Source organism: Sturnira hondurensis, unplaced genomic scaffold (genome assembly GCF_014824575.4).
Source record: "Sturnira hondurensis isolate 20B ecotype Veracruz unplaced genomic scaffold, ASM1482457v3 Scaffold0010857, whole genome shotgun sequence".
NCBI lineage: Eukaryota > Metazoa > Chordata > Mammalia > Chiroptera > Phyllostomidae > Sturnira > Sturnira hondurensis.
This window is the reverse complement of record NW_028083488.1, coordinates 273,517-417,695: the sequence shown is the minus strand read 5'-3', so window position 1 is coordinate 417,695 and position 144,179 is coordinate 273,517. Positions and strand designations below refer to the sequence as shown.

The window sequence follows — 144,179 nt, the reverse complement described above, 5'->3', positions numbered from 1 at the left end:
TGAACCTAAAAAAACAAAAACTAAGCAAACAACTAGAACAGGAAGAGCATCACAGAAATGGAGAGTTTATGGAGGATTATCAGTAGGGAGGGGAAGGAGGAAAATTGAGGGGAAAAAGGTACAGGTAATAAGAAGCATAATAGGTAGGCACAAAATAGACAGGGGGAGGTTAAGAATAGTATATAAAATGGAGAAGCCAAAGAACTTATATATACAACCCAGGGACACGAACTAAGTTGGCGGGGGTGAGGAATGCTGGAGGGTCATGATTTGCAGGGAGGAGAGAGATAAAGGGGAAGGAAAAATACAAAAGAAAAAAAGAAAATAATTCACAATGTATTTGATGTTTAATGAGTTACCGATAATGGGGTGAACCTGCTTCAAAACATTTTAGACATAGATAGAGTAACTGTGTTAAAGGCAACCCTTTCATATCTTCCCCTTCTCTGTTTTGGCAGTGGCTTTCCTGGTACATTTTTGGAAAAGATAGATTTAGGAGACTGTTCAGCCATGACGAACACCATTTTCCAGTACCCTGAAATGAAAGAGAAAGGTAATTGGTAAACTGGTGTTTATTTCTACGTGCCCTATATGTGGATAAGGTTTTAGATACATGCAAAATTTGGTTGGATAAAATGTAATGCAGGAAACCCTGTCAATAATTTTAAATATGATTGGATAGATCTACCTGGCAAGAGCCAACTCAAAGGCATGGAATAATCAAATGATCTCAAAGCTTCCTGTATTCTTCATGCAGAGCACTATGAAGACTTAAATTGTAGAAATTTCGGCTTCTAGTCCTTGAGAGATCTGACCTCCCATAATCCCTGTCCATGATGCCAGAAGAATGACACTGGCTGCATTCCTTTTGTAATATGAAAGGAACATGCTAAAAAGATTTCTGAGCAGTTATATTTATAAATAAAGACATAAAAATTCTACATAAATTATTAGCAGTTAGATCTAGCATCATGATAAAAGATGATCAAAAAATAAATCAAGATCTATTCAAGAATAAAAAGATGTTTCACCTTTAGGAAAATACAAATATAAATTACAAATACAAATATGATATTAATGGGAAAATCTTCAGTTAATCTCAGTACATGCTTTAAATCCTTTGTTAATATGATGGTGTTTTTATGGCAAAATACTAATATTACCATCATTAGAGACAGGTTTCACAAAAATTGAGGCATCTCATCAGCACTATTATTTATCATTACCTGGTATATTAGAAAAACCTTTTAAGAAAACTTTTTAAAGGATTTTACTGCATAGACCTAGAAAAACTATCACAAATCATCTGGAAGTAAATCCACTGGGAGGAGGTGGGCACTACCACATCATGGACTTACACATCAAAAATAAAATTTGGGGAAAGCAAAGGTTCTTTTTAGGGATGTGTGTGCTCAGAGAAAGAACTGTGGACATGTTCAGAAAAAAAAGAAGCATTTCACTAAATCACTTAATTTATGTCAATCTACTTGTTGCTTCAAAATACCAATGTTGCCATTATGCCATACAAATGTTTCACCAAAGTTATGCTAGCACACTGGTCTCCTATATACTGTATTAGAAAACATTTTAATATATCAAATCCATTAGGGTAGTTGTGTGTTTTGGGCTGTTTTACATTTATGAATTCAGAATGCAAACAAAAGCATTAATAAAAGAATATTTAAAATGCACTATAATTTGGCTGAGAGTGCAGGCGTGACTGAGACAGATAAATCCAGTAAGTAGAGAGAAAAACTGGGCTTGATATTGAAGACCAGAAAAGAAATGAATACAGTGGAACCTCAGTTCTTGAATTTAATTCATTCCAGAAAATTTTTCAAGAAGCAATTTGCTCAAAAATTAAATCTCCTTGGTTTGTTGCCTGAGAGATGTGTGACTGATCTTACAGGTATAAGCATCAAGGGGCTGTCAGGTCAAGAATCTAGACCTGAAGTTTTGTCAGATGACCAAGACATTTTTTCCACGAACAACATGGTTGAAAACTAAATTGTTTGAGAACCAAAACATTCAAGAACCAAGATTTGACTGTATATCTGATTTTTAACCTGGTGAGTGAATAAGGAATAAAGGGAGTACATGAGCAATCATGCTTTAATTTTGTGCTTTATGAAAAAAGAAACCTAAATAAGGAAAAATGATGTGGTCACTGGCCAGCAGTGTCCATGGCATTGTGGAAGAGATGAGACAAATTCACATGGACTACTGAGTCCTGTGGAGGAAAAGGGACTGCACGGCCAATCTCTCAAGAGGAGAGTCCACCGACCCTTGCCTTGACAAGATTTTATTGCTTTTCCGGGCACATTACATTGAGCATGGTCCTCATTTTGTGCACAGGTTCACTTTAGGTGGTTACCTTTTACAGAAAACAAAGGAGAGGATGTTGCTAATTACATCACAGAAGAAAGATATTTGCAAATGCAAAGGGAAAAGTGGTTGAACTGGTTACACTTATCCTTGGAAGGTTTAGCATAGATTTTAGGAAGTTACTTTAAAGATATGCAGTAAACATTTGGTGCCCCAATTCAGGGTAAGGGAGTTTTAGCAAAAAGCAAGTCTCAAAGCGGCCTAGGTACAATACAGGCCTGATTCCCCATGGGAGAACCTATTCAAGGGCATGGGTCCTGTGCATCAGACCTTGCTTTGCACTGACCTTTCTGAATGGGAGCTGGGCCCATGCCACACAGAACGGTCTCCTATGGAAAGTGACTTGAACTACAGTAAATAACATATTATAATCACGAGTTTGGAGAAAATGGTGTTAATAGAATAAAAATACTACAAACTTTTAAAATTTGTTTTAGTATGTAACACAAACAAAAAGCCCAGAAATTAATATATCAAAAATTTCAAGAAACAATACCTTTATTAAGCTCCCTGGACTCTGAAATGACTACTCTATTTCATTCAAGTTTATTTGCTTATATTATTTTCTAGCTTATATTAGTTCATTTTAAAAAAAACACAAACCTTAATGACTTTCAATCATGCATCACTTTGATGATGGGAGTGTCAAATGAGAGGACGAGTTCATGCCCTATTCTCCACTGGCTCAGCCAGTAAAAGGCGTGGCTCTTACATCACAGTAAGTGAACCACGGTGATCGATCAGGATAAATAAGATGACTTTCCTCCCACCATCTTTTCTTCAGCTATCTGAATATTGAGTTATTTTATTTATTTTTTCACCTTCAAACATATATACCTGAGAAAATAAAACTCAGCACATTAACTTGGCAGGATAAAAACCTCACCCCAAGACAGTGGCCAGTAAAATGGGATTGCTTCTGATTCCTAATTCATCATGACTGTCTTCTGTGATCATGGCCTATCATTCCTGGTGGAGAAGAGAATGTGTGAAGTTGGGGAGGAGGAAGTTGGAAAAAGTGGCCATTTACTGTGTTACCTTTTTATTAGGAACTTTAAAGGCAAATCTAAGATCACTGGCAGACATGAGTGGAACATGAGCGCACCTGTACTTCCCTCTACCAGGTCATCAGTCTAGTTCTTGTATTGTTGCCTACTGTCCATAGAAGGGTTGTAGCAAGGCATTCTGCTGCCTCAGAATGCTTCTGAGGTCATGAAAGCTGTCCTTAATGCCACTAAGTCTTCCTACACAGAGGTGAGAGTGAACATCTGCTCTTGGGAGTTGAAATTAGGTGGAGACCATATAACTTGGGGTGGGCATGATGTTTGACCAGGTATTATGTCATGCAACACTGGGGATTTTGTTTTAATAAAGTGTCAACTGAAGGTAACCATTTCCAATTCAAAACCAATAGAAATACCCAATTTTGTATGTGGTGAGGGAAGAGAGACTTCATTTAATACAAACAGCTCAATACTGATGCAGCTCAATTATAATACAGCATGAATATGAAACAACTTGGGTAAGGTGGCCTGGATGAGGCCCACAAGCAAGGCCTACATGTAACACATAGGTGCTACAGCTCTGGTATTCCAGCTCCACTCTTGTGTTGCAGCTTCAGCTTTGATATCAGAGCTCCAGCCAGGGAAACACAGTCTCCCATGCAAACTGAAAAGTGTGCTCCAATAAGACAGAGGCTAAGCTAACTTATATAGAGAGCTACCACCACTGGTCTCTGGTTGGTCCATTTATACACAAATGAGGAATCCAAATCTTCACAGTTTGATTGGTCCAAAAAGCAATGTCCTGATTGGTTTGAATAGAACTATTCTGATAGGTTGGTAAAGATGCAAATTAGGATAGCTCCACGACTCCAATTGGATGAGGAGAGTCTTGGTCCTGCTGGTCAAATTTTAAGCCCAGGAGCTTCCTTATAATGACCAACTTAGAGGACAGGAGCACAGTGCAGGAGGTTTGTGGCTTTTCACTGTAATGCAGTTTGCATAAGGGACCTCTGTAAACAATGGAGGCTAGGATTTTGTTATGAATTTGAGCCAAATTAAACCAAAAGGAGTACTTTTTAGCAGGTATATTCCTCTCAGAGTTAATAAAAACATAGGATTTATAATTACTGTTTTTGTTAAAATAATTGGACTGCCATAGTGAATTCTATCACAGATGAGAACTTCTCAGAAAAGTAAAAGGTCTTACCCAAGATCACACAGTTGCTGGGTAAGAACTGAAACCAGGACCCAGATGATTTCCTGAATCTCACACTAATGCTTGGTCCATAGACATGGTATTAAACCTATCAGTGAATTATAGAAACTGTGCTTCTCTGCATTAACTGCTTGACAGGAAATGCTTTCAAATAAAAGCTAATTCATTCTTAATTTGCTTGACCCACCTCAATCTCCATGTGGGTAATTAATTCGAATTAAAAATTTAAAAGCATGTTTTCCCTTAAACTCAAATAACTGGTGGTGTCAGACATCAGGTTAAGTTCCAGGAACTGCTTTTGCTTTGCCCACACCCTGAGTTCTTTCTTGTAGCCTCAAATCTGTTTCCATTTGTGAATACGTGGTATGGGCAGGAGGGAGAAGAAGTAATTACAATGGAAGTAGAAGCATTAATTTGTGATATTTATCCCATGTTGTTGTTTGTAGCTGTAGTTTGTTCATTTTCATTTCTGCATTGCAATGCATTATAGAATTATAACACTTTTTCTGCTGATGGATGTTTGTGTTGCTTTAAGTTTTGAGCTTAATAATCGGTCTGTTCATGTTTTTTGGTGGGCACAAGGACTCATTTCTGTTGAAATACACAAGCAGTGCAACTGCTGAGTCATAACATACAAGAATGTTTAGCCTTATTAGATACTGACAGTTTTCCAAAGTGATTGTATCAATGTACAATTCCACCTAGAGTATATATGTGGATTCCAGTTACTCTATATCCTTGTCAACACTTGATATTGCCAGTCTTTTGACTATTAGCCATTCTCCCATTTCACAGATGGCCAAATTAACTGGGTCTAAAAGAGCTTAAATATTTTAAAAAATAAGTGCCAAATCTGAAGCATAGACTCTTCCCATCACACCACTACAAACTTTTATATTATGGGCTTCCAGCACTAGAAAAATCATATTAAATAAAAAGTTATTCCCTCTCAGTGAGTGGAATGGTACCTGTATCCTGGTATGCAGCTGTATTAGTCATCATTCAACATCATATCTTAATGCTGATGATTGTGGTAGTGTGGATATTTAGTTGTCTCCTTTGGTATAAGACATGCTAACAATATTTTTCTGTAGAGTACCAGATAGTAGATATTTTAGGCTTTGTGCACTGTTTACACCTTCCTTTACTCCTAGTATTATCATAACCTTTTATACAGGTTGTTCTGGTTACTGTTGCTGCATAACAAATTACTCTGCAAGTTAAAGGCTTAAAATAATCATTTATGCTCAGGATGCATTTAGCTGCTAAGTTCTTCTTTGGGATCTCTCATGATGTTGGGATCAGATTTCAGCTGGGACATAGCCATCTGAAAGCTGTACTGAGGTAGATCTCCAAGAGGGCTCATTCACAAGGGTGGTAGTTACTAATGTCTGTTGGGTTAGAACTCAGATGGAACTGTCAACCAGAGAGATTACACATGGCCTTTCTAGCATGATGGTCTCAGGTTAGGCAGAATTGTTACATGATGGCTGCTTCCCCCAGAGTGAGCATCTCAGAGGTACCAGGCAGGTGCTTTCTGGTGCTTTCTGCCCTACCTTTAGAAGTCAAAATGATTTCCACTGTACTCTCTTTTTTAAAAAAATATTTTATTTATTTATTTATCTTTAGAGGGGAAGGAGAGAGGGAGAGAAACATCAATGTATGGTTGCCTTTCGTGCGTCCCCTGCTGGGAGTTGGCCTGCAGGGAACCGGCCTGCAACCCAGGCATGTGCCCTGACTGGGAATCGAACCGCGATCCTGTGGTTCGCAGGCCCGCGCTCAATCCACTCCACTGTACTCTCTTGATCCAGTCACAAGCCCTCTCAGATTCAAAGGGAAAAAAACAGTCTATATTTATCAATGAGAACAGCAGCAAGGTCACAGGTGGAATAGGATATATCATTTTGGAAATTAAATCTGTCCTCAGGTGAATAAATGATGTAGCATTCATATAGATAGATATTCACTGGAAGGTTGTTGTTAATCAATGAGGGTTTGCTTAAATAAATTGTGATAAATTTAAAGAATAAAATAATATACAACCATTAAAATGTATAAGGCAATTCTATCTACTCTGACATAGGAATTTGTTGAAGATAAACTTTGAAGTGGAAGAATCAAGTAGTAGAACAGTATCTATGGTATAACTCCATTAAATATACAAATTGCATATATGAAATAAGCATACACAATATACAAATCAACTTTCTACATCATAGGTATTTGTGTTTTTCTAAAAATTTAAAAATTGACATAGTTAATTTTAGGTATATATGTCAAGAAACCTTAAAATTTTCATAACCCCTGATCTGTCAATTCAGTTTCTCAGAATAAATCCAGAGAAAATGACCAGGCAAGTGCACCAGGATATAAATACAAAAATATCTTTACTAGACAAAGAAGTGATCTTATTTTAATCTGTTGTATACCAAATCTATATAGTAAAATGCATTGAAATCATAAAAATTATTACAGATTTTTAAAAACAGCTTTATTGACATAAGTGCCATACACCGATTCATCTATTTAGAGTTCTTAATTAAATGATTTTTATTTTATTTTATTTTTGTTTTTTTGATTTTTATATTTTTTATTGATTATGCTATTACAGATGTCCTTTGTTTTCTACCCTTTATTCTCTTCCACCCTGCACTATCCCTCCCACCAGTATTCCCCCACCTCAGTTCATGTCCATGAGTCATACGTATAAATTCTTTGACTTCTCCATTTTATATACTATTCTCAACCTCCCCCTGTCTATTTTGTACCTACCTAGTACGCTTCTTATTCCCTGTACTTTTTCCCCCATTCCCCCCTTCTTCTTTCCTGCTAACAACCCTCCATGTAATCTCCATTACTATGATTCTCTTCCTATTCTAGTTCCTTTCTTAGTTTGTTTTTGTTTTTGTTTTGTTTTAGGTTCAGTTGTTGATAGTTGTGAGTTTGTATCATTTTACTGTTCATATTTTTGATCATCTTTTTCTTAGATAAGTCCCCTTAACATTTCATATAATAAGGGCTTGGTGATGATGAACTCTTTTAACTTGACCTTATCTGGGAAGCATTATATGTGCCTTCCCTTTCTAAATGATAGCTTTGCTAGACAGAGTAACTTTGGATGTAGGTCCTTGCCTTTCATGACCTGAAATACTTCTTTCAAGCCCCTTCTTGCCTGCAAGATTTTTTTGGAGATATCATCTAGTAGTCTTTTAGGAACTCCTTTGTAGGTAACTGTCTCCTTTTCTCTTGCTGCTTTTAAGATTCTCTCCTTATCTTTAATATTGGATAATGTAATTATGATGTGCCTTGGTATGTGTTTCCTTGGGTCCAACTTTTTTTGGAACTTCCTGAACTTCCTGGACTTCCTGGAAGTCTATTTCCTTTGCCAGAGTGGGGAAGTTCTCCTTCATTATTTTTTTCAAATAAGTTTTCAATTTCTTGCTCTTGTTCTCCTTCTGGCACACGTATTATTTGGATGTCGGAAGTTTAAATTTGTCCCAGAACTTCCTCAACCCCTCCTCATTTTTTTGAATTATTGTTTCTTCATTTTGTTCTGGTTCAATGTTTATTTCTTCCTTCTGCTCCAAATGGTTGATTTGAGTCCCAGTTTCCTTCCTGTCACTGTTGGTTCCCTGTACATTTTCCTTTATTTCACTTTTCATAGCCTTCACTTCTTCCTTTATTTTGTGTCTATACTCAACCATTTCTGTGAGCATCCTGGTTACCAGTGTTTTTAAGTCTCCATCTGACAGGTTGGCTATCTCTTTATTGCTTAGTTCTAGTCTTTCATTTGGCCAATATTTTTGTCTGGGCACACCTATTACATAGTAAGGGGTGGAGCCTTAGGTATTCCTCAGGGTGGGGCAACCTGGGTCACTGCTTGTGGTGCTTTATGTGGGGGAGGGGGTCAAAGGGGAACAGTGCCACTTGCTCAGCTCTTGGCTGGCTTTCAATCACTTCCCCCACTACTCACAAGCAAATTGGTCCCTTCTGGTGATGATTCCTGGGTGGGTGGGTTTGTGTACACTCTAGGCCTCTGTGTGTCTCTTCAGCCAACTCTCCAGTAAGGCTAGGAGTTTCTCCCACCACTGTAGCCACCAAAAATTTTTACAGTTAGAGGTTTTGAGGCTTTATTTCCCCATGCTGGAACCCTTGGTTGCATGGTCTGTCTTACTTCACAGTTGTTCCTCCCAATTTATCTGCACAAAAATATGGGATGGCCTGGTCCACCATCTGCTGCCTCACCCACTCTAGTCCTCCAGCCACTGACTTACCTCAAGTCCTCTCCACCTTGGCTGCCTGTCTCTGCCCCTCCTACTGGTCTGGATGAAAGTTTCTTCTTTAACTCCTCGGTGTTGGACTTCCATACAGTTCAATTTTCTGGCAGTTCTGGTTGTTTTTTGTTATTAAATCTGTTGTTGTCCTTGTTTTTGGTTATGTGAGGAGGCAAAGTGTATCTACTTAATGCCTCCACCTTGACTGGAAGTCCCCTTCGATGGTTTTTAGTTATTTACAGAATTTTGCCACCATCACCACAATCTTAGAATATTTTTATCACTTCCAAAAGAAACTTTATACCCATTAGCAGTCACTACCCATTTCACCCTATCTTCCCCCTGAGCTTTAGGAAACTACTTATCCACTTTTGTCTCTTTGGATATGCCTATTGTAGACATTTCATATTAATGGAATCATATCATATGTGGTCTTTTGTGAATGACTTCTTTTTTACTTCTTTCACTTAACACAGTGTTATCAGGTTCATCCATGTTTTAGAATGTATCAGATCTTCATCCCATTTTTATTGCCAAATAATATTCCATTACATGGATATACCATTTTGTTTTTATTTATTTATTTTAAGGTGATTTTTAAAAAAGATTTTATTTATTTATTTTTACAGAGGGGGAAGGTAGAGAGGGAGAGAAACATAAATGTGTGGTTGCCCCTCACATGCTTCCTACTGGGGACCTGGCCCAAAACCCAGGCACGTGTCCTAAATAAGAATCGAACCAGTGACCCCTTGGTTCACAGGCCAACACTCAACCCACTGATCCACACCTGCCAGGGCTATTTATTTATTTACTTAATCCTTACCTAAGGATATGTTTACTGATCTTAGGGAGAGAAGAAGAGGCTAAGAGAGAGACAGAGAGATGTTGATATGAGAGACAAATACAGATTAGTTGCCTGACATACATGTTCTGACCAGGAATTGAACCCACAACTTAGATATGTGCCCTAACTAGGGATCAAGCTGCAATATTTTGGTGCACAAGATCATGTTCCAAGTCTTCCAGCCATGGCCATGGCTATACTAATTTTGATTCATTGATCGTGTGATAGACATTTGGGATATTTCCATTTTTAATTCTTATGAATAATGCCACCAAGAATATTTGGACACAAGTTTTCATATGGGGAATTTTTTCATTTCCCTTATGGTCATATTTTTTACTTCTTTTGCGGAAAAACATAGAAGGGGAAATTTCAAGTCATATCGTAATTGAATCTTTAATATTTGGAGAAACTGCCACACAGGCTGTTTTCCACAGTGGCTGTAGTATTTGACATACCCACCATCACTGTGTGACTCCAATTTTTCCACATATTTGCCACCACCTGTTATTGTCTGTCCTTTTTAAAAGGTTTTAAAATAGATTTTTAGAGAAGGGGAGACAGAGAGGAAGGGAGAGAGAGAAAAACTTTCACATTCATTGGTTGATTCTTGTATGAGCCATGATCTCGAATCAAATCCCACAACCTTGGTGCATCAGGATGATGCTCCAACAAACTGAGCTACCCAGCCAGAGCATTTGTCCTTTTGATTATATATACCCTAAGTATATAAAGTGGTATCTCATTGTACTTTTGGTTTGCATTTCCCTGATGGCTAGTGACGTGGAATATCATGCTTATTGGCCATACGTATATTCTTTGTAGAAATATCAATTCAGATACTTTACCCACTTTCTTAAAATTTATTTATTTATTTATTTATTTATTTAGATTTTATTTATTTATTTATCTTCAGAGGGGAAGGAGAGAGGGAGAGAAACATCAATGTATGGTTGCCCTTAGTGTGCCCCCTGCTGGGAGTTGGCCTGCAGGGAACCAGCCTGCAACCCAGGCATGTGCCCTGGCTGGGAATCGAACCGCGATCCTCTGGTTCACAGGCCCGCACTCAATCCACTGAGCTACACCAGCCAGGACTTAAAATTTATTTTTAAATTGTAGCTGACATACAATATTAAATTAGGTTCAGGTGTACAACATAGTGATTAGACATGTATATACCTTATAAAGTGATCACCACAATAACTCTAATAACAATCTGTCATCACGCAAAGTTATTATGTTATTATTGACCATGTTTTTTATGCTATACATTACATGACTCATTTTGTAAGTGTCTTTGCCCATTTTTAAATCAGGTTATTTGGGTTTTTAAAAATTTGAGTTGTAAGATGTGGAGGATGGTGAAGTCTGGTGTCCTACAGCCAGAACCCGCAGGGGTTAAGAAGGAGATAGTTAGGTAGTCAACCACAAGCTTTAGCTGAATGCGACTGTAACTTTTGCAGAAGAAATATTTATCATTCAGAAAGCCTGGGAATGGAGCAATTATGCCTGCAGGTTTTCCCTGAGCCTGTGAAACATCCCTGAGTTTTATCCAATTAACCATTATAAAATAAACTCGAGAACCATGTTCAGAGTCATTGTCTCTCCATCAGAGGACAATGTGCCACCTGGCCCCCACTTTTCCTTAAACTGTCTGTGTTGTGTCTTTCTTCATCTCCCATCAACCCCCCCCAGGGACTTCCTCCCCATGGAGGTCGAGGCAGTAAGAGTTCTCTATATATTCCAGATATAAGTCCCTTATCAGATACATTACTTTCATTTTTTCCTCCTATTCTGCGGGTAGTCTTTTCACTTTCTTAATGGTGTTCTTTTTTTAAAATATATTTTATTGATTATACCACTACACTTGTTCTATTCCCCCCCTTCATTCCCCTCCACCCACACACTCCCTCCCCCCACACACTCCCTCCCCCACCATTCTCCCCCCTTAGTTTATAACCACGTGTCTCAAGTTCTTTAGATTCTTTTTTTAAAAAATTTTTAAAGATTTTATTTATTTATTTATCTTTAGAGGGGAAGGAGAGAGGGAGAGAAACATCAATGTATGGTTGTCTTTCATGTGTCCCCTGCTGGGAGTTGGCCTGCAGGGAACCCACCTGCAACCCAGGCATGTGCCCTGACTGGGAATCGAACCGCGATCCTCTGGTTTGCAGGCCCGTGCTCAATCTACTGAGCTACACCAGCCAGGGCCATCAAGTTCTTTAGATTCTATATTTCCCCCACTATTCTCGCCCTCCCCCTTATCTATTTTCTACCTACCATCTATGCTATTTTCTCTACCTTCTCCCCACTTCTCCTCCTCCCACTCCCCTGTTGCTAACCCTCCATGTGTTCTTCATTTCTATGGTTCTACTCCTAATCTAGCTGTTCTCTAGGTTTGCTTTTGTTTTAGGTGTGGTTGTTAATAACTGTGAGTTTGCTGTCCTTTCACTGTTCATATTTTTATCTTCTTTTTCTTAGATAAGTCTCTTTAGCATTTCACATAATAAGGGCTTGGTGATGATGAACTCCTTGAACTTGACCTTATCTGAGAAGCACTTTATCTGTCCTTCCATTCTAAATGAAAGTTTTGCTGGATAAAGCAATCTTGGCTGTAGGTCTTTGGATTTCATGACTTGGAATACTTCTTTCCAGCCCGTTCTTGCCTGTAAGGTCTCTTTTGAGAAATCCGCTGACAGTCTGATGGGTACTCCTTTGTAGGTGACTGTCCCCTTAGCTCTTGCTGCTTCTAGGATTCTCTCCTTCGTTTTAGTCTTGGCTAATATAATTATGATGTGCCTTGGTGTGTTCCTTCTTGGGTCCAACTTCTTTGGGACTCTCTGAGCTTCCTGGATTTCCTGGAAGTCTATTTCCTTTGCCAGACTGGGAAAGTTCTCCTTTATTATTTGTTCAAATAAGTTTTCCACTTGTTGCTCTTCCTCTTCCCCTTCTGGTACCCATATAATCCGGATGTTGGAATGTTTAAAGATGTCCTGGAGGTTCCTAAGCCTCTCCTCATTGTTTTGAATTCTCATTTCTTCATTCCTTTCTGGTTGGATGTTTTGTTCTTCCTTCTGGTCCATTCCATTGATCTGAGTCCCAGTTTCCTTTCCATTGCTATTGGTTTCCTGGACATCTCCCTTCATTTCGATTAGTTTAGCCTTCATATGTTCCTCTAATTTGTGACTATAATCAACCAGTTCTGTGAGCATCCTGATAAACAGTGTCTTGAATTGTGCTTCTGAGAGGCTGGCAATTTCTCGGTCACTGAGAGTTATTGGCTCTGGGACTTTGAGTTCTTCTTGCGCCATCTTTTGGGCTGTTCATGCCTGTTACGTAGCAGGATCGGAGCCCTAGGTGTTCACCAGAGCAGGGTAACTAAGTCGCTGGGTTGTGACGCTGTATGTGGGGGCATGGTCAGAGAGGAGCAATGTCGACCGGTCTGCCGTCTCCTGCTGTGGCCCCGACAGGTGCCGCAGCTGCCACCGTCACCGGTCCCACACGTTTCGTCCCACTGCACGCAATTGTGCCACCGCCATCAGCCCTCGCCCCCTGGGGCCTGTGTGGTCCGTCTCACTGTGCGCGAATGTGCGACCGAGGTCAGTCTGCCCCACACCCTGACTGGGTCTGGGCCACTTGCGGGCCTAGGTCGGGGGATCTGTCCTGCCTGACCCTGCTCACTGCTGGCTCTGCCCCTCTTACCATCCCCATTGAACGGTTAGTGGTTGTCGGACTTCCGTATAACTCAGTTTTCTCGGTTTTTGCTGTGTCTTTGTTCTCCAAACCTTTGTTGTATTCAAACTTGGTTGTGGGAGAAGGCACAGTGTTTCCACCTATGCCTCCATCTTGGTGGAAGTTAATGGTGTTCTTTAAATCACAAAAGTTTTGCATTTTGGTGAAGTCCTGTTTACCTATAGTTCTTTTGTTGCTTGAGCTTTTGGTGTCCCAACTAAGAAACCATTGCCTAATCCAAGATAATAAATTTCACATATATTTTCTTCTGAGAGCTTAAGAGGTTTATCTCTTACATTTGGGACTTGGATTTATTTTGAGTAAATTTTGTATATGGCATGATGTGGGGGTCCAAATACAATTTTTGGTATGTGGATAGCTAGTTGTCTCAGCATCAATTTCGAAAGAACTATTCTTTCACTATTGGATTGTCTTGGCACTCTGGTTGAAAATCAATTGACTGTATACATAAGGGTTTATCCAGACTCTCAATTTTATTCCATTGGCCTATATGTCCTTATGCCATTACTATACTGCCTTGATTCCTGTAGCTTTATAATAAGTTTTGAAATCTAGAAATGCGAGGCCCCTAAGTTTGTTCTTTTCCAAGATTGTCTACTGAGTTCCTTGCTTTTCCATATGAATTTTTGGGATCAGTTTGTCAATTTCTGCAAAGAAAACAGCTGAGATTTTCATAGAGATTATGATCAGTTGAGTCTGTAGATCAGTTTGGGAAATACCGCCCATCTTAACAATCTTAAGCCTTTTATCTATGAACATAGGCTCTATTTCAATTTATTTAGTTATTCTTTAATTTTTTTCAATAATTTTAATAGTTTTTCTGCTACATTACTGAATTTGTTAGTTCTCATAGTTCTTTGGTATATTCCTTGAGATTTTCTGTATACAAAAGCAGGTCATCTGCAAATAAAGATAGTTTTACTTCCTTCCAACATGGATGCCCTTTTATTTCATTTTTCTTGTTTACTCTGAAAAGAATTTCAGGGTATATCAGAAAATAAGGTTACTTTCCTTTAACTAACTAATATAATAAACATAATTTTTGTAATAACCTATATTTTACAACTGATCATAAATTCTTCTTTACCATGTATTAGGCCCTTTTATACTTGGGGATATTAGTGGGCTCTGTTTTATTCCTCTTACTATGCTTACAGCAGTACTAAACTGAGTTAAGATTGTAGATTTATAAATCATTCTGCTGCCTTGAAATGTGAAACACATACCATCTAAAATCATGTAGATAGCACAGTATCTGGCACCTAGATGACAATCTCTAGAGGGCAATACCACATCCTGTGGTTACACATTGTATCCCACCACCCAGAGTAATTTGGGATTATGGATAGTTAATAATCATATTTATTGTGTATTGAGCACCTGACACAAAAAAGATTAATTATTTTTCTAAAACAAACATCCAAAAATAATCAGGGTAAACAAATGTATTGAGAAGATTATGTAACTAAATCTGTACTGATAGACAATTGTGATGTTCTACTTTTTCCATTATAAATAAAGCCTATAGAATTGCTCCTATAGCCCTAGTTCCAGCAGAGAATAAATGTATAATAAACAATTGTTATGGGAATTTTAAAATATAAAATATTATAAAACATAAGATTATATTTTAACAAGTTCTTAATTATCTACCTGGGTAAATATTAGAAGTAGAATACTGAGCCAAAATATGAAGTGTTTTTATTTTTAAACAATATATATCCCTGGCTGGCGTAGCTCAGTGGATTGATTGCGGGCCTGCGAACCACGTGATCGTGGTTCAGTTCCCAGTCAGGGCACATGCCTGGGTTGCAGGCCACTTCCCAGCAGGGGACTCACGGGAGGCAGCCATGCATTGATATTTCTCTCCTTCTCTCTCCTTCCCTTCCCCTCTAAAGATAAATAAATAAATAAATCTTTAAAAAAAACAATATATAAAATTGCCCTTCAGAAAAATTTTACCAATACACTTAACAAGGGTAGGGAAGAGTGCATGTGTTTCCCAATCCCTCAACAAATCTAGTCCACAGTTTAATGTAATTAAAGCTATCACTATTTTCCTTACACCTTCATCTCTTTGTTATTATATTTTTAAAAAGCCTTCCACACAAAAAAAGCCTATGGAGAAATGGAGGTTACTTATCCAGGACATCTTATAGCAAGAGAGTCAGCTAGTATCACTCGGGTTTGGCAGAGATGTAAAGGCAGACAGTGGAATGGAAAAGCTTTAGAATGAAAGCATGGAAGACTTCAGGCCTGACTGGAGGTTGTTGGCACGGGGAAAGTGGAGGAACGCTAACTATAAGCAAGCAATTTCATATGATTGGGTTGACTGCAGTCATTGATTGAATCCTGAGGTTTGAAGCAGAGGCTGTGGTTTGGCTTCCTGAGTTGCTTGCTACAGAACTTGTGGATCACAGTTTTATTGTCAGGTATGGTCTGGTCATTGTCTGTGTTATATTTAATCATTCTTTTATTCTGCTTCAAATATACTTTCATTTAGATTTAAATACTAATTCGTTAGAAAATTTGTGCATGTCAGAAAAAAAAAGGAGCATTTCATTTTGAAGGGAATATTTTTCTATTTTTTTCTAAATGCAACATTCTACTATTTGTACAATATTAAAATTCACATTCACACTATTTCATCGGGTTGGTCTATGTTCTTTCAATGGAATTATTTAAGAGCAACATTGTGAACACTCTTCCCCTGGATCGCCCAAAGTATTGAAAAATAAAGCTGTTTTCATTGAAATTCTTTCTTTGACCAGCTTCTCAAGAAGAGGTAAAGGACAAAAGGTCCCAGAGAGGTAAAGGGGGATCCGCCGGAGACAGGCAGTGTGTGGCTGACAGATGCCGGATAATGGACGGAGTTGTCACTGGGCGGGACTCCAGTGACGTAGGCTCACGTGACCTCCTGGGCGCTGTTGTGGGCACTAGTCCGGGTCCAGGCTACTTTAGCTGCAAACAGACCCTGAACTGTCTACAGGCTCCTAATTGTTGCTCCAGGTTCTTTCAGGTGAGTGCGAGCGAGGGCTTTTGTCGCTGCCTCTGGAACCCTGGAATGGGTTAGAAGGAATGGGCACGGGAAGGAAAATGGTTGGAGATGGGGTCGGAGTCGAGGGAAGAGGGTCGCTGTATAGATAGAGATGGCGGTGGGGAAATGACTAAGAAGGAGCTAGCGGCCGACGGGTGGAGGTTGGGGAAGGCAGACAGTACCCAATTCCCCCTTTTCCGAACATTCTCCTCGCTGACCTCCGTCCATTTTGGAGCTGGTGGTAAGCTGGGGGCTCCTTGGCAGTGAGACAGTGGAGATAACCCCCCCTCCTACTCTGTGCATAGAGAAAAAAATTGGCTTCAAGGGTGGGGAGTCGAGTTGCCTCCTGGGGAGAAGGACGCAGAGATCCGAAATTAGTGTGGAAAATATCCTGATCTGGCGCTGGAAGCAAGAAAAGAAATGGCGTCTGGGGTGCGGAGGACGGAGGAGGTGGGGAAGGAAAACGTCGGGTGATTAGGGCTGCGATTCAGGAAAAGGGACTGGAGTCCCTCTGCATCCACCAAACGCCCGGCTCCTATTTTCTGTGTGACTGCAGGTCTGCGTGTCTGTTCTTAGCACTCTGCTAAGCTAGAAAAGAAGGAACCTCTCCAAAATTCCCGCGGGTGAGTGAAGGAGGGGTGTCGCTCGACAGAGCCCCGGAGGTGTGGGGAATGTGGAGGGCACTGCCCCAGCAAAATTTGGGGCCCCACTGTCCGCCTCCCAACACATTCACACACACTCCGCCTCACCAAGCAAACAGAGAAAATGGCAGGGCTTGCCAGAGAAATGGTTGGCTCACATTTGTGGAAGGAATGGTGGGGAAAGGGTGCCTGGGGAGGGCTGGGCCAGATCAGGGGAACTCTGACAAGGGGCAGTATGCCAGTACTATCCAGACCTGCATTCTAACCCCAAGCCCTCAGTCTCCCTTATCTCCTATGTGTCTCCTCTTCCCCCCACCCCTACTCAGGACAGGAAAAGGAGGGGACGTCTCAACATGGAAAAACTCTACAGTGAAAATGAAGGAATGCCTGAGATCCAAGAAAACATGGAAAACGAACAGCCTCAGAATGCAGGAAAGCCAGAAGTAACGCATGCTCTGGAAAACAAGGAAACATTAGAACATGAGGGAAAGATAGAAAACAAGGAAAAGACAGAAGATGAGGAAATACCAGAGGATAAGGAAAAACCAGAGAAGGAGGGAAAGCCAAAAGACGAGGGAAATCCGGTGACAGAGGGAAAGTCAGAGGGCCACGGGAAACCAGAGGTTGAGGGAAAATCAAAAGAAGGAAAATCTGAGAGTGAGGGAAAGCCCAAAGAAGAAGGAAAACCAGCCATTGAACCAAGGGCTGCAGGAAAGCGCCCAGCTGGGGATGATGTACCCAGGAAAGCCAAAAGAAAAACCAACAAGGGGCTGGCTCAGTGCCTCAAAGAATACAAAGAGGCCATACACGATATGCATTTGAGCAATGAGGAGATGATAAGAGAATTTGATGAGATGGCTAGGGTAGAGGATGAGGTAAAGAAAACCAGACAGAAATTGGGGGGGTTTATGTGGATGCAGAAAAGTTTACAGGACCCCTTCCACCCAAGGGGCCCAAGGGAACTCAGGGGTGGCTGTAGGGCCCCACAAAGAGGCTTTGAAGACATTCCTTTTGTATAGTGCCCGTAGTAGGCATTTGCCAGGCCCAGGGCTTTAACCATATGCTAATTAATACTTTGCTTTAGTTGTCATCCTCGTTATCCAACTGCAGCTCTCTATGTTTCAGTAGTAGATTTTCATCCATTGCATGGAATAATGTTTATGGTGCATTGTAAAATTAAAAAGAAAACAGTTTGCAGAACCATATATATAGCATCAGTCCATTTTTATATAACTGCAAAGATATTTACCTAGTGATATAGGTACAGAAAAAACTAAATGCTGTGTCTACTAAAAGATTAACAGTGGTTATCTGTGGGTAATACTATTGTTTATATTACTTTCATCATGAAAATAATGAAAGATGAAAATAGGAAAACAGTACCAAACAATCAAATGAACAGTTCAGTGAGTTTATGAAGGCCATGGAGACACTTAAAATTCCTGTTGTCAGGGTGTGAAATGATAATACATTACTTCTGGGACTCAAAGTTGTGGAGGAATCAACCAGACAGTTACAGGTACATTGCTGCAAGGGACAGCCTTGTCATCTGTGAATTGTGAGTAAAACTTGCTTTCCAGGACTGTGGAGAAGATAGATGAGATACTGAGTGTGTAAGTTGTGTTGGGCTGACTACTACCCTCCTCAGCAGTAGCAGTATCAGCACCCCTAACTTCTCTCTGTTTTTCATGTTTGGGAGAGGACTGAGAGAGGTTCTACTTGTGTCCAGGAATAACTCCAGACAGCTGGAAAGTAGGCACCATTCTTTGCTGGGTAATGCCATATCTTTTGGGCACTGTGCCTCTTCTCATGTGCCCTATACCCTCCTAAGGCCCATATTGCTGCTGGGCTGGAGACCATGATGAAGTAAAGCAACACAGTGTCTCACCAGAAGGGTGGAGAATTCTTTACCTGCAGTAAAGCTAACGTTAATTCAGGTGGGTGGTAAACCAAATGTCACTTGGGCATTAATATTTTATAAATGTGTACAAAATACTCCTTTCCAAGTTTTTTGTTGGTTTATATGTGTGTTTGCATATAGCCATCTCCACTGGATTGGGATACTGGACATTGAGCCAGGAGAAAAAAATCTGAGTAAACAGATACTGTGCTATCTTCTATTAGTCTCTTATCTGCTGACTCTTTTTATCTTAGAGGAAATTGTCTCCCAAGAAATTTCTTTTAAGCCCTGCCTTACCAATTCAACAGGCCTATGCAATTCCCACCCTCATCCCATGCCCCATTTTTCATTAGCCTTTTTTGGCTTATATTTTTATAAGTGGATAAAATAAGTTTATTTTTATTTTAAAAGTTTTATTAAAATTTTAAAATAAACTTATGATAGTTGTAGATTCATAGAATGATTGCTAAAATGGTATGGAGGTCTGTGGACCCCATATTCAATATCCCCTGTTAACATTTGAGTTAATATGGTGCATTTGCCACAGTGAACTAATTGATACATTATTATTTATGAATGTACATATTTTTTAAAGATATTATTTATTTAATTCTTGAGAGGTAGAGAACCATCAGTGTGCAAGAGAAACATCAGTTGGTTGCGTCTTGCACACTCCCCATCCAGGGACTGAACCCACAACCCAGGCTTTTGCCCTGACAGGGAACTGAACTGGCTACCCTTTGGTTCAGAGGCTGGTGCTCAATCCACTGAGCCACACCAGCCAGGACTCAAAGTACATACTTTATTCAGATTTCCTCAGTTTTTCCCAAGTGTCCTTTTTCTATTCCATGATCCCATCTAGAACACCACCTTACATTTAGTCATCATGTTCCTTTAGGCTCCTCTTGGCTATGATAGTTTCTCAGACTCCCTGTTTTTGATGCCTTTGACACCCTTGAGAAGTACTGATCAGGTATTTTGTATAATGTCCCTCAATTTTGGTTTGCTGTTTTTTTCTTGTGATTACACGGGATTAAGTGCTTTTAAGAAGAGGACCCAGATGTAAAGTGCCAGTCTCATCACATCATGTAAACATAAATAGTACATGCTATGAGTATTGTCACTGTTGTTAATTTTGTTCACCTGGCAGAGTTAGTGTTTGCCAGGATTCTCCATGGTAAACTTACTCTTATATCTCCCTGTCCATACTATATACTCTTTGGAAGAAAGTCACTATGCACAGTCCACACTTCAGGAGTGAAGTATTCTACCTCTTTGAGGGCAGAGTATCTACAAAATGTACTGTATTTGCTGTGTATTTTGCACACATTTTTGCAGAAATTTCTGAGGGAAAAATAAGGATGCACATTATACATGGGTATAATTATTCCACATACAATGTGCACCAAACCTGTGGTTGTGCATTAGTGAATGGCAAAATACAGTATTTGGTATTCTGCACAGGATATTTGACTTTGCCACCTTTTATTAATGTATTCTATCAGCATGGACTCATTTGTTTTATACTTTAGATTATAATCTACTATTTTTTGTTTTCATTGCTCCAGTTGTTCTGACTTTGGTCATTGGGAGCTCCTTCAGTTGCCTTTTGTGTCCACCAGTATTTCACATACCCTCATTATTTTGTGTATGTGTGCTTCACACTTTATTTTCGGCAGGCACTATAAGATGCTCTAATCCTCTATATTTCCTGTCCAAGTTCTAGAATCAGATATTTCTCCAATGATCCTTGGTACCATTGGTTGGAGAATGGTATTAAAAACCAGAATCTGGGTGCTGGGTATACTCATTACTATTTGGATGTCATTGCTTCTAGGCCCTCTGAGTTGACAGAGCAAGGAGATGTATGGGTATATAATCTATGTATATTTGTATTTATATACAGAGAAAAGTTTGCCTTTGGTCTTTACTCATTTCCAAACTTATGTCAGCACCTTAGTCCCCCATCCCTCTCAGTGAGGTTGGTTCATATTTTTAATACATTCTTTTGTTACATTCTGCATTTTAGGAGTGTTGTTATAAACCATATTTTTTAGTTTTAAATTCCAATTGTTCACTGCTGGTATATAGAACAGTAAGTGGCTTTTGTGTATTAACCTTACATCCTGCCTGGGGCCCAGAGTTTGCCAGTGTTTAGGCATTTTCTACATAGACATTTCATGTCGTCTGCAAATAGAGGCAGTTTTGTTTTCCTCCATTCTAATATGTATATGTTTTTTTAAAGATTTTATTCATTTATTTTTAGAGGGGAAGGGAAGGCGAGAGGGAGAGAAATATCAATGTATAGTTGCCTGTCTTGTGTCCCCCGCTGGGAACTGGCCTGCAACCCAGGCATGTGCCCTGACTGGGGATTGAACCGCGATCATCTGGTTCGTAGGCCCACACTCAATCCACTGAGCTACACCAGCCAGGGCATAATATGTATATGTTTTATTTCCTCTTTGGTCTTATTGCACTAGTTAGGACTTCCAGTATAATTTCTAAGAGGGGCAATGAGAAAGGACATGCTTGTCTTGTTCTTGCTCTTAGAGTGAAGTGTCCTTTTTCTTATCAAGTATGATACTAGTTGTAGACTTCTTGTAGATTTTTGAAAAATCAAATTGAGGAAGTTCCCCTCTAATTCTGCTTTGACAGCTTTTATCATGCATGAGTATTGGATTCTGTCCGTTGTTTTTTATACATCAAGTGATAAGATCATGTGATTTTTCTTTAGTCTGTTAATGGTGGATTATACTGATTAATTTTCACATGTTGAGTCAGCCTCATAAACCTGGAGTAAGTTACACTGTTAAGCATGTGATTCTTTTATATGTTGTTGGATTTGATTTGTTAATATTTTGTTGAAGATTTTGTGTCTGTTTATGAGAGATTAGTCTGTATTTTTCCTTTCTTGTGGTGTCTTAAAAAATTTATTGACATTAACCCTGGCCAGTGTGGCTCAGTGAATTGAGTGCCTGTCTGTGAACCAAATAGTCACCGGTTTGGTTCCCAGTCAGGGCACATATCTGGATTTTGTGCCAGGTCACCAGTTGGGGGCATGTGAGAGGCAACTGATCCATGTTTGTCTCTCATATTGATGTTTCTCTCCCTCTTTTTCTCTCTCCATTTCCCTCTCTCTAAAAATAAATAAAAACAATCTTTAAAAAGTTATTTACTTTAGACAGAGAAGAAGAGAGGGAGAGAAACATTGATTTGTTCCCCTTCTTTATGCACTTACTGGTTGTCTCTCTTGTGCCCACAACCTTGGCATGTGTGATGGCACTCTAACTAACTGAGCTACTCAGCCAGGTCTTTCTTGTGATGCCTCTGCTTTTGGAATTAGAATAATACTTGCCTCGGAGGATAAGTCAAATACACTCTCTACTTCTGTTTTGTGGAAGAAATTGTGGACAGCTGGTATTATTTCTTCCTTAAATGTTTTGTGGAATTTGGTCCTGGTGATGTCTATCTTTGGAAGGTTGTTAATTATTGATTCAATTTCTTTTAATAGATAGAGGGCTATTCAGTTTATTTTTTCTGTGTGTTTTAGTATGTATATTTCAAGGAATTGGTTCATTTCATCTAAGTTATCCAATATGTACCCATAGAGTTATTTATAGTATTCCTTCATTATCTTCTTAATGTCCAGAGGATCAGGAGTGATAACCCCAATTTTTCTTTAATTTTTAAATTTTATTTATATTTTTAGAGAGAAGGAGAGAAACATCAATGTGTGGTTGCTTCTCTAGAGCCCCCTACTGGGGACCTGGCCTACAACTCATGCACGTGCCCTGACTGGGAATCGAACCAACGACCCTTTGGTTCACAGGCTGGCAATCAATCAACCAAGCCACATCAGCCAGGGCCCCACTTTCATTTCTGATACTGTTTTTTTTTTTGTTGTTCTCAAAATTTCTTTAATAATCTTTTTCTTCAAGATAAAAATCCAGGTCCAATCAAGGTTTGCACACATTGAATTTTTATTACTCCAAATCCAGAACAGTCCCCTTATCTTTGTTCTTACTTTTCATAGCAATGGCTTTTTGAAGAGTCCAGGCCAGTTGCCCTACAGAATGTCCACATTCTGATTTGCTTCCTCATTTTTGACAAAAAAAAATGTGACCAGAAGTGATGTTATATAGTTCTTACTGCATCAAATAAGTGGGTACCTGATGTCAGCTTGGTAATCCTAGGTTTAATCACCTGGTTAAGGTGGTGAATGCCAGGTCTCCATGTTACAAATGCTTTCCTCTTTGAAAATAGTAATCTGATATTGTTAATTTAGATCTTTCGTTTTTCTTGGTTACCCTGGCAAGATTTATGAATTTTATTTATCTTCCAAAGAGCCAGTTTTGGGTTTTGATAATTTTCTGTTTTCTTGTTTTCACTTTCATTGTTCTCTTCTCTATTTTTTCTTTTACTTGTTCTAGGCTTACATCATTGTTCTTTCTTTAGTTTCCAAGGGAAAACTTAGGTTATTGATGTTAGATCTTCTTTTCTCATTTAAGCTAGGAATTTCCCTTTAAGCACTAGTTTTGCTACATACCCCAAATTTTGGTTAAGTTGCTTTTTTATTCAAAATATTTTTACATTTCTCTTGAGAATTATTATTTCACTCACATGTTATTTATAAGTGTGCTGCTTAATTTCCAAATATTTGGGTTTTCCATCTATCCATTATTGATTTCTAATTTAATTATATTAAGAGCATTGTTTTATGATTTCTATTCTTTTAAATTTGCTAGGGTGTATTTTATGACCCAGAATATGGACTCTCTTGATTAACGTTCTATGTGAGCTTGAAAACAGTGTATTCTAATGTTGGACAGAATGTTCTATAAATTACACCTTCATTTCCGAAGGGTATTTTTGCTGGTTATCAATTTCTTGCTTGGCATTTATTTTCTTTAAAGACACTAATGATATTTTTCTACCATCTTCATGCTTCCGTTGTTGCTGTTGAGAAGCCAGAAATCAGCTAAACTTGTTCTTTTGAAGCCATACTCTATTCTTTCTGGTTACTTTTATGATTTTCTCTGTCTTTGATTCTATGCAATTTCAGTATCATGCATCTAGGCATAAGGGTTTTTTTATTCTGTTTGGGGTATGTTGGACTTCTTGGACCTATGGATCAATATCTGTCATCAGTTCTGAAAAATCCTGAGCCATTAGTATCTTCAAATATTGCCTCTGACCAGTTCCATTTCTCTTTTACTTTCAGAACTCCAATTAAACACGTGTTAGACCTTGAGCAGTAAACACACAATGCAATACACCAATGTTATATTTTAGAATTGTATACCTGAAATCTATATAATTTTTCTTAGCCAATGTCACCCCAATAAATTCAATAAAAAACATTTAGGCTTTATTATACCCTCCAATCTCAATTTCCCATCTTTTTGACTACTTGCTCAGCCTTATGAATAGTTTGTTCTGAACATAATTTCATTTTTTTAATTCTCAAACTATGTAATTTGTATTTAATTTGCTGTTAAAGCCATCCATTGAGTTTCTAATTTCAGCTAAGTTATTTTTTAGTTTTAGAATTTCCATTTGTTTTATTCACCTTTTTTTAGTTTCTAATTCCCTGTTGAATTTTCAAGATTGGATTTTATTTATCTGAATATGCAAAGTATTGTGGTTTGATAGTCTGTTTCTGATCATTCAAAACTAATGGATCTGTTTGTGTTACCTGTTATCTATATTACTTCTTACTTAATGATGTATTTTTTCTTTGTGTTTCTGGTGATTTATTCTTTAAGTATATTTTATTAGTTATGTTATTACTGTTGTACCCATTTTCTACCTTTGCCCCCTTCTGCCTGGTACCCTCCTTCCCTCCAATAATCCCCCACTTTGTTGTTAGCTCATGTCCATGGGTTGTGCAAATAGGTAAGTTCTTTGGCTTCTCCATTTCCTATACTATTCTTAACATCCCCCTATTTTGTACCTACCACTAATGCTTTTTAATCCCTACACCTTTCCCACTATTCTTCCCCTCCCCTCTCCCTGCTGATAATCCTTCAAATAACCACCATACCTATGATTCTTTCCTGCTCTGGTTGTTTGCTTAGTTTGTTTGTTTGTTTTCAGGTTCACTTGGATAGTTGTGAATTTGTTGCTTTTTTAATGTTCATAGTTTTGATTTTCTTTTTCTTAAATATGTCCCTTTAACATTTCATGTAATAATGGCTTGGTGATGATGAAATCTTCTAGCTTTACCTTGTCTGGGAGCACTTTATCTGCCCTTCCATTCTAAAAGATAGCTTTGCCAGATAGAGTAATGTAGGTTGTAGGTCCTTGCTTTTCATCACTTCGAATACTTCTTGCCAGTTCCTTCTAGAATGCAAAGTTTCTTTTGAGAAATTAGCTGATAGTCTTATGAGTACTCCTTTGTAGCTCACTATCTGCTTTTCTCTTGTTGCTTAAGATTCTCTCTTTATATTTAACATTTGGCTTTTTAAATATTATGTGTCTTGGTGTGATCCTCTTTGGGTCCAGCTTGGTTGGGACTGTGCTTCTTGGACTTGTATGTCTATTTTATTCACCAAATTAGAGAAGTTTTCTTCCATTATTTTTTCAATCTTTCTCTGTCTCTTCTGGCATCCCTATGTTTTGGTTGTTGGTACTTTTGGAGATGTCCCAGAGTCTTCTTATACTATCCTCATTTTTTTAATTCTTGTTTTTTCTTTCTGTTCTGGTTGAATGTTTATTTCTTCCTTATGTTCAAAGTCATTAATTTGTTTTTTTTAAATATTTTATTTATTTATCTTTAGAGGGGAAGGGAAGGAGAGAGGGAGAGAAACATCAATGTATGGTTGCCTTTTGTGTGTCCCCTGCTGGGAGTTGGCCTGCAGGGAACTGGCCTGCAACCCAGGCATGTGCCCTGACTGGGAATCGAACCTTGATCGTCTGGTTCACAGGTCCGCGCTCAATCCACTGAGCTGCACCAGCCAGGGCCAAAGTCATTAATTTGAATCCTGGCTTCCTCTCCTTTACTGTTGGTTCCCTGTAGATTTTTCTTAATTTCACTAAGTGTAATTTTCATTTCTTCTTTTATATTGTTTCTGTACCTGATGAGTTTTTGAGCATCTTGATCACCAGTGGTTTGAACTCTCCGTCTGATACATTGGCTGTCTCCATTTTTTTTCTGTTCTTTCATTTGGGCCATATTTCTTAGTCTCCTCAATTTGGTAACTTCCTTGTGTTTGTTTCTGTGTATTAGGAAGAACTACTTTAGCTCCCTGTGAAAGGCACCTGTAAATTGTGTGGGGCGGAGCCTCAGGTAATCCCCAGGGTGGGGCAACCTGCTTCACTGCTTTGTGGCTGTGTGTGAGAGGAGGACTCAAAGAGGGACTGTGCTACTGCCTGGCTTCTCCCCATTTTCAGTCACTTCACCCACTCCTCATATGTGCCTGTCACCCTTCCAGCTGTTGTCCTGGTATTGAATCCCACAGTGGGTGGGTTTTCATATGTTTTAAGACTATGAAGGCCCTTTAAGTGAAGTTTCCTGAAAATCCAGCAGTTTTTTCTGCCACCCCAACCCCCACTGGTTTTTACAGCGAGAAGTTAAGGGAATTTATCTTCCCAGCTCTGGAATCCTGGGCTGTGTGGTCTGGCCTGGGGCTCAGATCCCTTGTTCCCAAGGTATCTCTCCTGAATTTTATCTACCACACATCAATATGGGACTGCCCATGCCTGTTCCTTTGCCACCGCAGCTGCCTCTACATGTCACACTATCTCCTTGCCTCTCCACATCTTTGCCCCTCCTACCCTGTCTGGATGATTATGGCTGCTTTAAATCTTTGGTTGTCAGACTTCTATAGTTTGATTTTCTGGCAGTTCTGGGTCTTATTTGTTTTCGAGATTGAGTTGTAAGTCTTTTTGTTGTTGCACAAGGAGGCAAAGCATGTGTCTACTTACACCTTTATTGTGACCACATGTCCTGGTTATTTACTTCTTTTTAAAAGATTTTTATTTTTAAAGAGAGGGGTAGGGAGGGAGACAGAGAGGGAGAGAAACATTGATGTGAGAAACATCAATCAGTTTCCAGTAGGAGGTGCCATGACTCAGGACTGAACCTGTAACCTCGGCATGTGCCCTGACCAGCAGTCAAACTGGCAGCCTTTTGCCTTGCAGGATAATGCTCACCAACAGAGCCATACTGGTCAAGGCTATTTCTGGTTAATTTTGTATGTTGACATTGTACCTGAACAATTGTTTATTGAAAGAATTTGAGGACTAGGATAATGGAACTTTTTAAAAAGATTTTATTTATATATCTTTAGAGGGGAAGGGACATCAATGTATGGCTGCCTCTCGTGCGTCCCCTGCTGGGAACTGGCCTGCAACCCAGGCCCGTGCCCTGACTGGGAATCGAACTGCAGTTGTTTGGTTCATAGGCTCACACTCAATCCACTGAGCTACACCAGCCAGGGCAGGATAATGGAATCTTACTCCAGAGAAGATTTTGTTTGCCAGGACTTTAAGGATGCTTCCTGTCTGGAACTACCATAATCTGTGTTCAAAGCCCACCTAAATGTTGCAAAGCCAAGCTCAAAGACTTTGTAGGGCTACTTTATTTTCAGGTTATAATTACCCTTAAAGTGAAACATTGAGGTTAATAGCATCATATGGGTGATGGTTTGTTAGGAAATCCCTCTCCTTTCAGTGGGCCTTGGGTGTTGATTTTTATTACTCTACTGCCTTGAGTCAGCTTTTGATTCAACTCAGTTTGGCACTGGTTTATTCCTTAACCTTTATTCTTTAATAGACATCCTCAAGACAAATAAAGTTAACCATATGAGTACTAAAAAAATTGGTAAATTCCTTTTTGACCTCATATAGAAAAAAAGAGTCTTAAAAATGAATCAAAAACTAGATGCAATAAAAAGTATGATAAATTTGATTACTTTTTTAAAAGAATGGCAAAAATATACCATGAAGTCAAAAAGCAACTAACAAACTGGAAGTAGATATTTGCAGCACATGTAATAGATAAGGGTCTAATATAGTTAATGTATGAAGACTTGAAAACGAGGGGAGAAAGACCAGCAACCCAATAGAAATGTGAAAAAACATTGAAAGACACTTACAATGGTGTTGAAATTATCATTAAACAGAGAAATGCAAAATAAACGCCATTGAGAAGCTTCTCTCATATTAATGGAAATTTAAAAGTATGTCACACTTTATGTTAGAAGATGTGTTCGAAAATATACATTTCTATATTGCTGGTGTGAAGGCAAGAAAATGGGTCTTAACCTCAGGGGAGGCAATAGCCTGGAGGTGTAACTTGGGAATCACCTGTGCTTAGAGGGAAATCACCCTGAAGAGAGTATGTGTGGACTGAGTAGAGAGGAGGCCCAGGAATTCCCTACTCAAGGTGGCAGCACAGCTTCCTGGCAGGCACCACCACTGGACTCCAGTCAAGCAGAGCTGGCCTTAAAAGCTGACTGTGGGGCTCAGTTCCTGGGCACTTAGGGAAATCAGGTACCTTCCCTGTGATCAGCTGTCAGAACTGGCTATAATGGGCATCTCACAGAGATGCTGGACAGAAACCTGAGATGCACAAGATAAAGCACCTGTGATCAGCAGCCTCATGCTGTGTTGGTGACTCTCCCATTGCCATTACCAACCCCCCCCCCAACTCCAGCCCCTGTTGAAGTAGACAGGTCCCTTGGGATGGGGGGGGTGAGCTGGGGTGATGCAGTGCTCACATGACCCACTGGGCGCCCACCATCAGCTCCCATTGCCCAGGCAGTATTAGCACCCTGAGCTGCGGGGGGGCAGAGGACAAGGGACAAGCGGGCTTCCAGCAGCTGAAGAAAGTGTGGGCCTGGCCTGGCACCTGCAGGTCATTGTGGAGGTGGGTATAGCCTGTGGCCTGGGCAGGGGCCAGAGTAGATTCAGGATAGACCCAGGAGCAGGGGCAAGGCAAAGGAATTCCAGAGGTGGGGTAGGTGGGGGACAGCGATGGCCAGGCTGGTGATAAGGAAGGAGCCTATCATAGGCCCCGCCACCTCCTCAGTGCCCCACTTCTGCTCCCCTCCATACTTTTCTTTAAATCCTTACCCCGGACATGCTTATTGATTTGAGAGAGATAGGGAGGGAGGGAGGGAGGGAGGGAGGGAGAGAAAAGCATCCATATGAGACAGAAACTTCCATCTGTTGCCCTTGTGTAAGCCCCAATAAGTAGACAACCCGCAACCTAGGCACGTGCCTTGACTCCAAATCAAACCCTACCTTTCAGTTTACCCGAGGATGCTCCAGCCAAATGAACCACACTGGCTAGGGCTAGGGCTCTCCATCAGCTTTTGAGCCAGTGGGTGACAGTGAAACAGGTTTATTCTGGACATAACTCCCCCTCACACTTCACCTGTGGGGAAATACCTTCAGGAAAAAAATGGTGAGTTTGGGTTTGTTTGCCTGTAGGGGTGGTGGACACAGGGGCTCAAATAGTTTGGAAATCATCCTGCTCTGGTGCTACAGGCCTGAAAACATATGGGGATGTGGTGTGGGGCAGGTAGGAGAGGGTAATGGATGTGGCGAGCCCAGGTTCAGGAAAGGGATAGCAGTTTACTTAGCATGCAGCCACTGCCCCTATCTCGACTGTCTGCAGGTCTGCGAGTCTGACCCCAGTGTTCTACAAGGCTAGAAAAGGAAGAAACTGTCCAGAATCCCTGCAGGTCAATGAAAATGGAAAGGCACACTGGACGTGGACTGGGGGTGATGGTGGAGGACACAGGTTAGGCAAAATTTTAAGACTCCACTGCCCATCATACCTCCACATATAATATACACACACCCTGCCACACTGAAGGTTGGTACAGAAGATGACAAGGCCTGCCAAAGAAATGGTTGGCTCATGGGTGAGGGAGGAACAGTGGAGAAAAGTGTGACTGAAGGCAGGGTCAGGGGAATCCTGACCACCAGCTAGATTCTAGTACTATCTGAGCCTGCACTTTACCCCCAGCCCTCAGTCTCCCTTGTCTCATCTTTCTCTCCTCTCCCCAACCCAACTCTGCCCCACTCCCCAGAATAGGCAAAAGAGGAGATATCTCAATGTGGAAAAACTCTACAGTGAAAATAAAGGAAAGCTGGAAAATGAGGGAAAGCCAGAAGATGAAGTAGATATAGAAGATGAAGGAAACTCAAATGAGGAAGAAAAGCCAGGAGTTGAGGAGAAGCCAAGGCACAAAGGGAAGTACCAGGAAGAGGGATAGCCAGATGACAAGATTAAATAAGAAAAGCAGGGCAAATCTGAAAGTGAGGGAAACCCACATGGTGAGGCCAAACCAGAACTCCAGGCCAAGCTAGAGATCCAGCCATGGGCTGTTGAAAAGTGGCTGGCCGAAGATTATGTGCTCCAGAAAGCAAAGCAAGAAAATAGGGGAATGGATGATTCTCCCAAGGACTATCAGGAGGACTTACAAGAAAGGCACTTGGGTAGTGAGGAGATGATGACAGAATGTGGAGATGTGTTAAGGGCTCAGGAAGAGCCAAGGAAAAAACAGAACCACTCGTTGAGTGTTTTTCATTGGATGCAAAGAAATGTACAGGATCCATGTGTGCCAAGGGGCTTACTGGGTATCTATCGGGGGAGTGAGGGGCAGAGGCAGGGGCCAAAGGGGCTTACATGATATTCAATATCTTTAATACCCTTGGACATCAATTCTGATATCTTTGATGGGAATATTCCACCCCTGCTCTCCTGGTGGTCCTTTGCCATGTGATGTGCTCTAACCTTAAGCTGATACTTTGCTTTAGGTGTTGCCCTTGATACCAACAACCTTTTGATCCAAAAGGATCAAAGTTTCAGTGCTCTCAGTTTCAGTAGGGGATTTTAACCTATGTGTATGGAAGAAGTGTTCATGGTATTTTGTAAAACAATAAAGAAAAAACTTTTCAGAATCATATATAGCGTTGGCTCATTTTTGTAAAACTGTAATTGGTTGCCTAATGCATTTGTGCACAGAGGAAACTCTGAAAGTGTGTACACTAAAAAGCAGGCAATAGTTTTTCCTGCATGGTAGCCAAAAAGAGGTCTTTCCTGTACTCAAAAACGAGTCCACCTGATGGTTAGGTACCTCCATGCCATTCCTCTGCAGGCATGTTTAACCCCTTGTCACCTCCTAGTTGTAACCATGTCAGGGGCACTGATGTCCCTTCTCCTGGGTCCTTCATTGTCCTACGGCTCCATCTGTGATCCCTTTGCTTTGCTCACTAATCTCTACTTTTTCCTAAAGGATATGGATTCTGTTTGTCATAATAAAAAAGAAATCCAAAAATCAATACATAGTAAACAATTGAAATGTTCAGTGAACTTATGAAGGCAATGAAAATACTTAAAATTCTTGTCAGAATGCAAAATGAGAGGTAGAACACATTATCTATAGGGCTTATAGCTACAGGAATCAACCTGGTGGTTATAACATATCCAATACTGTAAGGGTCAGCCTTGTAGTCTGTGAAATGGGAATAAAATGTCTCATAGATTTTTGAGTGGATCAGATGGGGAACTGAATTTGTGAGCTATGTTGGGCTGGCTCCTTTGCAGTAGTTGGACTCTGGACCCTGGCAGACACTAAAAGGAGAGCTGGAGGTAGATCTAACCTGTGACCAGGAACAAGTCCAAGTACCTGAGAAGAGGTACCACCTATCTCTGGATACTACCAAATCCACTGTGCACTCCTGTTCTGCTGTGCCTTGTACCCTCTGCTGACAGGTATTGATATGATGGATTTCTCATGGTGATAAAGGTCCTCTGATTCCCTATACTCTTCAAAGTGCCAAAGGTCCTATTTCACTCCTACAGGAATGTAGGTAAAGCCTGCTTCCCACCTTCAGACTTGCACCCATCCAGATGGTACTGCCACAGGGCTGCTAGGGACCCACTGTATTACATAATCATTAATATTTTTAGTTAATTTTATACTTGCTCATAGTTTCTTTTCCTTTAATAAGACTCAGATATTTGGGGGGCCCTGGGGGCTGTATCCTGAGACTAATCTATGGACCATGCAATGGATGGTAATTTGAACAAACTCTGCAGTACCCCAGGGAAACCATATCTAAATTTACATACCTTTCTTAGTGTAGTTACTCTCTAAAAATTCTGCCTGGAATAAATAAATAAAATATATTTTTTAAAAGCCCTGGTTGGTGTAGCTCAGTGTATTGAGCACAGGCCTGTGAAGCAAAGGGCTGCTGGTTCGATTCCCTGTCAGGGCACATGCTTGGGTTGCAGGCCAGGTCCCCAGTAGGGGACACATGGGAGGCAACCATACATTGATGTTTCTCTCCCACTCTTTCTCCTTCCCTTCCCCTCTCTCTAAAAATAAATAAATAAAATATTTCAAAAAATTCTGGCTGGCTTGCTATACAAAAGCAAGGGACTTGTTCACACATAATCACAGAAGGTTACACAACCAAGTTTCAAGCTGAAAATATCCAAATATCCAAATTCCATCCCATTCCAAACCAATTCCAACTGAAAAGGGTATAGCACTCTTGAAAATATTAAAAACTCCCAATGGGAGGCATTTTTATTTAATCCACCAGTATGTTCCTTTTTCAAAACAGACTTGTTCTTATTCACTTTGATATTCCTTACTTTGTAGTTGACACACTATGATTGAATGAGGAGCTCTCTGAGTTTAGAGAAATTCATCATTTATTAATTTAATCGTGTTAGTATGATAATTCTCTCCAAAATTGATCTACAAACTCAATGCTGTCCAAATAGAAATCTCAGCAAAATAGGATTCTAAAAAATATAGGGAAAAGCAAAGGTCATAGGAAAACCAAAATATTTTGAAAATGAGGAACAAAGTTAGAGGACTCATTGCCTAATTCAAGACTAATTATTAGGCTACAGCAATCAAGTCTGTATAGATATTGGCATAAGGATAGGCATACAGATAGATCAGTGGAATAAAACAGTCCAGAAACAGGCCCACATGTATATAGTCAATTACTTTTTTAAAAGGTCCCAAAGTAATTCAGAGGAAGGTAGACTTTTCAACAAAGGATGTGTGAACAATCGGATGTTGTCTTAATTCAGGCTGCTATAACAAAAATACCACAGAATGGGTGGCTGAAACATTTATCTCTCAGAGTTATGGAGTAAGGGAAGTCCAAAATTAATGTGTCTGCAGATTCAGTGTCTACTGAGGACCCGATTCCTGGTTCATAAAAAGATGTTTTCACATGGCAGAAGGGGCAAGGGGCTTTCTGGGGTCTTTTATAATTGAACTAATTCCATTCATTCATAGGGAAGATCTTGAGATTTAAAGGCTACCAGACCAATTCCCCTCTAAATAGCCCATAACTATTCATATAGTGAGTGTACCTACTGGGGGCATCCACTACAGAGGAAACTCTGAGTAACTGGGAGGGAAAAATTACCATCTTTGCAAATATCACTCAGCCTTTCCTCCCAGCAATGCCAGTGTTTGCTCAATGAGCCCATCCATGTACAAAGTGGACATGGGAGGAGGAATAGAGCTATGCAAAAGCTCAATAATATTTACTCTCCTGCCAACAGCAAATGCCAATGTTGAGCCCCTAATATGGCACCATTTCTAGGGGTTACCCAGCCATCCACTTGGAAAAGGTTGATTACATTGGACCTCTTCCACCACAGAGAGACCGTATTGTCTACAAATGGAAATAATTACATCCTTTAAGAGAGGAGCTTTATTGAGATTTAATTCAGTTGCCAAGAAATATGGGCCTTTAAAGTGTACAATTCTGTTGTATTTAGCATATTCACAAAGTTGTACAACCATTACCACCATGTAATTTTTACAATATCCCCATTATGCCCCAAAGAAACACTTCTTATTCCTCTCCATCACCACCCTAATCACACCCAGTTACTGGCAACCAATAATCTACCTTCTGTCTGTATGGATTTGGCTATTGTGGAAATTTCATATAAACAGAATCATACAATAAGTGATCTTTTGTGACTAGCTTCTTTCCCTCAACAAAATGTTTTGGTTTCACCCATGCTGCACCATGTATCAGTGCTGCATTCCTTTTTGCTGCCTAATAACATTCCATTAAATGTTATACATTTATTTATCCATTCATCAGTTGATAAACATTTAGGTTGTTTTCATTTTTGGCTATTATGAATAATACTGCTACGAACATCTTTGTAAAAAGTTATTGTTTGAACAAATGTTTCAATTATTTGGAGTATATAAACCTATAAGTAGAATTGATGGGTCATGTAGTAATTCTGTGTTTAACATTTTCAGGAATTGCCAAATGTTTTTATAAGGGACTGAACCATTTCACATTCCCACCAACAATGTATGAGATTCCAATTTCCTCTTATTCTCACCAGGACTTGTTCTTGTCTGTCTTTTTATTTTGTATTTATTTATTTTAATTACTTTGTTGTTGTTCAATTACAATTTTCTGCCCAACACTCTCCCCACCCCAACCAAACCCACCTCCCTTGCTTCCATAATAGGTAATGATATTGAATATATTTTCATGAGTATAATGACCATTTGTGTATCTTCTTTAATGATAAATATCTATTCAAAACATTTACCCAGCCCTGACCAGGTATCTCAGTTGGTTGGAAAATTGTCCCAATGTACCAAGGTTGTGGGTTTGATCTGCAGTCAGGGCTCATATATAGGAACCAACAAATGAATTCATAGATAGGTGGAACAACAAATTGATGTGTTTCTCTTTCTCTCTCTCACTCTCTTCCTCTCTCCCTCTCTAAAGCAAATAGATAAATAAATTTTAAGCAAACAAAACCTAGAATATTTGCACATTTCAGAATTAGCATTAGGTTATTTGGTTTTTTATTGTTGACTCATAAGAGACCATTATATATTCTAAATACAAGCCCTTATCATATATGCGATTTGCAAATATTTTCTCCCATTCTGTGGATTTCCTTTTAACTTCCTGGATGGTGTCCTTTGAATCATAAAGTTTTTTCACTTTGATTAAGTTCAATTCATCTGTTTTTCCTTTCATTGACTATGTTTTTGGTATCATCTCTAAGAAACCATTCCCTAACATATGGTAACAAATATTTACTCCTGTGTTTATTTCTCTGAGTTTTATAGGCTTAGCTCTTACACTCGGAAGTATGATTCACTTTGAGTTTTTACATCATTTGAATAAGGGCCCAAGTTAATTCTTTTGCATGTAGATATCCAGTTGATCTAGCACCATTTTTTGAAAAACTATTCTTTCCCCATCACATTGTCATGGCACATTTGTTGAAAATGCATGGACCATAAATGTGTGGGTTTAGTTCTAGACTCTCAATTATGTTTTATTGATCTACATATCTTATGCCAGTACCACACTATCTTAATTTCTGTAGCTTTGTAATCAGTTTGGAAATAGAGAACTTTGAGGCCTCCAACTTTCTACTTCTTTTTTCATGATCATTTTGGCTATTCTGGGTCACTTTGGGTATTCATAAGAATTTTGGTATCAGCTTGTAAATTTCTGAAAAGATGTCAGCTGGAGTTTTGATAGAATGAATCTGCAGGTTGGTTTGGGAAGAATTGCCAATTAAAAAATATTAAGTCTTCCAATCCATGAACACAGTATGCCTTTGCATTTATTTATTTCTTTTTAAATTACATTAAACAATGCTTTTTAAAATTTTTCTGTGTACAAATTTTGCGCTTCTCTGGTTACACTTATTCTCATGTTCTATTCTTTTTTGATGCTATTGAAAGTTGAATCACTTTCTTAATCTTCGTTTTCACATACTCCATTGCTAGTGTATGGAAATATAACTCACTTTGTACATTGATACTGTATTCTGTAACCTTTTAAAATAAATGTATTAGTTTTAAAACTTTTTTTGGTGTGGATACCTTAAAAATTATATAAAAGATCATGTAATCTATGAACAGGGATAGAATCACTTCTTCCTTCCAATCTAGATGCCTTTCTTTTGTTCCTAATTACCGTACCTAGACTTGTAGTACAATATTAAATAAAAGCATGGGCATTAAGCACTCTTGTCTTGTTTCCAACCTCAAGAAAGAAAGCATTGAATCTTTATCCATGTTGTATAATGTAAGCTATAGTTACATTTGGGTATATCCTTATCAGGTTGAGAAAGTCCCCATTTTGTCAAATGCTTTCTCTGGGTCTAGTGAGATGATCAAGTGTTTTTCCTTTACTCTTTTAATATGGCATTTTATAGTTTGACATCTGAAAATTGACTGAGCTTTCAGATGTTGAACCAGCTTTGCATTCCTGGAGTGAATTTCACTTCATAATGGTGTCCTTTATATATAATGCTGGATTATTTTGGTAGTATCTTGTAGAGAAATTGTGTGCTTATATCCATAAGAAATATTGTTCCATAGGGTTATTTTTGTAATCTTTTCATCTGTTTTTTTATATCAGGGTAATGCTCACATCATAGAATGTATTAATAAGTGTTTTCTACTTTCAGAAAAATATTAAAGGTTTGTTGACTATTTTTCTTCAAGTTTGGTAGAATGACTAGTAAAACTGTCTGGGCCTCACCTTTTCTTTCTGAGGTTTTCTTGATTACTACTTCAGTGTTTTTACTTAATATAAATCCGTTCCAATTATCAACTTCTTGATTTAGTTTCAGTACAGTATGTCTTTTTAGAAAATGTTTATTTCACCCTGGCTGGTGTAGCTCAGTGGACTGAGCATGGGCCTGCGAACCACATGATTGCAGTTCGATTCCCAGTCAGGGCACATGCCTGGGTTGCAGGCCAGTTCCCAGCAGGGGATTCTCAAGAGGCAACCATACATTGATATTTCTCTCCTTCTCTCCTTTCCTTCCCCTCTAAAGATAAATAAATAAAATCTTTTTAAAAATTATACAAAATTTAAAAAATCATTTCCTTAATAAAAATGTTTATTTCTTCTAGGTTATCTAATTTGTTAACATGTAGTTGTTTATAGTATTCCCTTACAATCCTCTTTATTTGTGTAAGTTTGGTAGTGATGTCCCCACTTTTGTTCTTAATTTTAGTAATGAGAGTCTTCTTGCTTTTTCTAAGAGTTTGCTAACAGTTTGTCAATTTTGTTGATTTTTTAAAGTATATTTTATTGATTACACTGTTACAGTTGTCCCAATTTTTTTCTCTTTGGCCTTTCTACCCAGTAACCCCTTCCATCCAGCAATCCCCTCCTTACTTCATGTCCATATGTCATATGTGTAAGTTCTTTGGATTCTCCCTTAGCCATACTATTTTTAACATCCCCGTATTATTTTTTTCTACCAATTATGCTTCTTAGTCACTGCACCATTTTCGCCATTCTCCCCTTCCCCCTCCCAATGATCCCCATACCTATGATTCTGTCCCTGTTCTGGTTGTTTGTTCAGTCTGTTTTTGTTCAGTTGTTGATAGTTGTGAGTTTATTGTCATTTTAATGTTCATAATTTTGATCTTCTTTTTCTTAAATAAGCCCCTTTAACATTTCATGTAATAATTACTTGGTGATGAAAAACTCCTTTAGCTTTACCTTCTCTGGGAAGCACTTTATCTGCCCTTCCATTCTAAATGATAGCTTTGCTGGATAGAGTAATATAAGGTGTAGGTCTCTACTTTTCACTAGTTTGAACACTTCTTTCTAGGACCTTCCACCCTGAAAAATTTCTTTTGAGAAATCAGCTGATAGTCTTGTGGAAATTGGTTTGTAGGTACCTCTCTGCTTTTCTCTTGATGCTGGTTAAGACTCTCTCTTTATATTTAATCCTTGGAATTTTAAATATCATGTGTCTTGGTGTGGTCCTCTTTGGATCCAACTTTATTGGGACTCTGTGTTTCCTTGCCTTGCATGCTATTTCCTTTGCCAAATTAGGGAAGTTGTCTGTCATTAACTTTTCAAATGGATTTCCAATTTATATCTTTTTAAAATTATTTATTTTATTGCTGTTCAAGTACACTTATCTCCATGGTCACCCCACCATGCCCTGCCTCCCCACACATCCCTGCCACCCACCCTCAATCCTACCTCCCTTTGGCTTTGTGTCCTTCATACATGTTCCTTGACAACCCTTCCCCTATTTTTCCCAATTACCCCTCTCCCACCTCCCCTCTGGTCAGTGTCAGTTTCTTCTTTATTTCAACGTCTCTGGTTACATTTTGCTTGCTTGTTTGTTCTGTTGATTAGGTTCCACTTGTAGGTGAGATCATATGGTATTTCTCTTTTACCACCTGGCTTAACGCTCTCCAGATCCATCCATGCTGTCAGAAAGGGCAGGAGCTCCTTCTTTTTTTCTAATGCAGAGTATACCATTATGTAAATTTACCAGTTTCTTGATCCACTCATTTACTGGCAGGCACCTAGGTTGTTTCCAGCACTTGACTATTGTAAATTGTGCTGCTATGAATATTGGGGTGCATAGGTTCTTTTGAATTGGTGTTTCAGAATTCTTAGAGTACAATCCCAGCAGTGGAATTGCCAGGTCAAAAGGCAGTTCCACTTTTAGTTTTCTGAGGAAATTCCATACTGTTTTCCATAGTGATTGCACCAGTCTGCAATCCCACCAACAGTGCACTAGGGTCCCCTTTTCTCCACATCATTTCAACACTTGTTTGTTGCTTTGTTTATGATGCCCATTCTCACTGGTGTGAAGTAGTATCTCACTGAGGTTTTAATTTCCATTTCTCTGCTGAGCATCCTTTCATATGTCTCTGGGCTCTCTGTATGTCCTCCTTGGAGAAGTGTCTGTTCAAGTCCTTTGCCCATTTTTAATTGGGTTGTTTGTCACCCTGTAGTGGATTCCTGTTCTTTATATATTTTGGAGATCAAACACTTGTCTGAGGTATTATTGGCAAATATATTTTCCTGTACAGTTGGTTCTCTTTTCATTTTAATGCTGTTTTCTTTAGCTGTGCAGAAGCTTTTTATTTTGATGAGATCCCATTTGTTTATTCTTTATGTACCCTGCTCTAGCAGACTTAACAATGAAAATATTGCCCTGGCTGGTGTGGCTCAGTGGATTGAGCGCAGGCCTGTGAACCACACAATTGCAGTTTGGTTCCCAGTTAGGGCATATGCCTGAGCTGTGGGCCAGTTCCCAGCAGGGGACTCACAAGAGGCAACCATACATTGATGTTTCTCTCCTTCTCTCCTTCCTTTCCTCTCTAAAGATAAATAAAATCTTAAAAAAAACAATGAAAATATTGCTGCATGGAATATCTGAGATTTTCTTGCCTATTTTGTCCTTTATGACTCTTACGGTGTCACAGCATATATTTAAGTCTTTACTCATATTGAATTTATATTTGTGTATGGTGTAAGTTAGTGATCGAGTTTCATTGTTTTGCATGTAGCTGTACAACTCTCCCAATGCCATTTGTTGAAGAGGCAATATTTACTCCATTTTTAGCTTTTGGCCCCTTTGTCGAATATTAATTGACCATAGAGACTTGGGTTTACTTCTGGGCTCTCTACTCTTTTCCATTGTTTTATGTGTCTGTTTTTATGCCAGTTACCAGGCTGTTTTGATTACAGTGACCTTGTAATATAGTTTGATATCTAGTACTGTGATCCCTCTTACTTTGTTCTTTTTCTCAAAATTGCCACAGCTATTTGGGGATATTTATTGTTCCATATAAATTTTTGAAATGTTTGTTTTATATCTGTGAAATATATCACTGGTACTTTAATGGGGTTTGCATTGAATATATACATTGTTTTGGGTAATATGGACATAATGAGGATGTTAATTATTCCAGTCCATGAACACGGTATTTGCTTTCATTTATATGTTTCTTCCTTAATTCCTTTGTTCAGTGTTATATAGTTTTTTGAGTACACATCTTTTACCTCATTGGTTAGGTTTATTCCTAGGTATTTTATTTTACTTGTTGCTATAGCGAATGGGATTATTTCTGATTATGACCTTTCATTTTTGGTGTATAAAAATGCATTTGATTTCTGAATATCAACTTTGATTCCTGTGGTTTTGCAAATTCACTTATTATGTCAAGTAGTTTTTTGGTGGTCTATAGGGTTTTCTCTGTATACCATCATGTCATCTGCAAAGAATGACAGTTTTACTTCCCTCTTTCCAATTTGGATGTCTTTTATTTCTTTTTGTTGTCTGATTGCTGTGGCTAGGACTTCCAATACTATGTTCAATAGAAATGGTGAAAGCAGACATCCTTGTCTTGTTCCTGATCTTAGTGGGGAAGCTTTTATTTTTTGCCTCTGAGTATGATGTTGGCTATAGGTTTCTCATATATGGCCTTTATAATGTTAAGGTATTCTCCCTGTACTCCCACTTTTCATAGTGTTTTAATCATAAATGGATGGTGTACCTTATCAAATGCTTTTTCTGTATCTGTTGATATGATCATGTAATTTTTGTCTTTCCTTTTGTTTATGTGATGTATTACATTTATTGATTTTGAAATATTGTACCAACCTTGCATCCCTGTATGATCTTTTAAATATATTGCTGGAACCAGATTGCCAATATTCTGTTCAGATTTTAGCATCTATGTTCATCAGCAATATTGGCCTGTAATTTTCTTTCTTTGTTGTGTCTTTATCTGGTTTTGGAATTAGGATCATGCTGGCTTCATAAAAAGAGTTTGGGAGTCACCCCTCTTCTTGGAGTTTTTGGCATAGTTTGAGAAGGATGGGGTTAGCTCCTCCTTAAATGTTTTGTAAATTTCTCTTGTGAAACCATCTGGCTGGGAGTTTTGTGTACTAGGAGTTTTTTCATTACTGCTTCAGTTCCGTCTGCTGTTGTTGGTCTGTTCAGGCTTTTTGCTTCTTCATTCAGTTTTAGAAGATTATATTTTTTAGAAATTTGTCCATTTCACGGTGGTTTTCAAATTTCTTGGCATATAGTTGTTTGTAACAATTTCTTACAATCCTTTGTATTTCAGTGATATCAGTTGTAATCTTTCTTCTTTCATTTCTAGTTTTGTTTGTTTGGGTCCACTCTTTTTTTTCTTGATGAGTGTGCTTAAAGGCTTGTCAATTTTGCTTACCTTTTCAAAAAACCAGCTCCTGGATTTATTGATCCTTTGGCTTGTTGTTTTAGTCTCTATGTCATTTAATTCTGCTCTGATCTTGGTTTATTTTCTTCCTTCTACTCACACTGGACTTTGTTGTTGCTCTTCTGGTTCATGTAGATGTAGGGTTAACTTGTTTATTAGAAATGTTTCTGTATTTTTTAGGCAGGCCTATATCACTATGAACTTCCCTCTCAAAACTGTCTTTGCTGTGTCCCATAAGTTTTGGATTCTTGTGAGTTCAGTCTCCTTTGTTTCCAGAAACTTTTTGATTTCTACCTTGATCTCATTCTTAACCCATTCATTGCTTACCAGCATGCCAGCAATGTCCATGAACTTGAGTGGTTTTGAATTTTTACACTGAGATTTGTTTCTAGTTTGAGGTCCTTGTGGTCCAAGAAAATGCTTGATATGATTACAATTTTCTTGAATTTTTTGAGGCTTGATTTGTGTTCTTTTATGTAGTTTATCTTTGAATATGTTCCACAGCATTTGAAAAGAATGTATTTTGCTTCTTTGGGATAAAGATTATATAAATATATATATATATATATATATATATATATATATATATATATATGTATGTATATATATATCAGTTAAGTCCATTTGTTCAAGGGCATTGTTCAATGACACAATATCTTTGTTCATATTTTGTTTGGAAGATCTATCCATTTTTGACAGTGGAATGTTAAAGTCCCGTAGTATAAATGTGTTGAGGTCTATATCTTTCTTGATGTCCTCCAACATTTTCCTCATATATTTGGGTTCTCATATGTTGGGTGCATATATGTTTATAATGTTTATGTCTTCTTCATGGATTCTTCTTTTGAGTATTATGAAGTGTCCTTCAGTGTCTGTTTTTATGGCTTTTATTTTGAAGTCTATTTTCTCTTATGTAAGTATTGCTACCTAAGCTTTTTTCCCTTTTCCATTTGCTTGAAATGTTTTTTTTTTTTCCCAACCCTTCACTTTCAGTCTGTGTAGGTCTATTTTTCTGAGGTGGGTCTCTTGTAGGCAATATATGTGCGGGTCATGTTTTCTCACCCATTCTGCTACCCTATGTCTTTTGATTGGAGCATTTAATCCATTAATATTTAAAGTTATTATTGATAGGTATTTATTCATTCTTACCCTTTTGTACCTGTGTTCCTCTCTCTCTCACTCTTTCTTCCTCTTCTTATACCACTCCTTTTAGCATATCTTGCTGTTGGTTTGGTGGAGGTGTAATTTTTCAAACTTCTTTTGTCTGGGATACTCCTTATTTTGCCTTCCATTTTAATTGATAGCCTGGCTGGGTAGAAGTGTCTTGGTTGCAGGCTTTTGCTTTTCATTACTTGAAATATTTATTGCCATTCTCTTCTGGCTTGCAGTGTTTCTGTTGAGAAATGAGTTTCTAGCCTTATGGAACTCCTTTGTATGTTACCTCTTGTTTCTCCCTTGCTGCTTTTAAGAGTCTTTTGTTGTCTTTGAAATTTGGCATTTTAATTATGATGTGTCTTTGAGTAGGCCTCCTTGGGTTCATCTTGATTGGGACCTTCTGTGTTTCCTGAACTTGCATGGTTTTCTCCATCTCCAAGTCAGAAAATTTTCTGTCATATTTTCGATCAGGTTTTCTACCCCTTGCTATGTTTCTTCTCCTTCTGGTATTCCTATGATTTAAATGTTGTTGCGTTTCATGTTGTCTTACGGTTCCCTTAAGCTAGCTTCATAATATTTTAGTGTTTTTTATGCAGCTTCTCTACCTGGGCATTTCTTTTTACCTTGTCTTCCACCTAACAAATTCAGTCCTATTCTTCATCTAGCCTCCTTGTAATTCCTTCTAGTGTTGTTGTTGTTGTTGTTGTTTTTAATTTCAGAAATTGTAGTCTTCATTCCTTCCTGGTTCTTGCTTATATTTTCTATTTCCTTATTAATACTGTCATAGTTCTGAGTTCCTTGTAGTTGTATGTGAGTTCTTTGAGCATCCTCATAACCATTCTTTTGAATTCTGACAAAAGAATTCAAAAGACAGTTTCATCTGACAGTTTGCTTGTCTCTGTTTCATTTAGCTCTTTTAGTGGGAGTATTCCATGCCTTCCTATTGCAGGCTCTTTCTTAATCTCCCGATTTTAGGTGAGTCTTTTTGTTTGTTTCTGTGATTCCTGATGCTCTGCTTTACTAGCTGTCTTTGTAGGGTGAAAAATCTATGGTAGTTTTATGGGACTCAGTGGTGTGGTCTCTTTGATCTCCTTGTCTGGATGCTCTAGGGTTGCCCTTTCTTCCGTTTGTGTGGGCTTTCTTGTTGTACTTGGGTTTCACCTTTTGATGGCTCCTCTCTTGGTGAGTTCTCTTCTCCAGTGTGTTTATTGTTATCCATGGCTCCCAACTTATCTTGTTTGTGATCAGGGGCTTTATAGACTATTCTCAATGGATTCCCTTCTTTGCTGAGCTTCAAAGCTTCTAAGATCTTGGCATCTGGAAATTGAAAGACAGAGGGAGGGAGCACAAGGCAGGAGCAGTACCTGGGCATGTGCCCATAGAGTGTGTTGCCTAAGGGGACTAGTAACAGAGCTCAAAAACTCCCATAACCAGATAGAGCAGAGGAGTGACTACCAGATTTCCAATATCTTGCTCTTCCTCTTCTGGCACCCTTTGATATGAATGTTGGACCTCTTGAAGTTGTCCCAGAGGCTGCTTATACTACCCTCATTTTTTATTCTTTTTTCTTCTTGTTGTTCTGATTGGTTGTTTTTTGCCTCCTTATGTTCCAAATCATTGATCTGATTCTTGGCTTCATCCAGTCTGTTGTTTCCTTGTAAATTGCTGTTTATTTCAATTAGTGAATCCTTTGTTTCTAGCTGTATCTTTTTTATGATGATGAGATCCTCACTAAATTTTTTGACCATCTTTATAAACGGTGTTTTGAACTCTGCATGTGATACATTCCTTATGTCCATTTTGTTTAGCTGTTTTTCTGGAGTTTTGATCTGTTCTTTCATTTGGGCCATAATTCTGTCTCTTTGTTTTGGCAGCCTCCGTGTTTGTTTCTGTGTATTAGGTAGAGCTTCTTTGATTCTGTGTCTTACTAGTGTGGTCTAATATAGTAGGTATCTTCTAGGGTACAGTGGCACAGCCTCCCCTTTCACCCAAGCTGGGCATTTGAGGTGGGCCCTTTGTGTGGGCTGAGTACACCTTCCTCTTGTAGTTCAACCTTGGCTCCTGTTGGCAGATCAATGGGAGGGATTTCCCCAGACCAATCAGGTGCAAGGATTGGCTGTAACCACTTACCAGCAACTTCTACCCTTAGCTGTACAGGAGCAGGGTGGCACTGGTACAAAGTGGTCTGTAGTTGTCCACTGGATGTGCTGGCCCTGGCATTTCCTAGGTGGTGCAGGGCAATATCATCCCCCACTTGTGTTTTGCCTGGGGCCACCCTACTTGAGTTATAAAACAATCTGAGATGGCTGCTACTAGTGCTGGCTTGGAGATTCCAATGAAAAGCCAAGCTGTGAAGCTAATCTGGCTGTTGCTAGTGCCCAGCCTGGAGCTCAATGAAGCCATCTGTTGTTTTTTTTAGAAGATTTAGGAAGTTGTGAAGCACAACCCAAGACTAACCATTCATTTGGAAAAGCAGCTTGGGTGGGCCCATAAGTTGGGTGGGGCGGAGCCTCTGGGGATCTTCAAGGTGGGTCAAACAGTGTTAGCCAGAAAAGGGACAATGGCCTCTGCTTGCCCCAGTGCCATACTTCACCTCTCCCAGTATACCACTGGTGCCCTTCAAGCTGCCACCCCAGCAATGGAGCTCAATGTGAATGAGTTTGATTAGGTAAGTGCATGTGGGGGCTCTTTTAAGAGGAACTGTTTGAGGCTCCAGCAGTTTCTTCCACCAACTCAATCCCTGCTGTTTTTTGCAGCCAGAAGTTGTGGAGACTTATTGTCCTGCCACTGGAACTCTGGGCTGGGGGGCCTGGTGTGGGGCTGGTCCTCCTCACTCCTGAGCTATCCCTCCCAAATTTTAATCCACCACATGATGGTGAGAGACCAGCTCATTTTGTGTCTGCACCCTTCATACCAGTCTCCATGGATGTGGTTTCTTTAATTCCATAGTTATCAGTCTTCCACTCAACTCAATTTAATTTCTGATAGCTCTGAGTGGTGGTTATTCTGTATTTTAGTTGTAATTTTGATGTGGTTGGGCAAGGAAGCAAGCCCTATCTGCCTATGCCACCATCTGGACTGGAAGCCATCAATTTTGTTGATCTTTTTAAAAAAATATTTTATTTATTTATCTTTAGAGGGGAAGGGAAGGAGAGAGGGAAAGAAATATCAATGTAAGGTTGCCTCTGCCAAGGACACACAATGTATTGTGTGTCCCCTGCTGGGAACTGGCCTGCAACCCAGGCATGTGCCCTGACTGGGAATTGAACCGTGATCATGTGGTTCGCAGGCCCATGCTCAATCGACTGAGCTACACCAGCCAGGACCTATTTCGTTGATCTATTTAAAGACCCACTTTTGGTTTCATTGATTATCCCCATTGTTTTCCTATAATCTATTATGTTTATTTCCATTCTAATCTCTATTATTTCCTTCATTCTGTTTGCTTCAGTTTCATTTGTTCTTCTTTCCCAGTAATTATATCAAGCCATAAAATAAATCACAAAATATTTAAAAAGATTGAAATAATACAAAGTATGTTCTACAACTAAAATAGCATGCAATTAGAAATCATTAATATAAGGACATTTGGGGAGTTCACAAATATGTAGGAAATAAAAAAAACACTCCACAATAACCAATGAGTCAAAGAAAATGAATACACTACATACCAAAAGTTATGGGATATAGCTAAAGTGGAATTTAGAGGAAAATTTACAGCAATAAATAGCCATATTTTTTTAAATTTAATTATTGTTCAAGTACAGTTTTCTGTCTTATATTCCCAGCCCTGCCCACCCCCCGCCCAGTGCTCCCCACCTCCCTTCCATTTCCACCTCCCTCCCATTTCCACCCCCCACCTCAGTTATTGTCCATGTGTCCTTCATACTTGTTCCTATGAATCCTTCCGCTTTTCCCCTGTGATAAAAAAAAGAAAGACACATCAAAACTACAACTGAAGTAGAGAACAACCATCATTCAGAACCATCAGAAATCAAGCTGAATGGAATTCCTATGAGTATGGAATTAAAGAAGAAACCAACTACAGAATTAAAGAATAAACCAAATTGAGACTGGTAGGAGGGCCAGAGACATGGAACAAGCTGGTCCCACATTTATGTGTGGTGAATAACAATCAGGGTAGGTATCTCATGAGAGAGGGGTCCCAGCTCCACAGTAGGCTCCTCAGCCCAGGGTTCCAGTGTCAGGAAGTTAAGTGCCCATAACTTCTGGCTGTAAAATTCAGCAGGGTTTGAGGCTGTGGAAGCCAGAAACTTCTAGAGTCTCAGGAAGTTACATTTAAAGGGCCCATGAACAGATTTACTTGGACTGACTCCCTCTGAGCTCTAGCATGGAGGCTGCAGATTGAGAGGCATCAGAGAGATACGAGGTAAAACTGAATTGTTTAGCAGCAGGGTGAGAGCTGGGTGGGCACTTTGTTCCATACAGAAGTGCTGGCAGAGGGCATTACTCCTTTTCTGAGCCCTCTCCCAAGAGAGCCACAGAGCTTTCAGGGAGGTGCCACATCTGAAATTCTGTCACCCTGGCTCACACTATTTGGCCCACCCTGGATATTCTCTGAGGTCCCACCCAAACTCCAGGCCCACCCAAGCTGTTTTTAGTGGCTTTTCCATACAAATGGCTTGTCACAACCCATGCTTCAGATTTTCCTAAGTTTTCTCAAACAAGCAGCATCTGACATCATCAAGCCCTGTATCTCTAGCTAAGTTGCCCCAGGCCCAACGCTGGCAGCAGTCAGCCTTGATTCACAGCTTGGCCTGGACTAGGCATCTCCAAGCCCAGCACAAGTAGCAGCCATCTGCAAATTGCTTTGTAGCTTATGTTATGTGACCATAGACAGAACACAGTCAGTGGCTGACCTTGAATGTGCCAACAGAAATCAAGGCTGGGTGTACACAGCTCCCAACAGGAGGGTGTACACAGCCCACATGTGGGTGAACCTTGAGTACTCAGCTTGGGTAATAGGGTAGGCTGTACCACTGGACTTTACAGGACACCTATGACATTAGACCACTCTACAAAGCCTGGAAGATGTAGCAGATCTACCTGATGCATAGAACTAAAGAGGGTTCTCAAAGATGGTGGCCAAGTAGGTGGAAATTGAGCCCACTTCCTCTTGCCCCCAACTCAGAATCTTGGCTGACCTTCCAACATATAATGTTAACAATCAATGGAGTCTTAGCTGATATGAAGTTCTGAAGCCAAGGAGTACAGAAGATGCTTCACAGTGAGGAGATTTTATAAGTTGAAGGGGAAATACCCCATGCAGCAGCAGAGAGACTAGTCATAAATCACAGCTTTTTGGATCCCTCCGCTCCCAGGGCAGGGGGCCCTGGTCCTGCACAGTGAAGCCCCAGACCCAGGATGGGAGACACTTGGGAGAATATATAAAGTCAGGGAGAACCACACACAGCAAGGAGCATGTGTATAGCTGCAATACCAAATGCCAACCTGGAGAATGCCAGAGAGTACTCTGTCTCCTAAAAATAATCAGGAGCCTCAGCTGAGTCAGACAAAGGCAGGCTACAGCCAGCTGTGACTGGGAGAGACTTTTGGCTTTTTGGAGAGTTGGTGTGCATGGAAAAACAGACCGTAATTCTGTACTGCAGTGGGTGTGCCACAGAGTGAGTTCTTAAATGGGGAGCTAAAGGGTTGCTTGGCCAGGACCCCATGCACAGCTGCCCTGCCTGCAAAGGGACAAGATTGAAAGTGCAGTTTGCTCCCCAAGATTATAGCTGGTAGGGGAGATCAGAAAGTTGCAAGCAAAGGGATTTCTGGGCCCCATCCCAGTACCACTAACAAGCCAGGGGCTATGCAAAATGGAGACTTCAGGACTGTGTCTACTGTGAGGGCAGGGGACTGGGAATTAGACAGGCAAGAGTTGAGTGCATGAGATTATTTACAGCCAGGCAGAACCCCCTTCCCCAGCAGAGTTCAAGCTTCTGGGAAGGAAAGGACATATCCAACTCCTACCTCTTGGAGGACTGCAAGCACCACATCCAATGGGGAAGTTCTGCAGAATAGGCAGGACAGACTCAAGAACAACCTGCATGGAGCATATTTGCAGGAGAAAGACAGGAAAAGAAACCCAAAGGGGCCCTGGCTGGTGTAGCTCGGTGGATTGAGCGCGGGCCTGTGAACCACATGATCACAGTTCGATTCCCAGTCAGGGCACATGCCTGGGTTGCAGGCCAGTCCTCAGCAGGGGACTCATGAGAGGCAACCATACATTGATATTTCTCTCCTTCTCTCCTTCCCTTCCTCTCTAAAGATAAATAAATAAAATCTTTAAAAAATAAAAAATAAAAACCACGCTTAATATTATAAAAAAAAGAAACCCAAAGGGGCCCATTTTGAACTTCTTTCAGAAAGACAAAATACACTGGTTCCTAGGGCCCTATTTCACTGAGGCCACCAAGGTATGCAGATCAGAAATCAGTACAGAAATGAATAATCAGGGCCCTGCCAAGCCATGGCTGTCACACACAGCTGCCATCAGCATCAAGCAGGAAAGAGCTGATGCTACATAGATTGAGCCCTCCCTTGAAATAGATAGATAGTTCATCAGAAGCTATACATTATTGGAAATAAGCTGGGACAGACCAAGATAGGTGGCGCAGGGGCAGGGGAACACACACACGATTTTCCCAGAAGACTGAACAGCACCTCTCAGGGGAGACCCAGGGGTCCTACCCTCCCAATCTCAATAGAAGCCCCCTCTAGAGACAGGTTAAAGTGGTAATGTGTGATGCTGTCTGAAGTTGGATGAATCTCCCCTGGACCTTGAGCTGATAAAAAGCCAAAGGCAGATCCAGAAGGAGAAGACAGAAGGCAAACACCAAACTCTGCTGAGATGAATTGTACCTCATTCTTCACTAATTGCATTATTTTTTCTCACACATAGATTTTTAATATTTTCTGTTCAATTGTATTCTGACTAATTCACTATTTTTGTCTTATTTTTTCTTTTTACTAAGATTTTTATTTTTCTAATTTTATTTTTATTTCAAACCTCACATGGTACCCTACCCTTGTCTTACTCCATTTTGTTGTCTTCCATTCCTTTCTTATTTTAGTTTTATTTGCAAGATTTAAATGGATTTTATTGTTACAAGGGGGGTCCTACTGAGCAGGGCCTAATAAATAGAAATATGTGGTCCCAGGATGTCACAATGAAGAAATCAAGAGGTCATGATTGCAGAAAAGGTCACTGTAACTGAAGGATGTGATCCAGGGGAGGCTAGCCAGAAATGTAGCAGACATGATGAGGGCAGGTGAGGGTGGCCAGGTCATAGGGTGAGGGACAGGACAGCCCCTTCACTTCTTGTAGCTCTCCAGGTAAGACAAGACCCAGCCAGCCAGCATGAGGATACACAGGAAGCAGAAGGTGAGCCCAGGCACAATCCAGGTTCCCAAGCTGCTCCCATGGCACCAGGAGCCACCAGGCCCAGCCTATTAGGTTCCTCAGCAGTAGCAGCATCAGCACAGACATTTCTTCTAGGAAGAATGCAAAATACTGGGATGCAAAGTCAATATTCAGAAATCGATGGCATTTTTGTACACAAAAAATGAAATATCAGAGATAAACTAGGAAGACAATCCAATTTTATTAAGCAAGAAGAAAAATAAGCCCTGGCTGGTGTAGCTCAGTGGATTGAGCGCGGGCTGTGAACCAAAGTGTCGGTGGTTCGATTCCCAGTCAGGGCACATGCCTGGGTTGCAGGCCAGGTCCCTAGTGGAGGCCACGTGAGAGGCAACCACACATTAATGTTTCTCTCCCTCTCCTTCTCCCTCCACCCCCCTCTCTAAAAATAAATAAATAATCTTAAAAATAAAATATTTTTTTTAAAAAAAGAAAAAGAAAGTGTGTAGGAATAAACCTCACCAAGAAGGTAAAAGACCTGTACTCAGAAAACTATACAACGCTGAAGAAAGAAACTGAGGAAGATACAAATAAATGGAAGCATATACTGCGTTCATGGACTGGAGGAATTAACATCATTAAAATGTCCATACTACTCAAATTACATCTCACAGATGTAGAACACATATTTCAAAAATGTATATGGAACCAAAAAAGATCCTGAATAACCTCAGTAATCAAGAAAGAAAAAAAATTAGGAGGGATAACAATACCCATTATCAAACTATACTACAAGGCTGCTATAATCAAAACAGTCTGGTAGTGGCATAAGAATACATCTATAGCCCTGGCTGGTATAGCTCAGTGGATTGAGTGCAGGCCTGCGAACCACACGATCATGGTTTGATTCCCAGTCAGGGCACATGCCTGGGTTGCAGGCCAGTTCCCAACAGTGGACTCACAAGAGGCAACCATACATTGGTACTTCTCTCCTTCTCTACTTCCCTTCTCCTCTAAAGATAAATAAATAAAATCTTTTTAAAAAAAGAATACATATATAGATCAATGGAAGAGAATAGATAACCCTGAAATAAACCCAACTCTCCAAAATTTGACAAAGAGGGCATGAGCATACAATGGAAAAAGATAAAGTCTTCAATAAATGGTGTTGGGAGAACTGGCTGGTACATGCAAAAAATTGAAACTAGACCACCAACTTACATTACACAGCAGAAAAACTCAAAATGGACAAAAGACTTAAATATAAGTTGTGACACAAAAAAATCCTAGAGAAAAACATAAGTAGGAAATTTTCAGATATCCCATGTAGCAATATGTTTGCTGATATATCCCCTGGGCAAGGGAAATAAAGGGAAAAATAGACAAATGGGACTACATTGAATGAAAAAGTTTCTGCATGGCTAAAGAAAACATCAGCCATATGAAAAAGGAATGAACTGTACGAGAGAAAATATTTTCCAATGTTACACTGGACAAGGGTTTGATCTCCAAAATATATAAAGAACTCATACAACTCAACACCAGGAAGAAAACAATGCAATTCAATAGTTGGAAAAGGATCTGAACAGACACTTCTCTAAGGAAGACATACAGATGGCCCATAGACATATGAAATGATACTCAACATTACTAGCCATCAGACAGATGCAAACTAAAATCACAAAGAAATGCTACCTTACAGTTGTCAGAAGGCCATCACTGATAAATTAGCAAACACCAGATGCTGATGTGTATTTTGAGAAAAGGGAACTCTAGTGCACTCTTGATGGGAATGCAGACTAGAGCAGTCTCTATGGAAAACAGTATGGAATTTTCTCAAAAAACTAAAAATGGAACTGCCTTTTGACCTGGCAGTTCTGCTGTTTGGAATATACCCTAAAAATCCTGGATCACAAATTCAAAAGAACTTACGCATTACTATGTTCATAGTAGCACTATTTACAATAGCCAAGTGCTGGAAACAGGCTAAGTGCCCATCACTAAATGAATGGATCAATAAACATAATACATTTACACAATGGAATACTACACAGAAGAAAGGAAGAAGGACTCTTACCTTTTGTGACAGAATGGTTGGAACTGGAAACTATTATGTTCAGTGAAATAAGCCAGTTAGTAAAAGATAAATAACATATGTACTCACCTATAAGAGGGATCTAATGAACAAAATAAATGAACAAACAAAATATTACCTCAGGCATGGGAAAATGGAACAGACTGAAAGTGACCAGAGGCGAGGAGGAGGGGGTTAATGGCAGAAGGAAAGGGAAGGGACTAGGCCAAGGACATGTATGAATGACCTATGGACATGGACAAAAGTGTGGAAATGGACTGTAAGAGTGAGGGGTGGGACAGGCAGAAGAGGGCAAAGGGGGAAAAATTGTATATCTGGAACAAAATAATAATGAAAATGATTTAAAAATAAAAGTTAAAGGAAAAGATACAAGACAAATGTGTTCACTTTTACCACTCTTTTCCAACACAGTACTGGAAGTTCTAGCCATGGCAATTAGGCAAGAAAAAGAAATAAAAGGCATCCAAATTGGAAAGGAAGAAATGAAACTATCATTATATGCAGATGACATCATAGTGTACACAGAAAATCCTATAGCCTCTACGAAGAACTACTCAACTTAATAAGTGAGTCTGGGAAAGTAGCAGGATACAAAGTCAATATTCAAATATCAATGACATTTTTGTACACCAACAATGAAATATCAGAAACAGAAACTAGGGAAAATCCTGTTTACGATAGCAAGCAAAATGAAAAATAAATTACCTAGAAATATATCTAATCAAGTAGGTAAAAGACCTGTATGCAGGAAACTACAAAACACTAAAGAAAGAAATTAAGGAAGACACAAACAAATGGAAACATATACCACGCTCATCGATTGGAATAATTAACATCATCAAAATGTCCATACTACACAAAACAATTTATAGCTTCAACACATCCCTATTAAAATAACAATGACATATTTTACAGATATAGAACAAACATTTCAAAAATTCATATGGAGCCATAAACAAAAATAGCCTCAGCAATCTTGAGAAAGAATAACAAAGTAGGGGGATCACAATATTTGATATCAATCTATATTACAAGGCTACTGTAATCAAAACAGCATGGTACTGGCATAAGAATAGGCACATGGATCAATGGAGAAAAAATAGAGAGCCCAGAAATAAACCCATTTCTCTCTGGCCAATGAATATTTGACAAGGGGGGCAGGAGCACAAAATGGAGTAAAAATAGTCTCTTCAGCAAATGGTGTTGGGAGATCAAGACAACCACATGCAAAAAAATGAAACTCAACTGCCAACTTACACCATACACAAAAATAAACTGAAGATGGATAAAAAACTTAAATATAAGTTGTGACACCATAAAAGTCCTAGAGGATAATACAGGAAATTTTAGATATTCTATGCTGCAATATTTTGCCAATAATTTATGATTTTATGTTGGGCTGCCTTCATAGCCATCCTGGGCTGCATGTGGCCTGCAGGCCATGGGTTGGACACCCCTGCCCTAAAAGCAAGGGATATAAAGGAAAGAATAAACAAATGGGACTTCATCAAAATAAAAAGCTTTTGCATGGCTAAAGGAAACATCAGCAAAATGAAAAGGGAACCAACCTTATGGAAAAATATTTGCCAACAATACCTCAGACATGGATTTGATTCCAAAATACATAAAGAACTCTCACAAGTCCACACCAGAAGATAAACAATCCAAATAAAACATGGGCAAAGGACCTAAACAGACACTTCTCCAAAGAGAACATACAGAGGGCCCAGAGACATGAAAGGATGCTCAGCATTACTAGCCATCAGAGAGATGCAAATTAAGAGCACAATGAGATACCACTCCACACTGGTCAGAATGACCATCATAAACAAATCAACAAACAAGCATTGACGAGGTTGTGGAGAAAAGGGAACCCTAATACACTGTTGGTGGAATGCAAAATGGTGTAGCCACTGTGGAAAACAGTATGGAATTTCCTAAAATAACTACAAATGGAACTGCCTTTTGCTGTGATTATACCCTAAGAATCCTGAAACACCAATTCAAAAGAACCTATGCAACCCGATGTTCATAGCAGCATTATTTACAATAGCCAAGTATTGTTAACAGCCTAAGTCCCCACCAATAAATGAGTGGATCAAAAAACTATGGTACATTTACCCAATGGAATACCATGAAGCAGAAAGGAAAAAGAAACTCGTACCCTTCACAACAGTGTGGATGGAACTGGAGAGTATTATGCTAAATGAAATAAGGCAGGCAGTGAAAGACAAATACCGTATGATCTGACTTATAAGTGCAACCTAATCAACAAAACAAGCAAGCAAAATAGAACCAGAGACATGGAAATAGAGAACAAAATGACAGTGACCACATGGGAGGAAGAGAAGGAGATAATAGGGGAAATAAAAGGAAGGGTCAAGTCAGGGAACATGTATAAATGACCCATGGACATGGACAACAGTGTGGGGATTGACTGTGGAAGCTGGGCAGGCACATGGGAAGGGCAAGGGAGAGCAATGGGAGAAAATTTAGACAACTCTAATAGAACAGCAATAAAAAATAAAAAAATTCTAAAAAAGTAAAACTTTTTTTTAAAGATTTTGTTTATTTATATATCTTTAGAGGGGAAGGAGAGAGGGAGAGAAACATCAATGTATGGTTGCCTTTTGTGCGTCCCCTGCTGGTAGTTAGCCTGCAAGGAACCGGCCTGCTACCCAGGCATGTGCCCTAGCTGGGAATCGAACCGCGATCGTCTGGTTCGCAGGCCCGCACTCAATCCACTGAGCTACGCCAGCCAGGGCCTAAAAAAGTAAAACTTTTTATTTGCAAGAATATCATAAGCATGTATGCAGAATGCCCTAAGAATCTATAAAAAGCTATTACAATTATTAATTAAATTTAGCATGGTTTCAGAATAAAAGAGCAATATGTAAAAATCAAGTATATCTCTTACATACTAGCAATAATTAGAAAATGAAAAATTTTAAATACCATATGCAATGCCAACAAAAAGCCTAAAGTAATTTGAGATAAATGTTACATGCAATACATGAAGATTATTATGTATTGCTAAGAGTAATTATGGACAAACTAAAAAAATGACAAAGTATACCATATCCACATATCAGAATACTCAATACTGTCAAAGTGGCAATTCTCAGATTGATCTATATATTCAATATAATTTCAAGCAAGACCCCAGATGGCTTTTCGTGTGAAAATTGACAAGTTGATTCTAAAATTTGTAAGGACATCCATATGATCTGTAGAAGTTAAAGCAATCTTTAAAAAGAACAATATCAGAGGAGTAACAATTCCCTGACTTGGAGCCTTCTATAAAGTTGCAGTAATCAAGACAGCATGGGTATTTGCAAAAGTACATGAGAAGAAATGTAATGTGGGTGTCTGCCTTTCTTGCTGCCCCATTTGTATATTGCATTTGATATGGCTCATAAGAACAAAATTCCAGTGGACCCTTGATATAGGGAGTTCAGCAAGACTCAAAGCAAGTGAATGGTAAGCATATTATTTCCATCAAAAGGACTGCCGACAAGTCCTGGCTGGTGTAGCTCGGTAGCCTGCGAATCAAACCATTCGCAGGCCCGCACTCAATCTCCTTCTGTCACAGCCAAAAGGAGCCTAAGGAGACTTACAACTAAAAGTAACAGGGTATTGTGAATGGCATCCAGAAAAAAAAAGGCATCGGGTGAAAACAAAAGACATTTGAATAAAATATAGACTTTAGTTAATGACACTGTATCCATATGGATTCATTAATTATAACAAATGTAAGCTGCTACTGGGTGTGGATTATATGGGGATCTTTATTATATCTTTTCACTTTCTCTGTAAATCTAAAACTGTTCTAAAAAATAAAGTCTATTAAAAAAACATGAAAAGTTGAAAGAGACCACAGGAGAAAGAAAAAGTTTATACCTGTATTTTATTAACTTTTTAAAAAACATTTTTTATATTCTCACCTAAGGATTCATTCACTGAGAGAGGGAGAGAAACATCAATGTGAGACAGAAACACCCATGTGAGGTGAGAGAGAACCATCCATGTCATAACAGCAGCTGTCCAAGCTGACAGTCTTTCCCCTGCATTCTGGCTGCCCTGCCTCCATTTTGCTCCTGCTACATGAAAAGGTCTGAGCTGCCCACCTTGGCTACACATAAGGGTGTCTAGAGCCCACTGCCCAGTTTTACAATTCCACTGTATATAATGTGCACCCACGTTTTTGGCCCAAACATACATGAAAACAAATCTTTCATTTTAATATTTTAATTCAATTATTTATTTACTTATATTCAGATACCTTTTTTTTGAACTGTAAAGGAATTTTAGCATTTATTTTTGAATACATTATGGGACCAGAAATTTTATGTAATAATTATAAAACACAAGAACATATACAAGGTACAAAAATTTGGTACAACAAACCAATTATTTTATTCCAGGATATTATTTTGTATATGGATATCATTATTGCTTTCTAGTTACACTTTTAACACATAAGCATAAATAAAAGAATTAAAAACATTGCCCTAGCTGGTGTGGCTCAGTGGATGGAGTGCTAGCCTGCAAACCAAAGGGTCGCTAGTTCAATTTCGAGTCACGGCATGTGCCTGGGTTGCAGGCCAGGTCCCCAGTAGGGGGAGTGCGAGAGGTAACCAAAGTGATGTTTCTCTCCCTTTCTTTCACCCTCCTGTCCCCTCTCTCTAAAAATAAGTAAATAAAATAAAAATTTTTAAATTGAAAACATTTATAATGATAGGGAATTAGTACTACCCATGTATAGTGTGCATTCTATTTTTCCCTCAAAAATTTGGGCAAAAAAGTGTGCGTTATGGCAAAATATGGTATTTTAGTACCTTTAATGGTACTTTTTTCCTGTTTTTTAAAAAGAAAGTATTCCACAGTAAGCAGTTCATTTATTCAATTGTGTATTTTTGGTGTTTGAATAAGAGGACTTGCATTATCATTTTACCCTGGGCCATGCAAATTATGTCACCTACCTTGCCTCTATCCCAACCTGTCACCCAGACCTCCAAATGGAGTCTCAGCCCTTTTGAGAGTATCTGAAAAGCTGAGAGTAAGGCTGTGAGTGTTTCAAAGTCCAGCAGAGAAGGGCATCATATGATTAGTTCTGTTCTCTGAGCACTTCTGGATCCTGGAAAAGGCAGCGGCACCCAAAGAATGCAGCGGTCTCAGTCAGGCCGAATGGTATTCCCAAGAGAAGCCCCTCATCATGGTAGGCAGGATGGAGTCATAGCATCCTAGAGCTAAAACAGATCTCATTCATTGTTCTACCACAGTCCCTTCCTCTACCTTTTAGGGAGAAGGAGGACATAAAAGCACAGACAGGGGTAGAAGGCTCCCAGGCCTCCAAAACCTGCCAGCAAATTAGTGACACCCCAAGTCCTGCCTAGTCCAGAGCCTGGTGCTGCCTCCTTTTCGCCCAAATTGATCATGTTTTCTCTGTCCCAGAGTGTTTCCCAGCAGACTGAATCGCTACCCTACCTTTCCTCAAAGACCCTTCCTTGTTTCTCTGGGAATGTACAGGATGTATGTGTGTAGGCCCAGGTAGGATGAGGCCAGAAGCAGAAAAGAGAAGGCTCTAGTCATTACATTTCCTACTTGACTATTTATTTCCCTTAGAGTGGTGGTGGCGGGGAGGAGAGCCTGAGAACCACAGGCTAGACAAGGCCTGCTGCAGCCCACAACAGCAAGTCTTGAGACCAAGACTTGAGACCAAGTCTTTCCTACTGCCATGGGTGGCATTAGGAAAGAATGCAGAGGAGGCAGCAGCATGAGGACCTTCTGGGCTGGTGAGGACAGAACTCAACTCCAGGCCAAATGGCCCTGCAAAGTGAAACAACCATATGTCCCTGGAGTCTGTGCTGTAGAGGGGCTCAGAGGGAGGGAGGTGCTATGGTCTTGCTGTAGAAGTGCAGCCTCACAGGGGTACAGAGATCTGGGAACCAGAAACTCTCCCTGGATTTCCTCAGATCCCTCAGAGAAAGGCCACACCCCTGGAGACTGTTGTCATGGCAGCAGCTGTCCAAGCTGACAGTCCTTCCCCAGCATCCTGGCTGACCTGCCTGCCTTCTGCTCCTGCTACATGGAAAGGCCTGTGCTGCTCCCCCTGGCTACACATAAAGGTGTCTAGAGCCCACTGCCCAGTTTTACAAAGTGGTTAAAAGTTCTCTCTCACATCATACTTCTGGGGTTTAAATCCCACCTCAGCTACTTACTATCATCTGTATTTCCATGGGAACAATTTGTAACCTCCCAGGATTCTTGGTTATCTTACCTGTAAAGTGGAGTTCCTTAGACTTCAATCCTCACTGGCAAGAGTGAGACCAGCAACACATCATCACAAGACCTTATATCAGCGGTATCAAATCAAATCCATCAGCAGGATTATCTTACAGCTCCCACCCCAATCACACACAAACAAGTAGCTGATCACATTCCTTTGTAACGAATGGTTGTCACCATGGCAGAACCACCTAACCTATTCCTTTTTCAGAGCCCTTCCTCTCAAGGGAACCCCAAATCAGCTACTGTAAGGCAGAGAGTAAGACCCAATACCAAGACACTGTCTCCCTGCACTCCTGGTTCCAATTCCTCCTGCTTCCCTTGTCTGCGCCCCCTCCCCCACCCACATTTTCCAAGTTTTCATTAAGGGTTAATTTATATTTGTTTGGGAGTTTTCAGGGACAACTGTATTCTATCAGCAACACTAGAAAGTAATTCTATCCTGAGAAGTCACACAGAAGGGAAGGGAACTGGCCTGGAAGGGAACACAATCCTGGCTGCCACACTCAACAGGGAAAATATTTTTTTTAATTTGGATTCAGAGCTCTTAGCTGAGATCTCACCTAGATCTTTCCTCAGCTTGCTGGATTTAGGATGCTAAATAGGATCCTATCCTATTTAGGATGCTATTTACTACTAATGATGTGCTTTAAATTAGTACTTTGTAGCTAATGTACTGAATGACAGAAACCTGGATTCAAAGAATGAGAGAATCTAACAAGACAACATTTAACCCAGAAAAATGGAAGCTTCTGCACTTGGGTTAAAACTAAAATGACTTATAGAAGTGCATTAACAGGAATGTATGAAACAGACCTGGCGGGGGGGGGTGGTGGTCTCAGTTGACTGCAACTTAAACTGGATTCAACTATGATATGTCATCCACAACATCAGCTATGATGCTAAAATGCATCTAAAAATGGATAATCACTGTTCTAGAACAAAGGATGGGATAAGATCACTTCATTCTACACTAGTCAGAATATTCAGTTTTTCAGAGACATTTACAAATTCAGGAGCATGTAGGATGGTGAATGACTTTAAAATATATATCATGTCAGAAAGAGGTGAAATAACTGGAGAGGTTTTTTCTAAGAACATAATTATTTAAGGATTAAATAAGATAGCATATTAAAGGTAGTTAGTGTAATGCCCAGCATAAGTGCTCAATTAATATTAATAAGAAAGGAGTGTTTTTTATATGCTAGGTACTGTTCCAGGCCCTTTACATATACTGGCCCATTTATTACTCTTACCAATCCTATGAGGTAGGTGTTATTATGCCTCCAACTTTGTAGATGAGGAAGGTGAGTCACAGAAATGTCAAGTAGATTGTCTCACAGATGGAAAGGTAAAAAAGCACCAGAACATTAACTCTGGTGGTGTCAGACTATTGGGAGTAAAAGGCACTTTTGTGTTTTATATTTGTTTTGTACCACTCCAGTCTGGAAGGCAGAACCAGGATCAACGTGTGTAAATTACTGGAAGATTTCAGCTCAGTGACAACAAAAAACCATGTCTGAATTTTCAATAGGGTATCTTTTAAAGTAGTGAGTTCTCCATCACAAAATGTAAGAAAAAAAGGATAGAAATGAAAAAAATGCGTGAAATGGGGCTCCTTTTAGAAAGAAATCATACAAATGATGAAGGCAAGCCTTGGTTAAAAAAATAAAGACGGTATAGTGAAACTTGGTTTTGAAAAGTAACAGTTATGGCTCTGACTGGTATGGCTCAGTGGGATGGATGCTGTCCCAGAAACTGAAAGATTACTGGTTCAATTCCCAGTCAGGGCACATGTCTAGGTTGATGGCCAGGTTCCCCTGTTTGGGGCGCATGAGAGCAACTGATGGATGTTTTTCTGTCACATCAATGTTTCTCTCCCTCTCTTTCCCTTTCCTTCCATTCTCTCTGAAAATAAATAAATAAAATCTTTTTTTTTAAAAGAAAAGTAACAGTAATGGATAAGATATAAAGGTTAATATCTTTCTATCTCAGCACAGAGTAAATTAGATGTTGGATAAAAAGTGACAAAATGGAAAATTTCACATATGAATTTGTTTGGAAACTTACTAGATGGTCAACCCAGGTTTAAGAAAAGCAATCCCAAGATCCTTACAAATCTGATTGCCACCTACCCTGAAAGTGTAAAATACAGAGAGGAGAGGTATAATCTGCTCTCTGGAGGAAAGGAATCTGCATGAGAAAGTAGTATCCAGGCTGATGTGAGTAGATGGGATGCAGGAATGAAAGTGAAGATCATAAAACACCATTAGATCCAAAAATACTACTAGTGACAATTGAGTGTGTTAGCATGATTTTAATCCCACTACTCCATGTATGGTCAACAGAATTACTCCATAGTTTACTATGAATAGCTTATGTGCTGAATCTATCTTTTTGTGTCAAGCAGTCGCAAGGCCCAAGTACTTGCTGACTTAATGGATATAAACTTTCTCAAGCAGCAACACCGAGATGACTGATTAAAGATATGAGTCACAGCAAAATCTCTTGCTTCTAGTATGAAAAATGACTGAACAGAAAATATATATATATACATACATACATACATACATACATAGTATATACATACATAGTATATATGTAGTATATGTGTATGTGTGTGCATTATATATATACTACTATATAGTACATATATACATGCATACACATAGTAAACACTATAATCTCAACCAAAAATGCTCCCATTTCAGATAGTAAATAAGTTTCCAGACTATCTGTCCTTGGACAAAGGTGAAGTTTGAAATTTACGACATTCAAAGTATTCAGTTGTTTTGGAGTTACATACTTTATAAAATTCTTTCTAGAGTTCTAGAACTGAATGATTACCAATTTCGACTGGAGCTTCTATTTGCGATATACGTCTGGTGGCTCACAAAAAAATAAAATTCTTAAGTCATGGAAAAGTGAAAGCGTATCTCCCATGAAAGTGACAAGAGATGCAAGCAATGTTTACAGAGCCTAAATGCACAAAAATGAAAAAAAAATGGGAGAGGAAGCACATGATATTGAATTATTAAGGAGAAATAGTTAAATTTCAATGCAGGAACTGGACTGTAGGGGAAATAATGGGCCTTGGCGTCTGATGATGGAAGAATGATGGAAGAGGAGTTACCAGGGAAAGCTGCTGAGAGAAATAGGTAATAACCCCTAAAACTGGGTGCTAAATGTCTCTGGTAATCAGGAAAAGGCAAATATAAACAAAGAGAGGTGAGTGACGATATTTGGTGCATTGTGGATCAGGAAATACCGGAGGATTGCTACAGCACGGCTGAGGGTCAAAGCGGTAACTAGGGATCTGAGCTCGGCAGTGACGCGCGTCACTCACGTGACCAGGAGCCTATGTCTGCCCAAGTCCCTCTCGTCCTGGTCCTTTTTGCCAGTCAAGACACCGTCTGCCCTTTGGTCGAGGGGAAAAGCAGAAGGAAGTAAGTCCCCTCGGTCCTCTGAAATCGGTGTGTGTGTTGGTGGTTCCCAGTGACTCCCGGAATCGGGATGGCAGAGAGCCCAGGCCTTTCCCCATGCCAGTTTAGGCCTTTCCCTATGCCAGCCCCGCGACCGCACTTCGGTACAGAAAATGGTAGTTTCGGGGCTGGGGTGGGAAGGTGAGTGGGCGAATCCTAGGAAGGAGCAACAGACACTTAGGATTAGTTTCTAAGTAATCTTTTCGCTTTCACGTCCTGCCTCACAGCACGGCAGTGAGGGAGGGGGTGGGGGACACGAAGGACAAAGCTTGAGATGGGGAAAGACAAGGTGGGGGGGGAGGCCTGAAGAGGGAACGAGAGTCAGCGCAGAGGCAGTGGCTGGTGGCCAGAAAAAGGGCTTGAGTGTCATTCAGTCCTTTCTCCCACCCCGCTTGCTGCCCCCTACCCTGTCTGGAGTTTGTCTGCAGGCCTGCAGGTTACAGCGGGGCACCTCGAGGAGGGAGCACCTGTGAGCAAACGACTGAGAGAAATCCGGGTCCGGGAAGGGGTGGGCTGGGGACCGGGACGGCGTGCGCAGAAGGACACCGAAGGGAGCGGAATCGGAGGCGCCACCGCTCCGCCCCTGCCGGAGAGGCCCCCGGGCAAGGCCTGCTGGGAAAATGGTGGGCTTTAGGGAGGGAGGGTGCGACTGGGGCGGGGTCCCGGGGGACAGGGCCTCTGGGCCAGTGCAGGTGGGAGGATCTGGACCCGGAATCAGAAAAAAGCAGATTTTAGACCGCAAGGCTGGGGTTTTGGTCCAGGCATCAAATATGCTGACTCAGTTCTGTTTTTCTTGTCTCTTCTGAATAATTGTGCTTAGGAAGACCACTCACAACATGGACAAATCCTGCCAAGCAGATGAAGAACAGCCACAGAGCGTCCACAAGTCCGAGGGGGAGCAGCCTCAGGCACAGCACTCGCCCGAAGAGCAGTGTCCAGAGGAGCCGTCTTCAGAAGAGCAATCCTCCGAGGAGGAGTTCTTTCCCGAGGAGCTCTTTCCCGAGCTCCTTCCCGAGATGCTGGTGTCGGAGGAGCACCCTCCTGAGGAGCGCCTTTCAAGTCAGGACCTGTTCCAGGCACACCCTCCCATGGAGCAGCCTCCTTGTGGAGTGGGAAAACACAAGCTGGAAGAAGGAAGCTTTAAGGAAAGGCTGGCTCGCTCTCGCCCACAATTTAAAGGGGACATACATGGCAGAAATTTGAGCAATGAGGAGATGATAAAGGTAGCAGAGGAGATGGAAGAGATGAAAAGAGTCCGAAACAAGTTGATGATCATGCACTGGAAGGCAAGACGGAACCGTCCTTATCCTATTTGATGTGTCTGGCCTTCAATGCTGGTTTGCCTGATTTCAGTATTGCCACCTGACCTTTGCGTTTTCTCAAATCCCTCTCGCCATCTTTTTAATTTTAACTTTTTGGGTGGTTTTACTTAAGGTCTTTCTCTTGTAAGTGACGTGAAATTGGACTTCCTCCCCCACTCTCCCAATATGCAAGTCTCCCTCTTTCAATCACAGTGTCTCACTCATTTGCATGGAAAGATGGACGTTATCTATTTCAAAGTGAAAAAAGCAATTTTTGAAAAGTATATGTAGTATCCCATTTTGTAAAAAAATGTATATTTATATATTAATATGCAAAATACCCTGAAGGTATGTACTGCAAATGCTTAAAGCAGTGGCTATCTGTGTGGTAAAGTAATAGGTGATTCTGGTTTTTCGCTTTTGCTTGTTGGAACTTCTCATTTTTTTTCAGGAGGAACATGTTTTATTTGTGTTGCAAAAAGCACGCCCCACTATAATGGGGAAAATGTAAAGAAATTTAAACACTGTCTATCAGTTTATAAAGACAATGTAGCACTTAATAAATACTTGTCAGAACTTTAAAAAAGTAAATCCCATGTTTCTTCAGAATTTCTTAGGCAGAAATATATATTTGTTTAAGGATTAATAATTTCCCATTTAAATAGGAATAATACTTGACTTACAAGGCTGCTGTGGAACCAAATGAGGTAAAGATGCAATGAGCTGTTTTACCCCCACCTGCAACATGCAGGACCCCAAACCCTAGAGAGTCCCTTCAAATTCAGTGGCTGAGAACCAAAGGAGTGCTCACTTGCAATCAGAAACAATTCCTTTGAGACTCCAGGTGAGAGCCACATTCTAGTCCTATCCTACTCTTCCCTTGGATACTGCCATGTCTGCTGGGTACAGCTACCTCTTCTCCTGGTCCTGCTCCTTCCATGGTGCCCATCAGAGGGCACTCTAGGTGCAAAGCCTCACTGATTGCTCTAGAGTCCATGCTGGGCCAAAGCTGAAATGTATTCCTATAAATATTCAGTGAATGCCCTTTATATTAACAAGTATAATAATAATTATATTCATCCAGGTGGATACCATCCCAGGGCTACTTAAACCTCAATGTATTAAATAATTATTTTTTAAAGGTTTTATTTATTTATCTTTAGAGGAGAAGGGAAGGAGAGAGGGAGAGAAATATCAATGTATGGTTGCCTCTTGTGCATCCCCTTCTGGGAACTGGCCCACAACCCAGGCATGTGTCCTGACTGAGAATCAAACCTCGATCCTTTGGTTCGCAGGCTCGCACTCAATCCACTAAGCTACACCAGCCAGGGCTGTATTAAATAATTGTTAATAAAATAGTACTTCCTTTTTCTTTCTGAAAGCCTCCCTTTTCTCCTCTGGACTCAAACATGAGTTCATTGGGACCTGGGCTAGAAGGCAAATTTGTGAGCCAGACACAATGCTGTATACTTGGAAATGGAATCTCCTTCCCAAACAATCTCCAAGGATTTTGGTTTTCAGTGCCTAACATTTGCTTTAGGGTGAGTTCTCTTCTGTCAGGCTTGCCTTATCAATTCAGCTGACTTACTCAACTTGTCTGCACTAAAGAGGAAGATAGCACTCAAGCTAAGACTTTTCCCTTTTCACACCCTACCCACATCAACAAAAACACTTTGAAAGTCATTAAAGTAGTATATATATGCATATACATATATATGTGCGTATGTATCAGACATGATTTCTCTGTTAAACTACCTTTATAAAACCTATGGTTTTGTTCTATTGATCCCATTAATTCTATTTTATTTATTTATTTTTAAATATTTTATTTTTACAGAAAGGAAAAGGGAGGGAGAAAGACAGGGAGAGAAACATCAGTCTGTTGCCTCTCGCACATGTCCAGTCTGAGGACCAGGCCCACAACCCATGCATGTGCCCTGACCAGGAATGGAACCAGCAGCCCTTCACTTTGTGGGACTATACTCAATCAACTGAGCCAAGTTGGTCAGGGCAGTCCAGTTAATTCTAGAAACACAAGTGGTGGTTAACAATTTTTTTAAAGTATGACTTGGTCATCAACCATAATTCTGTTTACTTGACTATGTAAGCTTCACTGACTGTGTTAACTTCTCTAGGAGGTATGATTTGCAATTTCAAAGGGATTACAGTGGGAGGAGGAATTGAGTCCTCATGTTTAAATTAAAATTGGTTACATAGTTTTATTTTAAATTGTATTTTATTGATTATGCTGTTATGGTTGTCTCAATTTTTCCCCTTATGCCCACCTCCACTGAGCAACCCCCAATTCCTTCAGAAAATCCCTACCCTTTTGTTTATGTCTGTGAGCCATTCGTATAAGTTCACTGGCCACTCCATTTCCTCTACTGTCCTTTATATCTCTGTGGCTATTCTTTAACTACCAATTTGTACTTCTTAATGCCCTCACCTCTTAACCCATTCTCCTAAACCACCTTCCCATCTGGCAACCATCAAAACACTCTCCGTATCCATGATTCTCTCTCTCTTCCTCATGTTTGCTTAGTTTTTTTAAAAATTCAACTGTTGACATGTATGTCTTTATTACCATTTCATTGTTCATAGTGTTGATGTTTTTTTCTTAAACAAGTTCCTTTAACATTTCACATAATAATGGTTTGGTGATGATGAACTCCTTTAGTTTTATCTTCTGGGAAGTGCTTTACCTGTCCTTCAATTCTAAATGATAGCTCTCTTGGATAGAACAGTCTTGGCTATAGGTCTCAGCTTATTCCCCTCCACCCAGCAGCCCCCCTCCTGCCAGCATTCCCCACCTTAGTTCATGTCCATGGGTCACACATATAAGTTCTTTGGGTTCTCCATTTCCTATACTATTCTTACCCTCCCTATCTATTTTGTACCTGCCATTTATACTTATTCCCTGTACCTTTCACCCCAAACTCCTACACCCCTCTCCCTGCTGATAACCCTCCATGTGATCTCCATTTCTGTGATTCTGTTCCTGTTCTAATTGTTTGATTAGTTAGTATTTTTTGTTCGTTTGTTTTTTAGGTTCAGTTGTTGATAATTGTGAATTTGTTGTCATTTTACTGCTCATAGATTTGGTCTTCTTCTTTTTCTTAGATAAGTCCCTTTAACATTTCACATAATAAGGGCTTGGTGATGATGAACTCCTTTAACTTGACCTTATCTGGGAAGCACTTTATCTGCCCTTCCATTCTAAATGATAGCTTTTCTGGACAGAGTAATCTTGGGTATAAGTCCTTGCCTTTCATGACTGTGAATACTTCTTTCCAGCCCCTTCTTGCCTATAAGTTTTCATTTGAGAAATCAGCTGATAGTCTTATGGGAACTCCTTTGTAAATAACTGTCTCCTTTTCTCTTTTTTATTAATATTTTATTTACTTATTCTTAGAGAGAGGGGAAGGGAAGGAGAAAGAGTGGGAGAGAAACATCAATGTGTGGTTGCCTCTCATGTGTCCCCTACTAGGGGACCTGGCCTGCAACCCAGGCATGTGCCCTGACTGGGAATCAAACCTGCAACCCTTTGCTTCACAGGCCTGTGCTCAATCCACTGAGCTACACCAGCCAGGTCTCTTGTTGCTTTAAAGATTCTTTCCTTTAATCTTGGGTAAAGTAATTATGATGTGCCTTGGTGTGTGCTTCCTTGGGTCCAACTTCTTTGGGACTCTCTGAGATTCTTGGACCTCCTGGAAGTCTATTTCTTTTGCCAGACTAGGGAAGTTCTCCATTATGTTTTCAAATAACTTTTCACTGTTTTGCTCTTCCTCTTCTACTTCTGGCACCCCTATGATGCAGATGTTGGTATACTTGAAGTTGTTCCAGAGGCTGCCTACACTATCCTTGTTTTACTGGATTCTTTTTTCTTTCTGTTTTTCCAATGGTTTGTTTTTTGCTTCCTTCCTTTTTTAAAGTATATTTTATTAATTATGCTATTACGATTTTCCCAATTTCTCCCCCTTTATCTCCCCTCCACCCTGCACCCCCCACTCTCCAGTATTCCCCACCTTAGTTCATGTCCATGGGTTGTACATATAAGTTCTTTGAGTTCTCTGTTTCCTATACAATTTTCTACCTCTCCCTATTTGATGCCTATCAATTATTCTTCTTCCCTGTACCTTTCCCCCTATTCCTCCTTCCTTCCCCATCTCCACTGAAATCTCTCCATGTGATGTGCATTTCTCTGATTCTATTCCTGTTCTAGTTATTTGCTTAGTTTTTGTTTTGTTTTTCTTTTCTTTTAGGTTTATTTGTTTATAGTTGTGAATTTGTTGTCATTTTACTGTTCATATGTTTAAGTTTATTTTTCTTAGATAAGTCCCTCTAATGTTTCATAAAATAAGGGCTTGGTGCTGATGAACTCCTTTAACTTGACCTTATATGAGAAGCACTTTATCTTCCCCACCCCCACCCCCATTCTAAATAATAGCTTTGCTGGATAGAGTCATCTTGGATGTAGGTCCTTGCCTTTCATGACTTCAAATACTTCTTTCCAGCCTCTTCTTGACTGCAAGGTTTCTTTCGAGAAATCAGCTGATAATCTTATGGGCTTTTCTATGTAGGTAACACTTTCCTTTTCTTTTGCTGCTTTTAGGATTCTTTATCTTTAATCTTGGGCAACTTGATGATGTGCCTTGGTGTGTTCCTTTTTGGGTCCAACTTCTTTGGGACTCTGTGCTTCCTGGACTTCCTGGAACTCTATTTCCTTCACCAGACTGGGGAAGATTTCCTTCATTATTTGTTCAAATAAGTTTTCAATTTCTTGCTGTTGTTCTTCTCCTCCTGGCACCCCTATAATTGGATATTGGAATATTTCAGGTTGTCCTGGAGAATCCTCAGCCTCTTTTCATTTTTTTTGGACTCTTGGTTCTTCATTCTGTTATGGTTGGATGTTTATTTCTTCCTTTTGTTCCAAATCATTGTTTTGAGTCTTGGTTTCCTTTCTGTCACTGTTGGTTCCCTGAATATTTTGCTTTATTTCATTTTGGGTATCTTTCATTTATTTTTTTATTTCATTTTTTGACCAGGCTCGATCAATTCTGTGAGCATTTCAATTACCAGGGCTTTAAATTCTCCCTTAGATAAGTTGGCTATCTCCTCATTGCTTATCTCTCTTTCTGTAGCTTTGCTCTGTTCTTTTTTGGGGGGGACATATTTCTTTGTCTTGGCACACCAGTCTGATTGTTTTGTTTGATTGTTCTTTTAATTCCTTGGTTGCTGGAGCTCCTTGCAGTTTGAGCTTGCAGTCAGAGCTCCTGGAACTTCTGGTTGTTTATTGATTTTATATTGGTTGTTATCCTCCTTTTGGTTGTATGAGGAAGTGAAGGGTTTCTACCTATACCTCCATCTTGTCCAGATATTTTTTGCTTCCTTGTGTTCCATATCATCACTTTGATTCATGGCTTCATCATTCTACCATTGATTCCCTGTAAATTGTTCTTAATTTCCATTAGTACATCCTTCGTTTCTGCCTGGGTCTTTTTTATGCTGTTGAGGTACTTACTAAGTTCCTTTTGCATCCTTATAACCAATGTTTTAAATCATGCATTTGATCAATTGCTCATCTTCATTTTGTTTAGTTCTTTTCTTAAAGTTTTGATCTGTTCTTTAATTTGGACCATGTTTCTTTATCTCATTATTGCACTCTCCCTGTATTTGCTTCTATGTATTGGGTAGAGCTGCTTTGACTCTGTGTCTTGGTAGTATTGCCTAATGTAGTAGCTGTCCTGTAAGGTCCAGTGGCACAGCCTAAGTTGGGTAGTAAATGTGGGCCCTCTGTGTGGGCTGAATACAACCTACTCTTGTAGTTAAGCCTCAATTGCTGTTGTCAGGTCATTTGGAGGGATTTAGCCAGGCCAGTCAGCTGCAAGGACTGACTTACCACTGCCCACCAACCTCCTCCCTCTATGGAGGATCAGCTGTGCAGGAGTAGGGTAGTGGTGTTCTGATGAGGTCTGTAGCTGTCCATGGGTACACAAGCTCTTGGGTTTCCTGGGTGATGCAGGCCAAGGCCATCTACCACCTGTGTTCTTGCTGGGGCCACCCAGCATGAACTGCAAAGCAATGTGCAAATGGGTGCTTTCTGTGCTGCACTTGGAGGTTCCCAGGTGAAGCCAAATTGTGTTCCTAAGCTGGTTGCTTCTAGTGCTGGGCCTGGGGACACTTAGCCTGTGGTGTGGGGGCTGGGGGTTCACTGAAGCTGTTTGTTGCTTGTTTGAGAGGATTGAGGAAGATATGAAGCCTGAGCTGAGACGAGCCATTCATATGTAAAAGCCAGTGCTAACCCCTTGGGTGGGCTGTAAGTTGGGTGGGGCAGAGCCTCAGGGATTCCTCATGGTGGGGGCAAAAATTGTTAGCTGGGTTGATGGAGTGTCAGATATGGCCCCTGCCTGCCAGCTCTGTGGTTCTGTGGAGGGATGGCTCAGAAAAGGGACAATGGCCTCTGCCCGCCTTTTTGTCTGGGAGAAAGCTGTCCCCTACCTCTCACCCTAATGCCAGACACTTCAGTTCTTCCCTGTATGCCCCTGATGCCCGCAAGCTACTATTCTGGTGCTGGAGGTCAACGGGAGTGAGTCTGAATAAGTTCTTGTGCTGGCCCTTTAAGAAGCAAGGCTTGGGACGCCAGTAGTTTCTTTCACCAATTCAATCCCTCCTGGTTTTTACAGCCAGAAATTATGGGAGCTTATCTTCCTGGCACTAGAACCCTCGGCTGGGGGGCCTGGGACCCCTTGTCTCCAAGATATGCCTCCCAAATTTTTCTCCACCACACATGGGTGTGGGAACAGCTCATTTTATGTTTCTGCATCTCTGCATCTCCTACCAGTCTGGATGGATGTCATCTTATTAGTTCCATAGTTGTTGGACTTCCATTCAACTCGATTTCTGATATTTCTGAATGATGGTTGTTCAATAGTTTAGTTGTAATTTTGATGTGGTGGTGCAAGGATGGGAGCTCTATTTATCTACACCTCCAACTGACCAGAAAGCCCCAACATTGGTTACATATTTTATATATTAAGATCCTCTTATTAAAAGTGCAGGGACCTGCTCTGGCTGGTGTGGCTAAGCGCTGGCTTGTGAATCAAAGGGTCACTGGTTTCAATCCCAGTCTAGAGCACATGCCTAGGTTGCAGGCCTCATGTGAGAGGCAACCACACATTGATATTTCTCTCCATCTCGTTCTCCCTCCCTTCCCCTCTAAAAATAAATAAATAAAATCTTGTTTTGAAAAAAGTGCAGAGACTTCGGCTCTAACACATTCCCATTAAGTCTGCTTTTCTGCAAATTAGTACATATGTCACAGAGCCAGTGCTGTATACAATATACTCCTGATTTTAGTAAGAATACACTATGGCAGAAATAGAAGATGACTGTATCAAATTAAAAGGGTGAAATTATTGTGCAAGTATATTTTTAGATAAGAATCAAAAAACCTCACCAATTTTAGTACCTAAAATTTAGATTTCTTGCAGCAAAACAAGACCATACACAGAATAAAAAGCTAAGAGAGATGACAAAATAGCAAGATGTATTTTCCATGACAGACATTGTGTAATGCCTTGTTTTGCTTCCTTCCAATGTGAGTAAAATGCATTTTAAATTCAAAGCTCTTTGGTAATCCACCCACAAATTGGTAAGCCAGCCTTATGTCCTTGAGTTTGTTGGGGTTTTTTTTTTCACTGTGTGATGTCATTTGAGGGGACTGTTTTCTCCAGAGCAGTTTCTAAGGTTATGGCAGGTAGGACTGGATTCTGGCAGAAGCAAGATGAAGGTCCATGGGCTCACTGTGGCAGTTTTATAGGATGAGTTCATCTAGCTGGCACTCAGGCAGGATGTGGAAAAGTTCAACAAGCCACACTTGTCTCTACATTGTCTGACTTTGGTTTCTTTGCTCTTGCCTGCAGCAGGCACCGGACCCTCCTAGGCTGATGGTGGGCTGTCCTGAACATATTTACCTGGAAAACGATGACTGTCCCCATCTGAATTCAGAGCACTTTGCCTCCCTCTACTTTACTATTTCTTTTGGGGGGGAATGTTTTGTAGGGGAGGACATACATCCCCAAGGATTTCTAACTGGGAACATTGGTTGGGATCATCTTTGAGCAAGATGTCTGATTGGGCCTGACCAGGTAACATGGAGCTGAAGCAGAAGGGGCTGGCCCTTCCCTCAGAGTCCAGTGAAGAAGCCCCCTGCACCAAATAGGGATGACTTCAAAAAAGACCACACATTGCTCTCCTACCCACGCTGCTCAGACTCCCAAAATGGCCTTGGATGTGCTCTGGCCTGTGCTCTTGCGGAGGTTGTGCAGTGACTTTAGCTTTGTGTGTCCCTGGTGCAGTGCTTGTGATGTCTGCATCAGCCCAGGCCCAGAAAGCACAGGAGACTATAGGTAAAGGGAGCTTACAAAATCATGTGGACCTTCAACTCAGGAGAAAAGGGTGTCACTACCTGTATGAATACCCCATATGCACTGCAAGTCCAGCCCATGACTTGGGGTCCGGAGCCATAAAGCTGTGAACTGGTATGAAGATGCTTTTGAAGGTACTGGTGGTGGAGGGTCAACAGCATCCAGAGCCTGGTTCTTGGATCCCTCACTACCTCCCTGTCCAGAGAGAAGGCTGGCATCTCCAACACATGTCCAAGAGGCAGCTTGCCTGGCCAACTCCAGAGCTGACAGCATTGAGAGTCCTGGACCCTGGAGAGACAGCCCTGTGCAAACCAGGATGCCATGGCTCTAAGGAGACAGTACTGGAGAATGGGAGCCCTAGTGGTGAGGCAGCAGAGAGGGATCAGGTTTAGGGTCCTTGCAAAATACCCAGAAATTCTTCTCTCCCAGTTCAGAAACACTAATCAAAACTCAATTACTTTTACAAATGAGGAATAAGATTATACAAATAAATGAGAGACCAGCCCTGTGCTCTAACACAGATTTGTCGGAATAAAATTCTTTTTCCCTACTCTACCACACTGCCTCCAATTTTTTATTGTAGCTCTCCAGGGCTTAGGCAATAATTAATTTAGACTTGCTAAATATTAGCTCAACTAACTGTTACCTTCATAATGAATTAGTGAATTAGGAAAAAAGGAAGAGGAAGAAAGAAATGACAAAAGATTCCTTTAGTTTTTTTTTTAATCCTCACCTGAGGACTTTTTTTCATTACTTTTATTTTTTTAATTCCATTTTTATATATTACCATTTATTCCCCCCCATACTCTCTTCCACCTCTACATATCCTTGTCCCCCCTGCCATCACTACCCAGAGTTGTCAGCCTGGTCTCTACGCTCTTTCGCTGCTTTTAAAAAGGGAGGGAGAGAAAAACATCAATGCAAGAGAGAAGCATCCATTGGTTGCCTCCTGTACACAACTGTAGGTGCCCAGACTGGGATTGCATGTGCTGCCTAGGTGTGTGCCCTAACCAGGAATTGAACCTGCAACCTTTCAGTTATGAGACTATTCTCCAATTAACTGTACCAAATGGGCCAGGGCAAAAGCTCTTCAGTTCTTAATGGTATCTTTGGAGACCTTAAGATTGTGTGTACCCCAGGTTGAGAACCACAGATCTTAAGAATGTATTTTGCACCTTTTCCTTTTGGGAAGAGAGAATGATCATGTTTGAACATTTATTCTGTGCCAGAAATTTGTCTTAGGCAAGACAGGCCTTATATTTAATGTCTACCTTCTTTACTTTTTGGATGTTTTATGGGGTCATGAGAGTTATTTCATAATATGCTTCTGTACCAATCCACATACATTCCCCTGAACAGAAAATGGGCATATGCTGATAATGATATTAATGAAAATAACAATTATAGCAGCTATTTATTATGGACCCACAATGTCAGCTGGGTGCTGAACCTCATGGGTTTTTATAAGGCAAGCCATTTAGGCATCTAGATAGTTAGACGAAAGTACATCACTTGTGTAGTTTGAAAATTGAGAACCTTGTTAAAACAACAGAGATTGGGTAATAGTTTGGGCACGCTTATTATAATTGCCTTATTTTATCAATGGCTAGCCTGATTTAGGTCCCAATAAAGTACTTTAGACCTCTCTTAAAGAATGTTCCTATTGTATGTTTTTTTTTTAAAGGAAACCATCAAGAAAAAAATCAGTTAAAATAAAAAGAAACCACCTATGAACTGGAAAATACTGAATCATCAGTCACTGAGATGCTAACATGTGTATTGTATTCTTACATTTTTCTCTCCCATTTCCTGCAGAGATCCAGGAGAGGGAGGTGTGTGTCAGGACTGGGAAGGAGAAGTTGATGGAAGTGAGTGTCTTTTATATTTTGAAAAGGATTATATTCCTTGATGATATCAAGGCAGATATCCCTGGATGGGAATGGAGGGCATTAAGAGAAGAGAGGTCAGGGTTTGTGGGTCCTTACAGCAGACAGATGAGTATATCTCCATGTCAGGACCCAAGAGAGACTGTGGTGGGCTAAGGGAAGCTGGGCACCTAGTCTTCAAAGAGTCCCCTAACCAGAGGATTGGACAGAGGCAGCAGGGACAAGGGAACTGCAGATACTGTAAATAAGCATCTCATCCCTAGTCAGTGTGCACAAACATCTGATGACAATAGGGAGTTCCTCAGGATTTGGTGCTAGATAACACCATAGGTTGTTTGTATAGCTAATGCAGATGGGGATCCCCCATAGTAACTTAAACAAATATCCCACTAGCATGCTATGGTTGGATCTCAGGGTCGTATTAACATTCAGTTAAAGACAAGTTTAAAACATGATATTTCTAACACCCATCTGTTTGCTAGGAGGCTACTGAGTTTCAATAACAACGGAAACACAACGTGAGTGTCACAACCTTTTTTACAAGTGTCCTAGGTCCCACAGAGAACATAATTCTAAGAATACATGGCAAACTATGAAGTATGGTTATTTCAGGAATGTGTGTACTAAAAGTCTCTCATTTCCCCCCCTGATCTACTTTTCCTCTGGGCTGTGTCTATATAGACTACATCAAAGACTTCCTTGCCCTCTGGCTTCCAGTTTGGCCAAAGGGCCAGCAGCAGATAAAAATGAGGGAAGAGTGAAGTCAGGTATTTATCCTCTCCACATCCATCCTGGGTTCTCTCTTTCTCTTTAAGGTCTCTGTGAGCTGACTACATCCTTAAGGCCTCAAAAGAAACCATACCTGCTGACACTTTGATCTCAGACTTCTAGAGTTCAGAACTATGAGAACATAAATTTCTGTGTTTAAGCCACCCAGTCTAGGGTACTTGAATAAGGCATCTCTAGAAGACTAATGTACACCATGACTCTACTCCTCTGCTGACATCTTGGGGAAAAATTCATTATTAAGCCCCTCATATCATCCATTTTGAGTCCCATTTATTTCCTGCTGGGACCCTGAACTGATCCAGTTGTATTACATGTGATTCTTATTTCCATATTTGTTATTATATTTTCCAATTTTTTTTGCAGTAACCATGCTGCAGAAAATACTTGCATGAAAGAGGGGTGGAGAAATGGGCAAAAAAGATGATAGGCATTGATTAAGTACAAACTGCTAATTACAAAATAAGTCACATGGATATAACATACAGGGAATATTCATTATTGTAATAAATGTACAATGAGAGATGATTACTAAACTTATTATGGTGATCACTTTTATACGGTATATAAATGGCTAATTACTAGTTGTACACTTGAAATATTGCATGTCAACTATAATTGAAAAATTAAGAAATATAAAACATGGTTATGAAACAAAAGTTGGTTTGACTGAGAAATTTCCATATGAGATAGATTTATAAGTACAGGCATCCAACACCATCCCTCTCCTCCACAGATCCCCTACTCTAGAATTGCAAGTGCTATGTCCAAGGGATTATAAAAACAAGGAACAGGACATTAATGCTGAAACTAGGGAAAGCTACTCTCCTTGGCCCAAAATCTACAAGTATTTTTAAAAGATTTTTGTATTGATTTCAGAGTAACAAACATTGATTTACTCTTCCACTTACATATTCATTGGTTGATTTTTGTTTGTGCCCTGACTGGGGATTGAACCTGAAACTCTGCTGTACTGGGACAATGCTCTAACCAACTGAGCTACCCGGCTAGGGCCTACAAGTATTTCTGATGGCTGTAATACTGAAGGGGGCTGCACATGCTTCCTCCAGTGGGAAAGAGCAAAACAAAAGTGTAAGGTAATGTTATATGCACTAAATATCCCATTATACCAGCTCAACTCATAAGGGACAGGCAGAAGAGAACAAAGATGGCTCTTCTAGGCAGCACTAGAAAGCAATCCCCACAGTGACCAGCCACACTAAGAGGAGAGAGGGGGCAACTGGCCTGACAGGGCACACTCCTGGCTGCCACACCCAACAGAAAAAGGAATTTACCACTAGTCAGAACACCTCTTTGATACCACACCTAGGTCTTTCCTGAGCCTGCTGACTTGTCAGCCTCAGTAGCATTAACGACACACTGCAAATTACTTGCTTTGAAATTTAGAAACAGATTTTATTAAGATCTGAAATACAGTTCCTAAAATATCGACTTCTCCAGAAAACCGTGGCTACACAATAATGCATTGCCTCTATCATGTTAGAACGTGCATTAGACTCAAATACAAAAACCATGAGACAAACCACCATCCTTCAACAATTAGAGCAAAGATAGAATGCCTAAGGAACAACATAGATGGACTTGCAGAGGATGGGCTGTTTTACTTCAAGCACCATTTAAAAAAAAAAGAGCACAAATGCATGGGTTTTCAGGTATATACATTAAGTTGAACCTTTGGCACTAGGAATCAGGGCATTTTATCACATAGCATTAACACGTAATTAGAAAATTGTGTAGTGTCAAAGGGACAGAACCATCAGCATTCAAGCAATGTTGTCAACTATGCAAGAAAATGTTCTACTGAATGTTTCTTCTTTGCCTAATTACTGCATACACTGGTAGCAACTTTGAAATGAGGAAAGGAGCTTGTACTCCTTATATTTTCTGTTTCAAACGAAACAGAAAAACTCAGATATAAGCCCTGTTAAACATTAATAATTTTAAGGAACATCAATTATACAAGAAAAAGACTAAGAACAAAAAGAGTGTTTACAGATACCAGACATAATAGTTGAGTGGTCAGTAGACCCTCACAGGGCTTTGCGGTGGTACTCAGCAGAAGCCACTTTATAATCACTGGCAGTAAACAGAGATGCAGCATTCTTTGCCAGATACTTTAGGAAATCATGCAAATAACCCAACAATAATGCAAGGCTCTTCTCATCAAGGGGTGTATATGCCAACATTGCCCCAATTCTTACAAATAATCTCAGTAGGTGTGGTGCGCCATAAACCTGGGACATTGGTGCATCAGGGTGAGCCAAGAGGATTTCAGCATACTGGGGCCTCTCAAATTTGTAGAGCAGCTGAGTGCCCAACATCACGTTGAAGTATTCTTTTATTCCCGCAACAACTTCATTCACTGCATATTCCTTATTGTCGACATTTCCTTGTGATTTCTTGCAGCTTGCATACTCTTCTAGAATGGCATCTACATTTTTCTTAGCCGGGAGTTGAAATAGTTGCTTCTGCCTCGTAACTAAGTCCCAGTCCTCAACAAGCCATGGTTTTAATTCTTCAGGGATCTTCACTTTGACTTCCATTCTATTCTTAAATGCCTCCTCGCTTTCAACAGTGGGGTCAGCCCGGGCCCTTTTCTTCCTAGGTGGCTGAGGGGCTTCGCTGGTACTGCCACCATCTCCATTTCCAGGAGTCTTCTGTTTATTCTTTCTGGTCTTCCTCACAGATCCTGAAGGGGGGTTATCTGCAGAGCGGCCCCCCCATCTGCCTGGGAGGGCTGGTTCCAGATTTTTCTGCTGTGGACCAGCTGTCTTCTTTCCTGATGAGGCCCCTCTCATCTTACTTCTCTGCATATTGCTTCTACTTGGTTTTTTGAAGTTGTCTTCTTCTGTAGGTTGTTGTCCACGAGTCTGAGAACCCTGCTTTCTGGAACTCATTCAACCCTGTTTTTATTTCAACCACTGTAACATATAAAGTATTTTACTTGGTTGTTTTCTCTGGTGACCTTTAACACACTATGCTTCATAAAGCACATGCTAGTCTCTTGGAATTTGGATTTCAAATCCTATTTCAAGACCATTTTAAAGTGATTTACTACCTCCTCCCTCTCTCTTTTAGTATCACCACCCACTATAACATCAGGCTTGCCCCCAAATTCTTTTTTTTGATACCATCCAAAAGACAGGAATATAATTTTGGAGAAAAAAAAATTAAATGGGAAAGAAACTACAAAAGGCAGTGGAACTGAAATTCAAGATTTCCCAACAGAAAAATGACAACATGAAAGAAATAAGAAAGATTTAGTTAACTGGAGGCAAAATGAGCAACGGTAAAGGTTTTGTATAAGGTCTAACTAGGTCGGCCTAAACTAGGGTGATGAGAGTCAAGAAAGTCTGAATATAGAATTTGATAAATGCAGGAGAGGGAGGAGTCAAAAGTGGCTCTTCAATTTTAAGCCTGAGAAATTAATTGAATTAATAGAAGCACTGACTTTTAATGGTTAGTTTGGAACTAGCAATAAAATAATCAATAGGTAATTCATCTACTCATTAATCTAAGTCACCATAAATTACTGCGTATCTGCTTTAGAACAGGTACTATGCTCCATGCTAGGGATTCAAATATTTAAAGTGACAATTATAAAACAACAAGGCAGTGGTGAGATTGCATACTGGTGTAGCCACTATGGAAAACAGTATGAATGTTCCCAAATAAATTAAAAACAGAACTACCATATGACCCAGCAATTTTAGTTCTGGGTATTTATCTTAAGAAATAAAAAACACTAATTCAAAAAGATATATGCATCCCTGTGTTTATGGCAGTGTTATTTACAATAGCCAAGATATGAAAGCAAACTAGGTGTCTATTGATAGGCAAATGGATAAAGATGTGGTATATCTCTACAATGGAGTATTATTCAGCCATAAAAAGAAGGAAAATCTTACCATTTACAACAGCATGGATAGACCTAGAGATTATTATACTAAGTAAAATAAGTTAAAGACAAATACCATATGATTTCACTTACATGTGGAATCTAAAAAACAAAAGTCAATGAAAACAGAAAGAAACTCATAGATACAGAGAACAAACTGATGGCTGCCACAGGGAAGGGGGGTGGAAGGATGGGTGCAAAAGATGAAGTGGATTAGGAAGTACCAACTGCCAGTTATAAAATTAGTTATGGGAATGTTAAGTGTAGCACAAGGAATATAGTCAATGACTATGTATGGTGTCAAATGGGAGGTAAACTTATCGTGATTTCATCATAAGGTATGTATGTTTTAATTTTTTAAATTATAGTGATTAGACATTCATATGCCTTATGATATGCTCAAAATAAAATGACAAGCTTAGTATAATAATAGTTATAGATAGAAATTTGGGGGAGCAAACAAGAAATGGTACTTCATACCACTTTCAGTGATAGCTTGTTGGAGTGGGCAATAAATTGGTGACAGAGAAGTCATTGAGGACTCTAGGTTCTGAGCATGAGTAATCATGTCATTAGTATTATCTCCAAATGGGACTGCATCGAGGAGAAAATGGATTAGAGAGGAAAGAATTTCAGTATTAGAACTAAATATTAAATGTGAGATATACAGTTAAATATATAACTTTAAAGCTCAGGTGAGAGGCCAGACCCAGAAATGGAGATGAGTGTAATCATTACATAGACAATAGTAGAAATTATGAGGCACGAAATCATTCATGGAGAACAGAGGAAGAAAAACTGAACCAAGTATGGGATTCTCAAAGAAAGTAGGAAAGAATGACATTTAAGGCCTGAGCAGAGAGACCACAAATAAAATGAAAATAGTCAAAGTAGCCAGAGGGGAATTAGGCAAACATTATTTTAGAAAAGAAGTTGAGTTTCAGTAAGGAAAAGAAACAATCTACAGTGTAAAATACAGAGAGAGATCTAGTAATATAAGGTGAAAAAACAGTGTTCTGTGATCCTTATGATGTGGCAGATGCAATAATTCCCTAGACTTACGTAATCCTCTTCCTTCTTGCTCTCCCAGAACTAGTGTTATCTCAAATGGAATCTTACAAATCTCTCAGGATGGTCTGGAAGGATGAGGTGAGACAACCTAGAAAGGAAAGCAGGTATCTGCAATGAAGACAAACTTTTGTGAAATACAAGGAAAAAATAACCTAATTATAAACACACAGTTTACAATTGTGGCATCAGAGAAAAAAAGAGTTCTGCTGTTATACTATTTCAATTAGGCTCCATCATATAGGAGTTGTGAGGCTTCAGGCAAGCTATGTAAGCTCTGCCAGCATTTTTTTCTCATCTACGGAATGTGGTAAATTACCTATAGCCTTCACAGGTTTGTTCATGTTAAGAATTTCATAAATACAATATGGCTAAACAGCTAGCATATGACCTTGCAGGAATAACTGTACATGTGAACAAGGACACAAAACATGTTCATTGCAGTGGTGTTTTTAATACCGGAGAACTGGAAATACCCAAGTATTCTTCAACAGGGAAATGACAATATAAATTATGTATACACACTATGGAAAAACATTCAAATGAGTTAAGCAGAGATCCATGTACTGACATGGAAAGATATTCAATTATGTATTATTAGATAAATAGGCAGATTACATATAATTTGTACAATAGGATCCCAAAGGGAAAACAGCAAGGAGAGAAATAAACATTAGTCTCGGTTCTGAAGTACAGTGTGATCCAATTTCTGTAGTTTAAACTGACATGTCTAAATACAAATAAAAGTATCTTGATGGAGAAATACCAGACTGTTATGGTCAGGGTAATCTCTAGGAAAGAATGGTGGACAGTGGACCAGGGTTAAACCAGGTTTCCCTGGTACTACAACATTCACCCATAGAAAAAGCCAACTCCTAAAGACAATGTGTGCAGGTGTGAGGAAAAGCCTTGAGGGAAGCAATAAGAAATAAACAATGTTAAAAAGCTACAGTCCTGTATCACAGAAGTTAGTTATTGGGGAGACCTGGGTACTGGCACTTTCATTAAGCAAACATATGGTCTGAATGAAAGGACAAAGCTCTGAGCAGAAACTAAAGGGCAATTGTGGTCCTCAGAGAGCATCAGAATTTGTGAATAAAGACAATTACCCTCTGGAAATCTGAAGCCTTCTGGATGAGGGATATACAGATTCATCCTGTGAACGACCACTGACCAGTGTAGCACGACATTTTATTGTAAGCTATAATGGTGACAAAATAATGTTTCTTAAAAAACTGTGATGGAGCCCTGGCTGGTGTGGCTCAGTAGACTGAGTGCCAGCCAGCGAACCAAAGAATCAGTGGTTCAATTCCCAGTCAGGGCACATGCCTGGGTTGCAGGCATGGTTCCCCACTAGGGGGCGCACAAAAGGCAATCACACAGTGATGTTTCTCCCCCGCCCCCTTAAAAATAAAATCTTAAAAAATTGTGATGGGGACATAGTATCTGAGGACATCATAAAATTTAGTTAATATAGGTGAAATCCAAATATCCCACCTGGGGCTAATAATATAGTACAGAGCTTCCACAAAACAAGGGGATAGTTAATCTACAAACTAAATAAAGTTAAGACAGCCTCGTGCCAATCAGACTGTATGATACAAAGAAGTAGAGCCAGGCTGAACAGGAACTATTTGGGAAGCCACACTGGTTACCCGCAATTCCTTAAAAGGAACTTAAGAATGATAGCTAAACTTACCATGTCCTTGGTAGAGTGTATGTGTGTGTACAAAGGAATTCTACCTGGCTCTCATTAAATGGGTGTCTTGTCATTCTCTACAAACGCTTCTATCATTCATATAAAGTCCCAAGTTGATTGACATTATACAGAAAAATACCTACACCACTAGTCAAAGCTTTGTGGCCAGTTGAATAAAGCCAGAGAAAGCCTTTTTAAAGAATTGTCAGTACCTTCACTTTCACCAGAGTATCCTACAGATCAAGCAACTATTACTACCTGGAGTCAGAAGCCAGTCGTCAAAAGGAAAGGAATATCCATCCTTTTAATCTGGTTCCTAGTTGTCATACACGTTTACATATAACTTTATATGTAAAGTTATATGGTCACTGCACTATGTACCTCCCTCCCCAGCTTACACTGCCTCCATAGACTGGTGATAGATGTGCTGGGCACATCATTTAAAAAGGTGACTTTATAGTGCTCTGAGCTGCCTTGAATTTTCAATCTGCCCTTCTTCAATTTCAGGCTTTTGTCTACTAGCTTAGTACACCTTAACCTCCTTTTTTACTCCAATCATGCTCGCTCCCTTCATCTCCCTTATCTATGTACCATTAAAGTCCCATTTCCTTTAAATCTCCCCTAACTGCTCTAGCCCTCTCCCATCTTCAACACCATATGAAGTTAACAGTACTCCAGAGCTTAGTATTTAAATGTTCCATGTGTTACTTTTGCTTATGAAACTACACATTAATTTCCATTTGACATAGATCTTGTGTTAAAAATGTTTTGCACTTATATCCCAGGTGAGGTACGCTACAGTGAATCCAAGGGAGATGATTCAACCAAAGGGGTAAATGCAAGCACTATTTAGGAACAATTCGTCAAGCCTTCTTCCACTTGTTCTCTATACAGGTCAAGCTCTAGGGTACACCTGACACTGTGAAAACACATCCGTATATATTTACCTTAGTTTCCTTTTTGTGTAAATACTCATTTAGGTGAGCTCCTACTGGATATCAGATCTCAGATGTCCCCTTTAAAGAAATGTTACTTTGCCCTGGCAGGTGTGGCTCTGCGGCTGTGTGATGGCCTGCAAAACCGAGTTGCCTATTGATTCCCAGTCTAGGGGCACATGCCTGGGTTGTGGGCCAGGTCCCCCCAGTAGGGGGTGTGAAAGGAAACCACAGATTGATGGTTCTCTGCCTCCCTTTAGTATTTCCACCCCCTCAATTCATAATCATTAAGCCATTTTGCCCTTTCATATTTCTCTAAAGATTCCCAGATGGAGATTCAGTGGGCCGAGGTAATACGTTACCAATTTCCCCCCTCATACACTGGTCTGGACTCCAGCTACTCTAATGTGAATTTGGTACAGAATGGGTTCAATTTTTCAAATTTAATTTATTGATGTTCCAACACTGAAAAAATGTGCCTACTGGCCATTTATATTTTAGATGTTCATTTATTTGAATTGGTTCTTAGTGATTTCAACGTTTATATCTGAAGTTGATGAAATTTTATGCAGTCTTTTTATTAAGTTTAAAAATTAAGATGGCATGCTTTTACAGATTATCTATTCTAATTCCTTACTCTGCCTAGTATTTAAGTTATGGACTGAATCTATATACTTTCCCCCAAATTATGTTGTGGCACCATTTATTGAGTGCTCTTTCCTTTACATACCTATGAATACCAAATATATAATAAACATTTGAGTATTCTTACCATCTCCCCTCCCTTATTTCAGAATGTGTATGCTGTCAAATCTTTTTATGTACACATTTACTCTTATTTTTTAAAATGTATTATACACATATGTACCATGCATTTATTTGGCCTTGACAAAGGTAATGCACATTTCTGTGTACCTTTTCTCACTTTATCATGGACCTCCATCTGTCTCCACATACATGGGCTAATGCTTCTTCATATCTACATCATTCTATAGATACCATAATTTAACCCCTCCCATATAATTTCCAATATTCCATTTCAGAAATGCTGTAATAGACATCAGTGTACAGATAGGAGAGCATTAGGGAGTGGGAACTGTTCAAAGGATTTGCTGATTTATCTTTGGCACTGTAAGAGGCAATTTAATTTGAACCCCAAGCAAAAACAAATGTGGAAGCTCCTTCACCCATGCCTTTGGCAATACTGGATTAACTTTTATAAAAATCTGTTTTTGGAGGGGGCTAATCCAGTAATATTTCAATTTATGTGATATTGAGCTTTTCATATGTATTTTTGCTATGTGAATATTTGTCCCCCTTTCTATTAGGTTGTTTTTTTATTCTTAATTACTGGTTTTTTTTGTGTATGTTGAAAATATTTTATCCAACTGTCAATGTGTCAACCTTTTCCTTTGTGAACTTTGGAACTTTTGTGATGCCTAAGAAAAAATGCTCCCCCCAAAGTGGTCTAAAATAACTTCTTATATTATTTCTTGGCATTTTTATAGTTTTTTCCAAATATATAACTAATCTTCCTAATATTAATTATTAAAGAGCCCACCCTTTCCCCACTGATTTGATATGCTATTTTATTACATTCTAAATTCCTAGAGGTATATGGGTCTCCTTTAAGGTCCTCTCTTCCCAATGATTTTTGATTATTCAATTTTTAAAGGTATCAATGTTTCCAGGTAATCTGTTTTGTCATAGCAACACATCTGTTCTCACACCAATATCACATTGGTTTACTTATCATAGTTCAAAGCCATAAATGATGCCCTAATTTTTGTAAATGGGTTCCAAAGATCTTCCATGCAGCATTATTTGAAGTAGCAAAACACTGGAGTCAACCTAGAGGACTATCAATAATGATTTGGTAAAATAAAATGTGGTTTATCCATAATATGGAATATATCACACTAATTAAAGGAATGCCATTGTGAAAGGAATACAACAGAATTCTATGAATGGACGTGAAGACATCCCATACAATTTGATTAAACTCACCAAGTTGCAAAATAGTACCTATAGTGTGATAGCATATTTATGTAAAAAAACACAAAACAATATTTTATGTATTTCCATACACATTTTTTAAACAGGTACATAACTTAGAGATCTAGAATAAAATAAAGCTGATAATAATGGTTAACTCTGAAGAAGAGTAAGACAATTGGGGTGGTAGGAAAAGGAAACCAGAGCCTACTCTGTAATATCTAAATTTTTTATATTATAAGGAGATCATAAGTTATATAAGTTATACTGAAATATACATATTTAAAATCCACAATAATTTTCTGACCTATTCTTATCCATGGATTTCACTACAGCTGGACTTCGCAGCTAATTATCATGGTGTAGAGTACACTCGGTGGGTATACCATTCAAACTGGTTTCCCTCCCTCCTTCTAAAGTCCTGTACATTCTCAAAAGGCCCAGGTCAAGGTCCTTTTTCTCCTTGAGGCTTTCTCCATTTCAGGTTACCCTCCTGCTCTTGCCTTCTCTGAGCTCCTCCTATTGGCCTAACAGTCCATCTCTCTTCCTTTAGCCCTTCATCACTCTCAAGTGGCCTCCTTTAAAGGTTTTGTGCCTACCCATCTACTGCACGTTTTCCACCAGGTAGCGCCCTTCTCTGTAACCTAGCTTTCAGAAAAAAGAAAAAAAAAAAAAAGGAAAATATAGTGATTCCATGGGAAAATGAAGCTGTCAAGACTGAAAAAACTTCCTTCATCTCCTCATGCCAAGTAATGGGCCATCCAGGAATGCAGACTCCAAATGCTGACATTTTTGTGTATAGGTGTGTCACAAATGAATGTGAACATCTCCTACAATTTGTTAAAATACATCTTTAAATGCACCTGTATATCAGTTCCACTTATATCAATTCTTTCTTCTGGACCTTGGGACTACTTTATGTGTAACATATGTTTTTGAGTCTGAGATAAAGGAGAAATAATATAAAAGCTGCTAGCAGACTGAATATGGTTATGATTTGCTGTTTAAATTTATAGGTCCTCAAAACTTCTTTATCAAAATATCTTTTTAGATTGTTAGGATAAGTTATGATTTCAGAATTCAGTTCTAGTGGTAACTGCTGCTTCTGGAAAATCAGGAGAGAAACCAAGAGTATTAATTTTTTCACAATTCAAAAAAGAGGTATCCACTACTTTTATTAGGGTACCAAAAGGACTGATAGAAACATAATTACTAAAGCAAACACTTATATGTCCAGCACTGCCCTTAATCCTATGAAGTAGGAACTACTACTATCTTTATATTACTTTTGTGGTAATTTAGAAACAAAGTGAGTAACTATTTCGCCTAGGATCACACAGTTAAGTGGTGGAGCCAGGATTTAAATTTGGGAAGTCTAGTATTTGCATTTAACCACTTAATTGTGCTGCATATTGGGATGCCACAAAGTAAGAAAAAATAATACATGAATATATGGGACTAACTATCACAGATCAACTGTAGAATGTTTTATTAAGGAATATAAGATTACATAGTCCTTTGCTTTCTGTACTGGAAGCACCAATGGACTCAGGTCCATCCCTCTGCTGTTAGAATTTAAAGTGCTTTCCCAGATATACTTATTAATCTTCAAAATACTCCTGGACAGTAAAGAATGGACAGTAACATGGAATTATCTTGTTTGAGAACTGAGGCCAGGACAAGGGAAGTACTTACCCAATATTCTGTAATCAGGATCAGATCTTCTGATCCTTATTATACAGCAAACTTAGCTTTTCTGATAGTGGCCTAAAAGGTCAAGCAAGGGGACAGGAAAGAACATAAAATAAAGATATGAGATGATGGTTTACTCCTCCATCAAGGTTTGCATTTTATCACACACAAAGGACACCAAAACTGATCAAGTACATGTGTTTCTTTTTCCTCTCTTGTGGTTACATTTTCAAATTTACTTTATTGTACATTTACCCTGATTTTTGATGAAGTAATTTGTCTTGCTTTTTAAAAACCTTTTATTAATTAAAATTTCAAATAAACAAAAATGTAGAGGGAGTATTACAAACCCCTAAGAACATCATCCAGCTTCCACAATTACCAACTGAAGGCCATCTTGTTTCATCCATAACCCCACCCACTGCTCCCCCCAACTCCGATTTTTTTAAATAGCTGATTTTTTCTGTATTTTATTATGGAAAATTTCAATCATATACCAAGGAAGACATAATAACATAAGGAACTCTATATGCCCATCACTCAGCTTATGCAATTATTAACTTAGGGCCAATTTTGTTTCATCTATACCCTTTCCCTACTTTCCCCTATTGCTGAAATTATTTTTTAAAAAATCTTAGTCATCAATATATTTTGAAGCCAACCCCAGACATTTTACTATTTAATCTGTATTTTCCTATATGTTTCTCTAAGAGAAAGACAATTCGAAAACATAACCACAATACCATTATAACCTCTAAAAAAAATCGGCATCAATTCCTTAAAAACACATCAAATAGCAAATCCATCTTCAAATTTTCTTGATGTATTTTAGGCGGTTTTTTTTTTTCTGTTGTGTTTGAATCAGGATCCAAACAAGGCCTACTCCGCATGTGGTTCATCTCCATCCAGCTCGCTCTCCTTCTCCATCTCTTTCTACCCCTCCCCCATTTTTTAAACTTTTCAATATGGAAAATTCCAAACCCCGCTGTTTGAGGTAATTTCCCAAATAGCATACTATTCCATCAGTAAAGACTGATATGTCTCTAATCTCTAATTTCTTCTAGGAAAGAAGCTGATGTAACAGTAAAAGCACTATAATGAACGAATTTACATAATTTATGTTTTTTTCTCATTCTGTTACGCGGGTTTTCCTCGCCACAATAAAACTAGTATCTTTCGGACCTAGACTTCCTATTAAATGCCTTATATGCAGTACACGCCTCTGAAGCAGGCGTCTCTGAGGTAGATACTTATTATTAACACCATCTTACAAACATGGAAACCGAGACACAGTAAGAACAGGAGCCAGACGAGCTGGGCGTTGGCGTAGGAACCTGAATTCAGCTGTTTGATTGTGAAGCCATTAGTTAATCTTTTCTACACACAGGCCGAGAAGAAGAAATCGTCAACCCTTACTCCCCACCCCCACCCCGAAACCTGAAACGAGAATCCAGTTCATTCCAGCAGCCGACGTGTGATCACTGCCGTCCCTCCAACAGCCATAGTAAAGCCAGGTTTCTCTGGCAACTGATATCCATAGGCAGACACGTCACCTAGGAGGCGGGCTTATATTCTTCATCCAATCACAATCATCTTGTCTAAGTTTTAGAATGTTCCATAACTGAATGATTGGATGAGGCCCATCACGTCACAATGACACTTCGCCGCAGTAAAGGGGAGGTGCTAGTAACCTGCTTCTTCACGGTTAAGGCTTGAAGCAAACCAATCGTCTTCCTTCTTCAGTATGGGCTCTGGCCAGTGACACTCGTTCTCTTAGGATCTTATCCCGCCCCCCAAAAGCGCGACAGTCGTTGGGTCATAAGTCTATAGGGCAGGGTGTTCACGTGGCCTATTTTTACGACCCAGAGTTCCCCTGACCAGAGGTTCTTTTTTTTTCCCCTGCAAGGAGGCATTATGGGTTCCCCCCAACCCCGCACTGGGAAAGGAAGTGTCTACGTGGCCTACAGAAACAGGGTGGGCGGAAATGAGCTAAGTTTCTCGAGAGTTGGGAAGCGGGAGGTCGTATCTGAGGCCAGACCCTTGAACCACTTGCGCAACTCTTGGAGGAAAATAAAGTCGGAGTAGGAGTTTTGATGTGTGTGTGATTGGGGGTGCCGGGTGCTCTGGGCACGTGGAGGTGGGGCCAGTGAGGGTGTGCGCATGCGAGCTTGCGTGGCCTTGGGGTTGGGAGGTATGCGCCCGGGCGCGCGCTAGCCCTCTGGCACTGGAGGCGGTGGGTGTGTGCGCGCGCGCTCTATGGGGAGTGTTCTGTGCTTTTATGTTTAGTAGTTGTTCTAATGGGAAGGAAAATAAGCCAAGGTGATCATTCCAGAAATAATGGACCTTTAGTAGAAGTATTTCCGTCTCCCCTACTAATTTAATTTTAGACTTCGAGAATACAGTTTCTTCCCACGTTCTTCCCCATGCCACAATGCTGTACTAAGCCATAGCCTTCTGATGGTTAAGAGCCAAACCCTCGCATTCACATATTAGCTATTCAAGGAACAACTTCTTTCCTGTTCCCTACTATCTTTCTTCCCCTTCCTTTCTACTCTGCTCCCCCACCCCCTTGGCCTTCCTGCAAAGTTGTGAGCAATTCTGGCACAAACAGAATTCTGTGCTCAGAATATCTATATGACAGCCTTCCACTCAACTGTAGTCTCCGAATTCCTGTGGGGCTAAAGCTATCCTACTTTTTTGTCCTCATCTTCAAGCACAGTGCCCTTCAGACAACTACGCACTCAGTCAATTTTCCAGAAAGTTCTGAGTGAGGTTTATACCTCTTAAATCAGCCACCAGATGCCGCCAAATCCCAGCAAAGGATTGGCTGTTTGGTCCCTGGAATGATGGGATTTTTCTCCCCTCTTTTATTTGCCAAATTCTCCAATGTCTGTCTGTCTGTCTGTCTGTCTCTCTCTCTCTGTCTCTCTCTCTCTGTCTCTCTCTCTCTCTCTCTCTCTCTCTCTCTCTCTATATATATATATATATATATATATATATAATCTTTCATTGCTAGTGAAAATAAAATTAACTATAAATAGTTGTACCAGGCATCAGGGGACTATGCCCTAGATCCAAATGTTTGTCCTGGTTTCTTCTTAAAAAAAGAACCCTGCCTCCACCCCTCTTCTTTCTTCCTTTTTTTGGTTGGGGAGTGGTGGTGGTGGTGTGGTCAGGATTGATGAATGACCCCGGGCACTGATGCTAATGAAAATCTTAACCCTTTCTGTGCAGCTTTTCAAATGCTCACCACCACCCCCCAACAAAAAAATGGAAAATACAGATGACTGATCCCTAAAAGCAGATAAGAATTTGGACCCTAGTATTGAAAACTGATGTTTTTCCTCTTAAAATTTTTATTAGATATATGTGTTTACACCCTATTTTCTGTAGTGATATTGCTAAACTTTATTGTGTCTTTGGAATTGGGTACTGGATTTTAAATGCCTTTGCACCACTTATAAGCTCTGACATCCTGGGCAAGTGATTTATGTTCTGTGACCCTTAGTTTTTTGCATGCTTTATACATTTTAGGTGCTGTATCATTTTGTTGTTGCTCACAAAATCCTTATTAGATAGGTACTAATAAAATTAAATATCAGTTATAAATGCTTGCGTGTGCGTGTGTATAAACACTGGGGAGGGGCATGGGAATTAGATTAGTGATACTTAAAGTGTGTTTTTAGACACCTCATTAGCATCACTATCCATTTTCAGGAAGTTGTCAGATTCAGATTCTTAGGCCCTACCTCAAAAGAAATTCTAGGGGTAAGGTTTGGTCATGCTATAACAAACTGTTCTGATGATTCTAATGCACACTGGGGTTAGAACCACTGCTTTGAAGGGCAGACATGCAATGCTTGTCTTTTTTACTCCACTAGAGGGTGCAACCGAATTTAAAGCAAAGTAAAAGATGTATGAGGTTTGTCCAGAATGTGTCCAGCCATGTTCTATGAAAAATACAGACATTTACTGAAGAAGATAGAAGATACAAGAAACACTGTACATAGGACAATGATGCCTCAGTCTCCTTCAAAGTAGGCACCTTGCGACCTCACACAGTTCTCCCAATCACTGTCAGCTGCCCCATTGTATTTTCCTGAATCCCATCAATGGTCTGAAATCTCTTCCCTTTCAAAGGTGATTTTAGTTTGGGGAAAAGCTAGAAGTCATGGGGCGCAAAATCTGGGCTGTGGGGGTACTGAGTCACCTGGGTGATTTGATGTTTTGCCAAAAAACTCCATGGCATGTTAACACATGAGCAGGCACATTTTCATGATGAAGCTTCCAATCACCAGTTGCCCATAGCTGTGGCCTTCTGAATCATCCAAGTAGTTCCTGCAGAGGAATGTTCAAGCACAATGCAAAATTTGATGCAGATTCATTGCTCTACTCACTCACTCATTTTGAATGTGGTGGTCACACAGTACTTAGGCTCACTCAACAGCATCTCTGGCCCCTAGTGATTCGTACAGTGAAGCTGTCATTGTTCATGTAGGCACATTCCAGTCCACTCTCCTTGGCTGCCAGGTTACATCGATGTTGCACAAACCATTCTCTTTATATGGCTAGACTTTTTCTGGACAGGCTTTGTGTATGCTTTCTTGAGACATCCTGCATATTGTCAGCCCTGTTTATACAGATTAAAAAGTAATGTGTAGAGGTGTCTATTTTCTCAGTGCATACATACAGGTATGGACACCAGGATATGAATTGTACCTGCATCTAGAGTGCAAGTCCTTGACAGTACTCTGTTGTTCAGCAATAGTAGCTTATCATTCTGGGCCTCAAAATATATTGCAGATAGCTTGTTCCCTGATTTGGCTAGTGTTGACTAGAGTGTCAAGAAGAGGGCAGGTAAGCAAACTAAATAAATGGAAATATTTTGATGGTTTCATTCCCTCCCTCATCTCCATTCTATATTGCTCTTTCTATCCTGCAGTTATTTTTTTAGTTTATGTCTGAACCTCTTCTATGTGTGTGGGGATATTTAGAGTGATGATGAAATACTGTTTTTGGAAACCTGTTTGTTACAGGCCACATTCTATATGGCTGCACACCCATTAATCCCAACAGTGGGCTTGTAAATTAGGTGACAATTATCATTTTGTACATGATGAAAATGGATTCTAGGAGCTATAATTATTTCTTTTTGGTCATATAACTTGTACTGGAGCCCGGATAATTCCTGATATACCTGACAATACTACCCTGCTAAACTTTCTACTGCTTGGTTTTGAATCTGGTTTAGTAGCTTACTATTTATGTGACTTTCAGCAAGTTATTTTTATGTTTCCTAAGCCTTAGTCACTGTATATTAAGTGAGAATAATTTTTCTTCCTTTATAGTCTCAGAGCTGCAGTATTCAATATGGTAGCCACTAGAAATGTGCTTAATTAAATTTGAATTAATTAAAATGAAAAATTCAGTTCCTCAGTTGCACTAACCACATTTCAAGGGCTCAGCAGCTACTTATGGCTAGTATTAGTATTGTTGGGGGCCAAGGCAGGCCTCCCAAGATATCCCACAATGACATTGATTATGAAGAATTAAAATCACTTGAGAAGCAGCAGAAGTGGGAGGAGCTCTCTGTCTCTCTAAAAGCAGGAAATAAATCTCCACTTGATAGGTGCCCTCCACCTGAGGAGTAAGAGACAAAGTTATCACAGAGTTGTAAAATCCAGAGTCAAAAAAGCCTATATAAACAAACCTTGTAAAGGTTTTATTAATTTACTACCTAAGCCCAAACCGTGCTTACATTCCTTTCTAATGAGCACTAACTTTGTCCTGTCAATTGTTCACAAATGTATTGATTTTTTATCTAAAAAGTATAAAGGTGACTACTTTGATTGTTTTTTTAGCATCATTTTATGATCTGAGCATCATAATGTGATTCTCTCAAGTGCATGTATTGGATTGTTTTTTTTCTCTTGTTAATCTAGTCTCATGTCAATTTTATTATTTTATTTTATTATTGGTACAGCTCTGAGAACTAAAGAAGGGTAAAACTGGGTAATTCTTCCCTTCCCCAACAATACTGTATTAGATACTGATAGATACGGAACACTCACTCCTACGATTACAGAAAATTCTAAGGGACAGTGCTGATTTAAATATGTAAGCTATAGAAAAGGTCCAAAGCATCGTGCATATTAATGGCAAGTGCCCAAGAAAAGTGATTTCCTGTTCTTTCCTTTCATCATCAGAGCTAAGTGTGTTCTCTTGTTTTATTATTGAGGGGGTTAGGAGATGAAACTTACTCAACATACTGTAAAAGGGGATGTGTCTGGCATTAGGACCCACACTGAGACCCACATCTGACTTTTGATCCCATATTCTATTTAGTAGACTCATCCTTATGCTTTACTGAGTGAGGTGACAAGGCCAAGGGTGTTAATAATGTGAATTAACTTTGGAGTCAGGGTAGTAGCAGAAAGAGACATAAAAACTGAATGCATTCCATATGCCAGGCAACACTGTGCTCAGCTCTTTATGTCTATTGTCTTAGTGAATCCTCTGAAACCCAGAGGAGTTCAATACTCCAAGTTGCTAGCTGGTAAATGTCAGAACAAAGATTCTGATTTTACTCAGCCTCCAAAGCCCATGTTTTTCCCATTATGCCACGCTACCCTCACACATGTGAATACTCTTCTGTCCCTTCCACTTACTAGTGGGCTAAAGTTTCAGCACATTCCTGACTCTAAGTGGGTCCTCAGAAAATGGGAGTTGCCGTTCTTTTGGAAATTACAGCCAAACCGCTGTCTTTACAATGTTTCAAGTGGAAGGGAAAGATTGCTAAGGTCAATGTTACTTTGGCTTCAAGGCCCAAAGCTAGTCAAAGACTTAATGGCTCCAGCCTTCACAGAGTACCCAATGGCTCCAAGGTCTCTCTGTTAATTTTCAAGGCCACCATTTACTCATACAATGCCTTTGTGCTGACAAGAAACATGTGCCACTTGGGGGAAGACAATTTGCAAATAAGTGTCCACTCAAATGGAACAATGAGAAGAATCCTTTTGTTTCTCAGGGATCTTAGAGCTTCATCAGGAAAGGTGAAGAATGAATTTCAGCCTTCAGTTGTTCCCTCTCCATTGGGTAAACTTGTACAGGGTGCAACATGACCTGCCCAATAGTATCTGCTGGCCTTGCTTATCTTGTGGCTAAGAGAGTCTTCCTAGGTCTGGTAAGCAGTAGTCAGTCTGTTCTGGAGGATGGAGAGGGGCATTAGTGTCCTTACATGGCTTCTAGGTATTAGATAAAACTGCTCCATTATAATGTCAATTTGATATTTTTTCATTTGGTTCTGACTAACTTGTTGGATGATTTTTTAAAGAATATTTGCTTATTTTAAAAGTTAAAAAATCCTAACATTTCAAGGGTAAGCAAAATGCTATTTATTTAATAACAGTGTTTTAATCTCCATTTATACCTGCCTCATTCCATAAGGATTTCATAGGGGAAAAGATGGAAATACTCATGTGAAAAGGGGTATCTATTCTCTTCTAGCTCCTTTCTCCACATGTAATCAACCCCCTTCTCACCCTTCTCCAACTGACCCAGCTTCAAATAGGTTACTTCAAATCACTGGGAACCTTAATCTAATGAATGTTGTCCTTGGGTGACCTTGGGATGCCAGACTTGTGCATAATCCCTTGGTTTCCCCTTCCTGAGTCAGTAGTTTAGCATTAAATTTACCAAAATTTGTGATTTTGTCAGTCACAGACTTCACTTGGAATGATCATGTCAAATTGCCCGTGCTACACATCAAGCAACAGAAATGAGGACTGATTTCTACCAGTCTGTGCTGACTCCTGTAATCCGAACATTGCCTAAGAGGATGCCTTAAGACAGTTCTCCACAGGTAATTTTTTTAAGCTTGTATAGCCTGCACCCAAAGTCCCTATTTTACTGGAAATGATAAAAGCTTTATTTTTTGAAGATTTTAACTGTAATTATTCAAGAGGACAAGTCAGGAGTACTTAAAGTACTGTATCTTTAATCTAAATTGTTAAAGCTTAATGATAAGTACATGGAGAGTTCTTCCTATTTTGTGTATTTTTTAAGGTTTCCATAATAAAATATTTAGAAAAGACAAAAATATTTAAAAGTGTTTCATCATTCCTGGGGAGTAGAATGCACATGTGTTTCTCTTTAGAAGAACACTTGTTAACCAAGAGGTTAGGTGGAATGCACACCTCTTTATTAGGAATATACCATGGAAAATCTGAGAAGGGAGGTGTTTTAGATTGAAAAAGCCTCTGTGCCCAAAATTCTGATAAGGTCTCTTAGAAGGGGAATTGCCTCCAGCTTGTAGTCCCCTTCACCAGACCCCCTGTGGAAGCCTTGCTGTTTTCAACATAAGAAACATTCAAACCTGTAGAGAATTTTTGTGTTTATTTGAGCCAAACTAATGACAAGTGCTGGGAAGCAAAATCTCAACAAGTTGAGAAACTGCTCCAGAAAATGGTAGTTTTGCACTTTATTTGATACATTACAATCAAAGGAGCAAGGTGTAAGGGGCTTATATGAAACTTGTTGATGATAGATTAGGAAGGTAGGAGAAAGCCAAGGGAGGGGGTCATCTATGGGGCTGGATAAAAGTAAAATGGTAGACACATGCTGCTTTACATAGGTCTACAATTAACATAACAATAACTATGAGGTTATTTGTGGCCTCAGATGCCTGTGCTTGTGAGGGATCTAGAAAAAGGGAAATCACTTTGTTATCGCCTTTGCAGGTATGTTATCCTAGATGCAAAAAGACAACAAACAGGCTCAATTAAGCTAAAGACCTTTGTTAGGGAAAAATACTGCCCTAGGACATGACTACCCATCATGAACTGCTTTTAGTTAGAAAGTTTTTAATTTCAGACCATGCTAAATGGTTGCGTTCTGTCTCTGAGGTTTTAAGGACACCATACTGGCCTCCCCTGAGCTTGTGAGGTCAATATGCAGCCCCTTTTCTTCCACACTGTAGTGAGCCACTGATAGTGAAAGAGGTATATCATATTCCTTAGGAGTTGGGGGAGGTTGAAAACCATGGAAACAGGCCTCAGTGAATTGGTGAAAACTGTGTAAGACAGCAGGCAGAGAAACAGGCAAAGGAAACCTGGGGACAAGAAGAAGTTAGTAGTGTAACAGGACTTCATTCTCACTGCAGGTGAGTGCTAGAGGGAGCAGAGCTTCTGAGGAAGGAGGAAACTAAGAAACAGAATGTGGGAAAGAGGCCCTCACTTGGGATCTCAAAAGATATTCTTTGGAGGCCTCAGAACCCATCTGATTTGTAGGTTTTAAAATTTTAAGGCAAAGATTACACACACACACACACACACACACACGCACACACGCCACAGTCCTCCATAAAGTACACACTGAAAACTGTCATTTAATTATTTTCTGTGATGTTTTTACTGTTTGAATGAGCAAATTGGGGTGTTGATACACTGCTGAGAGTGAGAAGATATGGTTGGAGAGGTGGGGAATTGCTGAGGGTGTGGGGAACTAGGAGGACATGTTCTTGCAGGGCCCTGAGGTTGAGGTAACATGGTCGGAAACTGGGGATAGAGAAGTGAACCAGAACGGTTCCTAAAAGGTACAAAGCTGAGATTCACCCAGCAGCTCCCAGGCCAGAGTTGTGGGTAGGATGTCAGTGAGACCCAGAGGGGTATAGCCAGCTTTCAACAGAGCCGGTCTGTGAAACTTGGCTGAGAGGACAGAGGAAGATTGATGTTTGCTCCAGAGTGAGGCTGTCAGCTGTGCTTACCACCTCACCATGGTCCCAGCTGTAAACAAAAGTCCTGGCCCTTCATGGCACTGTGGAGCAGTCCAGGCTGGTGTAAGTCTCTGAGGACAGATAGACCATTTTTTCATCTGAGCTGACAACCAGAAGATAGAAGAAACAATAGAAGGTGGTGGTGGTGGTGGTGGTGGTGGGAGGGATGCAGGATTGTAAGGGAGTGAGAAGCAGTGACCAGTGAGAAGGAGCTATTGACTTCAAGTCTTAGGACTTTAGATGCAAGAAGCAGAATCTTTTAGGGAAAGCGCCCGCTTTCCTTGTCATCTTCACAGGTTATCATGAATTACTAAAGGAGGCCTGCTGGGACTCTAGTGCCTCATTCATTCGTTTATTCAATGCGTACCTTACTTACTGATCAATGCCTGTCACTGTGCTGGGTACCTTAGTGATGCCAAAGTAAATGAAGACAGTTCATAAATTCAAGGAGCTTGTAAGGTGTTTGGGTATATGTGTCCAGTTAAGTAACAACACTAAATAGTGTATCTTTAAATGCTAAATTACAAATATGAATTAGGAATCTAAAAACAAGATAAACCATATCTGGGTCTGATCAGAAAAGGCAGGATTTCAGAGGGCCTTAAAAAGGTAGACATGATTTGGTTAGGAGTTAAAGGAATTCAGCATTCCAGGTTGTCACTAAAGCATTAGTGAAAGTGAGAACTGCTTTGGCTAAAGCAGGTTACAGTGCCAGAGACTCTCTTCAGCTTCTCACACCCTCAAACTTCTCACTGTGGCTGACCCAGCCATCACTTGACTCATTACCCTCGCTTACTACCATGTTCCCCTAGTACCTATTACTTTCCCTCTTTCAAACCTTCATCCTTTCACCTAATGACCTGCTCTTGTCTCCCTACAATTTATTTTCCACACTGTACTAAGAATGTTCTTGGCAAAATGCAAATCTGTTACACCACTTCCCTCTTTAAAACTCTCTTATCCCTAACCCCTTCATTCTTTTTTTTTTTTTTGCTTCCCTTTATATCCTTCCCGCTTACCTTCCTCTTGATTTTTGTTCAGGTCACATCTTTTTTTTTTTATATCAATGTATGGTTGCTTCTCATGGGTCCCCTGCTGGGAACTGGTCTGCAACCTAGACATGCGCCCTGACTGGGAATCGAACCGTGGTTATTTGGTCCACAGGCCTGTGCTCAATCCACTGAGCCAAACCAGCCAGGGCTCAGGTCACATCTTAAATGTGTCTGTTTCAGGGAACCCTTGCATAACATCTCCTCTCCCAACTTCTACCACAACTAAGTCAAGTCCCCCTCATATATTTTCACAATACTTCCACATTTTCTCCATTTAATTACTATTTTCCAACAACTTAGTCTAAATTTGTCTTCCTCATAAGAATATAAGCCCTATGAGGCAGCAGCTGTGTTTGCTCTTCACTGTGTTGCCCTTGTATTTAGTATAGTACCTGACATATTTTGGTATGTGAGATAAGGAAATATGGATAGGTGTAAACCAGCCTGAAGAGATTGTTTTTACATCTGTGGGCAAAGAGAAACCTTTAAAAGTTTTTGATTATGGGATGAAGAAATCATTAGACAATACTGACTTTTGAAAAAACAAAAACAACTCAGTCATAACACAGAGAACTCCAACCTCAGCTTATCTCAAATCCTAGCTTTCCAGTTATCATATAGACTCACGTTCTCTCCTTATCTATTCCTCTCGCTACTACCGCCCCCCAAAAAAAACTCATTGATTTTTGTAATCAGACAGATATGACAGTATGTCCAAATGCACTTATTTCTACATGTGCAGTTGTTCATTCAGCAGGCATTTATTGCCCATCTCCCGCGTTTCAAATGTGCTCCTATCTACAGATGAAGATCTTTTTTTCCTGCCTTAATGGAGTTCACAATTGAAGGAGCCTCTCTTATTAATCATTCACTTGATGGCTTCACATTTTTGGTGAAAGGCTTTGCCTTATATGGACTTAATTGGGGAGACTTTGCAAGGCTCTAAGAGCCTGCAAATGATCTAAATCTCAGGAGTAGGTTCTTTGTAAAACTGGGAACTCAGTGAGACTCAGAGCATGGATGCTTGTGCCAATCCACTAGACTTTTACTCTTCCATGAGGAGGCTAACTGGCAGAATGGAGATTGGAAGGGTGCTCAGGCAGTAGCCATTCCTTAACCTTATGAGCCTGGGCCTAATAAGGTAAATTGGCCTCCAAGGTTCACACCTGAGCGAAGCAGAATGGAGGAGCTCCAGGAATGACAGGAGTGTAATCTAAATCTAAAAGGAATTAGATTTTCCAGTAAATTTGAGGAGCTATCCTGCCCCCTGAGGGGAGGTTGAAATAAAAATGTGGCTCCAAGAAACCCATCAAAGATAATCAGAGAGCACCCACCCTCATCCTTGGGTAGACATTAATGCCAGGGGATGGTTTCTTTTCATCTTAGATTCAGATTCCAGATGATTAGGAAGATAGCAACTGAAGATATCAGAGAGACAACACTCCCCCTCCTCCTCCCCCTCCCCAAGGAAGGGTAAAGGGAAGAAATGGGTACTGCAGTCCTAGCTGGTTATCTCTTGGTTGAGGGATAACATCAAACATGGTACCAGTAACACTTTGAAGGTATATTCATTAGTTTTGACCCCCTCTCTCCCCTGAATCCTTTACCTTGAACATGAATCCACCACCAGGATATTAGGAAGAAAGATTACCTAATAGTAGATAAACAAGAATGAGATTAATTTTTATGATTAATTGTTCTACTCTGTTAGGCAGCTTTGGGTTAAGAGGGTTCATTTACCTGGGGTTTGAAATCCTGAGAGATGGGACAGGAAGGGTTAACTCCCAAATCAGTGGAGTATATTGATAATAATGTGTTAATGAGAAGCCACATTATGTCCTTCCTTAAAGGAACAACCTGAAGCTTAAGCCAATCAAACTGTGATAACAGCTTATGTTTCTCTTAGGGAAGGGCTAAAAGAAGTATAAGTCTAAGGGATTCACAAATAAATTCACAAAGGAACTCTGGAGAATTTGAATTTAGAGTTTGACATGAGCATTTCATAACTGTAATATAACTGTTGCCAAGATTTGAGCTATCGTGTTTTATGGGGACTGTGCACATCTAATATGGGTATCAGCCAACAGATTAACATGGCAAAGTTTGGGGACTAAATGATCATCACAGGAGCAGTTTTCTCATCTACAGCCTTGAATCTGCCACAATACGATGTCTCAGGAGTGAGCCTTTGTAGCTAATATTATGAGACACTGTGGATGGTTTTTCACTTTCTATGTTATTCTTTCCCTTCACAGCTTCAACTAAGTTGCAAAAATAAGGGAGTTACACCTAGGGCCTGGGGTTGACCCAACTTTGTCCCCAGTTTCCACATATTGTCTGATGAGCATAATAGACTAAAGTATCTGGGAAGGCCCTTCCAGCTCTGTTGAGCCAGGTTTCAGAACTGTAATTGTGATTGTGATTGTGAACCATTGACACAGTTGCCTTATGGGAATCCCATGAGAGATTAGTTTTCTAAAAGAGCCAATTGTTTGTTTCTCTGTACAGTCAAGATAGTAAATGTTCTGCCCTGACCAAAGCTCCCAAGAAGTCTTGGCCTTGTGATGTCAGGGATTTATGCCAATGATTCTCACTGCCTTAAGAAGTTAAGGATTAGTGTTAAATTGTGGACTGAAAAGTCAGCAAGGCATTGTTAGTAACAATAAGAAGAGGGATGCTGATAGGATTGAAGACTTATGTAGGTTGATAATTTGAAGAGGAACTTCAGATTCCTTTATCATGATAGCACTTCATTTTGGCCTATTCTCAAAAAAACAAGGTCTTTCTATAGTATTACCCAAATGATATAGTTGTAATATTTGTTGACCTAGTAAATGGAGTACCTCTGAAAGTTGCAGATGATGCAGTATTTCTTCAAAATTGTAAAGCAGCAATAAACTCTCCCTTTGTTCCATCCCCACCTCGGGCAAAATATTATGGTGAAGTAAACAAATCAGCTTAAAGTAGAATTATTCTACCAGGAAAGTATATATATATATTGTGTGTGTGTGTGTGTGTGTGTGTGTGTGTGTGTGTGTGTTGGAGGTAGCTGCCTGTTCTAGGACTCATTGAAGCTGACTTTGAAAATCCCTTGCCCAGTAGATTTGGCATTGAACTGAGAAACAGGAAACTTGGGTTTTGGTTTTGCCATTGTCACTAACTCAATGTGAGACTTGGGTATGTCACTTGGCTCATCTGAGCCTCATTGACTCATCCCCTGCATGGATACATTGTTATTTTACTTCTAAGATTTGCTTTGAACGTGACATATCACTTAAGTGCTTTGAAAAGGAAAAGATTATAAGGGTGCTTGTTACCTTCATATTATAGTCTCTCATAACACAACTCTTGCAAAGTAAATATAGTTGGTGAGAACTAATGCTGTAATTGGGTGGTTAAATTTTTTGAAGAACTACAGTACTCATCAATTAAAAAATTATCTGGCAAACACTAATTCATTTCGTGCTATGAACTTGATATGGGGAATTCAAAGGTAAATATATTATCCTTGACCTTGACTCATGTTTGTATGTTAGGGAAAGATACGAAAGAACACTATATAATCTTACAAGTACACATGCAGAGCTATGTACAGGACATGACTGGAGAACTCAAATTTATCTGGTTATTGGGGTGTAAGGGTTTGAGAAAGACTCACAGAAAGTGTAATATCTGGTTAGAGTCTTGACAGATGAGTAGAGTGGAAACAACCAGAAGAGGGCATTTAAAAGCTGGGGAACAGCATGTTGAAAGTCACAGAGCATTAGACAGGATGAGTTATTGGGTTCAGGGATGTGTAGGTAGATCATTATCACCAAATGCAGTATGCATTGAGGAGAGTGATGAAAGAAGAAATTGTAGCCACTAGCAGGGGCCAGAGCAGAAAATGTCTTGGAGGTCAATTAAAGGAATGTGGACTTTTTTTCTAAGACAATATGGAGCTATTAAAGGATCTAAAGCAATGAAGTATCAAAAATAAAAGCAAGGAAGTGTCATAAATACAATTATGCTTTAGAAAGGCCAAATTGACAATAGTAAGGAGGATAGGAAATGAAGCTTGAATCAAAAGCTGAACCAAGATGAGACCAGGGAGGATAGAGAAGGAGGGGCAGATTTCAAAAATATTTGAATGTAGACTCAATAGAACTTGGTGATTGATTTGATCTGAGGGCTGTGGAAGGAGTTGTCAAGGCTGGCTCCCAGTTTTCTGGCTTCGGTGACTGGGAAGGTAGAAGTGCTACTCATCAAGATTGGCAAGATTAGAGGGTGTGAGTGAAGGAGGAGGAGGTTTGAAGAAGGTGATTCGTACTTGTTTGGCTCTAGACATGCTGAGTTTGAGGTACTGTTACCAGAGAAACTCCCAGTAACTCAGTTTTTCTCACCAGTGCATAAAAGAATTACAGATTAGCAAGTACACTAGCATGCAAGTGCAAGCAGGGTTTATTGGTGATCCGTTCTCAGAGGATGAAGAGAACAGGCCTAGTTAAGGTAGGGTGAGGGGTGAAAGGCATAGGTTCAGGGCAAAGCAGGGTAAGTTAAGGGCAGCAAAAGTAAGGATGGCAAAGGGCCAGGGTGGCAAGTGTGCATGTGGCCTGAGGCTGGGTGGCCAGAGAGCCAGGAGTGCCAAGCCTGAGAGTCCTTTGTTCTGAGGGCTTATATAGTTGGCGAGATGAGGTGAGGAAATTACATATTGATTGACAGGTAAAGGTGGTGCCAATTTGGGGGTGTGGTGTGGATACCCAAAGGTGTTAAGGGGCTCCTTCCTTTGGGTACTGTAGGCCCTTTTCCACCTTTCAGGCCTTGGGGCAAAAGCACAGTTTCAAAGGCTTTCTTTCTGTGATAGTGGAGACTGATACATAGAATTTCAAGGACTGCCCTCCTCCCGTGTTACCATGGTGTTTCCTGTGATGCTGTGACACCTGGCAAGATTGTGGACCAAGCTCAGGACTGCTGAGTCAGTGGATGAGACGTGTCTCCCTCCTCCTCCCTGCCTTGGTTTGCTATCTATCCTACCTAACAGTACTTGTAGGATATCCAGGTGGAAATGTTTAACAGAGAACTGGAAAATAGGACTAGAGCTGTGGAGGATCTGAACTGACGGTAAAAATTTGAGAATCATAATATCACAGCCATGGGAAGAGTTGAGAACACAACACACAGTAAGTGCACAAGGAAAGGCAAAAGCCAAAGATGAAATCCTGGAGAATAAGAGTACCAAGAAGCAATGGCCAGAGCAGCCAGAGAGGCAAGAGAAGAAACTGGAGAATAAAAAACAAGGGAGAACAGAATTTTAGAAAAGGTATGACAGATCTGATAAATGTTAAAGGAGATCATGAAAGATTAGGACAGAAAAGTGTTGACTTGATAAAGCAATTAAGAAGGCATTGTGAGGAACAGGGAAAAAGCATTTTCAGGAGGGAGTTAGGGAGAAGCAGAGAATAGATTACATTGTGTTGAGTTAAATGGTAGTCATGAAGATGCAGATTATCTCTTAAGAAACTTGGTGATAAATGGAAGGAGAGCAATAAATCAATAGCTAGAGAGATTATGGTCAAATGGAGGGTGGTTTTTATTTCTCATTTTGGATGAGAGAAACTTTCCCTCTTTCCCTGCCCTTTTCCTTCCCAATCCTGTCTGCTCCTACTGCTGCTTTCTTCTCTTCTCTTCTCTTCTCTTCTCTTCTCTTCTCTTCTCTTCTCTTCTCTTCTCTTCTCTTCTCTTCTCTTCTCTTCTCTTCTCTTCTCTTCTCTCCTCTCCTCTCCTCTTCCTCTTCCTCTTTCTTTCCTTCCTTTCTTCCTTCCTCCTTCCCCTCCTCCTCCTTCTTCTCTCTCTCTCTCTCTCTCTCTCTAGAATGAGGCTGAGAGAGATTAAGCAATATGTCATGGTTACATAGTTTATAAGCATGTTGTACACCAGCAGGTAGAATCCAGTCACTGGCAATGGAGATACTGAAAATATAAAAGTGTGAACTCAGCAAGATGATACATACAAAACAGAAATTTGAAGTTCCAACCAGGCCCGCATGCAAGAAATTTGACAGATCTAGAAGAGAGACTATGATGATATGGTCTGGTCATGTAATAGCCAATCTGAGTACTTACTGTGTGCTAAGCACTAAGTTAAGTACTTTACCTACATATTCTCATTTCATTCCCACAACAATCTTATGAGGTAGGTACTGCTATCACCTTCACTTAACATATGTGAAAAAATAAATACAGAAAGGTTCAATGATTTGCTCAAGGTCACATGCTGTATTTTGCTGTGTATAATGTGCACCCATGTTTTTGGCTCAAACTTCCAGGAAAAAAATCTTTCATTTTAATTTTGTACTTCAATTTATTTATTTGTTTATATTTAGATTCTTGGTTTTTGTACTACAAAGGGTATTATTTTGCCTACAGATGTCATTATTGCTTTCTAGAGTTACACTTTTAATGTATAAGCATAAATAAAAGAGTTGAAGACATTTATGTAGATATGGAATTAGTGCTACCTATGTATAATGTGCATTCATATTTTCCCTAAAAAATTTGGGCAAAAACGTGCACATTACACATGGCAAAATACAGTAGTTATTGTGTGGTAGATCTTTCAGAGCCTTCAAATGCCCCTTTAGAGGAGGAAACTGAGGTTGAGGGAGGTAAAAGTCATTTGTCCAAGAACCCATATCCAGTGGGTGATAGATTTGTAATGCAAATGCAGGCTCCATTTGGTACAGAAGCCACCCTCTTAATCACTACATTTTCATGAATAGAAGCTATTAAAGTAGAGAATATGTGCGTATTCTTTTAGGTCCAACTGTAAGGCAAAGCATTCCCTGGACTTAAATGATAGTAAGAATTGCCCTTGTTTTAGGGAGTTGATAATGAGAGCATGTATTTTCTTGTTAATGCACCACCCAGTATAATGCAGCCAGGGCATTTGTAGAAAGCCACATGGTGAAAGCAGAGACTGAGAAAAACAGAGTACTCAAGTGGGGAGACAATAATTGAATTCTCATGTGACTTTTTCAGGTGACTTCATGACTGCAGCCACACTTCATTCTTCTATGGAGAAAATATTCTGTGAGTGAGAAAGGCTCTGATTCAGTTATCCTTCCTCCCTGTGGTCTACAATTTTCTAAAATGCTGTTTTGATGTCACCAGTCCAAGTTTGTAGACTTGTAAATGTTATACTATGTGCAAAGTATAATGGAGGAAGGACTGTGAGGCTGGGAAGAATGGCCTAATTGCCATCCTTTCAGGGATGACCGGCTCTCCAGCAGAAACAGCATGTGGAACAGGGAAGAAGCAGGTGATTGTATTGCCCCAAACCCCTCAACTTTATTCTCTTGTCACTGCCAGAGTTTTCATTTGGTGATTGGTTTTTGAAATATAACTTGATACTAGTATTCATATTTGAAATATGATTAATGCTTAATCAGATCATTATCATATTTATTCAGCAATGTAATTTACTGGGTTTTGATGTCTTTGTAACTTTGGTTCTGTTATACCCAAGGACCAGCCTGTGCATGTGTGTGCATGCCCATGTGTGTGCATGCTGTCTGATGTTATAAGTTTCCCCCCAGGTCCATTTTTCTGTGATCAATGGGTGAATGGAAAGAGAATGAATAGAAATATGGTATATAATAAACTATGCAAGAAGTCATGCTTTTATTCTTCGTATACATATGCTATGTATCAGGAATTGTGTGAACTAAAAAGTTGTATAAGATGCAATCTCTGCTCTTAAAGGGCTGAGTCTGCATTTCTTCCACTCAGCAGCAAGTAATTATACTACCTGGGTTCCTAATCCCTTGTTGGTTCTCATGCTTAGCTGTTTTGTCTTTCATCAGCAGAGCAGCCTGGGAAGAACTTTAACACCAGAAAAGTGAATTTGAATTTAAGATTCTGACAACCAGAAATGATAAGATAATAATAATTATTACAACACTGATAGTAGTAAATTGAAAATGGAGAGAGGCAAGTGGAGACACACATAAAGATTCCCAGGAAGTGATATGTTCTGGATAAAGTTGAGATATTTACATGGCTCCGTGGAAAGGATAAAGAACTTCAGGAGTCAGCTTAACATTTCAACTACAAGAGTGTCAGTTCTTTGGTGATAGCTGAGGAAACAGGCTTATTGTAGAAAGTAAAAGAAATAAATTGTATTTCCTACTTTTCTTTCACACAGAAAACTGTCTTTAATTTGACTATGAATTCTGGGGGAGCCAGAAACCCTGCTAGTGAATTGAGAGATGAGAGGAAGACAAATCACTGGTTTTTCAAGGAACAGCAAACTGAAGAAATTATGGAGGCACTGATAATCTCAACAGCTGAATAAATAAAACCCTTTCTCTGGAAAAATGTATGTATAAAATATTTAATTGGCATTACATATTAATAATGAATCAATAAAACACTCAAAACACTTTATTTTTGTAGGAAGTCTTTTCCTATTAGAAAATATGTGGTTTTAAAGCTCAAAATCACTTCATATGTGACTCAGACAGAAATAAGTGTGGGTCTCTGGAGGGATGAATACTATAAGAATCAGGTTAATGGAAGTGACTTCCAAGGGAGTCTCATATCACCTCATGCCAACTCACTGTGGTGAGAAGGGCCAAGTTCAAGAAGTTCATGAGTAAATGGATTTACAGGTGACAGACATTTCCAGTGGGACCCAGTGTTCCTCCCCTCCCCAGTACATGTATAGGAAAGGTGAGGAAAATGAAAGCCAATTGTACCTGACTCTGACACCATATGTCTCCCTTCTAAACTCGGGTGCTCTGATAGGGAAGGAGAGTACCTTCCACATGGTATTGCCTCTGAGTAGCTTTGTGAACTCCTTTGGACTATTATGTTGGCTGGTACTTTGGCTTCTTTGGTTCCCAGCACCAGCTGATGCCCAGAGATGAGTCCCAGTTGGGAAGGCCCTATTGCTCAGTGCTGTAGCTGTCTCCAGGCCATTGTTCTTGAGACTTCCAACAGGGCAGATTTGTGCAGTTGGCCCATCTGGACAAGATCTATAACAAGTAGAGCTCTGTGAAATAAGCTCATCTCCATAGTCCATCCCCCACTACCCCCGCTTTCGGGCTGCAGCAGCCTGACACTCCAGCCCTGACACAGAGGGTATCAAAGAGATACTCTCTGCTTCTTTCAAAAGGGTATTGCTTGTGGCTTCTCATTGATTGGCACTACCTGCGCAGAAATTGGAAAACAGGGACTCTCTGCCCCTTAATTAAATCTCTTCCCTTAAGCCAGCCCTTTAGTTTTGAATCTCCTTGGTGCCAGAATCATAATTAATAACATCAATAAGATTAACTTCTGGTCCAGCTACCCTAGTCAATCCAGAATGTTCTTTTCAAAGTCAAGACATGAACAAGACAGGTATCTCAGTGAATAGGAAAGAGCAGACAAGATCAATAGGAAAAAGGGAGGAAAAAGATGAGTTCTTGGTTTGAATATAGGATTTTCCCTGGTCACTAGATTTATTGACTTTCAGTTTGGAACAGTTTTGAGGAAGAGAGGAAGGGAGAAAGAAATGGTAGGGATCCAGAGATGGGGGAAGGGAGGGAGGGAGAAGGGAGGGTGGAGAGAGAGAGAGAGAGAGAAATTGGACTTAAACAGTTATTTATTCTAAGTCCAGGGAAAAGGTCAAGATGTTTAAAGATCATTTTATCACCTCTGCCTTCCAGCTGTTAGCCTTGCACTTGAATCATCCCTTTTTCAGTTCCTCACAGTTGGGTCATTTCAAAGGACTCAGTGTATCAGGCCCCTGCTTCCCCATGTCCATGTGCTATGTCAGGCCTGAAATGGACTCTTCTACAGCCTCTATTCTGATATTTCTGGTGTCTTCAAATGACTGCTACCCCTCCTCACTGTAGACAGACAAAGAAAATACAAGAAAGGTTAAATAATTCCAACTCATGGCTCTCTAACTTCTATAAATACTACCCTGAGGTGAATGTTTGTCCAAGTAGAGGTCCTCTGTATGCCTAGTTCTTCCCAGATGCTTAAAAGCCCACTTTATCCTGTACAAGGTTGCATGATACAAGGAGGTGAAGGGCAAAGTTGCAAATGAAGTATCCTTGGAAATAAAGAGACTTTGGAGAAAAGGAAACCAAAGCCAACAAAAGACTCTCTGATGATAGTTTCTGTATTCTTCTCCTCCTGGGTCCTACTACCTTGGATTTCACTTTTCTTGAATATTTTCTAGCATCATCAAGTTCCTTGAAGAGTAAGCATTTTTTTTCTTTTTACATTCTCCAACAGGTAAACATGCCCTATCACCATGCTAATTAGGGAATAAAACCCATTCTGAGACTAGGAAGTTCAGGTTGGTCTGAGAGGGTGGTCTTTCTGAGAGTTCAAAATTCCTGACCCCATTCTGACAGTGTCGAGCATCTTAGAAGACCTAAAAGACCTCTCTGTTGGGTTGTATAGCAATGGCTGCACTCTAGTGCAGCCCATGACTATTTCAGCCTTGCTGAGAGATGGGGAACTTGTCACCTTGCCTTCCTACCACAGTCAAGGAAACTGACTGGGTCACACAGGACAGCACCTGTGGATGGGAAAGACTCCTTATTTAAGCCTGTGGTAGGGGGAACAGAGGACACTGTAAAGGCCAGGCTCTAGGTGGGAGGTGGCAGGGTGAAGGGTGGTGCAGATTAAGATGACAAATGCCAGAATCTAGTAGCAGTGGTCTGAATAGTCTCCATTGGAGAAATGGAAAACAGACAGTCTCCAGCAAGGGAAGAAGGTCATCCTGGCCCCAGGAACATAGTCAAACCTTACTCTCATTAGAAACGGGATAGACAGCATGGAGAAAATCTGGATTAGGGTAGACAAACCATCTTGTGCAGCCACTATTAGCGTTATGTAGTGTACACCCACATAGTTTTGGGATCAGCTGATGAAGTTCTGAGTGGGAGATCAGGAAGGAGCTATTTAATCTCCCAATGGAATCTAATGGAGGAGGGAAGCCCACCCAAAAGGAAGTAAGAAGCCAATAGCTGAACTTTCTAACCCCAACCTTATTCAGAGTACCTGATGGGTATCTTCTGACCATAGCACTTTATAGGCAATCCAGTAGAAGATGTTGAAAGTGAGGAAAGTGAAAGGGAAGACAGACCAAGAGATGGTGTTAATCCTCTTGGCTTGGTCCACATAGAGATCCCATATGGCTTCTCTCTGCCTTTAGAAGAGGGGATGGTGGCTGGGGGCTATAAATGCCAGAACTTTCCATTAGGATGATATCTTCCTTCTGGAATTACATGGAAGAAAAGGCAGAATTCAAAGTCATAGTTCTAAGGTAGAAGGATAGAGGCCAGGCCACACAAACATCTCATAGGTGAAGCTATGTAGATAACGTGTCTGGGTACAAGTGCCTTTTGCATGCATTTTTATGGCTACAAAAGTACTCATGAGATACATGTATGCTAAGAAGCTATATATTATATATGTATGGTATATTACGATCCATTTCCATTTGTAAATAAGCCCCAAGCTGCTTTTTTAAAATGCAAAACATCACTTAGAGCTATCCAAAACCCAATGAAGTGCCAAACCATTCTGGGAGGAACATTTAAATGTCAAGTTATCTCTGACTGATAATAAACAGAATAAACAGAACAAAGAAACCTTTAGAACGGCACAGCTGAGGTCTTTAGACTTGATGAGCTAGAATTCAATGACTTTCAAGAGCTCCAGAATTAATTCTCTACGTACATGGTATCTTCTTAAAAATTCTTTTTCTTGACACAAAGCTGAAAATTTCGTTTCATTTATTTATTTATTTAAATATATTTTATTGATTATGCCATTATAGTTGTCCCATTTCTCCCCCTTCATCCCCCTCCACCCTGCACACCCCTCCCCCACCATTCCCCCCTTTTGTTTATGTCCATGTGTCACAAGTTCTTTAGATTCTATATTTCCCATACTGTTCTTGCCCTCCCCCCTGTCTATTTTCTACCTACCATTTATGCTACTTAGTCTCTGTACCTTCTCCCCACTTCTCCTCCTCCCACTCCCCTGTTGCTAACCCTCCATGTGATCTCCATCTCTATGGTTCTGCTCCTGATCTAGCTGTCCTCTTAGTTTGCTTTTGTTTTAAGTGTGGTTGTTAATAACTCTGAGTTTGCTGTCCTTTCACTGTTCATCTTTTTTATCTTCTTTTTCTTAGATAAGTCCTTTTAACATTTCATATAATAAGGGCTTGGTGAAGATGAACTCCTTGAACTTGACCTTATCTGAGAAGCACTTTATCTGCCCTTCCATTCTAAATGAAAGCTTTTCTGGATAGAGCAATCTTGGGTGTAGGTTTTTGGATTTCATGACTTGGAAGACTTATTTCCAGCCCCTTCTTGCCCTTAAGGTCTCTTTTGAGAAATCCGCTGACAGTCTGATGGGTACTCCTTTGTAGGTGACTCTCCCCTTATCTCTTGCTGCTTCTAGGATTCTCTCCTTCATTTTAATCTTGGCTAGTGTAATTATGATGTGTCTTGGTGTGTTCCTCCTTGGGTCCAATTTCTTTGGGACTCTCTGAGCTTCCTGGATTTCCTGGAAGTCTATTTCCTTTGCCATAATGGGGAAGTTCTCCTTTATTATTTGTTCAAATAAATTTTCCACTTGTTGCTCTTCCTCTTCCCCTTCTGATACTCCTATAATTCGGATGTTGGAACATTTCAAGATGTGCTGGAGGTTCCTAATCCTCTCCTCATTTTTTTGAATTTCTTCTTTTCTGTTTGGTTGTTTATTTCTTCCTTCTGGTCCACTCCATTGGTTTGAGTCCCAGTTTCCTTCCCATCACTACTGGTTCCCTTCATTTCACTTAATTTAGCCTTCATATGTTCATCTAATTTGTGACTAAAATCGACCAATTCTGTGAGCATCCTGATCACCAGTATTTTGAACTGTGCATCAGACAGGTTAGCTATCTCTTGGTCAGTTAGATCTATTGACTCTGGGGCTTTGAGCTGTTCTTCTTGAGCCATAATGTTTTGGTTTGTTTGCGCCTGTTATGTATGAGGGGTGGAGCCTTAGGTGTTCACTAGGGCGGTGCAGTCCAGTTGCTGGGTTGTGATGCTGAATGTGGGGGCAGGGTCAGAGACGGGCAATGGCATTTGTTCTGCTCTCTCTCTGATTTTGGACCCCTCTGCTGCTCGTGGCAAGCAAATTGGTCCCTTCTGATGCTGGTTCCTGGGTGTGTGGGCTTGTGCATCCTCCAGAACCCTGTGGGTCTCTCCAACAAATTCTCTGTGAGCCTGGGAGCCTCTCCCGACACCTTGCCCCCTGAAAGTTTTTCCAATTGGTGCTTTTAGGTTTTAATTACCATTGCTGGGGCCCTGGTTTGTGTGGTCTCTCTCACTGCTCACTCCTTTACCTGGTTTATCTGAGTGTGAATGTGTGACCTCGGTCAACCAGCCACCTTGCACCCTCACAGGATCCCCTGTTGCCACCCCATGCCTGGGATCTGCCAACCGCCGCCTGTGCACCTGGGTTGATCTGGCCACTTTTTCCTGTGTGACCTGTCTCTGCCAGCCACTGACTCCGTCCCTCTTACCTGTCTGGCTGATGGTTCACGGTTGTCGGACTTTTGTACAGTTCAGTTTTCTGTGTGTTTTGGTTGCACTTTTTTTTTTTACTAAATCTTTGTTGTCTTTAAACTTGGCTGTGCAAGGAGGCACAGTGTTTCCACCTATGCCTCCATCTTGGCTGGAAGTCCCAAAAGTTTTAAATAACAGCGTGGATTATCTGGATTAGGGTAAAGGTAATTACTCTATTGCAGATACCTGTGTTTTTCTGCAAATCAGCTATTTCAACATACAGATCAGTATATCTAGGGCAGGGGTGTCAAACTCATTTTCACTGGGGCCACACCAGCCTCGAGGTAGCCTTCACAGGGCCAAAATAACTTTAGGACTGTATAAATGTAACTACTCCTTAACTGTTAAGAGTTGAAATTACATTTGGCCCTTTGCAGGCAACCATGAGGCTGATGTGGACCCTGGTGAAAATGAGTTTGACACTCTTGATCTAGGGTAACATTTGTTACCCAATACACATTCCTTTTATCTATGCAGCATACATTGTGGAAGTAAATTTGATATAAGTACTAAGGAATATAGCAGAATTATGAAAAGTTTATTTATCTAATTGTCAGCTGACAACTTTAAGTAGCTATAACACAGCTGAGAACCAAGAAGTAAGGACAGAAATATAAAGTTAAAGAAGAGAGAGTGGGGGGAGAGAGAGAGACCCTCTGAGTGATTAATAGAGAGAGCTTTACTCATATAAGAGCCCTTCAGGTCGCTACTCATATCCTATTAACTCAGTTTATATACAACTCAAACATGCCTAAATCTGTCTACTTCTAAAAGACACATTGCCTCACAGCTTGGAAATTAGCAGAAGACAAATAAATATATGCTATAACCTGGAAATACTTCATTCAAAGATGGTTACACTTTTTAAGAGTACTGATGTTTATAAGCATAAAACCTTCAGCTATATAAGAAATCACCTGAAATGAAATGCCTCCTTAAGAGATGATGCCAACTGTCTTCTTGGTTTTCCCAAGAATGAAGAAGGTGTCCTGAGACTAGGGACTTTCAATGCTGAAACAGAACAAGATATATGCACATTGAATGAATGTGACATAGATAAACATAAAATGTGAATAAAGTAGATTTTTATACATGCTGTGCAGTTAGAAAAACATTATAGGATCTTTATAATGGAACCTCTGCAGCTTTGTTAACACGTTGTAAAATAACTTCACAGATAAGATGATCTGGTGGGTCCCAGTGCCCTATGATTATTACATCACTATAAGGTCTAGCCTAACACCAGGCATCAGGGGAAGGCAAGCTCAGGCCAGAGATTCAATAACAGATCCTATCTCTTTCCCTGCTTCTACTGGGCTCATGGTAAAAATTTGGGAAAGAACATTGGTCTTGTTCACTGCTCTGTCCCCAGTGCCTAGCACAGTATCTGGCATCTAATAAACAACCAGTGGATATCAGTTGAATAAATGAATGGTCTCTTGCCCTGGCTGGTGTGGGTCAGTGTATCGAGCACCAGTCTACAACTCAAAAGGTTGCCAGTTTTTTCCCCAGTCAGGGTACATGCCTAGGTTGCAGGCCAGGTCCCCAGTTAGGGCCGTGTGAGAGGCAACCAATCAATGTATCCCTGGTACACTGATGTTTCCCTCCCTCTGTTTCTCCTTCCCTTCCACTCTCTTTCAAAAATAAATAAAGAAAATATTTTAAAAATAGATGGTCTGTTGAGCCACATGCTTCAGATATAGGATAGGGAATGGCTTTTTTACATGAAGCTAGTATTCTCTCAAGGGCTCAAACTGAAGAATCTTACTTTGTAACTGAAGAATCAGTTACAAAGTCATTGGCAGAAAAAAACAATTACTTCTTGCTCCACTCTGGCACAATGTTCTGATGCCCTCAGCCTTCAGAAAGAGTGGCATCTTAGGAAAGATAGGAAAGAATCTCTCTTAAGTCTGCCCAGCAGAGAGCTTTGAGCCTTGATTTTGCTAAATTTTGTGGAGATGTATGTGTGTAGGACAGAGGCAATTCGCAATTGTAATTGTTCTTTGACCCTCAGTTGTTGTAGTGGGGCAGCCTTAGCTCTCTGCTCAAAGTTATTTACATAACCTGTTACCAAACTCCCTGGCTCATCTCACCTGTATTTTCTTTTCTTTTTTTAAAAGATTTTATTTATTTACTTTTAGAGGGGAAGGGAAGGAGAGAAGGAGAGAAATATCAATGTATGGTTGCCTCTTGTGAGTCCCCTGCTGGGAACTGGCCTGCAACCCAGGCATGTGCCCTGACTGGGAATTGAACCATGATCGTGTGGTTCGCAGGCCCACACTCAATTCACTGAGCTACACCAGCCAGGTCACCTGTATTTTCAAATTCATTTCCACATTATTCCTACATGAAAGATTGTGCTGGACCCATTTTAGAAATGAAGAACCAGAGGCAAACTAAATATCTCCCAAGTAATTGAAAAATAAGGGGGTAAATAAAATGATTTTCCATTTTGCTTTCCATTTCAGGTCTCTCAGATCTCCCATTCACCACTGCTCATTTTGATCCCCTCACCCCCCATCCAGAAGATACAAGCACAAAATATATTTGTTTGCAAAAAGCTCTGAAAGAGGAAGTTGAATACAATTGCCGTTTCTGCTTCTATAGGTCTAATTATTTTCCCTTTTATCCAATCACAGTAAATCTAGAGGTAATTATTTGGAAATATTACCCAGGCTGAAAAATGCTATTTACACAGAAGAAAAAAACTGGCTAATAGAGTGAGGTGCTCATGGCCTAAATTTTTAGAAATGTATTGTACTATTTGTAGTTGGGAGAGCAAAGATGAGTGGCCTAAAATCTAAGGGGCCCTGGACTTGGGTATTAGCTATTTAGGCCAAATTTTGAGGTGTGTGTGTCTGTGTGTGTGTATTGGGAAGGACAATGGAAATTTAAACACCATATTATGACTTCCATGGTTGTTGAGATAGAACATATTTGTTGTAGCTCTATATAAGGGAGGAAGTGTGGGGAACTAGAGAGGGAAGATATCTCAAAACCAAGCTGGGGAGGGAATGCACAGTATGGGAGGTGAGGTGTGGAGATGGGAAAGAGTGATAGGTATTGAATAATAGGTATTGAAATGAAAAGAAGAAATTGGAGAATGGAGAAAGGTGCTAGGCAAGCAGCATTCTGAACCCAAACCCCCGAGAGGCAGTATTTTGAAATTTCTTCCATTTCTCAAAGTATTCTGTTGATAGTGTCAAAGCTTTCACTCTGTCCAGCTTGAAAGAGAGCCCTTACCAGTCAGTCTACCAAGGTTGGTGAACTGGGTTTCATGGTGCCATGTCCAGAGCCTGGTGCTAGGGCCCAGTGAGGTTATAAAAACAAGAGGGAGAGACCCTTCCCTGTGACACTTAGATGAGCTGTGAAGACAAATCAGAAATATATGGGGGAAAAGGTAAACTACTTCAGAAGGTGACATGGAAGAAGACCACCACGCAGTGAAGACATGTGGCTGAGGAGCGATTACAGAAAAACAGTATTAAGCCTGGATCCAGGTGAACAAGTGGCAGGCTCCTAGAACACTCCTAACTTGCACTTGGCTAAGGGTTCCTTGAAAAGCATATGGATTATCTTCCCTCCCTTAAAAGGGCTCCTCTCAAACTAAAAAACTGCTGCTTCTCCAGCAGGGCCCAGAGACAGGTTTTTGACATAGATTAACTCTGCATCAATTTTTCCAGCCTGCTCAGTGGCTTCCAGGATCCCTCCTACCACTCCACTGGGATAGCAATGGCTTTAGGAAACTCTAAGTGGGACATGAGCTAATGATACCAGTTTGGATTTTCAGGTTTTATTTACATTAATAATAAGCCCAGCTCACTTTCAGGCAGGATCCAGGAGCCTAAGCAGGGCCCAGGATGCTGTTATAACTGTGTCATAATTGAGCATTGATTGTGATGGTCTCTATTATGAAATCAGGATCAAACTATATACAACAAGGGGGTACAGGTAGGCTATGGGCAGTTGGGAGAGGGAGAGGTGCAGGGGAGGTGGAGGCACTAGTGGCAATATGGAGTAGCTCTACATTAGCTGCTGTAGTGTTCTGTTGCTGGACACCCACACAGGCAATTTAGCTGGCAAAAGGACTCTGGAATGGTTCATCAGCCTGCTCTTTTTTTCCAAGGTAGGCATTGAGAAGGCATCAAAATCAAAACTATAAAGGTAAGATTTGGGTACCTGCAGGCAGGTTTAACATAGATAAAGACAGGGTAGGGAAAGTTAGTTTAGAAAAGAATGTATCCTCTTGCCTTTGTGCCAAGTCTCTATATTTTTTCTTCACCTCAGCATGGGATAATAAGGGCTGATATGAGTAGGTCTGTTGAAGAATTGGTCCTATTTAAGGAGATGCAGTTATGGATCATTCCACAAGAGGAAGAACTTTCCAGGGCCCAACTAAAGGATCAAAGCCAGGCAAGAATTTGTTCTCAGAACCACTAATGAGACAGGAGACTTGCCCTCAGCAGAAAGGATTTTTAGCAAGAGACAGTAGTTTGCAAGATTTTTTAGTGCAGACATATGGTAGAGGTAATTCAGCAGCAGCTGAGGTGGGAGGTGGGGTGTTAGGGGAGAAGAGCATTAGTGTTAGACTGTCCCCAAGTAGGGGGTCTCAGATCATCATTTTTCTCCTCCACCTTCTTTCACCTACCCCAGATATCACATGCGTTTGTCCCTTTGGCTTTAAAGCCTCCACATTAGGCGTAAAGCAAAGAGTCAAAGCTCAAGACATGCCAGAACTCTCTCTGGTGATTAAGAAACCAGTGTAGAGCTCAGCAAAGTCTTTGCTCATAATTGGACACTTGTTTCTGTGAAAGTGGCCCAGGCACATCTGTTGTCATAACAATGTATCCAGCACTATTGTCTGGGCAATAGGGGTAAACTGCCTCCATTGTCATGACTACAAGATCCCTGCTAAATTTCCCCCAGGTGATCACTCTATCGTAGAAGAAATGGGGTTAACAAATATGAGTGAGGGAGAACAAGTCAAACCCAACTCCTCTGATGTACCCAATGAATATCAAGGCAAAGAAATCCAACAGTTGGAAGAGGCAAGGGATGATTTTTCAATTCCAGTTTAGCTATGGGGACCCTTTTATAATGCTCCCCTAGAAAGAGACCAAGGCAGACTCTTGAATTCTTAATCTGTATGTGACAACCTGGGTAGGTGGAGAAACAGGAGCAACCACCACTAATTCTCAAAACAATCTTATATTGACTAACAAGGTAAGGTTCTAATACTGGCTAGCATTTTTTTTTCAGTGCTTGTGTTCCAGGCTCTGTGCCAATGCTCTAAATCACCACAGTAGACTTCCCTGAATGGATTAGAGTTCTAATGACAGATTAAGAAAATGGAATCAAACGGTTAAAGTACTTATCTGTGACCATCCTTGGACTAGAATCCAGGGTTACTGATTGCCTGTCAAGTGCTTGCAACTCTAGGTTTGCTCTTGATTTGTGGCAAGAGTGGTAGGGATAAAGGAGTTCTGAGGAGGAAGGAAGTGGGCCTTTAGTTATACACATCACGTGCTGGCACCTCTGCTTTGAATTCCTCATGCTGACAGGAAACAATTCACAGCAGCATACTCCAGCATGGTAGAAAACATGAAAAGCAGGCACACAGCCATCCAGATGTCAATTGCCTTCACATAGGATACCTGCAATATCTATCATCAGAGCAGTCAACCTTCCTGGAGTCCTCCCATGGCTTGTCCAGTGAGTTGTCAGCCCTTATGAACTGCCTGTTGTTCTTCAATTTTATCCTGAATTTCTTCTGGGTTTTAAAGAAGCTTTCCATGATATTTCCAGTTGTATGAAGTCCCATGTTAGTCTTAGGCAAGATTACCCAGTGAGAAGACGTAATCTTGGGGTTGGGGGTTCTGAATTGCAGTCTCAACATCAGACTAGGAGTTTCTTCCTTTCCCTCCTCTACTCCTATTGTTCCCCTGACCCCATGGTTTTTCCTGCTGCTCTTTGTGAGAGGCCCTGCTGAAGAACTGAGCTTAGTGGTGAGCTGGGCCTCCTCTCTCACACTGGAGAGCAGAACAGAGAAAGGGTCCCAAGGGAGTGCTACCCACCCCTGGCTATGGAAACTTCTCTAATTTCTAGGTACCCTTGGCATTGTCTATCCAGTCCCCATTGCTATCCTCTCACTACCTGCCTTGGAAGCCCTTACTTTCTTTTCTTTCTCATTTTCCTTGTGAATATTGGACACTCACTTCTCCTGGAACAGGGTTGTGGTTGGGTGGAGCCAAGAGAGGGTTTAGAACTAAGGTTTATGAAGTCCTTTAACCTCCTTAACTAGATTGACTCCTTACATAGTTTTAAGCTGCTAAACTCACCCTAGAGGGATCCCCAGCAGGAGCAGAATTGATGACAGACAACCTGTTTCCCAAGCTTTTGCCATGTTGGACAGTGAAGATACTGCAGACTCCAGGTAAGGAGCAGGTCTCACTGGATAAACCTTCCACCTCCATGGTTCTTACCCTGGGAAAACCGCTCCCACCAAGGGCACTTGGCAATATTTGGAGACAATTTTGTTTGCACAATTTTGGGGGGTGGTGGTGGCTACTAGCATCTAGTGGGTACAAGCCAGGGACACTGCTAAACATCCTACAATGCACAGGACCCACCCCTAACCCCCACCACATTCTCACACACACAACAGGAATTATCAGGCCCAAAATGGCAACAGTGCTAAGGTGGATGAAATCCTGTGCTCTCTTTTAGGAGAATTCCACTGAGGTGGGTAGTGCTGATGGGTTGCTATGCAACCCTGATTAAGCATCCTTTTGTGTTTCCATTTTGCCACCTACTACTAAGAGGGCATCCTATTTCATTCACCATCTCCCAGTCCCACTGTGCCCCCAGGGATGTCTAGTAACTTCTACAAAATTTAACAATGAGGTAATGACAAGGGAGATCCATAAAGGGCTTTGGTCCATCAAAAGAAAAAGTGCACCGTAAGCAGCAGAAAGAAAGTCTTATTAATGATGAGTGTGTTAATAATAAATCTTGCCCTGGCTGGTGTAGCTCAGTGGATTGAGTGCCGGCCTGTGAACCACACGATCGTGGTTCAATTCTCAGTCAGGGCACATGCCTGGGTTGCAGGCCAATTCCCAGCAGGGGACTCATGGGAGGCAACCATACATTGATGTTTCTCTCCATCAGTGCTTCTCTCCTTCCCTTCCCCTCTGAAGATAAATAAATAAAATCTTAAAAAATAATAATAAATCTTAAATGTCTCTGGAATCCATTCATTCAACTATCCTAGCCCATCTGAAGGACTGCAACAGTTTCCTAAATGGTCTCCCTGCATCTATATTTGCCACCTCCAATCTGTTCTCAAAATGGTAGTAAGAATTTTGTTTGCAAAATCTAAATGTGATCATATCACTCCCCTTCTACCAAGCCTTTATTGGCTCTCCAGTAGTACCCTTATAGTACAGTCTATACCTGTCTTAGCATGCCTACCCCTTCAGCCTCATCCAACCCTTTGCAATCTATGACCCTGCCATGATGAACTATTATTTTTCAGTAGTCTCCTAACAAGACAATCTCTCTGTGTCTCTCTCCTTTACCTGTACAATTTTTACTGTTCAATTTGGATATCACATCCTCTAGGAAGCCTTCCATAATCATTCTACCCTGCGTCTGTTGCCTCTGTTTTATATGCCCAGGTTACCTACAATTTCTTAGTATCCATCAAATATAAGTGGCCATTTCCTTCACTAGACTGTGAGTGCTTGTATGGCAGGGACAGTTTCTATTGTGTCCACTGCTAAATCCACAGTGCTTAGCTAAGTACCTGGCGCATAGTAAATATTTTTTGAATGGATGGATGGTTAGATGAATTAATGGGTGAGTGAATGGATGGATGGTTTAGCAATGTATCTGTCTCTACTGGCTTCTGTTTCCCCTTTTTGCCCTCCTCACTACTACTAAGAACTATGGACCATTTAGGTTGTAGTACCTCAAGAGAATTGAGTCATTCCTCCAACTAATGTGACTTTAGGTCTAATCTGCCAGTCTTTGGCAGAAAGTTCCATTTAGTTCTTCCATTTTGCATGGAGCCACCTGCAGTTGTATAGATCAAGAATGGCAGAGAGACAGAGATCAGTGCTTTTGGATGACCCCATAATAACAAAGAAGAAGATGTAATTTACTGAACCTCTGCCTTATTAGTGTATATTTACAACAATTCCAAGTTTTTGCTAGTATAAACAGTGACACAGGAGCCTTCTTGGGGTCTAAAGACAATATGATACATTAGAATATTTTCTTCTAAAGAATTCCAAGGAGTGGGGATACCTGGATCAGCATGAATATGATATTTTATTGAGTTGTACACTTGAAACCTATATGGTATTATGAACCAATATCACTTCAATACATTTAATTTAAAAAAACTCTCAAAATGTGGCCCCCTGCACCACCTTCATCAGAATCCTCAGTATGGTTGTTCAAATGCAGATCAGAATCTCTGAGGGGGAGAGCCCAGAAATCAACATTTTAATAGGCTCCTAGGGGAATACAAAATTGCCAGGGTTCCCCCAACCCCAGTAAAGGTTATACCAATTTCCACTCCCATCAGTGTTTTTTAAATTCTTTTATTTTTAATTGTTGTTCAAGTACAGTTTTCTGTCTTTTACTCCCATCCCAGCCCATCCACCCATCCCTCCCCACCTCCCTCCCACTTCCACTCCCCCACCTAGTTTTTGTTCATGTGTCCTTTACATTTGTTCCTGTAAACCCTTCCCCTTTTCCCCTGACATTCCCTCCCCTCTCCCCTATGGTCACTGTCAGCCTGTTCTCTATTTCAGTGTCTTTGTTTATATTTTACTTGCTTCTTTGTTTTGTTGTTTAGCTTCCGGTTAAAGGTGAGATCATGTGGTATTTGTCTTTCACTGCCTGGCTTATTTCGCTTAGCATAATGCTTTCAAGTTCCATCCATGATGTTGCAAAGGGTAGGAGCTCCTTCTTTCTTTCTGCTGCATAGAATTCCATTATGTAAATGTACCATAATTTTTTGATCCATTCATTTCCTAATGTGCACCTAGGTTGCTTCCAGCCCTTGGCCATTGTAAATTGTGCTGCTATGAACATTGATGTGCATAGGTTCGTTTGGATTGGTGTTTCAGGGTCCTTAGGATATAATCCTAGCAGTGGAATTGCTGGGTCAGAAAGCAGATCCATGTTTAGTTTTCTTAGAAAATTCCATACTATTTTCCATAGTGGTTGTACCAACCTGCAATCCCACCAACAGTGCACTAGGGTTCCCTTTTCTCCACAACCTCTCCAACATTGTTGTTTGTTGCTTTGTTTATGATAGCCATTCTGACTGGTGTGAAGTGGTATCTCATTGTGGCTTTAATTTGTATCCCTCTGATAGCTAGCATTTTTAAATTCAGTGGCCTATTCTCCTCACTCCCTGTACCCCCACATACACAAATGCACATACTCATAGGGCTTCCTATGAGCATGAAACTTCAGTGGCACCCAAAGCACATTGGCACACCATAGGAAGTACCTAGGTTATCCCCTCTTCATCCTGTGGCCTCTCTCTCAGGGTCATAACTCTTGGCAATCAAACTGCCAGGGTAAATGAGGCAGCATCAGGGTGAATATGCTCTGGGTAGTTCCTCTCTACTTCCTGGGCCATATTTCACACATGGGAAGACAAACCATTTTACAAGAGGTAGGCAGTGGTGGCAGCAGTAGGAGGAATGGACAAGAATCCACTAGTGCCCTGAGGTCTGTTCCCTCCTGGTTCAGTGCAGCCATTGACTTCTCCCCGATGTAGATTCCCTATCTTCCCACAAAGTTGGCCCCAAGATAGGCAGAGCATTCCTACTACTCAGTGGCACAGGCCCATTTACTCTGCAGCATGTGACAGGGACAAGAATATGGGCTTTGGAATTAGACCAATCTGAATTTGAATGCTAAATCAGCCATTTAGAACCTCAGTTTTCCCTTTCTGGAAAATTGGACTGATAACACCTGCCATAATGATAACCACTTAACACCACATTTGGTATACAGAGGCTTGCTGCTTGCCCCCTACTCTCCCATATGGAGGGCCTCCTATGACTCAGAGAGTAAAGACCCTGGGTTTTTACCAGTGTTGTGTAGTGCTTAGTCCTTTAATAGCCTAGATCCTTTTCATCTCACAAGATAAACTGGTGTAGAGTCAGCCCCTCAGCCACTTGTACAGTGGGATCATCTTTCAGCCACTCGAACATGAGGTCATTCATGGTATAGCCAACTGAAAGTGACAGAGATGGCAGAAGGCTGCAGAGTGTTGGTGTTGGATAGAGGTAGGGTGAGGGTTAGAACTGGCAGAAAGAACAGATGAATAAGACCTGGGTTTTAGGAGCTCCATGCATATCTTAGAAAGGGAAACATTTCTGAAGAGGGTTCTTGGTCAATTGTCTCACAGGCCCATCATAAATGGGAAAATCAGAAAGATTTCCAGACTCCTCTCCTACCTAGTTTTGAAGCTTTAGAGAGATCCAAAAATAAATTATTCTGGTAGACCTAGAAAGAAGGTCAAAAAGGTTGAAAAGATGTCAAGGAACCCAGCTGGGAACCTCCTGCCATATCTCAAACCCAAGAGAATAAACATGTGTACCAAGGCCATGTCTCAAGCTGAGCCAGCCTCAGAACCAGGGATTCTGCTAACTCACCCTAGGGAGGAGAGAGCTACTTTATACCATGCTAGTCATGCATGGGATAATATGTATACCACAGACTCTTAGCCAGGGCCCTGAATTGGGGGATATTGAGAGCTAACATGTGAACATGCCAGGTTGCTCACAGAGAGTTAGAAGTTTGTGAGGGCTCCTATCACATCTATGACCATATTCACACCTGTCAGATAGAAATGGGAGCAGAAACACCAAGGCTCATGGATGTCCAGAGTAGAGCTAGCGTAGTAGTATGATATTGGGCAAGTCTCTTCCTCTTCTGTAAAACGCTCCACCTACTTTTAAAAGTTATTGTAAGAGGGTAATGAGAACCTGGTCATAAAAGTGGTTTATGAACTGGAAAGAGCTGACCATATACGGCACATTCTAGCAATCAAAAGTATTACATGCTGGAAACAGCTCAGCGAGCCTGCTTCTGAAGACCAAGTGGATGTCTCCTGGTCTCACAGTGTTACCACACTCAGGAGATGGCAAAGGGGTGGACATAGGTGATGATTCAGCCTTGTCGTTCTTTTGCTTCTCTGAACTTGGTGCAGCCCCTGTAGGCTGGCATCTTTGCTATAGAATAACCCTTGGCTGATTTTTCCACTCTGGGCACTGTTCTATGTCTAAAACTGTCCTTGTCCACCTCTCTACAACTTATCTGTAGAGATTCCTCATTTCATGAGGAATCAAGGTTCCTCATTTATTCCTCATTTCATGAGGAATCAGGGTTCAAAGAGTACCCCATCCCTGCCAACTCTGGCAGTTTTACGGGCATCTTGAATATCTTAACTCACGGGGAGTTGAGGTTCTCTCTCACTTAAGGCACTGTGAGAGGGAACACACGTTTGGGCAGAGGAAGTGCCCCTCAAATGTCCTCCCACAACCACCACAAACAAATTTGTATGTAAGGCAGGGGTCTTCCCATTCTCTAGCCCCATGGAACAGCCAGGCCAGCAAATTGTATGGGGATGGGAAAATAACACTGTGTTGGGTATTAGCAAGTGCCAGCTTCTAGTCTCATTTTTGCCAAGGAATGTGAGTGTTTAGTGATATCCCTTCCTGCTCTGGATGCCCTTTTCCTGTCTGGAATATCTCAGGATGGAGTTAACTAGCTGGGATACCAGGCCTTATTCCATGACTCTCTAGGGACACTTACAACTCTCCAGCTGCATCATGCAGGTCTGGATGTCTCTGGGGGAAGTCCTTGAGGTCTATTCCACAAGACAAAATGAGGATCAGCCTAGCAGGGCCAGTAAGAAAGAAATGACATTGGTTTATTGGGGCCAAGCATAACACAGGGGCCCTCCTTCAACACCTCAGCATCGATCTGGCTTCTTCCTTTTGACTCAAACTCTCCCAGCAGGAACACCTGATGCTGTAGAGCACATTACCATTCTTGAAGATGTGTAGTAACTTGTCATTGGCAGTCACCTCATGGAAGTTGGCCCCTTTCTCATTGGTAAAGAACAGGTTGGGTTTCCAGATAGAGTCCAGTATGGAAGAGTTGAGGTCTAGTGAATCATCAGGGTATTATCTGTAGGCCAGGCGTGGGTCATTCCACTGCTTCCCCAAGAAGGCATTCACCTGGTAGACTTACAAGGGTGCAGAGATGAGCCCATCAGTGAGAGTGGTATTCCAGGGGCCCAGCCAGGTTTACATGGATAGGAGGGTCATGAGGTAAAAATGCTGAGAGCACATCTAAGAGGTAATGGGCATTTTCCATGGGAGAAACAGCCAAACTGGGCTGATATAGGAAAGATAGGAAGGGAAAATACATTTTTTGAGCACTTACTATGCACAGGCTCTCTTCTAAGTGCTTTCTTTTTTTAAAAAATATATTTTAGTGGTTATACCATTACAGTTCTTCTATTCCCCCCTTCATTCCCCTCCACCCACAAACTTCCTACCCCACCATTCTCCCCCCCTTAGCTTATAACCACGTGTCTCAAGTTCTTTAGATTCTATATTTCCCCCACTATTCTTGCCCTCCCCCTATCTATTTTCTACCTACCCTCTATGCTATTTTCTGTGCCTTCTCCCCCCTTCTCCTCCTCTCACTCCCCTGTTGCTAACCCTCCATGTGTTCTTCATTTCTATGGTTCCACTCCTGATCTAGCTGTCCTCTTGGTTTGCTTTTGTTTTAGGTGTGGTTGTTAATAACTGTGTGTTTGCTGTCCTTTCTGTTAACATTTTTCATCTTCATTTTCTTATATAAGTCCCTTTAGCATTTCATATAATAAGGGCTTGGTGATGATGAACTCCTTGAACTTGACCTTATCTGAGAAGCACTTTATCTGTCCTTCCATTCTAAATGAAAGTTTTGCTGGATAAAGCAATCTTGGCTGTAGGTCTTTGGATTTCATGACTTGGAATACTTCTTTCCAGCCCCTTCTTGCCTGGAAGGTCTCTTTTGAGAAATCCGCTGACAGTCTGATGGGTACTCCTTTGTAGGTGACTGTCCCCTTAGCTCTTGCTGCTTCTAGGATTCTCTCCTTCGTTTTAGTCTTGGCTAATATAATTATGATGTGCCTTGGTGTGTTCCTTCTTGTGTCCAACTTCTTTGGGACTCTCTGAGCTTCCTGGATTTCCTGGAAGTCTATTTCCTTTGCCAGACTGGGGAAGTTCTCCTTTATTATTTGTTCAAATAAGTGTTCCACTTGTGGCTGTTTCTTTCCCCCTTCTGGTACCCCTATAATCCAGATGTTGGAACGTTTAAAGATGTCCTGGAGGTTCCTAAGCCTCTCCTCATTTTTTTGAATTCTCATTTCTTCATCCCTTTCTGGTTGGATGTTTTGTTCTTCCTTCTGGTCCATTCCATTGATGTGAGTCCCAGTTTCCTTTCCATCGCTATTGGTTTCCTGGACATCTCCCTTCATTTCAATTAGTTTAGCCTTCATATGTTCCTCTAATTTGTGACTATAATCAACCAGTTCTGTGAGCATCCTGATAAACAGTGTCCTGAACTGTGCTTCTGAGAGGCTGGTAATTTCTCGGTCGCTGAGAGTTATTGGCTCTGGGACTTTGAGTTCTTCTTGCGCCATCTTTCGGGCTGTTCATTCCTGTTTGGTAGCAGGATCGGAGCCCTAAGGTGTTCACCAAAGCAGGGCAACTCAGTCGCTGGGTTGTGACGTTGTATGTGGGGGCAGGGTCAGAGAGGAGCAATGGCGCCCCGTCTGCCACCTCCCGCCACGGCCCCCACAGGTGCTGCAGCTGCCACTGTTACCGGGCCCACGCGTTTCGTCCCACTGCACGCAAGTGTGCCACCGCCGTCAGCCCTCGCCCCCTTGGGCCTGAGTGGTCCATCTCACTGTGTGCAAATGTGTGACCCCTCTCAGTCTGCCCCAGACCCTGACTGGGTCTGGGCTGCCTGTGCGCCTAGGTCGGGGGATCTTTCCTGCCCGACCCTGTTCCGCTGCTGGCTCCGCCCCTCTTACCATCCCCGTTGAACGGTTAGTAGTTGTTGGACTTCCGTATAATTCAATTTTCTGTTTTTTGGCTGTGTCTTTGTTCTCCAAACCTTTGTTTTATTCAAACTTGGTTGTGGGAGAAGGCACAGTGTTTCCACCTATGCCTCCATCTTGGCGGAAGTCCCTAAGTGCTTTCTTTATGTGCTTCATCTCATTTAAATCTCTCACCCACCCTGTGAGGAGGATGCTGTTATGACCCTCATTTTCCAGATGAGGAAACAGACAAAAAGAGACCTGCCTAGGGTCACGCAGCTATTCAATGGTAGAGTCAGGATTTGAACACAGGTTTTCTGATTCCAAAGCCTCCTAGGCTACCTCCTAGGCTGGACCATCTACTGCTTAGGTTAGTCTGCCTTTAGCACTGAAACTATGGGTTGGGAAAAGTGTTCCTCCTGATGACCAGTTTCACACATAACATAGGCTTAGCCATGACCATGAAACCAGGAGAGGACAGCAGAAGGAGAAAATGCTTGCTAGCTAGAGGGCTTCACCCATTCACACTAGAATAGAAGTGGGGAACAGAGAGATCTTACCATGGAAGTCTCAGTGATAGAGCTGAAACTGTTGAGGAAGATATTGCAGGTCACATTTATGGGTAGGCCTAAGGGCAGGTAGTAAAGCACAGCCATATTGTCAGGGCATTCCAGGTGCCTGGGAACAGGTTTCAGAACTCCCTCCTTGAGCTTGAGGCCAGAGCACTGCTGGGAAAGGGCAGTGCCAGCTACACACGCCCATGGACAATGGGGAGGAGAGGCTCCTTCTGAGCTGAAAAACTTAGCCTTCTACCTCCAACTTCCTGCCTTTGGGGCAGGCAATAGGAGCTAGATCATCAGTGTGTCTGTGGGGGGAGTAGTTTGTGGGATGAGTGTTTCTTACCTTTAAAATTGGGGCAAATCTTGGCATCATATCCAGATGTCTGCCCCATAAGCTTGTCAAGGAAATCAGAGAACAACATGGGGTGGGAACTCTTGGTCCCAGATTTGATTTCCTCTTTTGCTAAGGCAAGCCTGGACAGGAGAGATTTTTAAAAATCTAAGGCCAGTTGTATTCTGCCTTTATCACAGACCCTCTCTTTCCCTGTCCCTAACCACATCTGGCTGGTCTCCCCATCAGGCAGCAGGATGGGACAAGGTGAGTTCCTGGGTGTCCATTTGCAAATTGAGAACAGAAGCAGCTATAAACCAAAATAGTAGATCACCAGTTAGTCCTAGAAAATGGCTTTCATTTATATTAGATCTTTTTTTCTTCACCATTCTAAGTGTGATGGGAGTAAGGACTATTGTTTCCATTTTACAGATGAGAAAACTGAGGCTTACAAAGCAGGGGGAGTTGTGTGATTGCAAATTGCTGCAGCTGCTATGGAAAACAGTATGGAATTTCCTCAAAAAGTTAAAAGTACAACTAGCACATGATCCTCCAATTGCACTTCTGGGTATCTATCAAATGAAAACAAACACTAATTTGAAAAGATATGTTCACCCCTATGTTCATTACAGCATTATTTACAATAGCCAAGATATGGAAGCAACCTAAGTGTATATTTAAAAATAAATGGATAAAGGAGATGTGGTGGATATATATGTTGAAATATCATGCAGCAATAAAAAAGAATGTAATCTTGCCATTTGAGACAATACTGATGGACCTAGAGAGGGTTGTGCTAAGTGAAATAAGCCAGTCAGATAAAGCAAATACTGCATAATCTCACTTATACATGGAATCTAAAACAAACAAACAAGGAAAATGAAAGAGGAATGACTTGCTCAAAGTCTCAGAGATGGTGAGTGACAGGATCAGGACATGAACACGAGGCTGAGGGCTCATGCATTATTCTCATTTTGAAGGTGCCTTAAATGTATTCAAAGTAAAGTGACCACACACTGGAAATAATGTGGCTATGGCAACATTTTGCGTATCTGGCCCAGCCAAGGATTGGAGGGGCTCAAGAATAATTGTATCCCTGAGAGTTGGTTTCAGCTGTTTGGCCTTCATGCTGAGCCACTCAGGCTCTAGGACTTAGCTTCTGGAGAGGGGGGCTTGGCTTCTGGCATATGATCTAGCATGAAGCTCTTTTGAGCTGGACCAGAGTTCAGGGTTGTGGCAACTGCAGACAGATGAATGTGCTTTGGCAACAAAGTAGGTGAGAAAGCAGGGCTCTAGGAGCATGGAAAAGCCTCCCAGTAGGATGGCCATGCTTAGAAGGCCAACTCCCATCTTTTCCTCTTAATGGGTTGATTTTAAGTAAGGAGCCATTGTGTTTTGGCCTGCGCTAGAAGCCATCTCTTTTTCCCTTTGACGAGTTTCCCCTTTAAGAGCAGCAAAGCTGTTTCCACAGGACTGCTTCTCTGCTTACTATTGAACAGCTAGAGGAGGCACCAGGAACTCAACAAAGCCTTGAGGGCAGAGGTGGGGCTCAAGGCCTGAGCCCAGGCTGGACTCCTGGGTGGGCCCTGTGACTCCTGCTCTTCCTGCCATTACCACTGATCCAGATCTAGAGCTAGTTCCTGCACTGCTACACTGTGGGGCTGGAGGCAGGGTGACTGCTGTCCTTCTTGGTCTGAATCTCCTTTGAGCTAGTGGGCTTCTCTTTCCCAGTAAATCTATACACCCACCAGTGATGGATACAATATTAACTATAGCTAAGGCACCATGCTAAATGCTTTACTCACTGTATCTACTTTAGTTCCTACATCAATCCTCTCAATAAGTGCCATTATTATCCTATTATATAGATGAGGAGATTAAGGATCAGCAAGGTGAAACAACTTGTTCATGATCAATATTCATCCAGACCCGTAGTAGAGGTAGAGAAGGGCAGCTGGACAGAGAGGACTCTTGTCAAGGTGGTGGCTGGAGGATCACGTGAGGCAGCAGCTGGTGGACAGGGCAGTCGCATATTTGCATGCAGATAAACTGGGAGGAACAACTGGGGAGCAAGACAGACTGTGCAACCCAGAGTTCCAGCACAGAAAAACAAAGTCTCAAAACCTTTGACTGAAAAAAACCTGTGGGGGTTGAGGCAGTAGGAGAAACTCCTAGCCTCACAAGAGAGTTCCTTGGAGAGACCCACAGAGTCCTAGAATGTACACAAACCCATTTACTTAGTAATCAGGACCAGAAGGGCCCAATTTCACTGTGGGTAGTGGGGGGAAGTGACTGAAAACTGGCAGAGAGAAGACCAAGCAGCACTTTTCCCTCTAAGATCCCTCCCCCCCACATACAGCATCACAACACAGCAACCTGGGTTGTCCCACCCTAGTGAAAACCTAAGGCTCTGCACCTTACTACATAACAGGCACTCCAACACACATACACACACACACACACACACACGCACACACGCACACACGAACACAATGGTCTAAATGAAAGAACAGATCAAAGCTCCAGAAAAAAATATTACTAAGTGACGAAGAGATAGCCAACCTGTCAGATGCACAGTTCAAAATATTGGTAATCAGGAAGCTCACAGAATTGGTTGAATATGGTCACAAATTAGAGGGAAAAATGACAGCTATGAAAAGTGAAATTAAAAAAAATGTACAGGGAATGAACAGTGATGGGAAGGAAACTGGGACTCAAATCAATGGTTTGGAGCAGAAGGAAGAAAGAAACATTCAATCAGAACAGGATGAAGAAACAAGAACTCAGAAAAAATGAGAAGAGGCTTAGGGACCTCTGGCACAACCTTAAATGTTCCAACATCTGAATCATAGGGGTGCCAGAAGGAGAAGAGAAGAACAAGAAATTGAAAACTTATTTGAAAAAATAAATTATCAAAGGAGAACTTCTCCAATCTGAGAAAGGAAATACACTTTTAGGAAGTGCAGGAAGTTCAGAGAGTCTCAAAGAAGTTGCACCCAACAAAGCACACACCAAGGCACATCATAATTACATTACCTGAGATTAAAGATAAGGAGAGAACCTTAAAAGCAGCAAGAGAAAAGGAGACAGTTACCTACAAAGGAGTTCCCATAAGACTATCAACTGATTTCTCAAAAGAAACGTTACAGGGAAGAAGGGGCTGGAATGAAGTATTTGAAGTCATGAAAGGCAAGGACCCACATCCAAGATGACTCTATTCACCAAAGCTTTCATTTAGAATGGAAGGGCAGATAAAGTGCTTCCCAGATAAGGTCAAGTTAAAGGAGTTCATCATCACCAAGCCCTTATTATATGAAATGTTAAAGGGACTTTTCTAAGAAAAAGATCAAAATTATGAAGAGTAAAATGACAACAAACTCACAGCTATTAACAACCTAACCTAACCACCCCCCCCAAAAAAACAAAACACCAAACGAAGCAAACAAGTACAACAGGCACAGAATTACAGAAATGGAGATCACATGGAGGGTTATCAGTGGGGGAGTGTGACAGGGAGAGAGGAGGAAAAGGTACAGAGAATAAGTAGCATAGATGGTAGGTAGAAAACACACAGGGAGATGTTAAGAATGGTATAGAAAATATAGAAGCCAAAGAACTTATGTGTACAACCCATGGACTTGAACTAAAGGGGGAGGAATGTAGTGGGGGGGCTGTGCAGGGTGGAGGGGAATAAAGTGGGGGAAATGGGATAATTGTAATAGCATAATCAATAAAATATATTTAAAGAAAAGACAGATGACAGTGAATATTGGGGGAAATGTTTGTCTTCATTGGAGAGAGGTGGAGATGGAACAGTGAGATAACAGTTTTCATCCCTTACATTTGCAAGTTTAAAATTAAGTAAATGTCAATATGTTTGAGAACATAGTAAGTCACACATTGTCACATGGGGGAGTGTTGATTGCTGCCCGATCTTTCCCAAAGCAGTTTAGTCACATATGCTAAGGCTTGCTATTGTTCTCTTCTCTCAGAAGAAAGTGTGGGAGGTGAGGCCTGTTAACTGTTTTATTTGCCTTTCTTCCTAGTGGAGATTAACATTTTCTCTAATGTTTGTTGTCATTTGTCTTCATTTTTGAATGGTTAGCTTATGTACCACTATGCTGTACACCTGAAACTAAACAAAATAACATTGAGTGTAAACTGTGATAAAAAATAAAAATAACAAAAAATTTTTAAAAAGCTAAGCTAGTAAAGCTAAAGTCAAGATTCAAATACAGAGCTATTGACTTCAAAACTAAGTCCATCTATAATACCATAATACCATTATGCAAGCAGGCCAGGGTGGGCTGCCAAAGAACCAGGGTAAAGAAAGATCTGTGGCAGCTATACCTTGACCTCCTAAAGTCCTGCCTCCTTGAATCTCTTGAGTGGGAAGAAGCCATTACCCTGGCACAGAGGCCACCTTCGCCCCAATCAGGGGCTGCCAGAGCAGGTGTCCTACGGAGACTGAAAATCCGAGGAGGCTAGTGGTGGTGCTGGAGCAACAAGTCCATGGCTTCTCCACAAGGTGTCTATACCAGCCACGTGCTACTTTTGGCCATAGGCCACCTGCCTTTTGGCAGGCCACATGGCCCCAAACATGGAGCAGCCAGATCCTTGCCCTCCTTCTCAACCCCACTCATGTCACTTCTCCTGCTCACCCCATCCCCAGGACCCTGGCACAGGGCTGTGGGCTTAGCTGTTTTGGGCTCCAACCCCTATTTCAGCCCCTACTTTGTCTATAGGTCTGAGAGCAGCATCACTGTGAGATTTTCAGTGTAGAAATTTCTAAATGCTGGCAGACAGGGAAGGTTGCAATGCAGTGGGGTAGGAAGAGAACTCTGATCTGCCCCTGGGTAACTGAGTTACTTTGGACAGGTCATACTTCCTTTCTAGGCCTTAGTTTTCATTTCTACAATAAAGGGCTTAGACTCAGGACTTTCTAAGGGGCTGCCTTGTTTTAATTGCCCAAGTGGGAATGCTGCTGCTGAAACTTGGGCCCTGAGACAACGTCTCCTCCAGGAGGTCCAACAATGCCCCACTGGGGGCCCCTTTGCCTTGCATCCTCCTATTAACTCCAGCTGAACGGCCATTCCACTTTGGGTTGCTTTTCACTCTTCAGACATTTACCAGCCCCCACATATTGCATCCCTGTCTGCCAGCCAGCCAATGTGTGTGCAAGCAGTAATTCAGGAGGCTCCCCAGTAACAAGCAGTTCTAGTGTGCTCCTTGTATTAAAGGGAGGGGGATGGTACGGAGGCAGTGACCCTCACCCTCCTTCCAGTTTGGGAGGCACTGTTCTTATGACCAGTTCAGCCCAAGCCACAGCCATCTTTCCTGCTCAGCCTGTCCATCTAGACTGGTTCCTGGTTTAATAAGAAAGGGACCCCAAAGCATGTCTTGCCTCCAAGGTCAGGAAATGACTGCCAGTTAGTCTCCATTCAGAGACCATGAGCAGCCATGTGCACACAGGCAGGATAACTGCAAAGAGCCAAAATTTGGTCAGGCCAGATTCATTCTGATGTGGTTTGGGGTAAACCCCTGATACTCTAAGCCTCTTGGTTGGGAAGCTGGCAGATGTTGGTGTCATTTTTAAAGATCTGAGCAGTGTGTGGCCAGACTGGTAGGGGTATAGAATTGGATGGCCTCTGTTCTGGGGCTTAGCTACCTAGTACTTCCCTAGGCCCAGAAAGCTCCCACCCATGCAGAAGTCTTCCTACTAGCTCCAGGACCTTGACCCACTTCATATAAAGCTCCTGGGTACTGATTGGAGGAAGGAGTGTCATATCCTGAAGCCCTCCAGAAGGTTTTTTTTTTTGTGTGCAAAATTAGAAGAAACTGTGCGAGATGCCTCTGCTACTCCCTGCCAGAGTTTGGATATATGCAACACCTTCTCACCCTGACTCAGCTCACCTGATGAGGACCTGCCCTGGCAGGGTCCAGAGAAGAAAGGAGAGGGTTGCAGGAATTTGAGTTGTCATTCTGTGGACCCTGGATCCCTTTCTCAGCCTGGCCGAGGTGAAGGGATATCCTGTGGTGTCTGCTGTACAGATCCTTTTTCCAACTTGTTCAGCTAGCAAGAAGCTGGTAGGATCAGGCTAGGAGTTCTCTCTCTCTCTCTCTCTCTCTCTCTCTCTCTCTCCCTCTTCCTGTCCCACCCTCTCCCACCCTCTCCCTCTCTCTTACTTACTGTCTTATCTTCTGCCTTGCTATTACCAGTCAGGAGCCAGAACTCTTCCTGTAGAAATGATCCTGACACAGACAACCCTGTTGTCTCCTGATCTGGTTCGCCTGGACTCACGGAGTGCCTCAGCCTGCCCATGGTGGGAGCTGGGAGAGATTCTCTTTGTGCAGCAACAAGTTGCCAAAACCTGGAGAGCCTTGGAGGGGAGGGAGGAAGGAGACTGGGAGGAGGGAGATTGGGAGGAAGTTTCCTTCCTTCCAACCACCCAGATGCACCCTCCAAAAGCAGTAATTTAAAGGCACAGTTGCTGGCAGATGGAGTGTGTTTTGGAGCTCATCAATGTGCTGTGGAGGAGCTGGGGCTGCTGATGCTACCCAGAGAATACCTGAGGTGTTCTGTCCAGCTTCTAAATCTCCCTCTGGAGGAGTCTGTGCAGGCTGCCCTGCTTTCCGCTCACCAACAGTTTCCCTTTTACCCTGGAGCTATGCTGAAGTCCTAATGAGTTTTACAAAGGGGAAAAATACCTGAGAGGATTTAGGCAGAGAAACTGGGTATTTGCAAGCTGACAACTTCAGGTCAGGTATGAGAGGGGTCAAGGAAGAGGTGGTCAAGGGCAGGGGTGGTTCTTCAATCTTCTCGATGGAGGCACAAGGGATGGAGGATAGAGAGGAACTTTGAAGCGCTTCTCATATGTGGTCTGTTTGTCTTCCAGTCTGTACATTTTTCTCTCTGACTGTCTCATCTCCTTCATCCTTGCAGCTGCGCATCCTTTTCCTGCTTCTTTTCCTTAGGTCATTTGTGGTGAGCTTGGGAGGCCCTCTGTAGTTCTTGGAATTCTCCCTTTCCCAACACACTTTCTCTATCCCAGCTCTATTGGGGGAAGGGATAGGTAGGTGTCTCTGGCAGATTCAGGGTAGGTCTGGCACACAGCAGGCTTTGCAAGCTTTAGAGGAGTTGAGGGAATTAAGATCAATGGCCTAGCAGCTGGCAGCCCTGGACAGAGGATAAGAGGCAGGGAAGGTGGGCTTTCTACACTCTTGCCTCTGTCCATTTGCTTATAGCATCCAGGTATTTCTGCAGCTCCATGTCCTCTCCTGGACACTTTCCCACTCCCAGATGCATCATCTAAACTGCTCTGGGACTTCCCCAAGTGGCTTGCCCGCCCTCCCTCTCTCTTTTTCTCCATTCTTTTCCTCCCTCTCTGAAGCTTTCTTTTATCTATCCTCTCTACATCTCCATTTTCCTCCCTGTTTCTTCTCTCTTTCACCTGTGTCTGTCTCCCGACCCTGTTTTGTTCTCACTTTCTCTCCATCCCACTTTTTCTCCCAACCTCCCCCTATCATCTCCCTTCTCTCATGTTCTGCTCCTGAATTACAACAGTGAAAACCAGGGGTTTCCATTTCTTCTTCAATGGAAACCCACACACCTGCTCTGCTGAATTCTGAGTGTGCTGGAAGGACACATTGGTGCCACTTTACTGGAGTCAATTTCAGAGCTAACTGCAGCACCTCCATCCTCTTTGGATCACCAGAGAGTGGTTTGTGGGGATTGGGAGCTCCTCTATGGATCTCTTGAGTACTTACTAGGATTAATTATTACAACACAATGATGGTGGGACTTGTGGCTGTGTTATTATTAGAGAGAAGGAATTTTAAAACCACACATGAACGTGAAAGAAGACAATTTAAAAAACACACACTGAGAGTTCTGGCTAAGATGGAGGTGTAGGTAGATACACTTTGCCTCCATGCACAATGAAAAGAAGGGCAACAACAAATTTAAAAAAAAAACAGAACTGCTAGAAAATTGAATTGTATGGAAGTCTGACAACCAAGGAGTTAAATAAGAAGTATTCATCCAGCCCTGGCTGGTGTAGCTCAGTGGATTGAGCGCGGGCCTGCGAACCACACAATTGCGGTTGGATTCCCAGTCAGGGCACATGCCTGGGTTGCAGGCCAGTTCCCAGGAGGGGACACATGAGAGGCAACCATACATTGATATTTCTCTCCCTCTCTCCTTCCCTTCTCCTCTAAAGATAAATAAATAAAATCTTAAAAAAAAGAAGTATTCATCCAGACTGGTAGCAGGGGCAGAGACAGGCAGCTGGGGTGGAGATGATCCATGGCAGGGTGGTGGCTTGAGGACCTGGTGGGCAAGGCAGTGACTGGCAGTCCCACACTTGTGTGCAGATAAACCAGAAGAAACAACTGGGGAGCAAGACAGACTGTGCAACTCAGGGTTCCAGAGCAAGAAAAGAAAGTCCCAAACCTCTGGCTATAAAAACCTGTGGGGATTGTGGTGGTGGGAGAAACTCCCAGCCTCACAGGAGACTTCCTTGGAGAGACCCCCAGGCTCCTAGAATGTACACAAACCTTCCTGACTGGGAATCAGCACCAGAAGGGCCTAATTTGCTTGTGGGTAGCAGGGAAAGTGACTGAAAGCTGGGTGAGAGCCAAACAAGAAGCATTGTTCCCTCTTTGACCCCTACCCCACATACAGTGCCACAACAGAGCAGTATGGATTGCCTGGCCCTGATGAATACTTAAGGCTCTGCCCCTTACAATGTAACAAGTGCACCAAAACAGAAATATGGCCCAAATGAAAGAACAGATCAAAATGCCAGAAAAAGAACTAAATGATAAAGAGATAGCCAATCTATCAGATGCAGAGTTCAGGATACTCACAGAAATGTTTGAGTATGGTTGCAAAATAGAGGAAAAACTGAAGGCTATGCAAAGTGAAATAAAGAAAAATATGCAGAGAACCAACAGTAAAGGCAAGGAAACTGGGACTCAAATCAATGATTTGGAGCAGAAGAAAGAAAGAAACATTTAACCAGAACAGAATTAAGAAACAAGAATTCAAAAAATAAGCAGAGGCTTAAGAACCTCTGGGGCAACTTTAAATGTTCCAACACCCAAGTCATAGAGGTGTCAGAAGAAGAGGAAAAGGAAGAAATTGAAAACCTTTTTTTAGCTGTTAATATAATAGTTATTTACAGAAACAAACATCGATTCAAAGCACTTAAAAGTGCATATGTGCACAGAGAAGAGACACTCGAGGGAATCCTAATATTTTATCATGTCTTGGATATTATTGCCATGGTACCTACATATCTCCACATTTAACCCACCCTCAGCATTTCACATCTATAGTGTCCTTGACCAAAGCTGGAATTGAAAACTTATTTGAAAAAGTAACGAAGAAAATCCTCCCCAATATGGCAAAGGAAATAGACTTCCAGGAAGTCCAGGAGGCTCAGAGAGTCCCAAAGTAATTGCACCGCAAAAAACACACACATAAAGGCACGTCATAATTTCATTACCCAAGACTAAAGATAAAAAAATAATCTCAAAAGTAGCAAGAGAAAAGGAGACAATTGACTTCTGGCCAAGATGGAGGCATAGGTGGAAACACTGTACCTCCTCGCACAATCAAGTTTATGAACAACAAATATTTAAAAACCACCTGGCTGGTGTAGCTCAGTGGATTGAGTGCGGGCCTGCGAACCAGAGTATCGCGGTTCGATTTCCAGTCAGGGCACATGCCTGGGTTGCAGGCCAGTTCCCAGCAGGGGACACACGAGAGGCAACCATACATTGATATTTCTCTCCCTCTCTCCTTCCCTTCCCCTCTGAAGATAAATAAATAAAGTCTTTTTTTAAAAAAAATAAATAAAAACCAGAACGCAACCAAAACAGAGAGCAAATTAAACTCTACTTGAGTCCAACAACAAACCATTCATCCAGACCGGTAAGAGGGGCAGAGTCAGCAGCTGGCAGAGATGGGTCGTGCATATAAAGGCGTCCGGACCAACCCAGGTACTCAGACAGCAGTTGGCAGATCCCAGGCATGGGGTGGCAATGGGCAGACCCAGTGAGGGCACAAGGTGGCTGGCTGACCATGGTCAAGAATTCATGTGCAGATAAACAAGGCAAAGGAGTAAACAGTGAGATAGACTGCACAACCCAGGGCCCTAGTGCCAGGAAATAAAGCCTAAAAGCACCAATTGGAAAAACTTTTTAGGGTCGAGGTGCCGGGAGAGACTCCCAGGCTCACAAAGAGTGAGGTGCCAGGAGAGACCCACAGGGTTCTGGAGGGTGCACAAGACCACACATCTGGGAACTAGCACCAGAAGGGCCCAATTTGCTTGCTGTAAGCAGCAGAGGGGACCGAAATTCCAAAGAGAGCAGAAAAAAATGCCGTTGCCCCTCTCTGACTCTGCCCCCACATTCAGCATAACAACCCAGCAACCTGCGTTGCCAGAACCTGGTGAACACCTAAGGCTTCGCACCTCATACATACCAAGCGCAAACAGACCAAAATATTATGGCTCAAGAAGAACAGCTCAAAGCACCAGAGCCAATACTTCTAAGCAACAAACAGATAGCCAACCTATCAGATGTACAGTGCAAAACACTGGTGATCAGTGTGCTCACAAAACTGGTTGATTTTAGTCACAAATTAGATGAAAAAATGAAGGTTATGTTAAGTGAAATGAGGGAAAATACACAGGGAAGCAATAGTGATGGGAAGGAAACTGGGACTCAAATCAATGGAGTGGACCAGAAGGAAGAAACAACCAAACAGAAAAGAAGGAATAAACAGGAATTAAAAAAAGTGAGGAGAGGCTTAGGAACCTCCAGGACATCTTTAAACGCGCCAACATCCAAATTATACGGATACCAGAAGGGGAAGAGGAAGAGCAACAAGTGGAAAACTTACTTGAATAAATAATAAAGGAGAACTTCCCCAGTCTGGCAAAGGAAATAGACTTCCAGGAAATCCAGGAAGCTCAGAGAGTCCCAAAGAAGGTGAACCCAAGGAGGAACACACCAAGGCACATCATAATTATACTAGCCAAGATTAAAATGAAGGAGAGAATCCTAGAAGCAGCAAGAGATAAGGGGACAGCCACCTACAAAGGAGTTCCCATCAGACTGTCAGCTGATTTCTCAAAAGAGACCTTCCAGGCAATAAATGGCTGGAAAGAAGTATCCCAAGTCATGAAATCCAAAGACCTACATCCACGATTGCTCTATCCAGAAAAGCTTTCATTTAGAATGGAAGGGCAGATAAAGTGCTTCTCAGATAAGGTCAAGTTCAAGGAGTTCATCATCACCAAGCCCTTATTTTATGAAATGTTAAAAGGACTTATCTAGGCCTGGCTGGTGTAGCTCAGTGGATTGAGCGCAGGCCTGCGAACCACACGATTGTGGTTCGATTCCCAGTCAGGCCCCATGCCTGGGTTGCCGGCCAGTTCCCAGCAGGGGGCTCACAAGAAGCAATCATACATTGATATTTCTCTCCTTCTCTCCTTCCCTTCCTTTCTAAAGACAAATAAATAAAATCTTTTTCTTTAAAAAAAGGACTTATCTAAGAAAAAAAGATAAAAATACAAACAGTGAAAGAACAGCCAACTCACAGTTATTAACAACCACACCTAAAAAAAAGCGAACTAAATGGACAGCTAGATCAGGAGCAGAACCATAGAAATGGAGATCACATGGAGGATTAGCAAGAGGGGAGTGGGAGGAGGAGTGGGGGAGAAGGCACAGGGACTAAGTAGCATAGACGGTAGGTAGAAAATAGACAGCGGGGAGGACAAGAATAGTATGGGAAATATAGAATCTAAAGAACTTGTGACACATGGACATGAACTAAAGTGAGGAGTGGGTGTGCAGGGTGGAGGGGAATGAAGTGGGGGAAATGGGACAACGGTAATGGCATAATCAATAAAGCATATTTAAAAAAAAGAAAAGAAAAGGAGACAGTTAGCTACAAAGAGTTCCCATAAGACTATCAGCTGATTTTTCAAAAGAAACCTCACAGGCAAGAAGGGGCTGGAAAGAAGTATTCCAAGTCATGAAAGACAAGGACCTACATCCAAGATGACTCTATCCAGGAAAGCTATCTTTTAGAATGGAAAGACAGATAAAGTGCTTCCCAGATAAGGTCAAGTTAAAGGAGTTCATCATCACCCAGCCCTTATTATATGAAATGTTAAAGGGATTTGTCTAAGAAAAAGAAGATCAAATCTTTGTATGGTAAAATGACAGCAAACTCACAACTATCAAAAACTGAACCTAAAAACAAAAACAAAAACAAACTAAGAAAACAAGTAGAACAGGATCAGAATCACAGAAATGGAGATCACATGGAGGGTTATGAGAGGAGAGATGGGGAAGTGGGGTAAAAGGAAAAGGGATTAAGAAGCACAAGTGGTAGGTACAAAATAGGCAAGGGTAGGGTTAAGAATAGTATGGGAAATGTAGAAGCCAAAGAACTTATATGTATGACCCCTGGACATGAACTAAAGGGGGGAGGGTGCTGGTTCGAGGGGGCTGCAGGGCATTGTGGAATAAAGGGGAGAAAAAATGGGACCATCTGTAACAGTATAATCAATAAAATAGATTTTAAAAAATAAAAAATACATACTGAAATGTTGATGGGGGAGCTGGTCTTCTGGAATTGAGACTGGGAGGATTACATACCTCAAATAATACTTATATGGTCAATAAGTGCAAAGTACCACGAAATAATTTCCCCCAAACTATCTTTAACAGCCTTTTCACCTGCTCTCCCTCCCTCCTTGCTTTATGTTGGCATGATTATCCTCACTCCAAAGGCAGGAATCAAGCCTTACAGAATGTCCCTGAGTAGGGCTCCAGGCTAGGGAGGCAAGAGAAGGTGGGTGAGGGGTGATTGAAAAGCATTTGTCTTCCCTGTTTATCTTCCTCCCTCCAACAAAACTAATCATCTTCCAGCATTTGGCTATTGTAAATTGCGCTGCTATGAACATTGGGGTGAATAGGTTCTTTTGGATTGGTGTTTTAGGGTTCTTAGGATATACTCCTAGTAGTAGAACTGCTGGGTCAAAAAGCAGATCCATTTTTCATTTTCGTAGAAAATTCCATACTGTTTTCCATAGTGGTTGTACCAGTCTGCAATCCCACCGACAATGAACCAGGGTCCCCTTTTCTCCACAACCTCTCCAATGCTTGTTGTTTGTTGCTTTGTTTATGATGGCCATACTGACTATTGCGAAGTGGTATCTCATTGTGATTTTAATTTGCATCTCTCTGATAGCTAGTGATACTGGAATTCTATGCAGCAGAAAGGAAGGAGCTGATACCCTTTATGACAGCATGGATGGAACTGGAAAACATTATGCTAAGTGAAATAAGCAAGGCAGTGAAAGACAAATACCATATGATCTCACCTTTAACAGGAACCTAATCAACAAAACAAACAAGAAAAATATAACCAAATTGCTGAAATATAGAACAGGCTGACAGTGACCAGAGGGGAGAGGGGAGGGATTTTCAGGGGAAAAAGGGGTTTGCAGGAACAAGTATAAAGGACACATGTATAAAAACTATGGGGGGGGGTAGAAATGGAAGGGAGGTGGGGAGGGCTTGGGGGTGGACTGGGATGGGGGTAAAAGGCAGAAAACTGTACTTGAACAACAGTAAAAATAAAACAACAACAAAAATAAACCAATCATCTCTCTTTTGCTGTCTCAACCCTTCCCAATTGCTCTTGGGCTGAAGTTCAAGGTGTGGCATGATTTGACCACTCTGCTTGTCCCATTAATGCATGTAGACTTGCCTGTCTCTCCAGCTTGGAGGTATTTTTGTTGCAGGAGATAGGAAGAACTCTGACACTGAATGCTGTTGCTGAACATGGGATAGTGTCCTGGTTACCAGGCAACAACTTTTAACATTTAGGTAGCAGTTAGGAATGAGTGGCCAGAGGGCAAATAAAGGCAAGGGTCCTCACCATTACAATCGAACAAAGAACTTAATACAGGAGGCTAAAAGCAAAGGTTCACCCCCTAACCCAGTAATCCTGAACCTGGTTGGATAAAGCTGTCAGGCATTCCGAACAACATAAGCAAAACTGATAGTGTAAGAGGGGGAGCCCTTGAAAGTCTGTGTGTCATCACCACCAGCTGGGAAAAGAAAAACCTTGAGACTGTGTGTACATTCCAAGGCCTGGAAGGGGTAAGGGGAGGGGTCTACAGTGCCCAGAGGAAAAAGCCCATAAAATAACTTTGGTTAACTGCCTGCCTCCCACCACATTTGCAAAATGGACAAATAGAGACTGGAGTAAGACAAGGATTCGGGCTAACAGATCCCCACACATACCTATATTTGGGTAATCACGTCTCCCAAGGGGAAAGCTGGCATTACCTTTACCCGTAAATCAATATGTAACTTCACCTCCACCCCACCAGTTATGTAAGTCCTCAGAACAAAGGACTCCCTCTCTTCTCTTGCTCTTTTTGCCCCATGGGTGGTGGTGGGGGCCTAAACACCCCGCTTCTGGACAGCCTATTTTTGCCACCCCTGCCTTTACTCTCCCATGAGATCTTAGTACTAATAAACTTTGTCTGCATACTAATAGACTCACTGATCTGTAATTCTTTTTAAAAAATATATTTTATTGATTATGCTATTACAGTTGTCCCATTCCCCCCTTCATTCCCCTCCACTCTGCTCATTCTCTCCCATCCACATTCCCCCGCTTTAGTTCATGTCCATGTGTCATAAGTTCCTTAGCTTCTACATTTCCCATACTATTCTTGCCTTCTCCCTGTCTATTTTCTACCAATCATTTATGCTACTTAAATGATTTACTCTACCTTTCCTCCTCTCTCCTCCTCCCACTCCCCTGTTGCTAACCCTCCATGTGATCTCCATTTCTGTGGTTCTGCTTCTGTTCTAGTTGTTTGCTTAGTTTGTTTTTGTTTCTGTTTTAGGTGTGGTTGTTAATAATTGTGAGTCTGCTGTCATTTTACTATACATGTTTTTTTTATCTTATTTTTCTTAGGTAAGTCCCTTTAACATTTCATAAAATAAGGGCTTGGTGATGATGAACTCCTTGAACTTGACCTTATCTGAGAAGCACTTTATCTGCCCTTCCATTCTAAATGAAAGCTTTTCTGGATAGAGCAATCGTGGATGTAGGTCTTTGGATTTCATGACTTGGGATACTTCTTTCCAGCCATTTATTGCCTGGAAGGTCTCTTTTGAGAAATCAGCTGACAGTCTGATGGGAACTCCTTTGTAGGTGGCTGTCCCCTTATCTCTTGCTGCTTCTAGGATTCTCTCCTTCATTTTAATCTTGGCTAGTATAATTATGATGTGCCTTGGTGTGTTCCTCCTTGGGTTCACCTTCTTTGGGACTCTCTGAGCTTCCTGGATTTCCTGGAAGTCTATTTCCTTTGCCAGACTGGGGAAGTTCTCCTTTATTATTTATTCAAGTAAGTTTTCCACTTGTTGCTCTTCCTCTTCCCCTTCTGGTATCCGTATAATTTGGATGTTGGCGCGTTTAAAGATGTCCTGGAGGTTCCTAAGCCTCTCCTCACTTTTTTTAATTCCTGTTTATTCCTTCTTTTCTGTTTGGTTGTTTCTTTCTTCCTTCTGGTCCACTCCATTGATTTGAGTCCCAGTTTCCTTCCCATCACTATTGCTTCCCTGTATATTTTCCCTCATTTCACTTACCATAGTCTTCGTTTTTTAATATAATTTTTGTTCAAATTCAACCAATTCTGTGAGCATCTTGATCACTGGTGCTTTGCACTGTGCATCTGATAGGTTAGCTATCTCTTCGTCGCTGAGTTGTATTTGCTGTGAAGCATTGATCTGCTCTTCAATTTGGGCCATTTTTTTTGTCTTGTTGGGGTTGTCATGTAGTGAGGGTTGGAGCCTTAGGTGTTCACCAGGATGGGGCAACCCGGTTGCTGGGTTGTGACACTGTATGTGGGGGCAGGGTCCAAGAGGGAACAATGGTGCTTGCTTCACTCTCTGTCAGATTTCAGTTTCTTCCACCACTTCCTCCAAGCAAACTGGGCCTTTCTGGTGCTGATTCCTGTGTGGGTGGGCTTGTATACATTCTAGGATCCTGTGGATCTATCCAAGGAGCTCTCCTGTGAGGCTGGGAGTCTCTCCCTGCTCCCCAACTCCCACAAGCGTTTTCAATTGGTGTTTTGAGGCTTTATTTCCTGGGATGGGACCCTGGGTTGCGTTGTCTGTGTCACTCCCCAATTTCACCTGGTTTATCTGTGTGTGAATGTGCGACTGCCTGTTCAGCCACCTGCCTTGAGTGTAGTGCCTTGCTTCACAATTGCCACCTCTCTGGGTCTGCTCGTCGCCACCCCATGCCCAGGGTTCACCCACTGCCATCTTGCATGCCCAGGGTGCCTTGTGTGCCTGGTGTGCCTGGTGCCACCACTTATTTGTGCCTCAACCCCTCCCTGCCCTGGTACCTGACTCTTTCCCTGCCTACCAGTATGGATGAATGTGTGTATTTTATCTCCTTGGTTGTCTGACTTCCAAACAGTTCAATTTTCTGTCAGTTCTGCCTGTTATGTTGCTTCTAAATTGTTGTCCTTATTTTGGTTGTGCCAGGAGGCACAATGTGTCTACCTATGCCTCAATCTTGGCTAGAAGTCCTGATCTGTAACTCTTTACTGTGTCACGGAGAAGAACCAGGGTTTCTCTGGTAACATCATCACATGTTATTTCCTCTACCAGAACACTCTTTCCTTTCCTCTTACATATTCTTCTAGACTAAGTTTTGCTGTCACTGTCTTTAGGAGGACTTCTTGAACTGATCCCTGCACCTGTGATTTGGGTTAGGAGACCTTCCAAGGTGTTCCCACAGGGTCCTTGCTTTCTCCCTTTCCAGCATCCCTCACACTCCATTATAGTCCTTGGCTTTCTTGCACCTCTCCATAGCCATACCACAAACTCCCTGAAGGCAAAGACACATTATCCACCAAATCCCTTGGGGCCCAGCTCAGAGCATGGTACATTATTGGCAATTAGTGAATGTTTGTTAAAATATGCATCCTGGGCACCCAGAAGTGCTTCCCCAAGCAAGGTGCCTCTGCATCTTTCCCTGTCAAACAAGAATGAAAAGTGTGACATGCAGAGAGAAGTCCAGTATGGAGTAATGGTAATAAGGAGAAAGAAGGAAGCAGTTTCTTCCCCTTTTCCCTTAGGTTTATGGCATCGCACTCAGTTATCTGGAATTCTTGGCTAAATGAACACAGGTTCATTATTTTGGTGTCACCTCCTATGTGTCTGTGGGATCCTTGAGTGCTGAAAGCAGAGCATGGTCAGCTTGCTGGGAGGAAAGATCCCTTCTTATGAGAGTCTGTACCAATGACCAAATGTCTGGCTGACATGAAAAAGGAAAACACCTTTGCTAGGATGCTGGAAACACTTCTCTCTTTGGGAGAAGCGAGGAGGGGGGAACAGGGAAAGAACTGGGTAGACTTCCCCTAGGAGTTGACAAATAGCAAGGAAAGTGCCCATTGAGAGTCCTCTTTACCAATCGCAAGCCATACTCTCAAGATGACCTCAGCATTCTGGTCTGGGAAGGATGCAAAGTTGTAACCAGCCTTGCTCCATACCATTTTATCTTTTTATCATCAAATTATGCTGCATATGTTGCAAAATATATTGTATACTTTTCTGGTTTTATAATTGGCTGCCACATTGACCCAAGAGCTGGCTGTGTTGCAGTGTTGATGTTGTGTAGAAGCTCCAATAAGCAAAATGGTTTTCAGTATGAAAGATACTATTTCATCATGATAAAATTATTGAGCTGCTAGAAATGGACTAAACATTTTCATAAATGTTTCATTTTAGGAAAGACTCTGACACATTTCAGCCCTATGTAAGGCAAATTTCAATTGTTCCCTCCTGACAAGCAGGCTTCCTGAAAGCTCAGTCTAAGGAGTAGTATGTCTGCATTGGGATGGGTATTACCTGGTGAGTTCAATGACTCCTGAACTCAACTCCCCCATATTGCCTATCCCACTTACTTAAGTAAAGAGATGGTCTGAAGGGTACCATGAAGAGGCAGGCCATGTCCTTAATTTAAGGAAATTCCCAGAGCATTAGTTACTTTTCAGAAACATTTGAGTAATATGTTGTGTGTATGTGTGTGTTAAGTAAAAGGCAGATTTTTAAAAAATATCTGCTGATGAGGACCCAGAGTTTCAGTTGGATTTCTGAGGAGCAAGGCTGCACCCTTTTACTGTGTTTTTTTTTTTTTCAGGTTCGTTTTCAAGTTCCAAGGATGTGACAGTTTACTCAAAAGTGGAGGCTCAACTTCTAATGCTGAGTAAGTGCTGCTGGCTGAGTCGGGAAGCCCTTTGGCCCTTCAGGCCTAAGGAGACATGCAGAGTGTGTGTGGACAGTAGTGGTAGTGGGAATTTCACAGTCTTCCACTTAGCTGGATAAATAAAAAAGAACAAAATGGCAGCTGAGTTAGACATGTTCAGCATTATCCCAAGACCTTTGGATAGTGATTGGTTTAATTAAGTATGATGTTTGAAAGATTAGCCTTTCTTTTTATAGAATATTTCAGACATGGGTTTTGCAGGCAAAGCCTGACGTATCTAAACTTGGGGAGAGCCTGTGAAGAAGTTAATTGGACTAGTCCCAGTCCTCAAAGACAAACTGGGTATCAGGACCAGGATAACACCAGTGAGTACTGGTGCTGCCTCTGTTGCTAGGCTCTCTGTTTAGTGTCCAGGGAACAGAAGAGACATGGGGCTCCAGTCAGGGAAGGTGTATTGACTAGTACCCAGGTATGCACCATTCCTCCTCAGCTAGACCATTGGAATCATTGCTCATTCGATCAGCCACTTGAGAGTAATTCACTAGGTATGTAGGAGAGTTTCATTAAGGTTTCCACAGAGTTTGTGTTAACTCTCCTTTTCTCTTGGCTCTCGAAACTCTGAAACACGCTTTTTTTTTGAAATTATAGGACTATATCATACCTCTCCTCAAAAGTAAATTGTTTTTTGCTTGTGGTCATGCTGATGAATATCTTTTTTCACTCATTTGTGGATTGTAATCATTCATGCCATGTAGAGGTATAAAGCCGTTATATAACATAAAAGCAAAGGAACTTGGAAAGATGAATAAATATTTACTGTGTGGAATGGATTGCTTTCCAGTAATTCATGCACACACTCAACAAATATTTATTAAGTGCAAATCACATGACAGATGTTCTAGGTGCTGGATATACAACAGTGAGTGAAGCAGATGGAGTCCCTGCCCTCATGTATCTTACATTCTGGTAGGGTGGTCATGTACAGTTGACACTCGAACAACATGAGGTAAGAGGTGCCACCCCATCCCACAGTAAAAAATTGGTATATAAATATTAAGTTATTTATAATTATCTTAAAATATATAAATGCTTGTGTATTTATTCAGCTAAAAATAAAAAATACATTATTCCTTGAAAATGAAAATACATGTACTTTAGATTGATAGAAATATTATAACTGAGTTTATAAATATATCAGCATAGATTTGGTTTTTGGATTGACTTTGTTCCCACAATAAC

General features: G+C 40.9%; 5 protein-coding genes, 1 long non-coding RNA gene and 1 pseudogene across 16 annotated transcripts; 5 read left to right on the top strand and 2 right to left on the bottom strand.

The window, feature by feature from the left end:
• The first annotated feature begins 16,378 nt into the window (after positions 1-16,378).
• TCEAL4 (transcription elongation factor A like 4) lies at positions 16,379-19,277 on the top strand. 2 transcript variants are annotated; one of them, XM_037059426.1, is made up of 3 exons: positions 16,379-16,495; positions 17,070-17,136; positions 17,481-19,277. In XM_037059426.1, exon 3 carries the CDS (start codon positions 17,508-17,510, stop codon positions 18,171-18,173), a length of 666 nt encoding a protein of 221 aa, XP_036915321.1. In that variant the 5' UTR covers positions 16,379-16,495; positions 17,070-17,136; positions 17,481-17,507; the 3' UTR covers positions 18,174-19,277. The 2 variants fall into 2 exon arrangements, with proteins under 2 accessions (XP_036915321.1, XP_036915322.1); XM_037059427.1 differs by having other exon boundaries at positions 16,381-16,495; positions 17,486-19,277.
• Positions 19,278-27,435: 8,158 nt separating this feature from the next.
• Positions 27,436-31,101, top strand: TCEAL3 (transcription elongation factor A like 3). The gene is given in 4 exon segments (XM_037059425.1): positions 27,436-29,662; positions 29,665-29,745; positions 30,097-30,651; positions 30,653-31,101. Coding segments are annotated over 4 exon segments (762 nt in total). The 5' UTR covers positions 27,436-29,599; the 3' UTR covers positions 30,716-31,101.
• Positions 31,102-61,295: 30,194 nt separating this feature from the next.
• Positions 61,296-63,020, top strand: TCEAL1 (transcription elongation factor A like 1). Of its 5 annotated transcripts, none has more exons than XM_037059421.1 (3): positions 61,349-61,432; positions 61,897-61,957; positions 62,264-63,020. In XM_037059421.1, exon 3 carries the CDS (start codon positions 62,305-62,307, stop codon positions 62,782-62,784), a length of 480 nt encoding a protein of 159 aa, XP_036915316.1. In that variant the 5' UTR covers positions 61,349-61,432; positions 61,897-61,957; positions 62,264-62,304; the 3' UTR covers positions 62,785-63,020. The 5 variants fall into 5 exon arrangements, with proteins under 5 accessions (XP_036915314.1, XP_036915315.1, XP_036915316.1 ...); XM_037059422.1 differs by having other exon boundaries at positions 61,368-61,432; positions 61,886-61,957; XM_037059419.1 differs by lacking the exon at positions 61,897-61,957 and having other exon boundaries at positions 61,296-61,432; positions 62,289-63,020.
• A 12,238-nt stretch (positions 63,021-75,258) lies between these two features.
• On the bottom strand, positions 75,259-86,719 carry MORF4L2 (mortality factor 4 like 2). 3 transcript variants are annotated; one of them, XM_037059417.1, is made up of 4 exons: positions 86,613-86,719; positions 85,179-85,250; positions 78,849-78,965; positions 75,259-76,809 (listed from the first exon to the last, which is right to left on the bottom strand). In XM_037059417.1, exon 4 carries the CDS (start codon positions 76,783-76,785, stop codon positions 75,919-75,921), a length of 867 nt encoding a protein of 288 aa, XP_036915312.1. In that variant the 5' UTR covers positions 76,786-76,809; positions 78,849-78,965; positions 85,179-85,250; positions 86,613-86,719; the 3' UTR covers positions 75,259-75,918. The 3 variants fall into 3 exon arrangements, with proteins under 3 accessions (XP_036915312.1, XP_036915311.1, XP_036915313.1); XM_037059416.1 differs by having other exon boundaries at positions 78,849-78,945; XM_037059418.1 differs by lacking the exon at positions 86,613-86,719 and adding an exon at positions 86,510-86,581 and having other exon boundaries at positions 78,849-78,945.
• Positions 86,720-87,092: 373 nt separating this feature from the next.
• On the top strand, positions 87,093-104,359 carry LOC118996149 (uncharacterized). 4 transcript variants are annotated; one of them, XR_005068433.1, is made up of 4 exons: positions 87,093-87,276; positions 92,892-93,036; positions 103,016-103,066; positions 104,181-104,359. It is a non-coding gene; the product is annotated as an uncharacterized LOC118996149 (long non-coding RNA). The 4 variants fall into 4 exon arrangements; XR_005068432.1 differs by lacking the exons at positions 103,016-103,066; positions 104,181-104,359 and adding an exon at positions 94,336-94,555 and having other exon boundaries at positions 87,093-87,270; XR_005068431.1 differs by lacking the exons at positions 103,016-103,066; positions 104,181-104,359 and adding an exon at positions 94,336-94,555.
• Positions 104,360-114,545: 10,186 nt separating this feature from the next.
• Positions 114,546-115,585, top strand: TMEM31 (transmembrane protein 31). The gene is given in 2 exon segments (XM_037059409.1): positions 114,546-114,644; positions 115,175-115,585. Coding segments are annotated over 2 exon segments (510 nt in total).
• A 10-nt stretch (positions 115,586-115,595) lies between these two features.
• On the bottom strand, positions 115,596-130,596 carry LOC118996142 (glycine receptor subunit alpha-4-like; annotated as a pseudogene).
• Positions 130,597-144,179: the final 13,583 nt, after the last annotated feature.

Excerpts from the sequence above, each read along its gene's own strand:
- TCEAL1 (XM_037059419.1), top strand. The coding sequence starts at position 61,347 with ATGTCTGCCCAAGTCCCTCTCGTCCTGGTCCTTTTTGCCAGTCAAGAC. Across the intron at positions 61,433-62,288 it reads GAGGGGAAAAGCAGAAGGAA|GAAGACCACTCACAACATGG; the intron begins GTAAGTCCCCTC and ends AATTGTGCTTAG.
- TCEAL4 (XM_037059426.1), top strand. The coding sequence starts at position 17,508 with ATGGAAAAACTCTACAGTGAAAATGAAGGAATGCCTGAGATCCAAGAA.
- MORF4L2 (XM_037059417.1), bottom strand. The coding sequence starts at position 76,785 with ATGAGTTCCAGAAAGCAGGGTTCTCAGACTCGTGGACAACAACCTACA.